The 144,179-nt window shown below is 45.7% G+C and overlaps 1 protein-coding gene across 3 annotated transcripts; it reads right to left on the reverse strand.

Moving 5' to 3' along the window:
• Positions 1-3,490: 3,490 nt before the first annotated feature.
• Positions 3,491-72,858, reverse strand: slc44a3 (solute carrier family 44 member 3). 3 transcript variants are annotated; one of them, XM_033028911.1, is made up of 16 exons: positions 72,711-72,855; positions 62,762-62,866; positions 45,730-45,872; positions 43,587-43,723; positions 41,750-41,843; positions 37,147-37,316; positions 34,297-34,386; positions 33,265-33,389; positions 32,515-32,701; positions 29,682-29,847; positions 26,220-26,376; positions 23,321-23,404; positions 14,193-14,330; positions 12,378-12,614; positions 6,284-6,382; positions 3,491-3,670 (listed from the first exon to the last, which is right to left on the reverse strand). In XM_033028911.1, exons 1-16 carry the CDS (start codon positions 72,732-72,734, stop codon positions 3,653-3,655), a joined length of 1,974 nt encoding a protein of 657 aa, XP_032884802.1. In that variant the 5' UTR covers positions 72,735-72,855; the 3' UTR covers positions 3,491-3,652. The 3 variants fall into 3 exon arrangements, with proteins under 3 accessions (XP_032884802.1, XP_032884803.1, XP_032884804.1); XM_033028912.1 differs by lacking the exons at positions 62,762-62,866; positions 72,711-72,855 and adding an exon at positions 59,072-59,111; XM_033028913.1 differs by lacking the exons at positions 3,491-3,670; positions 6,284-6,382 and having other exon boundaries at positions 12,409-12,592; positions 72,711-72,858.
• Positions 72,859-144,179: the final 71,321 nt, after the last annotated feature.

Below are 144,179 nucleotides of genomic sequence, written 5' to 3' on the forward strand. Positions count from 1 at the left end.
GGTTGGTTAAGAAGGTTAAACTGTTGGGTATAAATGCAGGAATAGCAAGATGGATTCAGCAGTGGCTGAATGGGAGAAGCCAGAGGGTAATGGTGGATGGCTGTTTGTCGGGTTGGAGGCAGGTGACTAGTGGGGTGCCTCAGGGATCTGTGTTGGGTCCTTTGTTGTTTGTCATGTACATCAATGATCTGGATGAAGGGGTGGTAAATTGGATTAGTAAGTATGCAGATGATACCAAGATAGGGGGTGTTGTGGATAATGAAGAGGATTTCCAAAGTCTACAGAGTGATTTAGGCCATTTGGAAAAATGGGTTGAAAGATGGCAGATGGAGTTTAATGCTGATAAATGTGAGGTGTTACACCTTGGCAGGACAAATCAAAATAGGACGTACATGATAAATGGTAGGGAATTGAAGAATACAGTTGAACAGAGGGATCTGGGAATAACCGTGCATAGTTCCTTGAAGGTGGAATCTCATATAGATAGGGTGGTAAAGAAAGCTTTTGGTATGCTAGCCTTTATAAATCAGAGCATTGAGTATAGAAGCTGGGATGTAATGTTAAAATTGTACAAGGCATTGGTGAGACCAAATCTGGAGTATGGTGTACAATTTTGGTCGCCCAATTATAGGAAGGATGTCAACAAAATAGAGTGAGTACAGAGGAGATTTACTAGAATGTTGCCTGGGTTTCAACAACTAAGTTACAGAGATAGGTTGAATAAGTTAGGTCTTTATTCTCTGGAGCGCAGAAGGTTAAGGGGGGACTTGATAGAGGTCTTTAAAATGATGAGAGGGATAGACAGAGTTGATGTGATCAAGCTTTTCCCTTTGAGAATAGGGAAGATTCAAACAAGAGGACATGACTTCAGAATTAAGGGACAGAAGTTTAGGGGTAATATGAGGGGGAACTTCTTTACTCAGAGAGTGGTAGCGGTGTGGAATGAGCTTCCAGTGGAAGTGGTGGCGGCAGGTTCGTTGGTATCATTTAAGAATAAATTGGATAGGCATATGGATGAGAAGGGAATGGAGGGTTATGGTATGAGTGCAGGCAGGTGGGACTAAGGGAAAAAAATTGTTCGGCGCGGACTTGTAGGGCCGAGATGGCCTGTTTCCGTGCTGTAATTGTTATATGGTTAATATATCACTCCCGTACACTCTCACCAAATCGCTCCGTTTTTTACAAGGCGTTGACTTGAGTTTAGGCATTTTGACGCTTGCAGGGGTAGATCCTACAGGAGTGGGGATACAGACCTCTACAGGCAGGTAAGGTACTCTGAGAAGTTGATGAGCAAGTTCTCAGCAAATGACTTCTTCAGTGGAGGTGCTTGCAAGAAATCACAAGCTACAAGAGGAACCCCCCCCCCCCCCCCCCCCCCCCCCCCCCCCCCCCCCGTTCCTTAGACAATCGTCAGCTGACCAACGACCTGAACGAGTCCTACTGCAGGTTTGATAAACAGAAACTTAACCCTGGTACCCCCACACCCCCTCCCCAACCAGGAATTCACACCTACTCACAACTTGACTCCAGTTTGTAAAGACTCGATCCTTCCCCACGTACTCCTCCCCAATCACCACTTCACACCCTACTTTAAGCATGACTCCAGTTTGCAAAGACTGGACCCTTTCCCACGCACCCCTCCCCAATCACCACTTACAGCCTGGTTTCACCCTGGTGCTGTAAATTTTCTTGTAAATCACATAAAAATAGCACACAAAAAAGCTGATTTAGGCACAATCATGAAAAAGGCATTATCTTCCTGAAATCATCAAAAAAAGGCACATGGCATTCATGGCAAAATCCTGGCTCTAACAATCAGTAACCAATGTTTGAAATTAGCCACGTAAAAATGAACTTGTCTGAGGAAGGGTCCTGAACCGAAACATCACCTATCCATATTATCCAGAGAATGCTGTCGGAGCTACTGGGTTACTCCAACCCCAGGACCAGAGGCCATAGCCTCCGAATAAAAGGACGTACTTTTAGAAACAAATTTCTTTGGTCAGAGGTTGGTGAATCAGTGGAATTCATTGTCACAAAAGGCTGTTGTGGCTGTCCATGGATTTTTGTAAGTAGGAAATGGATCGATTCTTGATTTGTGCGGGTGTCAGGGATTATGGGGAGAAGGCAGAAGAAGAGTTGAGAGGGAAAGATAGATCAGGTAGAATGGCAGAGGAGACTTGATGGTTCGATTGGCCTAATTCTGCTCCAGTAACCTATGAGGGCTTTGTTTCCTTTTGTGCAAACCAGCAAATGCAGTTCCTTAGTTCCACATTGTTTTCTAAAAAATGCAACCAATCAACAAGAAGACAGAAACATGTTGGTGTAGAGAGTATTTCTTTTAATCATTCCAAGCTTTCTGGCTTTGTTGCTCAGCTTTTGGCAGCGGGCCTGATACCATTGTATCAAATTCCCTTTTGAAGTGCACAAAAGAGTCAAGCCCACAGGACTGGGTATGGAGTCACATCTTGACCACTGGTAAAGGATGGCCAAAAGGAGGAAGTTGCATCCATCTAGTGATCCAAGAGCTGTATGGTCAGCAATACTCATTAATTCTGCATTTTGTTTACAGAAAATAATACCGTAGGGGTCAGAATTGGAATCCAACTGAGCAATAGACTTGGAACAGGGAGTGTGGGGGGAAATGTTTCTTGTGATAAACAGGTATCAATAAGTAACGTTAAATATTCCTATGCTATTACATCATATTTATCAAATATCTTTTGAAAACTTCCACTTAAAATTAAAAAAAATGTACTATCTCTTGTGTGTTCAAGATTTATTCACTTTAGAAAATAATTTACCATTATGGTTTGTGATTTAGTGTTGGTTAATACATTACAGTTTTGGTGACCTCTAGTATTAAGGGTTATATATATATATATATGTGTATATGTGTATATGTGTATATATATATATACACATACATATATATATATACATATATATATATATATACACTTAAAAAGACGGTCATTCAATTTGAAATACAGATGTCAACACTGGAATCCTTTGCAATCGTATCATAAGGATTTGGAAAGTCCCAAAATCATAATATAACAAACTGCCTGTTCCATTTGGTGGAAACATTCACCTATAAGGACAATTCCACTCAATGTTAGCACTTGGGGGAGGGAATGGACAAACAACATTTCAGGTCAGGATCCTTCCCCAGCTTCCTTTTCTTGCGAATGAAACCAAAGGAAGAGTTAGATCTCAGCTGAGGGATATGGGTCAAACGCAGGCAGGTGGGACTAGTGTAGATGGGGCAAGTTGGGCAGAAGGGCCTGTTTTCACATTGTATGACTCTATAAACAGTCCCGGCCCTTCCATTCCCTCCCCAGATGCTGTCTGACCCACTGAATTCTTCTAGCACTTATGTTTTGCTTAAGATTCCAACATCTACAGTCTCTTCTGTCTCCGTTTTACACGAGCTTGTGCACAGATGTACAGGGAGGCCAACAAGGGGAAATAAATAACAATTAAAAAAAAAATCAGATAATCCTTTTTACTTAAATATAGAAAAATACTTCCACTTGATTCACGCCATTCGGACAAACTTGACGGATGGCTCCACCTTCTAGCTTGCGGTTATTAAATATTAAGGCTTTGATGGAAGATGAAGGCCTATTTCCAGTCCACTGGAGTCACATCATGTGGCATCTCTATCCTGCCAAACAAAAATATTACATTGCAGTTTTAGTTCTGCAGCTGTGATGTATTGAATATTAACTACAGTGAAAATAATATTCGTGTCAGCTAAACATTCTACCATGCTCGAGGCAAGATCTCGGAACTCAAGGGCTACGATTTCCTCTGAGTTTAATGAGCAGAAAAACAGAAACGCTTGACTATACAACAATATGCAACAAGGGTGGCACTAGGACGGTAGAGCTGCTGCCTTACAGCACCAGAGATCCAGCTTGACGCTGATTACTGGTGCTGTTTGTATGCAGTATGTACTCTCCTCGTGACCTGCGTGGGTTTTCTCCGGGTGCTCCAGTTTCCCCCCACACTCCAAAGACGTACAGGTTTGCAGGTTAATTGGCTTTGGTAATATTTTAACTTGTCCCTAGTAGATGTAGGATAGTGTTAGCGCATGGGGATCCGATCGCTGGTCGGCTGAAGGTCCTGTTTCCGCGCTGTATCTCTAAACTAAACATTAGATGTTGCTGTATAATTCTGATATTTCTCAGGACATAAAGTCAGCCCAAGGTTCTGCCCTTGATACATTCACCCCCACAAAACAATTGATATTTGAGGCTTCTCTTTCCCTCACAATGAAGACCTGTGTGTAGTCTGCAGGGTTGCAAGCCGGGGTGCAGTAGGAGATGAGATTGCCATGGTTATTATCTGTCAGGCTTAGTTTGTTTTCAGCAAACAATTGTACACTTGTTGGAGCTCACCTTGCAGGTCCAATACACCATAGGAGCAGAATTAGACCATTCGGCCCATCTACTCTGCCTTTCAATCATGGCTGATCTATCCCTCTCAACCTCATTTTGCTACCATCTCCTGTAATCCCTGACGCCCTTACTAATCAAGAACCGATCAATCTCTACTTTAAAAATACCAAATGCCTTGCCCTCCACAGCCGTCTGTAGCAATGAATTCTCACAGATTCACCACCTTCTGACTATAGAAATTCCTCCTCATCTCTGTTCTAAACATAATTCCTTTTATTCTGAGGCTGTGCCCTGTAGTTCTAGACTCTCCCATCCTTAGAAGCATCTTTTCCACGCCCACTCTAAGGACAAGGTCAAGGACTTTATTGCTAGAATCCTAAACAACCTACCAATATTCTCCATAACCAATTCCTCTTTCCACTTCATGAATGAGTGTGGGTTGTTTATTTATTTACTTCAGATCCTTCCTCCTTTCACTACTAAGCCTTTGAATCATTGGTTTTGTGGTTTACTTCCAATGTAGCTCATCAGGATTATCAGCACTAAGACACAATTTCAGGTCATTCCCGTCTTCACAGAGTATGACAACCATTTCCTCTTAAAGCAGTATTTTTTTTTTTGTGTGGACAAAAAAGAGCCAGTACACAAAATAAGCTAGAAAGAAACAAAGTGTACTCAGTGGGTCAGGCAGCATCTCTGGAGAACATGTACAGGGGGGTGCTATTTAGGGTCAGGAAGACTGAAGATGCGTCCTAACCCCATTCATCGCCTATCCACATTCTCATGGGGTACTGCCTGGTCCACTGAGAAGCTCCAGCCCTTTGCCTTTTTCTTCTTCTTTGTAAACTTGCGTCTCTAAAAATTAAACTACTTTTATCAACAATATTTTTCCGTCAATATACCTCCATCTGTTTTGATTTTATGACCAACCAACTTCTAATTTAATAAACATGTGGAATTCTTTACCACAGAAGGCTGTGGAGGCAAAGTCAGTGGATATATGTTTATGCCAGAGATGGATAGATTCTTGATTAGCACGCGTGTCAGAGGTTATGGGGAGAAGGCAGGAGAATGGGGTTAAGAGGGAGAGATAGATCAGCCATGATTGAATGGGCCTGAACCTGACTCGAATGGCCTAATTCTGCTCCTATCCCTTATGATCTTATGAGACTAATAGCTAAAATAAACTGCTAAAAAATTTGAAGGTTGAGTTTTTTTGTGTTTTAGAGTAATGTTGGCATGTATCGTAAAAAAAAAAACTGTCGCCAAGTCATTAAGAAAACAAGTCAAATGTTGGCCTTAATTGCAAGGAGCTGGAGTACACAAGCAGGTTGTAGATGAGGTAACAGCAGACGTACTGCACAGCTATAGGAACTTTACTTAAGGAAGGAAATAGTTACAATGGAGGCAGTTCAGAGAAAGTTCACAAGGTTGTTTCCTGAAATGAAGAAGATGCCGTGGAGAATAACAGCAGATTGGGCACTGTTTATCTCATAGTTTAGAGATACAGCGTGGAGACAGGCTCTTCAGCTCACTAAAAACTAAAATTACTCCAATTTTCTTGTGTACCGCAGCAAGATTGTCATGATTAAAGTTCACAAAAAACATTCCTTGTGATCAAAACCATAGTTTGTGAACCTTCTCTTAAGATAATTGGACATTTTTACCCTAACTCTACAGCAGGGGGATACAGAAATGAAAGTTGCTGTTGAATTCCTCATCTTATTTGTGCATTTTACTGGCTAACATTTGAGTCGTAAGACACAGATATTTTAAAGTGGACAGATTTTGAGATATCCACAGGAGACTGAATTGAAATGAGCACTATTCTGCAACAACTTAGTACACTTATTACTGGGACAGTTCTCCACACTGACCATTGGCTGCAGTTCTGCCACGTAGCTGTTATTCTCCTCGTTTGCTTTGTTACTCCCACTTTTCCTCTTCGCTTTTTCGTTGGTTTTGCCTATAAATTTCTAGAGAGAAGCAATAAGAGTTATTCTGGCAGTGTTTAATGAAAGCATCATTCTATGGTAATAGGATCTCTGAAAAAATGAAACTAATGCTGGTAACAATGCGCACACACACACACAATCAAATATTAAGCTATCTTGAAAGGTCTTCATGACAGACGCATCTGCTCTTTAGATTAGACAAATGCAAATACTGTATTTCTCAAACTTAGAAACCGTCCTTGTAGAGCAAACGTTAAAGGAAGAGCAAGTTGTTTGCTACAAAGTAGTTGAAAGGTCAGCCGGTCCCCAAGTATCTTATCTCTCATTGTGAAGTGCAAGTGAAATGAATTTGCCAGCAGCGGTACAATAAAAAAAAGAACACACAATAAAAATTGACACAAACATCGGTTGGTCTGCCTTGTCCAGCTTACTGAAGTACCGTGCCAAACTGAGCCGAAACAGAAGATGTAGAAGCACATGCCAGGTCAAGCAGCATCAAAGTGGGGGGAAAGAAATGCTGACATTTCAAGTCAACGACACTTCATCAGAAATAAAGAGTGAGAAGACAAGTGGGGAGAGAATGGGTGTAATTTCTATGTTGGAATGTAGATTTAAAGTGACAGATATAATGTGCTGTACAGCATGAAAACAGGTCCTTCGGTCCACCTTGACCATGCCAAACCAAGTTGACATATTGGGCTAGTCCCACTTGACTGCATTTGGCTCCGTTAGAGACAAGCAAAAGAAAAGGAACAAATTGAAAAAGAGACGGCCACATCTGTGGAGAGACAGTAAACCCTCGTTATTACGGACCTCCTTAAAACGGAGTTTGGTTATAACGGACGGACCTACCTACCTTCACCACCAGGTCGGGCTGCCGACCCAAAACGTTGCCCATCCTTTTTCTCCGGAGACGCTGCCTGACCCGCTGAGTGAGTCCAGCTCTTTGTGCCTATCTTTAATATTAACTAGCATCTGCAGTTCTTTGTATCTACCAATAGAAGCTTGGAGTTGCCTTTGTGGTCTAAACAAAGGCGTGCTGCAAAGTTGTGACCCCCATCTGTGTTTGGTTTCACAATGCGAGGAAACCATATTATGGACACCAAATGCAGAAGGTCATAAGGCCTTAAGGGATAGGAGTAGAATTAGGCCATTAAGCCCATCAAGTCTACTCCGCCATTCAATCATGGCTGATCTATCTTCTCCCAATACAATAGAGGTCTTATATCAACGATACAATTGAGGTCTTAGAGAGGTGCATAAATTCATGAGGGGAATAGAACGGGTAGACACACAGAGTCTCTTGCCCAGAATAGAGGAATTGAGAATCAGAGGACATATGTTTAAGGTGAAGGGGGAATGATTTAACAGGAATATGAAGGGTAACTCTTTCACACAAATGGTGGTGGGTTTATGGAACGAGTTGCCAGAAGAGGTAGTTGAGGCAGGGATTATCGCAACGTTTAATAAACAATTAGACCGGTGTGTGGCTAGGACAGGTTTAGAAAATCCCCAGAAATCCCCCAGGGTGCCCGTGGACAGTGCGTAGTCCCTTGCTAAAACCACCCGGACGCTGACGTAACCCCGGAAAAGGGGCAGGCAGCCGGCTCGAGCAGAGCCCTCTTCAGCCTGGCGCCGTGACCAGGCCAACTTGGCCAGGCCCAGGAGCAGCCCCACCAGGACATCTTCAGCCCTACCCTCTCCCCTCCGCACAGGGTGTCCAAAGATGAGGACGGTGGGTGTGAAGTGCAGCCAGAAGGCAAGGTATTGGAACAGGGGTTGCAACCTCTCACACTCCGTATACACGTGGAATGCAGGCTCTTCCAGCCCGCGTGTGTGTGTGGACATTGGTGAGCGGGAGCCTGAGTTGAGCTGGAGGTTTGCTCCTTGCACTCACTCTGCCTCGGGGCACACCATGTACCCGCTGACCGGAGTTGTCTGGATGCACTATGCATCTGGTCGCCAACTTTATGCCCGTGAGGATTGGTGGCTCACCAAACCTTTGGAAGAAGATAAATGCTGATAAACGACAATTGTTTTGCTTTAAAACCAAATAAATATTTTAAAAAACACATTCACATTCTTTCATGTTTAATGGGCGCAGCACAATGACTGAGTCACTGTTTCACAGCCAGAGTTCCGGACCATTGATCGAGAGGCATGAGTTCAAATCCCACCATGACACCTGAGGAATTTAAACTGAAGTAATTAAATAAATCTGGAATTAGAATTAGCCTCAGTATTTATTTATGCCTACAATATTCTGTTGTGCTGAAGCAAAGCAAGAATTTCATTGTCCTAACTGGGACACATGACAATAAAATCTCTTAAACTCTTGAACTTATATGAAACTGTATGTAAACAATCTAGTGCACTGAATGTCCTTCAATGATCTGCCATCCTGTCTGCTAATGTGACCCTAGATCTTGCCCTCACTGCTCAGGGGTAATTCACAAGGGCAATAGATGCCAGCGTTGTCCATATTGCCAGACCAAATGAATGGCCTGCCCGACCCTCAAGAGACAGAAAAGTAAGAGCTGGCAGGGCAAGAGTCAAGAGAGCGAGGAGTCAAGAGTGTTTGATTGTCATATATGTCACCAAAACTGAACAATTAAATTCTTACCTGCAGCGGCACAACAGATGTCTTCACATATACCATAATAAACACCATAATAAACAACAAAAAATATTAATAATTTAAAAAAAAACTATCAAACAAACAAATAGGGTGACACAGCAGTCGAGTTGTTGCCTTACAGAGCCAGAGGCCCAGGCTCGATCCTGACTACAGGTGCTGTCTGTACGGAGATTGTACGTACTCCCCCTGGCCGCGTGGGTTTTCTCTGGGTGCTCCGGTTTCCTCCCACACTCCAAAGACATACAGGTTTGTAAGTTAGTTAGCTTCAGTGAATTGTCCCTAATAAGTAGGATAATGCTGGTGGACAAGGGGTCGCTGAGTGGCACGGATACGGTGGGCCTAAGGACCCAATTACGTGCTGTATCTCTAAAAAAAACAAGCTATACAATAATACTGCAAAGACAGGAACGACACGGTGGTCGAGGGTTATCTGGTCCAGTAAGTTATTGTTTACTCAGATCCACTGATTGTTAAAATGTTCATCTGGTAGAAAAACCCAAAGGAGAAATAAATCAGATTTCCTTTGTTGTCTTGAGATTGAGTGATGGAAGTGAAAAGTCCCACCAGAAACGTCGAGTTGGACATGGTGAGCTCTCATAGTTTAGGAAAGTAACTGGAGGAGTGCAAAGTGTAACATCTGTGACTATATTTGGGACGACAGATGGCACAATGGGCTAAGTGTTCGGCTGGCGACTGGAAGGTGGCCGGTTCGAATCCCGCTTGGAGTGCATACTGTCGTTGTGTCCTTGGGCAAGACACTTCACCCACCTTTGCCTGTGTGTGAATGTGTGTGAGTGATTGGTGGTGGTCGGAGGGGCCGTAGGCGCAGAATGGCAGCCACGCTTCCGTCAGTCTGCCCCAGGGCAGCTGTGGCTACAGAAGTAGCTTACCACCACCGAGTGTGACTGAGGAGTGAATGAATAATGCGATGTAAAGCGCCTTGAGTATTAGAAAGGCGCTATATAAATCCCATCCATTATTATTATTATTATACAAAAAACACATGGAGGGAATACTTGGCAGCTCCCAGGGAACAGTAATCTGTCCTGAAACAGCCCCACCAAAGATGGCAGCACACCATTATACAGGCAAGTGGGAGTCGTCTTTGGGACATCTCATAGAGTCTCATCAGATCAAAGACAGGCAAGAAAACTTCTTGCTTAAGATAGACACAAAATGCCGGAATAACTCAGCCGGACAGGCAGCATCTCTGGGGGGAAGGAATGGGTGACGTTTCGGGTCATGTGTCTATCTTCGGTGGAAACCAGCATCTGCAGTTCCTTCTTGCTTAACACTCACCGTCTCCCCATCAGCTGATGAATCGGTGCTACTCCGTGTTTAGCGACACTTGGACGGAGCAAAGCACAGGATCCTGATAAGATCTTCAGTGGCGATCAGCGAGAGTGGCTTGCTCTCTGAGCTGGCCCAGTCCGGAAGGCCTCGGTTGCCAAACCAGGTAGTGGGTGAATTGGCACCTACAGAATGCCGACTTGACCTCGTTCTTACCAATCATCTTGTGGACAACAGCAGCAATTGGAATTCATTTCCACAGATATTTTTATACTGTTTTTAACTGTGTTTATGTGAGGGGCGGGGGGGAAGGGAGGGGGAAACTTTTAAAATCTCTTCCCTGCATGGGAGACCCGACCTTTTCCCTGTCGGGTCTCCGTTGTCATTGGGGCCTAGCACTGTGGAGCGGCCTCCAACCGGAACGACCTGGGGGCTCCAGTCGGGGAGCCTGCGGACCACTTACCATCGTGGGGCTGGCCGGCCTCGGAGCCTGGGGAGCGGTGGTGGCTCGCTGCTGCGGCCCGACTATGGAGCTCGGAGGCTCCAGCAACGCACCTTCTGTGGACTGTGATATCGGGAGCTCGTGGGTCCGGGTGGGAGACCGCTTTCCGGAGCACCCGCAACGCAACTTCTCCAGCCCGTGTCGCGGGGTTGGAATGAACCGGAGCGGGGCCGTTCATCGCCGCGGGACATTCCAGCGCCCGCCGAGGACTCCAACATTGTGACATTTAGACCTGGAGCGGGGCCGTACATCGGCCGGCACGGCCTAAAATGGCCGTGGGACTTACCATCGCCCGCCTGGAGCTTCAACATCGGGAGAAAAATCAAGAGCAGGGGAGAGAAAAGACTTTGCCTTCCATCACAGTGAGGAGGAGGTTCACTGTGATGGATGTTTGTGTGATTGGTTGTGTATCCAGTAGGAATCGTTTTTTTGTTGGTATGGCTGTAGAAACAGAGTTTCGTTTGAGCCTCACTGAGGTTCAAATGACAATAAATATTGTATTGTATTGAAGGCAGTGGAGTCCAAGTCAATGGATATTTTTACGGCAAAGATAGATAGATTCTTGATTAATACGGGTGTCAGGGGTAATGGGGAGAAGGCAGGAGAATGGGGTTGAGAGGGAAAGCAAGATCAGCCATGATAGAATGACGGAGTAGACGATGGGCTGAATGGCCTAATTCTGCTCCTATCACTTATGAACTGCATACAATAGCATTGGTGGAAGTGATCATCACACAGACCTATCTTTACACAGGGGACACCATCCATTGTGTTGTATTGCAACAAACAAGCAATGGTTCAGATCAAAGCTTTTGGAGTCTTGCCACATCTAGTTGTAACAGATGATGGACCATTACTCAGCTCCTGGGAAGAAGAGGCTCCACGAATATCTTATTTTACAACAATGGACAAGGCCAGCATGTGAGTGCCAAGGGCAAACTGAAGCGTTTACATCGACATTCAGCTACAAGTGACAAGTAGATCCACCTTGTCCCTCTCCAGAGGTTCTGATTTGTCTCAGAACCCAGCCACATGAATGTAATGCAATATCATGACACGGTGATGTGCGGCGCGCATGAAGAGGCTGTGAGCTGTCCACCACCATTCTAGCTGTGGGGTAATTGTCCTTGTTTGGTCATTTGACACACACTCTTCCTGTGATAAACGCGAAATGTTGGAGTAACTCAGCGGGACAGGCAGCATCTCTGGAGAGAAGGAATGGGTGACGTTACAGGTCGAGACCCTTCTTTTCCGACCCGAACACGTCACCCATTCCTTCTATCCAGAGATGCTGCCTGTCCCGCTGAGTTACTTCATTGTTTTTTGTCTATCTTCGGTGTAAACCAGCATCTGCAGTTCCTTCCTACACATTCTCTTTTCCGTGATAACAGCCCGACCACCAACCAATCCCTTAGTGCCCATCAGACAACAGTGACATTATTAAATGATGTTATTGAAGAACAAGTTGATTTGTAGGTAAAATGGAACATGTTGATCCATCCTCCCACCACTCCTGCCTTTCATTTGCTTGCTAGGGAAGAGGGGAAGTGGAGACCGGAAGGGACAGCGCTCCCCCTTGCACTTACCATTAGCTCCTTGTCCATGAAGTATGGTTTCTCCGCAGTCCCATCGTTAGTGGCCAGATCGACGGCGTAGCACACGAACAAGACATCCACCACCATCTCAAACACCGACAGGAAGCAATGGGCCACCAAATAGGCAAAAAAGGCCACCATTATGAGAGGGATTGCCCAGAAGTTCAGGTCACGGGTGTAGTTGAATGCCATGAGTCCTCCAAAGACTGTGAAACACACAATGAACACCTGAAAAGAACAAGTACATCACATTCACAAATATCAAGCAAAACACCACTTCTAAACCCAGGCCGTGTATCTTGTCAACCCTTAGAGCGGCACGGTGGCGCAACGGTAGCGTTGCTGCCTTACAGCGTTTGCAGAGCCGGGGACCCGGGTTCGATCCTGACTACTGGTGCTTGTCTGTACAGAGTTTGTACGTTCTCCCCGTGACCCGCGTGGGTTTTCTCCGAGATCTTTGGTTTCCTCCCACACTACAAAGACATACAGGTTTGTAGGTTTATTGGCTTGGGTTTGTATACTTGGTATGAGTGTAAATTGTCCCTAGTGTGTGCAGGCTTGTGTTAATGTGCGGGGATCGCTGGTCGGTGTGGACTCGGTGGGCCGAAGGGCCTGTTTCGGCGCTGTATCTCTAAACTAAACTAAACCCGCTTACATGATAAGGTTTTTACAGCCAATTATTTCCCCTCCATTTCTGTTTGCTCCAAGTCTTTACCAGGATATGAAATCAGGGTGTATAGGAATGTATAGGGATGAATTGCAGATGCTGGCTTACTCTAAAGATAGACGCAAAATGCTGGAGTAACCCAGCGGGCCAGGCAGCATCTGGAGAGAAAGAATGGGTGGCAGACAGCACCCATGGTCAGGATTGAACCCGGATCTCTGGCGCAGTAAGGTGCAACTCTACCGCTGCACCACTGCGCCACCCCGATTAGATGCTGTCGTGTTAGAATGAAGCAATATCAATTTCAGATGTTTAAGAAGGAACTGCAGATGCTGGAAAATCAAAGGTAGACAAAAATGCTGGAGAAACTCAGCGGGTGAGGCAGCATCTATGGAGCGAAGGAAATAGGCAACGTTTTGGGTCAAAACCCTTCTTCAGACGTATTTCAGATGGATGGATTTCAGATGGATGGATTGACTGATAGTGGTTACATGACACACTTCATCTTCAGAGCTCTCAGTCTGAAGAAGGGTCTCGACCCGGAACGCCACCCACTCCTTCTTTCCAGAGATTCTGCCTGTCCCGCTGAGTTACTCCAGCATTTTATGAAATCAGGGTGTCACACGTCACCTTGGCGGCTGTGTTCAGGTGTGAGCTTGTGAAGGGAGTATTTGGAGACAATTCATTCAACAGAAGTTGAATGAAACAGAAGCAACACTTCCACGCGATCTTTGGCTCAACGAGTCCATCCAGTGGAATCATTCTGACAAAAGGCTTTCCTACTTCTGTTGATCTTTTTAGTTTAGTTTAGTTTAGTTTAGAGATACGGTTCAGAAACAGACGCTTTGGATCACCGAGTCCATGCTGACCAGTGATCCCCGCACACTAACACTATCCTACACACACTAGGGACAATTTACAATTTTACCGATGCTAATTAACCTACAAACCTGCATGTCTTTGGAGTGTGGGAGGAAACCGGAGCACCCGGAGAAAAGTCACACAAGTCATGGGGAGACCGTACAAACTCCGTACAGACTGCACCCGTGGTCAGGATCGAACCCGGGTCTCTAACGCTGGAAGGCAGCAACTCTGCCGCTGCGCCACCGTGCCGCCTCTTAAAAAAGCATTAAAGTGCTCACCTTTCCAAGGAACAACAGGAAGTCTCCAAAGCAGTTGATTGTGGCTACATTCAGCGCATTGTTGACAATGAGAAGGAAAGCATCTTTGGCGGAGGTGCAGAAATTTGTCCCGTTGATCGCAGTTGCAATGTATGCATTCTGAAAGGGAACGTGAAAGGTTTACATTGCACATCTGGGTTAGTTACTGAGCATTGTTCAGGGGAGCATTTTGCAACCTCCTCTCGCCTCCTCTCCTTGCGGCAAGGTGGCGCAGCCACAGAGCTACTGCCTTGCGGCGCCAGAGACCCGGGTTCAATCCTGACTACGTGTGCTTGTCTGTACGGAGTTTGTACGTTCTCCCCGTGGGTTTTATCCGAGATCTTCGGTGTCCTCCCACACTCCAAAGACGTACGTACAGGTTTATAGCTTAATTGTGTTGGCATAAATGTAAAATTGTCCCAGGTAGGGTAGGGTAGTGTTAATGTGCGGGGACCGCTGATCGGTGTGGACTCGGTGGGCCGAAGGATCTGTTCCCGTGATGTAACTCTAAACTAAAAACTAAACTTATGGCTTTCCTACAACTACATATAGTTAGGAATCCCTCATTTCTTTGCAAATACAATAAATGCACTGCTCATTGTTCCCGACTTGATCCTCACAACATTGTATCAGTTAATTGCCATCTCCTCAGCAGATCAATTGAGGGTTCACCTTCAATACCAACAGAAATCTGAATGTCAATGGGTAAATTGAAAGTCCACGGTGTTGATATGAGAACATATGACACAAAAAGCTGGAGTAACTCAGTGTGTCAGACAGCATCTCTGGTGAGAAGGAAAAGGTGACATTTGGGGTCGAGACCCTTCTTCAGACTGAGAGTCAGGGGAGAGGGAACCGAGAGATATGAAAAGGTACATAAAACAGATTAATGAAAGATATGCAACAAGACAGATGTAAGCCAGCAACGATGATCACGGAAGGGTGGAGCCCACAATGGTCCGTTGTTGGCTGTGGGGGAGGAGATAGCGAGTAACACACACAGTGAAACTCAGCAGGAGTTGATACATGAACTCTGTCCTCGTTGAGTCGCTAGACAGCAGTGGTGGGATCTCAGTCTGCAGTGGGAAGTGGGCTGACTGGAAAGTCTTTGCACATTGAACACTCAAGCCATGCAAACAAGCCCAGTTTCCAATCGGAAGTGTGAAGAATGCATTTCTCGGTTTATTTCCAGCAAAAATAAAGTTAGAAGAATAAAGCTAACCTCCCTGCTCAGATTTCCATTAACACCAGCATGCAGGTTAACATTGGTCCCAATAATAATACTATGAAAGTCAGAGTTATTCAGCACTAACAGACCTTGCAGTCCAGCTTGCTCATGTCTCAACTGAGCTAATACATTTGCCTGCATATGGCCCATATCTCTGAACCTTTTTTTTCCTTCCATGTATTTGTCCAAATGTCTTTTAAATGCTGTAATTACATCTGCCTCTTCCAAATCCTTTGACAGCTCGTTCCATATACCCACCTTATACTGTGTGAGACAGTTGACTCTCTGGCAACAATTGTCCTGTTTAAATCTTTCCCCTCTCACCTTACATCTATAATCTCTTTTTAGATTCCCCTAACCTTGGGAAAACACTGTGACCTTGTCCATGCTCTTTGTGGTTTTATACTGTACACCTCCATAAATTCATCCCTCAGCCTCATAGGCTCACCCCAGTCTAAACCTATAACTCAAGCCTCAATATAACTCAACGACATGGATAGGACTGGTTTAGAGGGGTATGGGGCTAAACGCAGGCAGGTGGGACTAGTGTAGATGGGATAAGCCCTTCACTCCCGGTATCATCCTTATGAGTATTTTATAGAGTCATAGAGTGATAGTGTGGAAACAGGCCCTTCTGTCCACTTGCCCACATGTCCCAACTACATTAGTCCCACCTGCCCTTATTTGAGCCACATCCCTCCAAATCTGTCCTATCCATGTACCTGTCTAACTGTTTCTTAAACTTTGGGATAGTCCCTGCCTCAACTACATCCTCTGGCAGCTTGTTCCATGCGCCCGCCACCCTTTGCGTGAAAAAGTTACCCCTCAGATTCCTGTTAAAAATGTTCTGCAACCTTTCCAAGTCAATGACATCCCCCTGTAGCTGGGAGACCAGAACCAAGCACAGTGCTCCAAGTGTGGTCCCAACATCCAATAACCTCAGTAGCCAAAAGCTGTCTCCCGTGGTGGTTTTACACTGACATAACACAGCTACAGGAAATGGCATGGTCATAGGGAAACCAATCTGAATGTGTATTTCATTCAATGTTTATTTGGGATCCTAGCCCATTGAAACAGAGCAAATTGAATAAAATACTTGCCAATTTAAAGGTAATGTATACTGAAGAGAGTGTAGAATGACACATGATCACAGGGTATGGAGAGACATTGACAAAGTGCATGCAGATGGGATTAGTTTGAAATTGGCACCATGGTTGGCATAGGCATTGTGAGGCAAAGGGTATGTCCGTGCCTGTACCGTTCTCTCTTCTATGCGCTTGCAGGAAAAGCCTTACCAACAACGTGAATCCAACCTCCACAGTTCACGTTGAACAGCAACACCCATTAAAGATAGACACAAAATGCTGGAGTAACTCAGCAGGACAGGCAGCATCTCTGGAGCGAAGGAATGGGTGACGTTTTGGGTCGGACCCTTCTTCAGTCTCGACCCATGATGTCACCCATTCAGAGATGCTGCCTGAGTTACTCCAGCATTTTGTGTCTATCTTCAATGCATCTGCAGTTCCTTCCTAAACAGCACCCAGTCATTGTTTCACAACACTGGAGCTCCATAAATGGAAGATCTCTAGTCAGGGTGTATTGACCGGCTGATATCCACGACTCTTGAGGCACATTTTGTGCCCCTGCCTAACCTAGCGGCTCACCACTCTGGGGTCTACCCACCATTGCGACAAGGTGGGGTTTGGGTCATGGTGAGGAGTTGATTAGCTTTCAATGCCCTCATTAAAATTTTCATGCATAGGAAGGAACTGCAGATGCTGGTTTACACCAAAGATGGACACAAAATGCTGGAGTAACTCAGCGGGACAGGCAGCATCCCCGGAGAGAAGGAATGGGTGACGTTTCGGCTCGAGACCTTTCTTCAGACTGAGAGTCAGGGGAGAGGGAGACACAGAGATAAGGATGGGTAGGGTGTGAAAACGACAGATCAAATGGGATGATGATCAAGGAAAATGTATGGTTCATTGTTAGCTGAGGGGAAGGTGACAACGAGGGCTTGCAATCAGTAAAATGTAATCAGGTGGGCAGTTCGACTAATCAGATATCTAGTATGGGGGGAGGAGGGGGGGGGGGAAGAAGGGGGAAGAAGGGGGAGGGGAGGGGGAGGGGGATATCTCATTGTTCCTCCAATTTGCATTGGGCCTCAACTCTGACAATGGAGGAGGCCGAGGGCACAAAGGTCAGTGTGGGAATGGGAGGAGGAGTTAAAGTGTTTAGCAACTGGGCGATCACAAAGGCCAGGCAAGCTGAATGGATGTGGTCCGCTGAATAGATGTGAACAGTCTGTCCCAGTCAGAAGATATCCTAACTAGCTTGTTAGGATACAAATCACACATCTTAAGCAGAGGGTCACAGTTTAAGAATAAGGGGTATTTAGGACTGAGACTTTTTTATCCAGAGAGTTGTGAATCTGTGGAATTCTCTGCCACAGAAGACAGTGGATGTTTTCAAGAGAGAGTTAGATTTAGCTCTTAGAGTTAGCGGAATCAAGGAATATGGGACGGGGTACTGATTTTGGATGATCAGCCGTGATCACATTGAATGGCGGTCAAGGAAAGAGCGTTCACGTCGCGGCCCTGCTCCCAACAATGTTTCCACCACCATGCACAAGAAGCACAAGACAGACACCATTGTATGCAGATGCTGAGAGGTGCGTTCAGGCTGAACAAATTCTAATCTTGTGTATGGACTCGATAAGAAGAACATCATATTGAATGGCGGTGCTGGCTCGAAGGGCCGAATGGCCTACTCTTGCACCTATTTTTCTATGTTTCTAAATGTACACACATGTTTAATAGTGTGTTGAACCTTTGGTATCCTCAACTCAAGAGTCATTGAATGTGGAAACAGGCCCCATCTACACTAGTCCCACCTGCTTGGGTCTGCGGGCCAATAGGCTGCACGCCAATTGTCATGCATGCCAATTCTCTAAATGTTTTGCATTCAATTCGTGGCGAGGACTGCTCCAAAAATGAGCTGCTTCAGAAACCTCTCTCGTTATCACCTGCACAAACTACCGATCGGTACAAATTGTTCCACACAGGCGTCGCTCATTGCCCGGAAAACCCGGATCCCACCGCCAAGTCCCTGAATATGCCTTTGTGAACAGTTAGCATGGGGATGTGCCCGCTGAGGAAGGAGAGCGAGTCTGCTTGGTGCAGTGAGCAATCACGACAAAAAAACCATTGGCCTTGGTCTCATCAAGTCAATGCCTCTGCCAGGAAACATTCCACACACCCGAATTGCAAGATGTTTGTGCCAATGGTTTCGGCAGTCGAGATACTGTGGAAAACCTTGTGCCTGGAACACAAACCTCTTCTAATAGCCCCCAGCCGCTGGGATAATCGCTGGTCTCTGTGACTTGCTGAACTACAGTACTTTTTCCTCATGCGTAGACTAACAATCGAGAGTTCAAAACCTGCACCCGATGATATCAGCCGAATGAAAGCTGCACTGACCCCTAACAGCCATTCAATCTTTCCGATGTACGACTTCGAACACTGCTGTTGTTCTAAAGTGGCATCTGATTATAAGGCTGCTGAGCCTCTCTCTCTCTGACACCCCCTTCCCCCCTCCCCCTGCAGCCACTGACGGGATCGGCATTGTGTCACAGGAGACTGAGAGACAGAGGTGGAGATCGGCCGATTATCAAGCACCTACAGCTAATGCAAATTTAAAGCATCATTTACTCATTCTGCACCATGTCCACTTCTGCACATAATTTGAGGAAGGTCATTCTTGCTATGGAGGGAGTGCAGCGTAGGTTCACCAGGTTAATTCCCGGGATGGCAGGACTGTCGTATGATGAAAGAATGGAACGACTGGACATGTATTCACTGGAATTTAGACAGATGAGAGTGGATCTTATAGAAACATATACAATTATTAAGGGATTGGACAGGCTAAATGTAGGAAATATGTTCCCGATGTTGGGGGAGTCCGGAACCAGGGGCCACAGTTGAAAAATAAGGGGTAGGCCATTTAGAACTGAGATGAGGAAAATCTTTTTCACCCAGAGAGTTGTGAATCTGTGGAATTCTCTGCCTCAGAAGGCAGTGGAGGCTGATTCAATGGATGCATTCAAAAGAGAGTTAAATAAAGCTCTTAGGGCTAGCGGAATCAAGGGATATGGGGAGAAGGCAGGAACGGGGTACTAAATGTGGATGATCAGCCATGATCACATTGAATGGCGGTGCTGGCTCAAAGGGGCAAATGGCCTACTCCTGCACCTATTGTCTATGTATCTATGATTCAGCAACAGCTTCTTCCCAGCTCTTATCAGGCAACTGAACCATCCTACCGACAACTAAAGCCATCCAGTTCTACCTTATTGGAGACACTCGGACTATCTTTGATCGGACTTTACTGGACTTTATCTTGCACTAAACGTTATTCTCTGTATAATGTATCTGTACACTGCGGATGCCATCGAATGTAATCATGTATTGTCTTTCCGCTGAGTGGTTAGCACGCAACAAAAGCTTTTCACTGTACCTCGGTACATGTGACAATAAACTAAACTGAACAGAGCTAAAACCTGTGTTATTCTATCTTCCCCCATCTTGGCTCATACTCTCAGTCTCCTTTTACACAGCGATGGGATAAAAGGATATTCAACAAGCCATTAAACATATCCACTTTATATCCTGGGTATTTACTCAGACAGTGTGAAGTTAGGAGTCTAGATTATATTGTTGATATTGCCTCACATTATATGGTTTTATGGTTATATGTTACATGGTTATTTGACTTTATTCCCAGGGCAGTTGTTTCTAGTTCAAAGATGTAGCATCTATCTTTGCTTCCCAGTTAAATACATTTATAAGATGCTCAAGAATTCCAATCGATATCGCAGGCAAAATTAATTTTTAAATCAACAGATTATAAATCTTGTGATTCGGGGAGCAAGACAACCATCAAATGTTACATCACGTTAATCGAGTCTTTCAAATGCAAGACATCAAGGGGAGAAGGTGCAGAGGGAACAGAGAGAGAATCCTGCAGTTTCAGTCGGAGAAACCAACTCCTTATTTCGGGACCTGTAAAATCTGTTTAACTGCAACGATTGAAGAATTATTTGATGGGCAGATTAACACTAAAGTGAACGTGTAGGAAGGAACTGCCGATGCTGGTTTAAAACGAAGACAGACACAAAATGCTGGAGTAACTCAGCGGGACAGTCAGCATCTCTGGAGAAAAGGAATAGGTGACATTTCGGGTCGAGAAGGGTCTCGATTCTAAACATCACCTATTCCTTTTCTCCAGAGATGCTGTCTGACCCGCTGAGTTACGCCAGCATTTTGTGCCCATCTAACGTGAAGCTGAAGATGTTTAAACAGAATGAGTGGGCTCTGTCTTCACAGCTTCTGCTTGGAAGAAAATAAGGCTGAATTATTAAAGCGAGCTGCCCACCACAAAGTAAAGGGTCGCTGGGCGGTGATTTATTTGAAAACGAAAATGGGTCAATTGTCTTTGATCCATTTCATTTTCAATAGAAACAGCTTTGTTCAAATCCAAACTGGGCTCAAGGTAATCCTGAACAACAAACGCAGGACTCGCGACATTACAGGGTTAGGTTTGAGAAATTGTACCATTGGATATTTTATTAGTATAAAGTATAGGGATGTTTATGGGTGCAATGATTTTCTGGCGAGCCACCAGCGATGACAATGGCAGCTGAGAGCCATGAGAACAGCACTGTGGCACGTTTCCAATTCCCCTTTTTTCACGGACGACTTGCTGTGAATAATCGCTGCTTTGTGTAGCAGTCGAACTGTGTGGTAAAAATGAGAGATATTTTGCAATGCACTGAGGCCATGGATCGATGGGTGCCATGGCAACCACGGAACCCTGCCTTTAGCATCGAAGAGTCTGTGCCAGAAGTCTACCTGGGAACGACCGAAAGACTTAGAAGGAGCTTCAGCGTGCCATCGTCCGAGATACTGAATTTTGCGAGGGAACTGTCAGTCTTAAGCACCGGGACATCTAAAACTCAACAGCGACTGAGCCTCAGTGGCTTTACAGCTGTCATTTACAACTCAGTACTCTGCCCCAACAAACCGTTGGGCAATCGTGCAACTATCACCATCTAGTTTTTCTCTGATACATTCATCCCCTCAGTGCGTTCATTGTAACAATGACACTCTCCTCATTTGTCAAGCCTCACTGACATAGAAAATAACAAGGAAAGGCGAGTGCAAGCAACAGCATGATGTGAAGAAAACAAAACATTGAGGACTAGTTGCAAAACTTAAAATGCTCTTATAAAATGGAGATATTAAGACAACAAGTCCAACTTCAAATATATAATTTTTAAATTAAAAAAAGAAAATGTTTAATGTAATTAATTAAGAAAAAACTGTGAATTGCATTTTGAAAACTGAACATTATGGTGAAGAGACCTTTAAAAAAATGTTGACAAAATTATATGTTTCAAAGTATATAAAGAATTTTTTCTTAATATTAAATTTTTTCTTATACTTTTCCTAGATAAAACAGAAACTTGTAATGATGGATCCCTGGTTGAGTTCTTGAAGCTGTAAGTCGGAGCATGACAGATTCCCCTCCTGTTGTTCCGATGGTCCCTCTTTACCCCCCCCCCCCCCCCCCCCCCCCCGGGCTCCCTGATAAACCTTTGCCCTTCAACCATTCAAGCTGGCTCCTCCCAGCTATGAAAGGCAGAGCAGTATCAATAGGCCTGCTTTGTGCACTATTCAAACCCTGGACAAAGGCAGCTGGCCTTGAAGTCTAAGCAATGGCACCAATTTCAATTAAAAAAAACAGAAATTTCGCTCTCAGTGTTGTGAGGCAAGTAGGTGAAGGGTTGACGTTGTTTTCTGTAAAACATCTTGGAAAGAGGCTGTCACAGTGGAGGGACTTGTCTCCAACCCAAAGGCATAATTATGGATTCAGCTCTATAGGGATTAATTACCAAATGAGTGTGCATGGGGTGTGACCAGTTCTGGAAAAAATTCCAGAAACTTTCCTCCTTCACTTCTTCAGATAAAACGCATTTTGTTGTTATTGTGTACATATTTAATTTGCATGCCGACTTTTGAAAGGATAGATCGCACGTGGATACATTTGTATCCTCTGATCCAGAGGGCAAATCTTCATCCACTGACTGCCACTGTCTTGAGGACATAAATCCCAGTTGGGAGGCCAGGTTGCAGTTGTACAAGACGTTGGCGAGACCGCATTTAAAATATTGTGTTCAGTTCTGGGCACCATGTTATAGGAAAGATATTGTCAAGCTGGAAAGGGTTCAGAGAAAATTTCGAGGATGTTGCCAGGACTAGAGTGTCTAAGCTACAGGGAGAGGTTGAGCAGGCTGGGTCTCTATTCCTTGGAGCGCAGGAAGATGAGGGGTGATCTTATCGAGGTGTACAAAATCATGAGTGGAATAAATCGGGTAGATGCACAGAGTCTCTTGCCCAGAGTAAGGGAATCGAGGACCAGAGGACATAGGTTCAAGCTGAAGAGAAAAATATTTAATAGGATTCTGAAGGGTAACTTTTTTAACTTGGGTGTATGGAACAAGCTGCCAGAGGAGGTAGTTGAGGCTGGGACTATTCTAACATTTAAGACACAGTTAGACAGGTAAATGGATAGGACAGGTTTGGAGGGATATGGACCAAATGCAGGCAGGTAGGACTAGTGTAGCTGGGACATTGTTGGCCGGTGTGGGCAAGTTGGGCCGAAGGGCCTGTTTCCACACTGTATCACTCTATGACTTTAAATCAGCATGGACAGGGTGGGCCGAATGGCCCATGTCTGTGACATACCTTTCATGTTGTCCTAACTAAAGATTATTGCAACAAGCCCCATTTCTTGATTAGCGGTTCTTTCAGGAGAGAAGTACCTGGTTCAAATACTGCAGACATTTTTCGCAGCAACACAGACAGCACTGGCAACTCTTGAGCAGGCACCTGGCACAGGCATTTTCCTGAAAGAGATGGTGGAAAAATGCGTCAGCTTAAAATCACCAACAAATCCAAAACAATCTCCATTCCGTCTCTGAGGGGCATCTGGGAACCTGAGGGGCAACGTTTACTCTCAGCGTGTGGAGAGTATATGGAATAAGCTGTGAGCGGGGTAGTAGAGACGGATTCACAGCAGCTAAAAGACACCTGGACGGGTACGTGGATAGCAAAGGTTTAAAAGGATATGAGCCAAACACGGGGCAAACGGGACCAGTTTGATGGGGCATCTTGGCCAGCATGGACGAGTTGGGCCAAAGGGCCTTTCTCTGCGCTGTATGCCTCTACGGCTCTGTTCCTCTTCCAAACTTTGTTTTATGTTTAGTATGAGAGCTCATTCAAACTCTCTTTAAGATGTGAGGCTTTATTGTCATGTACCTAGCCTGGTGCAGTGAATTTCTTTGTTTTTGAGTATAAAGAAAGGCATCGACAAAGTGACAAAAAGTACTCATCCCCACATGGTCCCCCCCCCCCCCAACGGGTCCGCTTTAGTTCTTGGTACACCCCCCCCTACCCCCCACGCCAGGTACCATTTTGTTCTCAGAGCCCCCCACGCCAGGTCCCCCTTAGTTCTCGGCGAAGCGGCCCATCCACCTCGGCCCAAACCAGAAAACCTCAGAAACCAGGATTCAGAGTTGTTTATAATTCAGTACGTTGCAACCGTACGGCATGCCAATTGTTAAGACACTGGCGAAGCCTTTAGAAATACTCCAACCCAGTTTCAGAGCTGAAGAGCCCATCCAACAGGAGCACAGGTGAACTGGTCAAGCCAAATCTTCAAGCTGGTGGGTGAATGAGTGGGCGTTTCCAAAGGTACATGAAAATTAACACAATAAGACTGCAATGGCAATTGGGGCCATGTTTACAGATGATATGAAGGCAGGTGGAGGGGTAGTGTAGATACAGCAGGGACTCTGCAGATGGACTTGTCAGGTTGGGAGAGCGGGCAGAGAAGTGGCAGACGGAATATAGTGTTGCCTGGATATTTTTAAGGCAGAGTTTGACAGGTTGATTAGTGAAGGTGTCAAGGATTATGGGGAGAACGTAGGGGAATGTGGTTAGGAGGGAAAGATAGATCGGCCATGATTGAATGGCGGAGTAGACACGATGGGTTGAATGGCCTAATTCTGCTGCTACATAAAATAAATTGTGCGACTGGAGATATTTGTGCAGCCGTTTGTTTTTGGTGATAAGTGGAGCTTGGTGACAGAATGCTCATTGATCACTTTTCTCTCCAAACTGGTTTTTGAAAGTGCAAAGCATCAGAAAAGATGACCAATGGAAACGGTAGTAAGGGAATTGCCACCTGATTATCTGTTGTTTAAATTACAACACATTAAAAAGGACAGAAAATATCACCTTGCCCTAGGGCAAGGACATTTGCAACCACACACACACTGGGCCAGAGCCCATACTGGGAACAATACTACAATTCTCATGGCAAATACTCTCCTCTCCGACGAGAATTCTGCAACACCCTCCCTCGCTGCTCCCCCTCTATGATTCTTGTTTTCACACTTAACCCTTCCATGTCTCTATGCCTCCCTCTCACCGACCCTCAAGTAACCCTTGCTTTGCTTCTTTCTCTGTCCCTCCCCCATCCTAGTTCTCCAACGTTTCACTGCCCTCCTGATTAAATGTTACTGATTGTATGCCTCGTTGTCACCTTCCCCTCAGCTAACAAGGAACCATTCTACATTTTCCTTGATCATCGTCCCCTTTGATCGGTCATTTTCACACCCGACCCTTCCATATCTCTGTGACTCCCTCCCCTCCCCCTGACTCTCAGTCTGAAAAAGGGTCTCGGCACGAAACGTCACCCATTCCTTCTCTCCAGAGATGCTGCCTGTCCCGCTGAGTTACTCCAGCATTTTGTGTCTATTTTCGGTTTAAAGCAGCATCTGCAGTTCCTTCCTATACATGGGAACTTTAATGAGGGCAATGAAAGCTAATCAACTCCTCACCATGCCACAAACCCCACTTCGCCCCAATGGTGGGTAGGTACCATAGTGGTGAGCCGCTAGGTTAGGCAGCGGCACAAAATGTGCCTCAAGAGTCGTGGATATCAGCCGGACACCCTGACTAGAGCTCTTCCATTTGTGGAGCATTTGTGTTGTGAATCAATGACTGGGTGTTGTTTCGGAAGGAATTGCAGATGCTGGTTTACATTGTAGACCCAAAATACTCGGAGTAACTCAGCGAGACAGGCAGCATCTCCGGGGAGAAGGAGTGGGTGACGTTGCGGGTCGGGACCGAAGAAGGGTGCCTATCTCGTTCACATTGAAACGGCAGCACAGGCGTCTCGCCTTTTGAAAACTTTTCAAATCCTCGTCTCACAACACGAGAGTAACCCGTTTCTGAAGTCATCTCACTGGACACGATGTTCCCATACCAGAAGCAGATGATGATAAGCTGCTGTGTCCCAAAACACAGCTCCAGTCCACAAGCAATAATTGATCTCACAGCCAGATGGGGAGCTGTACATTGCCAATAATATTACTGGAACCAAAATGAGCTGGATTAAAGCTAAGCTTTCAAAATCAAAGACAAAATAAATTATTAGCAGCTGGATTCAATTGAATACAACTTGCCCTCTTTTAAAATATTTAAAAAAAAGTTCATAAAGATCTTCCAAATTGTACTCCAGTAAAATGCACTCTGAGTCACAGGGTGCAAAATATATAGTGTGAATGGCAACATTTCCTTTCAAATGGACACGAGTGTCTTGAGAAACATCAAAAAGGACTGGAATTGAATCCCATTCCTGACTCTGAGTCTTACCTTTCCCTTCAGACTGCTGTAAACGTACAGAAGAATAATCCGTGGAATTCGGACGAGTGTGATTATAAACGAGCCCTTCGCAACTGTTCCCAGATGGTAATTAAAGAACCTCGAAATAGAACTGAGGATTGGGTAGCTGGGCAGATTATGCTTGTCCCTGAGGAGAGAGAATCATCCAGTGATCATGCATTAGTCGGAGGCCTGGAGTAAAACGAAGCGTGGACAATGCCCGATGCATTAAATGTGAGCAACGTTACTCCAGCAAAGACTCAAGGTCCAAAGCACAGCGAGATGTGGGACTCGAGCCCAAAACACAGCAGCACCTACCCTTGAGCAGTCCAATGAACAGTGCTGGAATTGGGCTCACAATTAAACTCAAGCCCCAGGGTGCAAATGACATGCATTGTATTCAAGAGAGAGTTAGATTTAGCTCTTAGGGCTAACGGAATCAAAGGATATGGGGAGAAAGCTGGAACAGGGTACTGATTCTGCATGATGAATCTGTGGAATTCTCTGCCACAAAAGGCAGTTGAGGCCAGTTCATTGGCTATATTTAAGAGGGAGTTAGATGTGGCCCTTGTGGCTAAAGGGATCAGGGGGTATGGAGAGAAGGCAGGTACAGGATACTGAGTTGGATGATCAGCCATGATCATATTGAATGGCGGTGCTTGTTCGAAGGGCTGAATGGCCTACTCCTGCACCTATTTTCTATGTTTCTATGTTTCTATGATCACCCATGGTAGAATGGCAGGCAGTGACTAGTGGGGTGCCGCAAGGCTCGGTGCTGGGACTCGCAGCCATTTACAATATGCAGTAATGATTTAGATGAAGGAATTAAAAGTAACGTTAGCAAAATTGCAGATGACACAAAGCTGGGTGGCAGTGTGAAGGGTGCAGAGGATGCTATGAGGATGCAGGGTAATTTGGTAAGGTTGGGTGAGTGGGCAGATGCATGGCAGACGCAGTACAACGTGGATAAATGTGAGGTTATCCACTTTGGTGGCAAGAACAGGAAGGCAGATTATTATCTGAATTATGTCAGGTTAGGAAAAGGGGAAGTAGAACGAGTCCAGGGTGTCCTTGTTCATCATTCACTGAAAGTAAGTATGCAGGTACAGCAGGCAGTGAAGAAAGCTAATGGCATGTTGGCCTTCATCACGAGAGGAGTTGAGTATAGGGGGCAAAGAGGTCTTTCTGCAGTTGTACAGGGCCCTGGTGAGACCACACCTGGAGTATTGTGTGCAGTTTTGCTCTTCTAATTTGAGGAAGGAGATTCTTGCTATTAAGGGTGTGCAGCGTAGGTTTACAAGGTTAATTCCCGGGATGGCGGGACTGTCATATGATGAAAGAATGGAGCGACTGGGCTTGTATACACTGGAATTTAGAAGGATGAAAGGAGATCATAGAAACATATAAGATTATTAAGGGATTGGACCGGGTAGATGCAGGAAACACGTTCCCGATGTTGGGGGAGTCCAGAACCAGGGGCCACATTTTAAGAATAAGGGGTAGGCCATTTAGAACTGAGATGAGAATAGAACCTAAAACGGAATGGATTATATTTGGAATAATAATAGACCAAAACTTTTTTTTAATTATGGGTTAATAATTGGAAAGAAATTGATACTTAAATTTTGGAAAAATACAACCATACCAACTGTTAAAATGTGGATTAGGAATATGATGGACATAGCACGCCTTGAAGAAATGAGACTCCGACTAATAGATAAATATGACCAATTCTTAAGGAGTTGGTCTCCTTTCATCGACTTTTTGGAATCATGTGATGCAGCGGTACCATAAAGATTGCTGATTTCAGTTCATGCCGTGGATAGATCTACATCTCCGAATACAGATTTGAACATTTCTCTTTTAAATGGCCTTCGCTCCTATTTCTACTGCCCACTTTTTCTTTTTTTTTATATACACACTTCACATTTTTCTATTCTCTACCATCTATTTTTCCTCTTTTTCCCCTTTCTATTGTTTTCTTTTTCTTGTCTTGCTTACTTCCTTCTCAAAACATAAAACTAGAGGTTGTACATAGAATGGATTACGGTATGACATAGTTGGCATCTAAAATTAGGTTCCACTGTACTGTTTTGTACTGTATTAACTTCTAATAAAATAAACAAAAAAAACCCCCAAAAAAAGGAGAAAAAAAAAAAAAAAAGAACTGAGATGAGGACAAACTTTTTCACAGAGTTGTTCATTTGTGGAATTCTATGCCTCAGAGAGGCCAATTCACTGGATGCTTTCAAAAGAGAGTTAGACAGAGTTCTTAGGGCTAGTGGAATCAAGGGATATGGGGAGAAGGCAGGAACGGGGTACTGATTGTGGATGTTCAGCCATGATCACATTGAATGGAGGTGCTGGCTCGAAGGGCCGAATGGCCTACTCCTGCACCTAGTTTCTATGTTTCTACATCACAAGAGTTCTTGTGGCCATGGCGGCACCAGAACCACCCATCATTAGTCAAACAGATCAAACACTTTTCGTAGGAACACAAAGTGCTGGAGTAACTCAACAGGTCGGGCAGCAGCCCTGGAGAACATGGATAGGTGATGTTTCGGGTCAAGGCCCTTTTTCAGACCATGTTTTCCGGAGATGCTGCCTGACCCGCTGAGTTACTCCGGCATGTTGCGTCCCTTTATTTATTAACAAGCATCTGCCGTTCTTTGCTTCTACGGTTAAGCAATTTTCGAACCGTGATGCAAGAAAGACCAATGTTGAAATGGGCCCGAGGTCGGAAATATCCCGAGAGATAGATCCCAGTCTGTCAGCATCTTAAATGGGATCCCTGCTTGAACTGCACCCATGGAATCGTTTCGAGTCAGCCTTGGTAGAACCAAGGCAAGAAAATGGGAAGGACCAGCAATCAACAGGAGAGGCCACAGCTCGCAACCAGAACCTGGTCTGTGAGTGACCTGCAAACAGGGTGCCACAGCTCACCATGTTCAACTGCATTCAAACCCACTTTCCTCAAGCAAGTGGTCCAAGCACTAGCTCCATGGACAATCGTGGCCCAGTTTTTGTTTAATTTTTAGTTTTAGAGATACAGTGCAGAAATAGGCCAGTCGGTCCACCGAGTCCGCGCCGACCAGCGATCCCCGCACATTAACACTATCCTGTACACACTAGGGACAAATTTTAAAACTCTACCAAACCAATTAATCTACGTCTTTGGAGGGTGGGAGGAAACCGGAAATCCCGAAGAAAACCGACTCAGGTCACGGAGAGAACGTACAAACTCCCTACATACCAGCACCCATAGTCAGGATCGAACCTGGTGCTGTAAGGCAGCAGCTCTACCGCTGCACCACCGTGCCTCCCGGTTGAGGAACAAGGAACGTGAAGCGACGCTCCTGTCCTATCCTGGCTGGTTAGCTGATGGCTTTTCTGACCAAATAGTACTTGGACAAGTGCCCTGTTAAACAGACGTACGACTCTCCTCCTTCCTACCTGTTGAAGTAACAACACACCACAGCTCCAGCGATGGCCATCTGCTGACAGGCAAGCAGAAACTCACTGGTCCAGATCAGGCCGATTAAGTGATACCACCACATGTAGCGAATGGCATACACGGATCTGTATTCAACTTGGTCATCTGCGATTACATAGGCATTACCTGCAGGAGATTAAATAAAACATACCTATAATACAGGAACATTGCAATCAAAAATGCAGGCGACACTGCCAATTGCATTCTGATGTCCATCCTATTGCATTTGATAATGAACAATGTTATATCTTGCAGCAAAGGTTGTTCCCTTCATCCATTACCTGTGCAAGGTGGCCGGCTGCATTGTATTCATGAGTAGTCTTTTATTTGTAGGGGTAGCACGCACATAAAAGCATTTCAGGGAGGAGAGAGGGGAGTCATGATGAGAAAGAAAAAGAACAGTTGCTCGTCAAGGAGGGGGAGGGGGAGGGGGAGGGGGAGGGGAGCGCATGTGGGTGAGTGAGTGGCGAGAGTTTGGTGGAGAAATAGAGAGATAAACCGAGAACAAACCAGTGACAGGGGGAAGAGTAGAAATACTGTGGTCAACGTCAAGACAGTGAGAGCCAGCGGAAAAGAGAACAGATGCTGATTTTACTTCCATTTATGCAGTTACATTGGGAGTATGCTCCCAGGTGAAGTATGAAATTGCTGGCAGTGTTAATATACCAACAATTTACGGCAATGTTTCCAATCTGCTGAAGGCTCCTTGCACGGATCTGTGGACAATCAGCACTTACAGCATCTGCAGCTTGTATGGAGACGCCACCTTGTGGAGTGAGATGTGCGGGCCACTCTCACCACATCCAGAAGGCAGTTTTATGTCATATGGCCAAGTTAACCAATGTGGAGGGAAAGGGGACACCATCTAGCTAGAGTCAGCAATGAAGCCGAGGTTTCTTCCTTAGAGTTAACAGGTACAACTGCACTATTGCATTGCTGTGTGTTAGTGTGAGTGTGAGTATTTGTGTGTGTATATATACATACATATACTCACACACACATATGGACACATATCACATGATGCACACTGTCGAAATATTTATATATATATATATATATATATATACATACACACACACATATATACACACACGCACACACACACACACACATATATACGCGCACACACACACACATACATATATAAATATATATATACATACATATATATACATACACACACACATGTGGTGTAGGAAGGAACTGCAGATGCTGCTTTACATCAAAGATAGACACAAAATGCTGGAGTAACTCAACGGGACAGGCAGCATCTCAGGATAGAAGAAATGGGTGACATTTCGGGTCAAGACCCTTCTTCAGACTGAGAGGGAGACACAGATATATGTCAAAGGGGACACATTGTAGAAACATGGTAATACAACAGAACCTCTGGGCAGTTTTCTTCTGTCCTCTATTATCTCTCGGCCCTTGACCGCAATTTGGACAAGCAAACAAAAAAATCAGATCCTGGGCATTTATCCACCGTTATGTGTTGTAAGACTTCCAGCATCTCTACTGTGATGTGTGGAAGCATAAATGTTTACTTCCCTGAGTTCCGCAGCATCGTGTCTTTTTTCACAGTAATTACAGAAAATAAATATTAATTTAGGACTCTTCAGTCTTGTGAAAAATAATCAGTCTGACACACACTATCAAGGACAACGCAGCCTGCTTGGTTCACCATCCTACCTGACCTCCCCATTTCAAAACAGTTTAATTCCCCTTCCCATTCCCACACTGACCTTTCTGCCCTCTGTCTCCTCCATTGTCAGAGTGAGGCTAAACGCAAATTGGAGGAACAGCGACTCATATTTTTCTTGGGCAGCTTACAACACTTACAAGTGGTATGAATATTGATTTATCTAACTTAAAGTGACCTCCGCATTCCCTCTCTCTCTCCATTCCTTCCCCATCCAAGTCACACATAGGTTCCAATTCTCACCCAGCAAACACGTTTCCTTCATCATCGCTACGGTTTTGAATATCTTTCATTCAAAATATCTCTCTACATCACTGTCTATATCTCTTCTTTCCCTTTCCCCTGACTCTCAGTCTGAAGAAGGGCCTCGACCTATAACGTCACCAATTCCTTCTCTCCAGAGATGCTGCTTGTCCCACTGAGTTACGACAGCGTTTTGTGTCTAACTTCATCCTACACCGCAGATCCCCCTTCAGGCTGCACGCCCTCCACACTTGAGAATGTATCACCATTTATCGTCCATCCACCTTCCTCCCTATCAGAGGGACAGCAGCAGATCAAGTAACTGGCTGGGACAACCCAGGACAATTGGGGATTTATTTTCTAAAAAGAGTTTGGAGATGTAGCATGGCAACAGACCCTTCAGCCCACTATGTATGTTCACACCTGTTCAAACTAGTTATACGTTATCCCACTTTCACGTCCGCCCTCTGCACACTAAGGGCAACTTACAGAGGATGATTAATCTACACACCAGCAGGAATTTGGGATGTGGGAAGAAACAGGAACGCCCGGAGGAAACCCACATGGTCACAGCGAGAACATGCAGACTCCAACACAGACACGTTGCCCAATGGGCAATAACTGCTGGCTATGTCCAAACCCCCCCCCCCCCCAAAATGCAAACATTATTCATGGTTATCACATTTTATTCCTCTCGTAATAAATGCATGCAGTCCGACGAAGGGTCCCGACCCCAAACGTCACCGGTACATTTTCCATTTCTCCATTCCCTCCAGAGATGCTGCCGGACCCCCTGAGAAACTCCAGCACTTCACGTCAATATTTTGTCAAACGGCATCCTCCGCACCCACCTGCAGTGCCCAGGCTTAGAAGCACGGCCACCCAATACGTCCAGAACAACGCCAGGATCAGGAAGGTCCAGAGTGGTTGGAGGAGCACCAGAGGGACGTCCTGGATCAGGCTGCTGGCCATCCGGAACAACTGAATGGTCAGATTGACCCTTTTCCGCATCACCAGCGTCAGCACTATAATGATGACCTAGAGAGGCAGTAAATCTGTCAGCACACAATATATACACAAATCTGCAGCACCATTTCCGCGCTGTATCTCTAAACTAAACTAAATTAAACACCAAAGACGCACAGGTTTGTAGATCACTCGGCTTAATTAATTTCAGAGCTAAACCTTGGCTGTACATGAACATAGAGGTGTAGAGAACATAGAACATAGACCAAATAATGTCAGTAAAGCATAGTAGGATACAGGGAGATACGAGTCAGAGCTATTTAGAAGGTAGACACAAAATGCTGGAGTAACTCAGCGGGTGAGGCAGCATCTCTGGAAAGAAGGAATGGGCAACGTTTCGGGTCGAGACCCTTCTTCAGTCTGAAGAAGGGTCTCGACCCGAAACGTTTCTTCTGCAGCATCTGCAGTTCTTTCTTACATATTAGAGATATTTAGTTTCATGTCTAACTTGACGGGCAATGGCAGGCCCAAGGACGGCAGTGATCTTGAACTGGTTCTTGAATAAATCTTATCCAAACCAAGCTGAATTTGATCGCTGGAAGTAATCCAGAAGGGATTGATTTTATTGTGCTTACCGATATGGTGGTTGCAACAATAGCGAAGCCCAGAAGTGCTCTAGTGTTTTCCATCTCTGTCTCCAAGATTATGGTGGGGTCATGCGACTTGTCATAGTACAGCCACCATAGTACTCCCGACACAACTAGAAGGGGGGAAAGAAAAAAAGGAATCACTGGAAAATAGAAATATTCTCGAGAGAAAACATTGTAGAAAAGGAGGACGAGATAGTTTAGTTTAGTTTAGAGATACAGCGCGGAAACAGGCCCTTCGGCCCACCGGCTCCGCGCTGACCAGCGATCCCCGCACATTAACACTATCCTACACACACTAGGGACAATTTCTACATTTACCAAGCCAATTAACCTACATACCTGTATGTCTTTGGCGTGTGGGAGGAAACTGGAGCTTCCGGAGAAAACCCACGCAGGTCACGGGGAGAACGTACAAACTCCGTACAGACAGCACCCCGTAGTCGGGATCGAACCCGGGTTTGCAAGCGCTGTAAGGCAGCAACTCTACCGCTCCCCCACCATGACTGGATGTCTTTATAGTGGGAGTGATAAGCAGGGTGAATTCTCACATTAGGAGGGAGAAACTTTTTATCACACTGTCTAATGTTTACATACGGCAAGCAACTAAGTGTAAGCTCAAGACTGATGGCGTTCGCCGAAGGACGTAGGTTGCAGAGATCACCATTTTCAGTCTGTCCCCTTCACACTTGCCCACTTGCAAAGCTTATCAAGATCCCGCTGTAATTCTTCGTCTCCATCTTCACTGTCTATGATACCACCTATTCTGAGCACTTTCCACTTTAATATCATTCCATCCATCCATGCATCTGAAGGACAAGTCACAAGTAAGGAAAAAATAAAAAACTGGTAAGCTGGAAACATTTCCCAAAAGTGAGCCGTCATCTTCATTCGAAGCACCGATCCTCCTATCCGGAGGCTTTGGGTCTGAGCGTCTAATTGAACGGCCTCCAGGAGAAAAACACCACTCCTGTCACGACTGTGCGAAGAGTGAAATTGGATTAATGTAGACTCACTTACACAGCAATCCAAAAATTACCAGCGTGATGAAGATATGAACTAGGAGTTCGGCGATATATCTGAAGACTGCCACCATAATGAAGGCCAGAGCTGTGGAACAAAACAAAGAGAAAGATTCACTCTAAATGAGGTTAGTCATTCAAACTATGTGTGTTTGAAACCTAGAAACCTAGAAAATAGGTGCAGGAGTAGGCCACACAGTCCTTCGAGTCAGCGCCACCATTCAATATGATCATGGCTGACCATCGAAAATCAGTACTCCGTTCCTGCTTTCTCCCCATATTCCTTGATTCCATTAACCCTAAGTGCTATATCTAACTCCCTCTTGAAAACATCCAGCGAATAGGCCTCCGCTGCCTTCTGTGGCAGAATGTTCCACAGAATCACAACTTTCTGGGTGAAAAAGTTTTTCCTCATCTCAGTCCAAAATGGCCTACACTTTTATTCTTAAACTGTGACCCCTGTAGTTCTTATTCTTAAACTGTGGTTCTTGACTCCCCCAACAGCAGGAACATTTTTCCTGCATCTAGCCTGTCCAATCTTTTAATATAACGGCATTACTCAGTTAATATTTCAGTTTCCACTTATCTTCCTTACTTTGGGAGGACTATTTTTTTAAATTCTGTTGGACAGCGTGATTGTGGATGGCCAGCTCTCATACCAGGCCAAATGAACAACAAATTGCATTAATATTGCACTTTTAACAAAGTAAAAACTTCCCAAAACACTCCAAATGGCGCTTTGTCAGACTGATGTACTTGACTCTGAGTGACCTGATTTTGATATTAATGAAGGGTCTAAAATTGGGAAAGACTGACACAAGTGCCCGTTATCAACTGAGGCTCCAGAGCGAGAATAAACAGCCAACAAACAGCTTTATGTACATTTGCATTAATCATCCAAGTGCCCTCTCGGAATTTCGTCCGGATTAAGGAACGTGCCGGACCATCAATTGCCGGAAAATCGGTGGAGGACTCACACAAGAGGTTCCTGATTCTATCCTTTCCCAGCTTCAGTGTCAAGCAGTTCACTGGAACAATCCATATGCAGGGTGTCAAAGCAAAATTGTGATTTGCTCGTAACCTCAGATAGCGAATTGGAATCCCAGCTGGTGAATTTAATCTCAATCAATTAAATAAAACAGAAACTAAAAGTCCGGTATCAGTAACTGTAGCCATTAAACCAGTGGATTGGTGTCATATCGTGAAGAATAGTGTGAAAATTAATGTATTCATGAGGAATAAATCTGTTGACCTGGACGTGACTTGGGACTGCAGTGCTGTTGTCTTTTACCTTCCCAGCCGGATATCCAAGGAGGGGTGAAATTCAGACACAATTATTATGCTTAAGAGACATTTACACATGCACTTGAATAGGCAAGACTCAGGATGCGGTCCCAATACAGGAAAATGGTGAAGGTGGGCAAAAATGGTCAGTAAGGACATGATGGGCTGAAGGGCCCTTTCCATGCTGTGCGACTATATCATTCACAGGCAAGGAACGCAGACCGTGTCAGCAATGCCATCTTTCATTAACAAAGGGGCGACACTGTGGCGCAGCAGTAGAGTTGCTGCTTTACAATGCCCCAGAGACCACAGTTCGATCCCGTCTGTATGGAGTTTGTACTGAGCACTGAGATAAGGAAAAACTTTTTCACCTAGAGAGTTGTGAATCTGTGGAATTCTCTGCCACAGAAGGCAGTGGAGGCCAATTCACTGGATGTTTCAAGTGAAAGTTAGATTTACCTCTAGGAATCAAGGGATATGGGGAAAAAGCAGGAACGTGGTAGTGATTTTGGATGATCAGCCATGATCATGTTGAACGGCGGAGCTAGCTCAAAGGGACGAATGGCCTCCTGCTGCACCTATTTTCTATGTTTCTCCCCGTGACCACGTGGGTTTTCCCTGGGTGCTCCGGTTTCCTCCCACACTGCAAAGACGTACAGGTTTGTAGGTCAATTGCCTTCGGTAATGATTGTAAATTATCTCTAGTGTGTCGGATTGTGTTAGTGTACGGAGATCGCTGGTCAGCGCGGACCCGGTGGACCGAAGTGCCTGTCACCACTCTGCATCTCCTAACACAAACTAAACTAAATAAAACAAAATCCTTATTGATCGTCCCATGACTATTCAACTATTGCATGGTCAGTACATGCAGGATTTTTCTCTGCCATAGTCATACAGCACAGAAGTCCCACACGTCCATGCAAACAAAGATGCTCCATCCAGGTTGTTACATTTGTCCTCGTCATATTGACAGCCCTGGATAAGCTGCAGCACACGCCTGCTGGCGGGCTGCCGAGTGGCCGAGGCTCGGGGTCCCTGTGGGTCAGAGCCCCTGCGGGTCTGAGCCCGTGGTCGGCGGAGTCAGCGTGGCCAGAGTTCCTGTGGGTCGGAGTCTGTGGCTGGGGCCTGTGTCGGCATCACGGAGGCGTCCGGAAAGGGCAGTGATTGTGGAGAGGTCAGTGGGGCGGCCGATGATGGCGCCAACGGACGGACGGATGGACGAGGACGTGCGCGTGGAAGTGAGGACGCCGCTGCTGAGGGAAGGAACAAAGGAGGAGCTGGCGTGGGGGTGGGGGGGGCGACGTGAAGGGAGGGGGAGAACAAAGGGGGACCTGGTGAGGATACTGTGCATTGGCAGCGCCCCTATGTGGTGACTATTTGTATAGCATGGGTATGCAAGCAAAGAATTTTACTGTGACTTGTCACATGTGCCAACAAAGTATGTATTCATTCATTCATTCATTCATTCATTCATTCATTCATTCATTCATTCATTCATTCATTCAGATACGACAGATATTCATTCATCCATCCATCCATCCATCCATCCACTGAATGTCCTTACCTACTGCAAAAAAGCAAAGTCCTATAATGTACTCCTTGCTCATGATGATGCCACTGATGATGTGTTGGAAGAAGTCACTCTCGTTGACCATGTGGATAAGGGCCAGGATGAAGTGGGAGTAGCAGGCTGGGGTCTGTGGGACACAGCGATTGAAGAGAGGGAGCGACTTGCTGAAATAACAAACAATCTTTGTATAAATAACAAACTCCAGAACTGGCGTGGAGAAGGATCAAACCTGCAATTTTATGTCATTGTGACTTCATGCAACAGCACCATGGGTAACGTACTTCATACAAAGAGCAGACGTTGTTGTGGGATTGCAGCATTGGAGAAGAGAAATGGAACCATATGTTTCGTATGTTTGTGGGCGGCACGGTGGTGCGCCGGTAGATTTGCTGCCTTACAGCGCCAGAGACCCGGGTTCGACCGGGTTAGTCCGTGTCTGTACGGAGTTTGTATGTTCTCTTCGTCACCTGCGTGGGTTTTTTCCCCCGAAATCTCCCGGTTTCCTCGCGCTCTCCAAAGATGTACAGGCTTGTAGAGTAACTGGCTTGGTATAATCGTAAATTGTCCTCCTAGTGTGTAGGATAGTGTAAGTGTGCGGGGATCACTGGTCGGCACAGACCTGGTGGGCCGAAGGGCCTGTCTCCGCACTACATCCCTAACCAAAACTAGAAAGATCAATGACCTTTTACCTTCATTGACATGCTTATGATTCAAACATCGCTCTATCTTCTCCTTGAATATGTTCACTAACTCTGTGAATATGCAGGGATTGGGGTTCTTTGGGAAATGGCAGGTGTCTGTGAAAGACTGGGCTTCAGCGGTGGCGAAGGTGGGAGATTGCAACCTCCACCCTGTTTCGGCGAAAGCAATCAACCTGGCATGCACAAACGGATCAAACAGAACACGTTGTCTGACAACTTTAGGCTGTGCACGCCATACGCAAGAAGAGAAGACTGGTGGTGACATCATAAGGTGGAGGCACAATTCTTGGTAATCATGTGACCCACCTGTTGCCACCGAGTCTGGACTCCTGAAGATGCTTCTATGCACTGAATGTGTGATTGGGCAGAGGGGTTGCCTCCCATTTATGTGACCCACCTGTCTGAGTCTGGACCCCTGAAGAGATTTCTGTTTTGTTTCAATATAGAAACATAGAAACATAGAAATTAGGTGCAGGAGTAGGCCATTCGGCCCTTCGAGCCTGTACCGCCATTCAATATGATCATGGCTGATCATCCAACTCAGTATCCCGTACCTGCCTTCTCTCCATACCCTCTGATCCCCTTAGCCACAAGGGCCACATCTAACTCCCTCTTAAATATAGCCAATGAACTGGCCTCAACTACCCTCTGTGGCAGAGAGTTCCAGAGATTCACCACTCTCTGTGTGAAAAAAGTTCTTCTCATCTCGGTTTTAAAGGATTTCCCCCTTATCCTTAAGCTGTGACCCCTTGTCCTGGACTTCCCCAACATCGGGAGCAATCTTCCTGCATCTAGCCTGTCCAACCCCTTAAGAATTTTGTAAGTTTCTATAAGATCCCCTCTCAATCTCCTAAATTCTAGAGAGTATAAACCAAGTCTATCCAGTCTTTCTTCATAAGGCAGTCCTGACATCCCAGGAATCAGTCTGGTGAACCTTCTCTGCACTCCCTCGATGGCAATAATGTCCTTCCTCAGATTTGGAGACCAAAACTGTACGCAATACAGTTGTACTGTACTGCAGTTGTACAGGGTCTCACCAAGACCCTGTACAACTGCAGTAGAACCTCCCTGCTCCTATACTCAAATCCTTTTGCTATGAAAGCTAACATACCATTCACTTTCTTCACTGCCTGCTGCACCTGCATGCCTACTTTCAATGACTGGTGTACCATGACACCCAGGTCTCGCTGCATCTCCCCTTTTCCTAGTCGGCCACCATTTAGATAATAGTCTGCTTTCCTGTTTTTGCCACCAAAATGGATAACCTCACATTTATCCACATTATACTGCATCTGCCAAACATTTGCCCACCTTGCAGTCTCCTAGCATCCTCCTCACAGCTAACACTGCCCCCCAGCTTAGTGTCATCCGCAAACTTGGAGATATTGCCTTCAATTCCCTCATCCAGATATACTGCCGCTTATTCTATACCTATGATTGTGCAAAGGAGTTACCTCCCGTTGTATTTGTGATTGGTTTGTAAGGGTTGCCTCCCCCTGCCCTTTCGCGCCGTTAGTTTCCCGCCACTGTATAGGGGTCTAAAAGGGTGTTCGTTTCGTTGGGGCGGGCCGGTTGTTTTTCCTTCAGTTCTTTTTGCACGAGGCTGCTGAGGGCTCGGGTGAGTGGTTCCGAGGCCGGCCCCGTGGTGAATACTAATAAAGAAGGGTTTGGACTCCAGTGTTCGATTCAGTGTTTTACTACTAGGGTGGGTAGAAGAACTGGAATCAACAACTCTACCACCACAACTCAGTGAGGCCAAGAATACACAACCCTCCTGGAGAAGCAATATCTCTCCACCTGAAAATGGTCAACCCTTTATTTTGAAACAATGGCTCCTAATTCGAAATATCCGCACACCCTGTCAACCCCCCTTAGAATCTTGTATGCTCCAACAGATTCACCTATTATTTGTGTGAACTCCAATGAGTTCAAGTCCAATCTTCTCAGGCACGCATCAAACATCTTCCTCCCAGAAATCATAAGATCATAAATCATAGGAGCAGAATTAGGCCGTTCGGCCCATCAAGTCCACCGCCATCCAATCATGGCTGATCTGGGGTGGGAGATTGCAACCTTCACGTGGTCCGCCCTGTTTCAACGAATGCAATCAACCCGGCGTGCACAATCAAATAAGATCAAATAGAACAAGTTGTCCTACAACTTTAGGCTGTGCACGCCATACGCAAGAAGAAGAAGGTGGCTGATCTATCTCTCCCTCCAAATCCCATTCCCCTGCCTTCTCCCCATAACCCCTGACACCCGTACTAATCAAGAATCTATCTATATCTGCCTTAAATATATCCACTGACTTGGCCTCCACAGCCTTCTGTGGCAAAGGATTCCACTGATTCACCACCCTCTGACTGAAAAAAAATCCTCCTCATCTCAAGAAAATTCTTAATTCTGAGGCTATGACCTCTAGTCCTAGACTCTCCCACTAGTGGAAACATCCTCTTTACATCCACTCTATCCAAGCCTTTCACTATTCTGCATGTTTCAATGAGGTCCCCCCTCATTCTTCTAAACTCCAGCGAGTACAGGCCCAGTGCCGTCAAACGCTCATCATATGTTAACCTACTCATTTCTGGGATCATTCTTGTAAACCTTCTCTGTATTCTCTCCTGAGCCAGCATAATATGAACCTCCTATGCATTGCCACCAATGCAGTATTGACCCATCCTTAAATATGGACACAAAACTCCCTGTGGTTCTCAGTAAAGTTGCACCTCTTGCATATGGACTCAGAGGGCTGTTTCTGTACATTCTGTATTTAATCAGGGGTTGTACTTATGTACGGCAATAATCTTACTGGTCTTATTGTATACAAAAAAAATGTCACTGTACCTTAGTAAGCATGTAGATACAGCAGGCAGTGAAGAAAGCGAATGGCATGTTGGCCTTCATAACAAGAGGAATTGAGTATAGGAGAAAAGAGATCCTTCTGCAGTTGTACAGGGCCCTGGTGAGACCATACCTGGAGTATTGTGTGCAGTTGTGGTCCCCTAATTTGAGGAAGGAAACTCTTACTATTGAGGGAGTGCAGCATAGGTTTACAAGGTTAATTCCCGGAATGGCGGGACTGTCATATGCTGAGAGAATGGAGCGGCTGAGCTTGTATACTCTGGAGTTTAGAAGAATAGGAAGGGATCTTATTGAAACACATAAGATTATTAAGGGTTTGGACACGCTAGAGGCAGGAAACATGTTCCCGATGTTGGGGGAGTCCAGAACCAGGAGCCACAGTTTAAGAATAAGGGGTAAGCCATTTAGAACGGAGACGAGGAAACACCTTTTCACACAGAGAGTTGTGAGTGTGTGGAATTCTCTGCCTCAGAGGGCCGGTTCTCTGGATGCTTTCAAGAGAGAGCTAGAGAGGGCTCTTAAAGATAGCGGAGTCAGGGGATATGGGGAGAAGGCAGGAACGGGGTACTGATTGCGGATGATCAGCCATGATCACATTGAATGGCGGTGCTGGCTCGAAGGGCCGAATGGCCTACTCCTGCACCTATTGTCTATTGGTACAGCTAATAATAAAAAGAACCATGGAGAATCAATAGAGGCAAACACTTAACAGCAAAAGTAGACCATTGCCCCTCTCATCCACACCCACGAGACATGACTCTTAATTAAACTGTTTCAAATGGTGCCTGACAGCTTATAAAAAGGACTACAGATAGACACAAAATGCCGTAGTAACTCAGTGAGACAGGCAGCATCTCTGGAGAGAAGGAATGGGTGACGTTTCGGGTCGAGACCCTTCTTCAGACTGGCTAATCCTTGTTGAATGTGCCAAATGTTTCAAAGTGTAATTTGGTTTTATAACTTTGATTTGTCCAGGAGGAATGTAAAGAGTAAATAAACCTGAGTAGGAAATACAAAGAAGTGAACCATCTCACCTTGGGGGGACAGGTAACGTGGGGCAGAGGTGTGCTGCTTTCGAAGGCTCCGTGTAGTCGGAAATGTTTAAGTTGTACAGGCACAAGTAGGAGCCTAAAACATTAAGCAAAAACAGCAAATTAAAATCACACCCACATTCAAAAGGCAACATCAGAACTTAGTTTAAGGAGAAGCTGTTAGATTTTGCACTGGGTACGTTGATAGTGTAGCAGAAGTCTTGTCTCTGTAAATTATTCCAAATGTGACAGATAGAACTAGTGTACGGGTGATCGTTCGTCAGTACAGACTCAATGGGACGGAGGGCATGTTTCCATGCTGTATGTCTAAACTAAACTATGCTGATCAGCAGAGGAAGAATTGTACACCACAAGCTAGAGGTAAATTTATTTTCCCTTCCATTGCCATCAAGCCAGGTGAGCAGCCAAGTACCTAAAAATGAGGCAAGAACCTGGTGAATCTAGAACAGTGCACACTAAGCAGTGGACACATCGTGTGATGCAGAAAACAAAGCAATCCCACTGAACACCTATGATCAGTCCACCTTGGCCTAAGTCATCTCCCAGATGCCAAACATTTTAACTCCCCCTCCTATTCCCACACCAAACGGTATGAATATTGATTTCTCTAACTTCAAGTAACCCCTGCATTCCCTCTCTTTCCTTCCCTTCCCCCACCCAAGTCACACCAGCTTTTCGTTCTCACCCAGCAAACAGCTAGCAATGGCCTGTTTCCGTTATCACTGTTACTTTTTTGCATATCTTTCATTCATTTGTTCTACATCTCTCGACACCACTGTCTAAATCTCTCGTTTCCCATTCCCACCACTTTCAGTCTGAAGAAGGGTCTCGACCCGAAACGTCACCCATTCCTTCTCTCCAGAGATGCTGCCCGAGTTACTCCAGCATTTAAATTAATTTTAAAGAACACATTGTGAACGGGATAATTCAGAAAGTGTGAATATGGAACTGGATACAATTAGCTGAGAGGAAAAGCATTGTGCATTTAAGCGGAATGGAATTAAGTACACAAGTTTAAAAAAAAGGACAAAACAATAAAGTGATTGGGATGAGTTCACTGGCTGATGAGGAACACAGACCTCACAGACTTGTCATCTTCAGCCAGTTTGACCCCGGGTCCTTTTAGAAACATAGAAACATAGAAACATAGAAATTAGGTGCAGGAGTAGGCCATTCGGCCCTTCGAGCCCGCACCGCCATTCAATATGATCATGGCTGATCATCCAACTCAGTATCCCGTACCTGCCTTCTCTCCATACCCTCTGATCCCCTTAGCCACAAGGGCCACATCTAACTCCCTCTTAAATATAGCCAATGAACTGGCCTCGACTACCCTCTGTGGCAGGGAGTTCCAGAGATTCACCACTCTCTGTGTGAAAAAGGTTCTTCTCATCTCGGTTTTAAAGGATTTCCCCCTTATCCTTAAGCTGTGACCCCTTGTCCTGGACTTCCCCAACATCGGGAGCAATCTTCCTGCATCTAGCCTGTCCAACCCCTTAAGAATTTTATAAGTTTCTATAAGATCCCCTCTCAATCTCCTAAATTCTAGAGAGTATAAACCAAGTCTATCCAGTCTTTCTTCATAAGACAGTCCTGACATCCCAGGAATCAGTCTGGTGAACCTTCTCTGCACTCCCTCTATGGCAATAATGTCCTTCCTCAGATTTGGAGACCAAAACTGTACGCAATACTCCAGGTGTGGTCTCACCAAGACCCTGTACAACTGCAGTAGAACCTCCCTGCTCCTATACTCAAATCCTTTTGCTATGAAAAATGCTATGTTCCTTCACTGTAAACCTGATACAATTCTCATACGTACCATTGTACTGAGCAAAATGTTTTATCTCCTCCAGTCCATTCAGTTCCTCTTGAGGACAACTGGATACACAAATCGACAGCGAATTTATTTTATGGTCCGTGAAGTCCATTTTGCAGGTGTTCAGGAAGAAGACATGTCTGTTTGGGAATGAAAAACAACACAAAGGTTTTAGTATTTACAGATACAACAAGGAAACAGGTCCTTCGGTCCAGAGTCCACTCTGGCCATTGTTCACCAGTTCACACTAGTTATCCCACCTCACAGTACGGGCAATTTCCACAGAGGCCAATTAACCTACAAACCCGCGCGTCTGTGGGTTGTGGGTGGAATCCCGAGCACCCGGAGGAAACCCACACAGTCCAGGGAAAATGCAGAAACTCCATGCAGACAGCACACAAGGTCAGGATCGAACCAGGGCGTGAGGCAGCAGCTCCACTACCGTGCCACAACTTGTGTATAAGTTCTAATCGGGATCCAGATGAGACCCATATCTGTCTGCAAGCGAGCTCGTTAGCATAGTGTTAATTGAGCCAAGCAATTGGGTTCCACTGGTCCCAAACTAATCATGTCAATAATGGTGTTTTCTGTCACCCACCCATGTTCTCATTCAAGCACTGCTCAGGTTTCTGCGTAAGCTTTACACGTTTTAAAGCAGCATGGTGTCTAAAGGTCAGGATCTCAGTGGCCCAGCTCAGGAAAGGTCCTTTGATCACAGGGCCCAGATGAGATCACTGGTCCAAGGACACGGCAAATCAGACCACGAGGACCTAGGACTCAACCTCCATTGCCAGAGACACAGACAGGGTGCTTTGGTTAGTGAAAGGTCACCAACACCACACATTCACTGTATCTCTCTCTGCAGATCTGACATCTCCATATTTCCGGCATCTCCATATTTGTTTTAGTATTCTGCGTAGGAAGGAACTGCAGATGCTTGTTTACACCAAAGATAGACGCAAAAATGCTGGAGTAACTCAGGGGGCCAGGCAGCATCTCTGGAGAGAAGGAAAGGGTGACGATTCGGGTTGAGACTGAGTCAGAAGAAGGGCCTTGACCTGAAACATCACCTATTCCTTTTCTTCAGAGACGCTGCCTGGCCCGCTGAATTACTCCAGCATTTTGTGTCTATCTTTAGTAATCTGTCCGCAGAAGCAGAAGCAACTCTTGGTGCATCTCAAGGAATTCAACATTTTGTTATCTCCAATATTCAACATGGACAATCAGCATGGAAACAGGCCCTTCGGCCCACTGAGACCACGCTGGCCATCAATCACCCATTTACACTAATCCCATTTCATTCTTCCTACAGAGTCAACAATTCCCAGCATGGACACTCCAGACACAATTTACAACAGCCAGTTAATCCACCAGTGGGCATGTCTTCAGGATGTGGGGGGGAAAAAAATGGAGGGCCCTGGGTGCAAGCCATGTGGTCACCCAGGAGATAGGCACAAAGTGCTGGAGTAACTCAACCGGTCAGTAGCACGTCTGGAGAAAAAGAATGGGTACAGTTTCGGGACAGGACCCATCTTCGTACCCAGGAGAATGGGCAAAGATTACACAGACAGGATCGAACTGGGTTGGTGAAGGTATGAGGTAGCAGCTCTACTAACCTCATCACAGTGGAGCCCTTCAGTCAAGTCCCTTCATTTTGGCAGATCTCAAAACAGTACAGGGGGATGCTGCACTGATGGAGCTGTATCGTTTGGGGAACGATGCAAATTCTTGACTTTTCTTATCCGTCCTTTATACATGACGTTAAGCACACTGGCCCAGTGGTAGAGTTGCTGCCTTACCGCCAGAGACCTGGGTTCGTCCATGACTACAGGTGCTGTCTGCTTGGCGTTTGTACGCTCTCCTTGTGACCCCGTGGGTTTTCTGCGGGTGCTCTGGTTTCCTCCCACACTCCAAAGACGTACAGGTCAATTGGCTTTGTAGGTCAATTGGCTTTGGTTAAATTGTGCCTATTGTGGAGGATGGTGCTAGTGTATTATCAATGGTTGGTGCGGGACTCTGTGGGCCTGTTTCCACGCTGTATCTCTAAAATAAAACCTAAGCTGAAAGAATCATTTATCAGGTAATCGCCGCTAAAACGCCGCATTTGCATCCTGTGCGTGCTGAATGCTGGTTAAATGTTACCCACTTTCTGCTGGTCATATCTTGTCCGGACAGAGAGGCCCCTTTAATCGGAGAGTTTTTCCGTCCACAAATGTTTCCGTAGCTGTCATAGCCAAAGATCAGCCTTTCTGCAGCACCGACGGTCACCGCATAGCCAGCGATAAACACCTGGGTGGGGAGACAACACAACCAGCCCATCGTCAGTGAAGATGCAAAGCAGGAACCGGGCAGCTAAGCCCCTGTCCCACTTAGGAGACCTAAACAGCAACCTCTGGTGACCTTGCCCGCCACCCAAAAAAAACAATCAAGGTCGAGGTGACCTGCAACCTCCCACGCATATGTTGAAAACCTTCCTCGACAATGCAGAAAACCGGCTTCTACTAGACCTGCGACTAAAAAATGATCGATTTTTAAAACGGCAACCTATTTTTAGTCGAGGCCGGTTTTAAACATGATGAAAAAATAGCAACAACCTAGATGAAGCCTCGACCACGCGGAAACCACTTTCGACCATTAGGGAGAGTGGCCAAAACCTCCGGTGACCTCATGGAAACCTTGGGAGGCGGGCAAGGTCACCAGAGGTTGCTGTTTAGGTCTCCTAAGTGGGACAGGGACTTAAGTGTTCCCAATAATAAACACATTATAAACTACATACTCTACACCCCAATGTTCAATACAAATACAGCACAATCCTCAGTGTGTTGGAGGGAACTGCAGATGCTGGTTTGTACGGAAGATTGTCACAAAATGCTGGAGTAACTCAGCGGGACACAAAATACTGGAGTAACTGAGCAGGACATAAAATACTGGAGTAACCCAACTGAGTGGGGTACATTTTAAAATTAATCTGATGAACCACACATGCTGTTTTTAAATGAATGCAGAAAAATTATATATTTAAAATAAAAACTGAACGCTTGGATTATTTATTGTTTTAATATATTGTTTTAATATATTGGACTCATTGTTTTAATATGTTGTTGCTTTTGCAGCAGAAACCTTACAGATTTCTGCAGGGAAGTCCTGACAGAAGAGTTTTTATTTGGTCCGAGCTGATGGTATTTTTTAGATTAAAATCTCAAGCGATGCAAGCAAAGAATAATGCTCCTGAATAATCGCCTCTTTAAAAAAAGATAAATGCTGCGGTAATGATAAAGCACAATGAGAGACGGTGGGGGCAGTTGGTTGATGTTTGGTTGCTACAATGAACAAGCGGCACGCCAGATCTCAGCGATTTTTCGTAATCTCTACATCCATTAGATTCAAGTTTAACAATCATATCAATCAAAAATAATCATATCAAGCTGAATATCACATCATTGTAAAAAAAATGGTCAGACATTTGAACGAAGAATGAAACAGGTTGGATATACAGAGAGCCATTTATACCCTCCTCATGACAGTACAAACAGCTTCGCAGTCTATGAGTTGAATGTACATAAAGACAGGAGCCAATAATTCCAGAGACGGCATGGTGGTGCAGCAGCAGAGTTGCTGTCTCACACCACCAGAGACCTGGGTTTGACCCTGACTATGGGTGCTGTCTGTCCGGAGTTTGTACGTTCTCCCCGTGACCTGCGTGGGTTTTCACCGAGATCTCCGGTTTCCTCCCACACTCCAAAGACGTACAGGTTATGTAGGTTCATTGACTTGGTATAATCGTAAATTGTCTCTGGTGTGTGTAGGGTAGTGTTAGTGCGTGAGGATCACTGGTCGGTGCGGACTCGGTGGGCCGAAGGGCCTGTTCCGCTCTGTATCTCTAAAAGTCCCATTAACAGCAACTGAATACAGGTAGTCCCATGGTAATGAGCAGGTTCCAGTTTACAAGATAACTACACAGTTGATTTTGCCCCAAGTTTGAAAATACACAAAAATCACTTTGTATTGTACTTATCCCTCCACAGTATCACAATGAAGTGACATCAAAAGCACATAAGACTGACAAGGTCAATAAGCGAGTTCGGTATTCCGACTGCTCATGCCCAGGTCAAAGGTCACTATGCATAAACAGCCCTGGAAAGCAGTGAAGCAGTGGACCTTCATTTCTTCACTTTTTTCGAGCTTTGATCCTTCTAGGTAACAAAATACTGCTTTCAAACTATGACATAGTTGTATTCATTGTTCCTTTGTTAAAAGCTAAGATTATTTTGTTGTTTTTATTGCTTCATGCTTTGGTGAGTGAACGAGATCGTGCTCGTCCGTGGTCGGTGTCGAACCCGGCCCCACAAATGTGAACGCAAGTGTGATCAGGTTGCGTGGCAGAATTCAAATCTTTTTAAGAAAGGAACGCATGTGTGTGTGTTTCTGTGATCTCCCATTCTTTGTGTTAGCTGAATGTTAAGAGGCCTCTCCTTGCAGATGACCATGGGTGCAAGAATGTAAATATATGGTGGACATTTACTTTAGCCAGGAAGCAGAATCATATTACAAAGGTGAAGAATGTCTCCACTGTTTAAGGAAGCCTGTAATCCAATGCTTTCAAGAAACCAGTAGTGTCTCATGTGACAAAGCACTGTGAAATTCTTTGCTTGCATACCCAAGGTATACAAGTAGCGGCCACCTACGATGCTGACAAAGTTACAGCTCCTCCTTTGTTCTCCACCGCCCCCTCCCTCCCCCTTCCCCCCCCGCTCCGGTCCCCATTGTTCTTCCCCCCCCCCCCCCATGGTTCATTGTTCTTCTCTCCCCCCCACGCCCTCCCTCACGGCAGTCCCCCTTCGCCGGGTCCTCCATTGTTTTCCCTCCCCTTCCCTTTTGTAATGCAAGTTAATGTAAACATGACCTACTGCCCACGAGCAGCTTGACCCAACTGCCCCGAAGGTTTGGTGGACGGTGGGACTGGGAGAGAGCTGGAGACATCAGACGCGAGGAGCGGGGGCTTGATTAGTACGGGTGTCAGGGGTTGTGGGGAGGGGTTAGGAGGGAGAGGTAGATCAGCCATGATTGAATGGCAGAGTAGAGTTGATGGGCCGAATGGCCTAATTCTGCTCCTATCACTTATGAACACAGAAACAAGAGACTGCAGATGCTGCAAAAGAATGATCAGTCTGTAGAAGGGTCTCAACCCAAAATGAAGTTCGTCTATTTCCTTCCACAGATTCCACCAAGTTCCTCCTACAGTTTCCAGAGATAAGGAACAGCAGATGCTGGTTTACACAAAAGGACGCAAAGTGCTGGAGTAACAGTGGGTCAGGCAATATGTCTGGAGATTGCCACAGACAGCCGTCGAGGGCATTGGATATTTTTCAGGTGGAGATTGATAGATTCTTGATTAGTAAGGGTATCAAGGTTGTGGGGAGAAGGCAGGAGAATGGAGTTGAGAGGGAACGATAGAACAGCCATGAGTGAATGACGGAGTAGTTTCTATGGGCCAAATGGCCTGCTTCTGCTCCTCTGACCCGTGAACTTATGACAATGGATAGGTGACATTTTGGGGGTGAAGAAGGGTCCCAACCTAAAAACGTCACCTATCCATGTTCTCCAGAGATGCTGCCTGACCTGCTGAGTTACACCAGCAGGTCAGATCACATGGCAGTCACAGTGGCACAGGGGCAGAGTTGCTGCCTTACAGCAAATGCAGCGCCGGAGACCCGGTTCGATCCTGACTACGGGTGCTGTCTGTACAGAGTTTGTACGTTCTCCCCGTGACCTGCGTGGGTTTTCTCCGAAATCTTTGGTTTCCTCCCACATTCCAAATACGTACAGGTTTGTAGGTTAACTGGCCCGGTAAATGTAAAAAATTGTCCCTAGTGGGTGTAGGATAGTGTTAATGTGCGGAGATCGCTGGTCAGCGCGGACCCGGTGGGCCAAAGGGCCTGATTTCGTGCTGTATCTCTAAACTAAATTAAGCAGCACTTTGTGTCCTCCTACATTTTCTAATTAGCTCACCATAAATATATATTGTGGTGAATATGCCAGGTTATTATTGAAACATAAAAAGGAGCAAACGTTCAGATAGGTCAGCATACAGGTGACAGATGGTACATTCATACGTTCGTAAGTGACGCGAGCAGAATTAGCCCATTCGGCCCATCAAACCTACTCCGCCATTCAATCATGGCTTGTCTATCTTTCCCTCTCAACCCCTCTCTCCTGCATTTTCCCCACAACCCCTGACACCCGTGCTAATCATGAATCTATCTATCTCTGCCTTTAAAATATCCATTGACCTCGCCTCCCCAGCCTCCTGTAGCAATGGATTCCACAGATTCACCACCCTCTGACGAAAGAAATTCCACCTTCGCCCCTTTCTTAAGGTACGTCAGCTTATTCTGAGACTATGGCCTCCGGTCCTAGACTCACCAGCTAGTGGAAACATCCTCTCCACATCCACTCTATCCAAGCCTTTCACTATTCAGAGCCCAGCAGTGATGTGCCAACCTCCTGCACCTTCCACCCCCCAGTGATCACACTGTGAAATCTGCCCAGGGTTAGACCTGCCGTTGCCTCAGTCATTCCATTCATTGCAAGGGAGAGGAAAAGCTTCGAGCGAGAGGCACGTGTTTCAGAGAATGCACATTTATTTACAAGTTGAAACTTGTTATGTTGTTTCAAAGCACACTCTGGTATTTATACGTGTTTGTGAATGCCCTGGAGATCTTCACCAGCATTCCAACTTTAACAGTGTTGGCCGTCAGGAAGCCAGAGGCTGTGGACTGGCTGACCGCAAAAAACACAATTAGTAGCTCCTGCCCGATATGTGTCTTGACGCCAAACCGATGACCGCAATGGATAAGGCCCAATTAAGACCGGCACCAACGTTAACAACTCAGAGAGATGAAGAGAGTATATTTTTTTTAATCAGTGAGTTTTTATAATCTGGACTGCACCACCTTAAAGGCGGGCGGAAGCAGATTCGGTAGTGACTTTCAATCGGGGGAGATTGGTCTTGGAGTCAAAAGAGTTGTACAGCACGGAAACAGGCCCTTTGGCCCACCTTGCCCATGCTGACTTAGTTGGTGTACACGGATAGTCCTATTTACCTGTATTTGATCCCAATTCCTGGGATGCCAGCACTGTCATATTTGAAAGATTGGAGCGACTGGGCTTGTATACACTGGAATTTAGAAGGATGAGAGGATATCTTATTGAAACATATAAGATTATTAAGGGATTGGACACACTTAGAGGCAGAAAACATGTTCCTGATGTTGGGGGAGTCCAGAACCAGGGGCCACAGTTAAAGAATAAAGGGTCGGCCATTTAGAACGGAGACGAGGAAACACTTTTTTCACCCAGAGAGTTGTGAGTCTGTGGAATTCTCTGCCTCAGAAGGCAGTGGAGGCCAATTCTCTGGATGCTTTCAAGAGAGAGTTAGATAGAGCTCTTAAAGATAGCAGAGTCAGGGGATATTGGGAGAAGGCAGGAATGGGGTACTGATTGTGGATGATCAGCCATGATCACAATGAATGGCAGTGTTGACTCGAAGGGCCAAATGGCCTAATCCCGCACCTCTTGTCTGTTGTCTATTGTCCATTGTCTAACCCTTCTTATCCATATATATGACCAAACAAATGGTACTTGTATACACTTCTATAACTTCCACTGGCAGCTCGTTCCAGACACGGACTACCCTCCGAAACAGTTAACAAAGGGTCCACCCTTTAATCTTTCCCCTCTCTCCTCAAGCCTGTGCCCTCTCGCTTTAGAATCCTCTACCCGGGGAAAACCAAATGCCATAATTCATTCCCATCATGATCTCGTACACCTTAAATAACACCACCTTTCAGCCTCTAGGCGCCTATGAAAAAGTCGCAGCCTATCCAACCCCTCCCTATAACCCAAGCCAGCAAGCCCAGGTAACACCTTGGTGAATCTCTTCCACATCCTTTCCTACTTAATGACATGCTTCCCATAGCTGTGTGCCCAGGAATGCCCACAGCACTCCAATGCAATAGAATCGGACAGATTCACGGGCCTATGAGGGGGGAAAAGGATGCAGAGCTCAAATGAGTTAGCACAGGGAAGATGGGCCAAATGTCCCCTAATCTGCTGTATATTTTTATGAAGAAAGTAAAGGGCAGGAGAAACAGGAGTTGAAGCTGCAGGTTGAGGCACGGACCAGGGCGTAGCAGTGAGATGAAGGTGAAATAGTCACCACTAACTTTCATTCCTCAAATGACTCGCATTCCTCGAGTCAGGTGACCGCCAACAAACTTCCAGCCTCACGAGTCTTTTTCATTGAATGAATCCTACAAGCTTTTTCGCAACCATTTGTCAGACCTTTTTTAGTGCACTTGCCCACACAACACTTTGGGGTACAAGAGAAAGGACATGGATTCCTGTTCTGTCTTAGTCTATTTGGACAGCCCTTGGGACACACGTATTTAACTCCACTCTTGTTCTCCACTCTACCACCTGGTTTGGGTCTTTTCACTGCAGCAGCTTCGAAATGAATCGTGCCTTACTTTAAAACGCAGCCACAAGCATAGGTAAGACATTAAATATATGTGTAAAGCACATTCCTTTGGAGCATATTGACAAGACACGGCAAGATCTTAAATGCATGAGTGGCCGTCAATAGGAAACATTGTCACCCGTTGTGCTAAAGGGCCATTCTAGACTTCTGCTTCTCCTTGGAGTTGAGGTGATGAACTATCAGCGAGGAGGACAACAGGTAGTATTGAGGTTGTGGGGGAGTAGAGGATCCGCTAGTGAGTCAGAGTTGGCTGCCAGTGACTAGCGGAGTTCCGCAAGGCTCAGCGCTGGGGCCGCTACTCTTCACGTTGTATATTAATGATTTGGATGAGGGGATTGAAGGCTTTGCGGCCAAGTTTGCCAATGATATGAAAATAGGTGGAGGGGCAGGTAGCGGAGAGAAAGCCGGGACTCTGCAGAAGGGCTTGGACAGGTTGGGAGAGTGGCCAGAGAAATGGCAGATGGAATATAGTGTAGCAAAGTGTAGAGTTATGCATTTTGGTAGCAAGAATAAAAGCGTTGAAATTGGAGGTGTCAAGGGACTTCGGAGTGCTGGTGCAGGATTCCCAAATGTTATTCTGCAAGTCGAATCGGTAGTAAAGAAAGCAAATGCATTTACTTCAAGAGGGCTTGTATACAAAAAACCAGGGATGTAATGCCTAGGCTCTATAAGGCACTGGTCAGGCTGCATTTGGAATATTGCAAGCAATTTTGGGCACCATATCTGAGGAAGGATGTGCTGGCTCTAAAGAGGGTCCAGAAGAGGTTTACGCGAATGATCCCAGGAATGTGTAGATTAACATATGATGTGTGTTTGACGGCACTGGGCCTGTACTCGCTGGAGTATAGAAGAATGAGGGGGACCTCATTGGAACGCTGTTCCAGGTGAGGACTCCTGTATATCGGCGAGACCAAGTGCAGGCTCGGCGATCGTTTCGCTGAACACCTCCGCTCGGTCCGCCTAAAACTACCTGATCTCCCGGTTGCTTAACACTTTAACTCACCCTCCCATTCCATCACTGACATTTCTGTCCTGGGCCTTCTCCATTGTGTGAGATCCAGCACAAATTGGAGGAATAGCACTTCATATTTCGCTTGGTCAGCTTACAACCCAGCAGTATGAACATTGACTTCTATAACATCAGGTAACCCTTGTTTTCCCTCCCTCTCCAACCCTCCCTCTTCCCAGTTCTCCGACCAGTCTTACTGTCTCCAACTACATGTTATCTGTTTGCTTTGTTGTTACCTTCTCCCAGCTAACAATGAACTATTCTACATTTTCGTTGATCACGATTCTCTTTGTCCTGCTTTCACACCTTACACTTCCTTATCTATGTATCTCTCTCCCCCCCTGACATCAGTCTGAAGGTCGGTCTCGATCCGAAACATCACCCTTTCCTTCTCTCCAGAGATGCTGCCTGTCCCGAATAATCCTGTGCTGCCTTCAGCAATTATCAGAGTGTTCTAAAAATATTAGTAAACATTAGCCTTAACAGGGGGCAATGTCGAATTCAAGGGAAGATTTGTTCAGTATTCTGAGACCTTTAGCACCGTTGTAGTCTGTCCCCAGCACATTCCTGGAACCACTAGACATTGAAGAAAAAGTTATTGAAAGAAAATGCTACAGATTATATGTAGTAATCTCAGTGAAGGCATACTTGCCCAAAGAACACACAGATAACAAACTTAGTGCACGCATTGGTATCTCTGAATGGCATTGAAAAGGAAAATCCCCCATTAACAAATGATCTAATCAGTTATTTACTTATGGTGAATGAAAAGCCGACTTCCATCAGGTAACATGACTTAAAATGGTTGTTTACAAAACTCCCATTTCATAATTTTAAAGGGCAGTTCTCACGATCCAACGCTTATAATTCTCTTATCTAATTTCTGGGAAAATGATTGTTAACAATGCTGAATGTAAAATGATTGAGTTTAAATGAAGGCCAGTTATTATTTTACCAACACATTTCACACTCACCATGTTCCTAACACTGCCATGATCAACTTGCTGGTTATGTTATTGGAAAATGAATCCGGATTTTTGAACTACAGGTCTGGAAATGTTAGCTCCAGGGCAACCGAGGTATTTAAATTCCATGAAATAAATAACCTGCAATTTAGGAAAGGGGTTCTGACAACAATGTCGATGTTGGGATATCCATCTAATTCACTATTGCCCTTTTGGGAAGAAAATGTGTTTCCTTAGCCAACTATGGCTCACTTGTGACCAATAACAAAATGGCTGCCTCTTGGGTCTCCACCAAAAAGGTCCAGCATGCTTTTCAATTATGCCACCCACTTCCTTATGGGCAATCATGAATGACCAATAAGCACTGGCTGTGACAGGGCTGTTGACATCCTGTGAAGAGGCTCTTCCGGATTCTAGCATCATTCTGGCAAAGCAGCATTGCAATTGTAACATCTGTAGTTTAGTCATAGATAGAAACATAGAAATTAGGTGCAGGAGTAGGCCATTCGGCCCTTCGAGCCTGCACCGCCATTCAATATGATCATGGCTGATCATCCAACTCAGTATCCCGTACCTGCCTTCTCTCCATACCCTCTGATCCCCTTAGCCACAAGGGCCACATCTAACTCCCTCTTAAATATAGCCAATGAACTGGCCTCGACTACCCTCTGTGGCAGAGAGTTCCAGAGATTCACCACTCTCTGTGTGAAAAAAGTTCTTCTCATCTCGGTTTTAAAGGATTTCCCCCTTATCCTTAAGCTGTGACCCCTTGTCCTGGACTTCCCCAACATCGTGAGCAATCTTCCTGCATCTAGCCTGTCCAACCCCTTAAGAATTTTATAAGTTTCTATAAGATCCCCTCTCAATCTCCTAAATTCTAGAGAGTATAAACCAAGTCTATCCAGTCTTTCTTCATAAGACAGTCCTGACATCCCAGGAATCAGTCTGGTGAACCTTCTCTGCACTCCCTCTAGGGCAATAATGTCCTTCCTCAGATTTGGAGACCAGAACTGTACGCAATACTCCAGGTGTGGTCTCACCAAGACCCTGTACAACTGCAGTAGAACCTCCCTGCTCCTATACTCAAATCCTTTTGCTATGAAAGCTAACATACCATTCGCTTTCTTCACTGCCTGCTGCACCTGCATGCCTACTTTCAATGACTGGTGTACCATGACACCCAGGTCTCGCTGCATCTCCCCTTTTCCTAGTCGGTGTCATGTGCACTGAGGTACAGTGAAAAGCTTTTTTGGTGCTTGCTATCCAGTCAGAAGGGGTGGTAGGTGTAGGCAGTCAAAATTGTGTTCAGGTGCTCGGTAGGTGGGGGGGGGGGAGGGACACAAAGCGAAAAGGTTTCTACCACAACTTTCCTCCTCTCTAATAACTAGCATAAGACTCCCAGCAGCATAATTACACCCCAGCGGTATGAACATTGACCTCCAATTTCAGGTAGTCCTTGCTTCCTCCCACCTTCCCCTCCCCTTCCCAGCTCTCCCACAGCCTAATGTCTCCGCCCCCCCCACATTAGTCTGAAGAAGGGTCTCGACCCGAAACGTCACCTATTCCTTCGCTCCATAGATGCTGACATCACACATTGAGTTTCTACAGCATTTTTGTCTACCTTCGATTTTTCCAGCATCTGCAGTTCTTTCTTAAACACCAGCAAAATCTGACCATTTCCAGACGTGCCTTTTAGTTACATGGGCTGTTATTTGAGAACCTTGAAATATTCACACCTTACCCTTCCTTATCTGTGTCTACCTCTCCCCTGACTCAGTCTGAAGGGTATGGACCGAAATGTCACCCAGTCCTGTCCCGCTGAGTTACTCCAGCATTTTGTCTATCTTAAGAATATTCAGATGTTTACATGTTGAATTGGCAGGTTTTAATCCAGTTAATACACAACATCACAATAGGTGGCAAATAGTAAAATAAATAATACTTGTACAATAAAGTAATGGGAGTGACATTGTGGCATTGCATGAAAGCATAATCACACACATTTTAGTGTTTACCGAGCTGTTCAAATACTTTTGTGCATGCTTCTGTCTTTCCGCCACATGAAGACGTTGTGTACCAATGAGTCCATAATGATGTAGAAATCAGTCCCTGTGATGATGTGGAAATAGCAAAGAATCAAGCGTGCATATCCTCCCTGGGTTATGAATGCCCTAGTTACTTACAGCTCGTACATATGACCAAACATTTGAGTGAACATGGCAAGCTCCATCACGGATTCTGACCTCCCCACCATCGACGGGATTTACAGGAGTCACTGCCTCGAAAAGGCCACCAGCATCATCGGAGAGCCACACTACCCTGGCAACACACTCATTTCACTCCTGCCATCAGTAAGAAGACAGAGTAGCCTGAAAACTGTAATGTCCAGGTTAAGGAACAGCTTCTTCCCTGCAGCCAACAGGCTATTAAACACTACAATATCCAAAATGTTCTGAACTACAGAGCCTTGGGGACAATGGTTTAGTCTTTTTACACTATTATTGTTTGTTTTTAGATCTATAGATCGAGATATAGAGATATCATAATCATACTTTATTAGCCAAGCATGTTTTGCAACATATGAGGAATTTGATTTGTTATACAATCATACCAATAAAAAGCAACAAGACACACAAAATACATTTTAGCATAAACATCCACCACAGTGACTCCTCCACATTCCTAACTGTGATGGAAGGCGAAAAATAAAAGTTCAATCTTTTCCCTTCTTTGTTCTCCCACGGTCGGTGGCCTCGAGCCTTCCATTGATGGGACAATCTTGGCTCCCATAGCCGGCTGTCGGGGCGATCAAGCTCCCGCATCAGGGGGATCTCAGCTCCCCGCGCTGGCCGATTGGACCCTGTGTCGGGGCTAGTCGAACCTCCTGCGACTTTGGAGCCTCCCGACATCGGTCTCTATCCGAGACTGTGAGCTCCTCGATGTTGAAATCCGCAGGCCGTGGTTGGAGCGTCGATCGCAGGCAAGGGATCGCAAGCTCCAATGGCAAGTCCACTGCCCTGCAGTGGGGCTCAAAGTCAATCTCGAGCAAGGCCTCCAGCTCCATGATGTTAGGCCGCAGAGCGACCGGAGATACAATCAGGAAAACAATCGCATCTCCGGCACGGTGAGAGATTGAAAAAAAGTTTCCACCGAGCCCCTCCCCCACCCCCCACATAAAACAAACCAGAGAACATTGACACAAACTTTTTAAAACACACTAAAAATAACAAAAAAAAGACCGTTGGCGAGGCTGCCATCGCTGACGAGAGAGAAAGACAGTTTCTCGTTTATTATATTGTTTACAGTATACTATGTTTACATATTCTGTTGTGCTGCTGCAAGTAAGAATGTCATTGTTCTGTCAGGGACATCTGACAATAAAACACTCTTGACTCACTCAAATTGATGCCTGGGCTGAAGGCATCTTCTGCCTTGCGAGAACTTGGTTCACGGCACTATCTGGATGGTTGAGTTAAGCGCCTTGGTTTAATTACAGGTCGCTAACCAACTAACTTCACCAGCTACATATTTCAATACATGTAGCTGAATTCAGTCTGATTAAGGGTTTCGGCCCGAAACGTTGCCTATTTCCTTTGCTCCATAGATGCTGCCTCGCCCGCTGAGTTCCTCCAGCATTTTTGTCTACCTTCAATATATTGCCAGGCAGCCACAGATCTGACTTGCAAACTGGCTGGGTCACAAGCGAGCGGGTCACATCCCGAAGACGTGTGGGTCGGTAGGTTGCGTTGCCGCGGTAAATTCCCCCCTGGTGCGCAGGTAAATGGAAGGATCTGGGATGGGATGGAGTTGATGGAAACATGCGGAGAATAAAACGGGTTTGGTTAGGATTACTGTGTGTAAAAAAGATTGCTTGGTGGTTTTCGTTGACTCTGTGGGCGGACGGGGTCAGTTTCCACGCACTCTCTCGCTCTCTCTCGGATTACGGAAAATTACTCCACCCTTCTCCGATTATGGGAAAATCAGGCAGAGTTGAGGAGGACGAAATTCAATACCGAGAAAAGTGTAGTGATTCGTACAGGGATAACCAAACCCAGGAACGGACCTCGGCCTAAATGGTAATTAACCCGCATGCAAGGAAAATGAAAGCAATCGCTGGTCCAGATGGACAATAATGAGCGCGGGGCGGAGGCGAGCTAAAGCTTTACTCTCTTTAGACGTGCAGATCAAACTGCAGGCTCAGTTCTAGGCAAGTGTGATAGGGCCCAAATACCATCACAGGCTCCAGGCAGAAATCAGGGGGCAATCTTTCGCTGCCCCCCCCCCTGTGATTGTGATTCCTCGTACTCTAGATTCATTCATTGTTCTTTATCTCTCCACATCACCATCTATATCTCTCGTTTCCCTTATCCCAAACCAGTCTGAAGAAGGATCTCGACCCGAAACATCACCCATTCCTTCTCTCCAGAGATGCTGCCCGTCCCGCTGAGTTACTCCAGCTGTTTGTGTCTATCTTCGGTTTAAACCAGCATCTGCAGTTGCTTCCTACACAACTCTGGTAATGACTGATCTTTACCGGGCAAACCCAATGCCCTTTATGCCAATTTTGAAGAGGTACACAAAGCCAAGTACCTCCAACCCCAGACTACTTGTTCACCAGTCGCGCATTCAAAGATCACGTTGAAACTGGTATGAGGCAAAGTTCATCTCAAATATTCTGTTATTTTATCTCAGTCCATTGGCCAACCATCTGCCTATTAACCACCACCCTCCTTACCTGTGTTCATCTATTACCTGCCACACTTTGTCCTGCCTCTCCTCTCTTCCAGCTTTCATTTCCCCCACCCACCCACAATCAGTCTGAAGAAGGGTCCCGACCCAAAAAGTTCCCTATCCATGTTCTCCAGAGATGCTGTCTGGCCCACCGATTTACTCCAGCACTTTGCTGTGTCAGGTTTTAAATTTGCAAAGTTAAGCCATGTGCCCTCAGTTCTTGTCCCGACTGCAACGTACTCACCATTCCGACCCAGAAAACAAAGAAGATCACAAGCCAAGGGACATCCTCTCTAATAACTAGCATAAGACTCCCAGCAGCATAATTACACCCCAGCGGTATGAACATTGACCTCCAATTTCAGGTAGTCCTTGCTTCCTCCCACCTTCCCCTCCCCTTCCCAGCTCTCCCACAGCCTAATGTCTCCGCCCCCCCACATTAGTCTGAAGAAGGGTCTCAACCCGAAACGTCACCTATTCCTTCGCTCCATAGATGCTGACATCACACATTGAGCTTCTACAGCATTTTTGTCTACCTTCGATTTTTCCAGCATCTGCAGTTCTTTCTTAAACACCAGCAAAATCTGACCATTTCCAGACGTGCCTTTTAGTTACATGGACTGTTATTTGAGAACCTTGAAATATTCACACCTTACCCTTCCTTATCTGTGTCTACCTCTCCCCTGACTCAGTCTCAAGGGTATGGACCGAAATGTCACCCAGTCCTGTCCCGCTGAGTTACTCCAGCATTTTGTCTATCTTAAGAATATTTCAGATGTTTACATGTTGAATTGGCAGGTTTTAATCCAGTTAATACACAACATCACAATAGATGGCAAATAGTAAAATAAATAATACTTGTACAATAAAGTAATGGGAGTGACATTGTGGCATTGCATGAAAGCATAATCACACACATTTTAGTGTTTACCGAGCTGTTCAAATACTTTTGTGCATGCTTCTGTCTTTCCGCCACATGAAGACATTGTGTACCAATGAGTCCATAATGATGTAGAAATCAGTCCCTGTGATGATGTGGAAATAGCAAAGAATCAAGCGTGCATATCCTCCCTGGGTTATGAATGCCCTAGTTACTTACAGCTCGTACATATGACCAAACATTTGAGTGAACATGGCAAGGTCCATCACGGATTCTGACCTCCCCACCATCGAAGGGATTTACAGGAGTCACTGCCTCGAAAAGGCCACCAGCATCATCGGAGAGCCACACTACCCTGGCAACACACTCATTTCACTCCTGCCATCAGGAAGAAGACAGAGTAGCCTGAAAACTGTAATGTCCAGGTTAAGGAACAGCTTCTTCCCTGCAGCCAACAGGCTATTAAACACTACAATATCCAAAATGTTCTGAACTACAGAGCCTTGGGGACAATGGTTTAGTCTTTTTACACTATTATTGTTTGTTTTTAGATCTATAGATCGAGATATAGAGATATCATAATCATACTTTATTAGCCAAGCATGTTTTGCAACATATGAGGAATTTGATTTGTCATACAATCATACCAATAAAAAGCCACAAGACACACAAAATACATTTTAACATAAACATCCACCACAGTGACTCCTCCACATTCCTAACTGTGATGGAAGGCGAAAAATAAAGTTCAATCTTTTCCCTTCCATTGATGGGACAATCTTGGCTCCCATAGCTGGCGGTCGGGGCGATCAAGCTACCGCATCAGGGGGATCTCAGCTCCCCGCGCTGGGCGATTGGACCCTGTGTCGGGGCTAGTCGAACCTCCTGCGACTTTGGAGCTTCCCGACATCGGTCTCTATCCGAGACTGTGAGCTCCTCGATGTTGAAATCCGCAGGCCGTGGTTGGAGCGTCGATCGCAGGCAAGGGATTGCAAGCTCCAATGGCAAGTCCACGGCCCTGCAGTAGGGCTCAAAGTCAATCTCGAGCAAGGCCTCCAGCTCCATGATGTTAGGCCGCAGAGCAACCGGAGATACAATCAGGAAAACAATCGCATCTCCAGCACGGTGAGAGATTGAAAAAAAGTTTCCACCGAGCCCCTCCCCCACCCCCCACATAAAACAAACCAGAGAACATTGACACAAACTTTTTAAAACACACTAAAAATAACAAAAAAGACAGACCGTTGGCGAGGCTGCCATCGCTGACGAGAGAGAGAGAGAGTTTCTCGTTTATTATATTGTTTACAGTATACTATGTTTACATATTCTGTTGTGCTGCTGCAAGTAAGAATGTCATTGTTCTGTCAGGGACATCTGACAATAAAACACTCTTGACTCACTCAAATTGATGCCTGGGCTGAAGGCATCTTCTGCCTTGCGAGAACTTGGTTCACGGCACTATCTGGATGGATGAGCTAAGCGCCTTGGTTTAATTACAGGTCGCTAACCAACTAACTTCACCAGCTACATATTTCAATACATGTAGCTGAATTCAGTCTGATGAAGGGTTTCGGCCCGAAACGTTGCCTATTTCCTTCGTTCCATAGATGCTGCCTCACATGTAGCTGAATTCAGTCTGATGAAGGGTTTCGGCCCAAAACGTTGCCTATTTCCTTCGCTCCATAGATGCTGCCTCACCCGCTGAGTTCCTCCAGCATTTTTGTCTACCTTCAATATATTGCCAGGCAGCCACAGATCTGATTTGCAAACTGGCTGGGTCACAAGCGAGCGGGTCACATCCCGAAGACTTGTGGGTCGGTAGGTTGCGTTGCCGCGGTAAATTCCCCCCTGGTGCGCAGGTAAATGGAAGGATCTGGGATGGGATGGAGTTGATGGAAACATGCGGAGAATAAAACGGGTTTGGTTAGGATTACTGTGTGTAAAAAAGATTGCTTGGTGGTTTTCGTTGACTCTGTGGGCGGACGGGGTCAGTTTCCACGCACTCTCTCGCTCTCTCTCGGATTACGGAAAATTACTCCACCTTTCTCCGATTATGGGAAAATCAGGCAGAGTTGAGGAGGACGAAATTCAATACCGAGAAAAGTGTAGTGATTCGTACAGGGATAACCAAACCCAGGAACGGACCTCGGCCTAAATGGAAATTAACCTGCATGCAAGGAAAATGAAAGCAATCGCTGGTCCAGATGGACAATAATGAGCGCGGGGCGGAGGCGAGCTAAAGCTTTACTCTCTTTAGACGTGCAGATCAAACTGCAGGCTCAGTTCTAGGCAAGTGTGATAGGGCCCAAATACCATCACAGGCTCCAGGCAGAAATCAGGGGACAATCTTTCACTGCTCCCCCCCCCCTGTGATTGTGATTCCTCGTACTCTAGATTCATTCATTGTTCTTTATCTCTCCACATCACCATCTATATCTCTCGTTTCCCTTATCCCAAACCAGTCTGAAGAAGGGTCTCGACCCGAAATGTCACCCATACCTTCTCTCCAGAGATGCTGCCCGTCCCGCTGAGTTACTCCAGCTGTTTGTGTCTATCTTCGGTTTAAACCAGCATCTGCAGTTGCTTCCTACACAACTCTGGTAATGACTGATCTTTACCGGGCGAACCCAATGCCCTTTATGCCCATTTTGAACAGGTACACAAAGCCAAGTACCTCCAACCCCAGACTACTTGTTCACCAGTCGCGCATTCAAAGATCACGTTGAAACTGGTATGAGGCAAAGTTCATCTCAAATATTCTGTTAGTTTATCTCAGTCCATTGGCCAACCATCTGCCTATTAACCACCACCCTCCTTACCTGTGTTCATCTATTACCTGCCACACTTTGTCCTGCCTCTCCTCTCTTCCAGCTTTCATCCCCCCCCACACAATAGGTCTGAAGAAGGGTCCCGACCCGAAAAGTTCCCTATCCATGTTCTCCAGAGATGCTGTCTGGCCCACCGATTTACTCCAGCACTTTGCTGTGTCAGGTTTTAAATTTGCAAAGTTAAGCCATGTGCCCTCAGTTCTTGTCGCGACTGCAACGTACTCACCATTCCGACCCAGAAAACAAAGAAGATCACAAGCCAAGGGACATCCGTGCATCTCCTGTAGATCTGTGGTCGCCATTCCCTGTGAGGCTCGTCAGCGGCAGACACCTGAAATTAAAAACCCAAGTTGTCTCTTCAAACTGAACGAACCGATACAGTGCAGAGAGCAGCAACATGGATCATAGAAGCATGTGTTCTTCTCTGCCGTGTGCTGGGGCAGCAGGGCGAAGGTCGCGGATGCCAACAGGATTAACAAACTCATCAGGAAGTCTGGCTTCGGCCTTGGGGGCGGAGGTGGATTCATGGGAGGTGGTCTTGGAGGGGAGGGTGCTCCTCAAACTGTGGAGCATCCTGGACCATACAGCTCACCCCCTCCATGACACACTGGTCAACCTGAGGAGTGCCTTCAGCAACAGACTGGTTCCACCAAGATGCGGCACAGAACGCCCACAGGAGATCCTTTTTCCCCTGTGGCTATCAAACTGTACACCTCCTCCTCCTTCTGAAACGGGGTAGACCGACTCCCCTTCCCTCCTCCCCCCCAATCTTTGCACATCCCCAATCCTTTCCACTCGTCACTTTAGTTTCATGACGGTTGGCAAATCAATTTCCCTCCTGGGATAAATAAAATTCTATTGTATCACAGAAAAACATAGATAAATAGGTGCAGGAGTAGGGCATTTGGCCCTTTGAGCTAGCATCGCCATTCAATATGATCATGGTTCCTGCTTTTCCCCCCATATCCCCTGATTCTTTGTACCTTACCTACCACCTTTTGCTTCTATCGTGTTGTATATCTCATTCTGCCCATCTAACCTCATCTACCATTATCAAGATTATGACCGATCCACTATCACAATACCAAATTTCAGATCCCACATACTTTTTGGTCTTAATAGTTTATCCTCCTGATTCTTAAATATAATCAATGACTCAGCTTCCACCATCTTCTGTGATTCCACAGACTCATCACCCTTCATCTTCATGCTGGAGAAACTCAGCGGGTGCAGCAGCATCTATGGAGCGAAGGAAATAGGCAATGTTTCGGCCCAAAACGTCGCCTATTTCCTTCGCTCCATAGATGCTGTGGCACCCGCTGAGTTTCTCCAGCACTTTTGTCTACCTTCGATTTTCCAGCATCTGCAGTTCCTTCTTAAACCCTTCATCTTCATCTCTTTTTCGTCATCTCTTTCCTGTATATTACCCCAGCTGTGAGAGACCGATTCTGTTATCAGGCAACTGAACCAAACTATCTCCAAGTAGAGAGCGATCCTGGCCTACCATCTACCTTATTTTAGGCACTCAGACCAATCTTCAGTCAGACTTTACCTTGCATTAGTCAATGCCTACTATGTTCTGTTGTGCTGAAGCAAAGCAAGAATTTAATTGTCCTATCAGGGACACATGACAATAAACTCACTTGAACTTGATTAAACATAATTCTCTTTATCATGTACCTGTACACTGTGAACGGCTCGATTGTAATCATGTATTACATAGAAACATAGAAACATAGAAAATAGGTGCAGGAGTAGGCCATTTGGCCCTTCGAGCCTGCACCGCCATTCAATATGATCATGGCTGATCATCCAACTCAGTATCCTGTACCTGCCTTCTCTCCATACCCCCTGATCCCTTTAGCCACAAGGGCCACATCTAACTCCCTCTTAAATATAGCCAATGAACTGGCCTCAACTACCTTCTGTGGCAGAGAGTTCCAGAGATTCACCACTCTCTGTGTGAAAAATGTTTTTCTCATCTCGGCCCTAAATTGTCTTTCCACTGACTGGAAGCATGCAACAAAAAAGTTTTCCACTGTACCTTGGTACACGTGACCATAAACTAAACCAAACTAAGTCTGAAGAAGGGTTTCGGCCCGAATCGTTGCCTATTTCCCTCGCTCCATAGATGCTGCTGCACCCGCTGAGTTTCTCCAGCACTTTTGTCTACCAAACTAAGCTAGCCAACCGAGCATTTTTGCTGCATGCAGTTTATTCGTTTTCTGATGGCATTTTGCATATTTCAATGACTCACTTCCAATCTAGTGAATACATGACTAGTCAACCCAGTTTCATACAGAAGTCCCACCTTCCCAGGAATCAGTCTGGTGAGCTTTCACTGCACTCCCTCTATGGCAAGTATATCCTTTCATAGACATTGAAGCCAAAGCTGAAGACAATACTCCAAATATGGGCTCACGGAGGCTGTGTATAAGTGTGGTGAGACAATGTCCAACAAAGGCCAACATTTACCAAATTCCATACCATTGCCATCTAAAGAAAGGTCTCGACCCAAAACTCAGCGGGAAAGGCAGCATCTCTGGAGAGAAGGAATGGGTGACGTTTCGGGTCGAGACCCTTCTTCAGTCTGACCCCAAATGTCACCCATTCCTTCTCTCCAGAGATGCTGCCTGTCCCGCTGAGCTACTCCAGCATTTTGTGTCTACCTTCGAATTAAACCAGCATGTGCAGTTCCTTCCTACACATCTCGACCCGGAACGTCACCTATTCCTTTTCTGCAGAGATGCTGCCTGACCCGCTGAGTTACTCCGTCTATCTCCGGTGTCAACCAGCATCTGCAGTTCCTTCCCACCATTTTCCTTCACCGAAGTTGCAGTTTGCTTTAAATCTTACAAATAACACTAACTTTCTGCTTTCCACACATACAGGCACCTCACACTTTACGCATGCCTGATTTATACGTTTATGTAATAATGCACTTGTTCATTTTCTACCAAAGCCGGAGATATACGCACGCTCGTACTTTTGGAATCATGTGCTCAAATTTACACCTGGCAGTGTAGTCACGTATGTGTTTAATTTATGCCTTTTCTGAATTACGCAATGCTTTTCAAGACCATAACGCCTGCTTCAAACATGAGGTGCCTCGACTTGCAGTGCAATGCATTTGCCATGTATTGATCCACTTGAACGATCCTGCACAAACTGATTAAAAGGAATGCCGCCCCACCTCTCCCAAACATTACTTTTAGTATTTTTCTTCATTGATAAAAATCTAAGCAGCCACTCACTCGCAGAATGTCATGTTAAGAATGCTACACAGGCCTTTTGAAACAAGTATATCATCTCCTCATGGGCTCCTTTTGTTTGGGTGTTGAGCTGCCAGAGGTGTAGCGGGGGGGGGGGGGGGGGGGGGGGGGGGGGGGGGGGAGGGGGGAGGTAATATGTTAAATATCAATACTTTTAAAATTGGGTGATATGTTTAAATGAGGTGAACTTTGAATGTCGCATTCATAAATTCATGTTCAAAAGTTCTAGAAGCAGAATTAGGCTATTCGGCCCATCAAATCTGCTCTGCCATTCAATCGTGGCTGATCTATCTTTCCCTCTCAACCTCATTCTCCTGCCTTCTCCCCATAACCCCCGACACACTTACATATTAAGCATTGGTCAATCTCCGCCTTAAAAATATCCATTGGCTTGGCCCCCACAGCTTTCTGTGGCAATGAATTCCACAGATTCACCACCCTCTGACTAAAGAAATTCCTCCTCATCACCTTTCTAAAGGTACGTCCTTTTATTCTGAGGCTGTGGCCTCTGGTCCTAGACTCTCCCACTAACGGAAACATCCTCTCCACATTTCCTCTATCCAGACCTTTCACTATTCGGTAAGTTTCAATGAGGTCCACCCCCCCCCCCCCCATGATCATTTATTGCACATTTCACTTTAGTTGCTCTTGCTGGTAACCATACACAATTTTACTCCTAACTGGAAAATGCAGCTTTTCTCAAACATTTAACTGCAAAACAAAATGGAACGGCTTTCTCAAGTGGAACTAAAAAAACAAAATGTTCTAATGAGTGAAATAGCAATTTGTATTGTTTGGCGCCAGGGGGATGTGGGTTTATTCCAAGTTTTGAAAGATTTCGTAAACATACTCGCGTTGATTAAGAGGCTGGAGGCTTGAGTCACAAAGCTACGTTCCTGACACCCTTGTTCCTGCCACACATCTAACCCCATGTACTGGATCATAGAGTCTTACAGCGTGGAAACAGACCCTTCGGCCCAACTTGCCCACACCGAACAGCTACACTAGTCCCACCTGCCTGTGTTTGCCCCATATCCCTCAAAGCCTGTCCTAGCCAGGTACCTGTCCAAATGTTTCTTAAACGTTGCGATGCTACCTGCCTCAACTATGTCCTCCAGCAGCTCGTTCCATGCACCCACCTCCCTCCGTGAAAAACGTACCTCTCGGGTTGCTAATAAATCCCCCCCCCCCCCCCCCCCCCCCCCCTCATCTTGAACCTATGTCCTCTCGTTCTCAATCCACTCACTCTGGGCATGAGACTGTGAGTCTACCCGATCTATTCCCCTCATGATTTTATACACTTTTAAGAACATCCCACATCCTCCTGCGCTCCAAGGAATAGAGTCCCAGCCTGTTCAATCTCTCCTTATAGCTCAGGCCCTCGAGTCCTGTCAACATCCACATAAATATTCTCTGCACCTTCTCCAGCCTGACATCTTTCCTATAATATGGTGCACAGAACTGAACACAATACTCTAACTGCAGACTCCCAACGTCTTATATAACTGCAACATGACCTCCCACCTTCTATATTCAATACTCTGACCGATGAAGACCAATGTGGCAAAAGCCTATGACCCCGCCATGGACCCCTGCCCCTGACCACACACCTGACCCATGTTTATAGAATCCCACCAAGCTCCACAGTACGGAGTTTGCACGTTTGCCCTGTGACCGCATGGGTTTTGCTCCGGGATCTTCGGTTTCCTCCCACGCTCCATAGACGTACAGGTTTGCCGGTTAATTGGCTTGGTATAAATGTAAATTGTCCCGAGTAGGATCGCATTAGTGAGTGGGGATTGTTGGTCAGCACAGGCTCAGTGTGGGCCGAAGGGCCTGTTTTCATGCTGTATCTCTAAATTAAACTAAACACATGCTGTAGGAAGGAACTGCAGATGCTGGTTTCAACCGAAGATAGACATAAAATGCTGGAATAAAGAAGGGTCTCGACCCGAAACGTCACACATTCCTTCTATCCAGAGATGCTACCTGTCCCGCTGAGTTACCACAGCATTTTGTGTCTGTTAAACTAAGCACGTGCCTGACCCTTATCTCCAGACACATGCCAGACCCCTGCCCCATTCATACCACTCACACATGAAACTAAACGATAAATCTAGAACTGAAAGAAGTAGGAAGTGTTTCATGTTTGGGACATATTTTGTAAAAATCTCTTCAAGACAACAAAATATACCTTCATATTTTGTGATTTCAGAAGTATCAGACAATCTGCAAATTGTATGAATTCCTTGTGGGCAGAAATACCCAGATCATAGCAAAATGTTATGTGGGTCCAATAACTAGCTGACTCATCTCACAGTGGCTGCAACTCCACTCAGCCCAAAAGTTGCTGATTATTCTGCCATCTAATCTAATCTAATTACTAATCTAATCTAATCCATTATGCACAAAGATTTGTGTCCCGGTGCCAGGGGTTATGGGGAGAAGGCAGGAGAATGGTGTTGAGATGGAAAGATAGATCAGCCATTATTGAATAGTGGAGGAGACTCGATGGGCCGAATGGCCTACTTCTGCTCATACAATTTAGGAACTTTTGAACTTATTTTTTAAAATGTTTTGCTGGCTTCATTTATGAGACTCGTTTTCGACAATGATCCTGCATTTATATTGCCTAATGTACGACTAAACTAGTATGTGGCATAATCATAAAGGGACAATACTGACTATCACCAAGATTTCCAAAAATATTCTGTTAGCTTTATTTATAGGGTCCTTTTCAACATTAATCCTGGTTTTATACTGCCTAAAATATAACTTAATTAGTATGCGGAATAATTATAAAAGGACCAGAGCCCAACACCATTGAAAACTCAGTAAGGTTTTTGAAGCTCAGAACATAAATCTCTACAGGTGTGCGGCACGGTGGCGCACGGTAGAGTTGCTGCCTTACAGCGCCAGAGACCCCAGTTCGATCCTGACCTCAGGTGCTGTTTGTACGGAGTTTGTGCGTTATCCCTGTGACCACGTGGGTTTCCTCCGGGTGCTCTAGTTTCCTCCCAAACGCCAAAGGCGTGCGAGTTTGTAGGTTAATTGGCTTCGGTAAAATTGTAAATTGCCCCTGGCGTATAAGATAGTGCCAGTGTAAGGGGTGATCGCTGGTTGACATGGACTCAATGAGCCGAAGGGCCTCTTGGATAGACTTGGTTTATACTCTCTAGAATTTAGGAGATTGAGAGGGGATCTTATAGAAACTTATAAAATTCTTAAGGGGTTGGACAGGCTAGATGCAGGAAGATTGCTCCCGATGTTGGGGAAGTCCAGGACAAGGGGTCACAGCTTAAGGATAAGGGAGAAATCCTTTAAAACCGAGATGAGAAGAACTTTTTTCACACAGAGAGTGGTGAATCTCTGGAACTCTCTGCCACAGAGGGTAGTCGAGGCCAGTTCATTGGCTATATTTAAGAGGGAGTTAGATGTGGCCCTTGTGGCTAAGGGGATCAGAGGGTATGGCGAGAAGGCAGGTACGGGATACTGAATTGGATGATCAGCCATGATCATATTGAATGGCGGTGCAGGCTCGAAGGGCCGAATGGCCTACTCCTGCACCTAATTTCTATGTTTCTATGTTTCTGTGCTATATCTCCAAAGCCTAAACGTTGTACTTGACAATATCATTGGTATTCATTTTTCAGCAATTTGCAGAATGATTTTTTTTGTTTGTCTGTAGAATGAGTCGAGGAGATTCGCCAGGGCGTTTCCTGGAATCTCCTCTACGCCCTTACCAAGGCTAACACATCTTTCTTACAGTGTGGTGATCAAATTCTACGTAGCATGGTACTAAGAACTATTCCAATTCTATGCTACATCATTTTGATAATATATTGTGACCCTGAATTTACTGATTCACCATTAGATTATTGGCTCATCCTACGGTTAAAAAACATTGTTCTGCAAATAGCTGGAACTTGATACCAATAACTTGTCAAGTGCAACGTTTGGTGCTTTAAAAACATTGCTGAGTTTTCAATGGTGCTGGTCTCTTGTCCTTATAATTATATTCAACCTATTAATTAAATTATAGTTTAGGCAATATAAAACCAGGATTAATGTTGAAAAGGATCCCCATAAATAAACCCAGTGGAACATTTGCAAAAATCTTTCAAAAATCTTGCCCGAAATTAATACCGATAATTCGCCAAGTACAATGTGGAAACACAATCACTCACTTTGGGATAATATGGGATAATATGGGATAATATGGGATTGATTCAAGCCTAACAACAAAATACAGATTCCCGATTCCTTCACCAAGTATTCAGTTTTATGGTTCATATTTGGACAGGTTAGCACACAACAAAAGCTTTCACTGTACCTCGGTAAACAATATCAAAAAAACTAAACTCAACACGTTAACTGGCTGGGTAAAGCCATGGGTTGCACGTTACATTCGCTTAATAATTTGGGGGTTAATGTTAAGAGGTTTTAACTGTGTTTGGGAATGGATTCGTCAAGGTGTCCATACTCAAGGCTCTGACTCTACAGCCCATTCCTCCACATTTCAGGGCGTGACCCACGGATTTCCAGCACAGTCTCTTGCCCAGAGTAGGGGAATCGAGGACCAGAGGACAGAGGTTCAAGTTGAAGGGGAAAAGATTTAATACGAATCTGAGGGGTAACTTTTTCACACAAAGGGTGGTTGGACTAGTGTAACTGGGACATTGTTGGCTGGTGTGCGCAAGTTGGGCCACAGGGCCTGTTTCCACACTGTATCATTCTTTGACTTGTCGACCCTGCATGCAGGTGCTGGCACTCGGTCTTTAGTCCTGCAGGGGATACTACCATTTTAAAAAGTGCCAAAGATATCTCCAGTGCACACATGTGTAAATGAACCACAAACACTGAGGGCAACATGGGGCATGACGTTGGATAGAGTCTTGTAGCGGGCACTGCCATCGATTGAGAGTTGCCAGCCTTTTATAATGGTGTTTGGTTGACGATTCCAACTCTTGTTTGCCTTGGCAAACAGCAACAGCAAAGAGCCAACAGGCACATTCCACACTGCAGGAATACGTGCTGAAAGTCACATTGAAGCTCAGTGCAGCCAATGCAGAGGTTCAATGGAAGGGGACCACAGTCTAGGGACCTTCCACTGCTGGACATTGAGGGGGGGGCTGAGGTTAGTGGGGACACCCCACAAACAGGGAACTATGTGAGTGGTGCAATGTGGAAGGAAAAAGTGAGGTGCTAACACTACTGAGTGCAATCTCAGGTCCGAAGAAGGGTCCCGACCCGAAACTTCGCACATTCCTTCTATCCAGAGGTGCTGCCTGTCCCGCTGAGTTACTCCAGCATTTTGTGTCTAATTACTGGGTGTAACACTAAAAAGTAGAAACAAGGAAATGCAGATGCTGGTTAATACATAAAAGGACACAAAGTGCTCGAATAACTCAGCAGGTCAGGCAGCATCTTTAGACTTTGGACTTTAGAAACACAGAGCGTAAACAGGTTCTTCGGCCCATCGAGTCCGTGCCGACCAGCAATCACCCTGTACACTAACACTGTTCCACTCACTACGAAGCAATGTACAATTTTACCAAAGCCAATTAACCTACAAACCTGCACAGCTTTAGAATGTGGGAGGAAACTGGGGCACATGGAGAAAACGCAAGCGGGAGAACGTACAATGCAGTATACCATACTCCATACTGCCATAATATGCAGTATACCATACTCCATACTGCCTGTATGGAGCATGGTGCTCCATGCAGGTAGCACCCGTAGTCAGGATCGAACCTGGCTCTCTGGCGACTGAAGGCAGCAACTCGACCATTGCGCCAACTGTGCTACCCCCCATTTCTGGAGAACATATCCACGTTACTTAACCGATGAAGGGTCTCGACCCAAAATATCACCTACTCCTTTTCTCCAGAGAAGCTATCTCAGTACACATGAACACAAAGTAGCCTGTAAACATTTTGTGTCTATCTTCGGTGTAAACCAAAATCTGCAGTTCCTTCTTCCACGTTACTTAACATATGTTCTCCTGAGATACTGCCGGACCTGCAGATTTACTCCAGCACTTTTGCTAACAATATTGGATGTACAGTCAGACACTAAAAATGCATCAAGAGGTTTGCACTACTGTCAGAGTAACAGAGCGATACAGCGTGCAAACAGGCCCTTCGGCCCAACTTGCCAACCCCAGCCAATATGGCCCAGTTACACTAGTCCCACCTGCCTGCGCTTGGTCCATATCCCTCCAAACCTGTCCTATCCATGGACCTGTTTAACAGTTTCCTAAACGTTGGGATAGTCCCAGCCTCAACTACCTCCTCTGGCAGCTTGTTCCATACACCCACCACCCTTTGTGTGAAAAAGTTACCCCTCAGATTCCTATTAAATCGTTTCCCCTTCACCTTTAAACCCATGTCCTCGATTCCCCTACTCGGGTCTACCCGATGTTGTCTTGTATCTGTTTTTGTTTTAATTACCAATAAAGTTTATTTTTGAAAATAGAAGTGTTTCCAGATGGGACACACTGGTTGAGCGAAAAGGATCCTCTCAAACCGAGGGACCGGGACTGAGTTCTTGGCTAATGTGCCTACAGTTTCTGCTCAACAAAGACAAATCACACACACAAATAGACATTCTGCAAATAAACAGGCAACAAGTTGTAGCAGGTCGCTGCGGGCCCCGGTGGCCGTGGCGTGGGGAGAGAGAGGCAAGGGCTGGCGGACAGTGGGACCGGCTCTTAACCCAAGCTGATTAAAGCCGAGCCAGAGCCGCAGACCCCCGTGAAGCTGCCGCTGGATCCCAAATCCCTTCCAGCGGGGAACCTGATTTCTCTCCCCCCTTTCCCCCCCTCCCTAGCGCTCTGACAACACTAACCACAGACTGGGGTCAATGGGCTTCCCGGCTGGCGGGCTAGGGCTCGGAACTCACCTCGTACTGGCCGCAGCAGGACATCCCCGGGCCCCCACTGGCCACTTGCAGCCGCCCGGACGAGCTGGCAGAATGAGCACAAGGCGAAGCGTCGCTAACTTGTCGCTGCAGCCGCTCACCTGCACGGCAGGGGGCGACGCCGAGCCGAGCCGCCACACTGACCCACCTTCACCGCCACAGAGTGCAAAGTGCAACATGAAATAAACGCTCCACACAAACCTTTCTCATTCCTGTCCCTTTGCAAAGTCAGTTCATGTGTACGTTCTCACTGTTTCTGCGTGGGTACCCCCCCCCCCCCACTTGCAGATTTGGAGGACAATTCACGTTCTGTCCTTTATCTAATGTATCTGTACACTGTGAACAACTCGATTTTAATAATGTTTTTTTTTTAAACGTTTTGCTGGCTTCATTTATGGGACTCGTTTTTGGCAATTATCCTGCATTTATATTGCCTAATCTACCACTAAACTAGAATGTGGCATAATCATAAAAGGACAATACGGACTATCACCAAGGTTTACAAACATATTCTGCTGGCTTCAGTTATAAGGCTCCTTTTCAACAATAATCCTGGTTATATATTGCCTAAAGTATAACTTAATTAGTATGCGGAATAATTATAAAAGGACCAGAGCCCAACACCATTGAAAACTCAGCTCCCCCACACCATCAACAACACCAAGGTCACATCTGTGGAATCCTCTAAGCTCCTTGGAAATCATCAACTCCAAGGACCTTAAATGGGGGCCACCATCGACTCCACAGTCAAAAACGCCCAACAGAGGATGTACATCCTGCTGCAGCTGAGGAAGCACAATCTATAAACCCACTGACTCCCACGGCTATCTTGACTGCTCGTCCTCCCAGCCTGCTTCCTGTAAGGACTCCATCCCCTATTGCCAATTCCTCCATCTACGCCGCATCTGCTCCCCGGATGAGGTGTCCCACACCAGGGCATCGCAAATGTCCTCATTCTTCAGGGAACGGGTGTTCCCCTCTCCCACTATAGATGAGGCTCGCACCAGGGTCTCCTCCATACCCCGCAACACTGCTCTCTCTCCCCATCCCCCCACTCGCAACAAGGGCAGAGTCCCCCTGGTCCTCACGTTCCACCCCACTAGCCGGCACATACAACAGATAGTCCTCCGTCAGTTTCGCCACCTCCAACGTGACCCTACCACTCGCCACATCTTCACATCTCCCCCCCTGTCTGCCTTCCGCAAAGACCGCTCCCTCCGTAACTCCCTTGTCAATTCTTCGCTTCCCTCCCGCTCCACCCCTTCCCCGGGCACTTTCCTTTGTAACCGCAAGAGATGCTACACTTGTCGCTTTACCTCCCCCCTCGACTCCATTCAAGGACCCAAGCAGTCGTTCCAGGTGCGACAGAGGTTCACCTGCGCCATCCTGGTCACACACTCATCTCCCTGCTACCTTCAGGTAGAAGGTACAGGAGCCTGAAGACTGCAACAACCAGGTTCAGGAATAGCTACTTCCCCACAGCCATTAGGCTGTTAAACCTGGCTCGGACAAAACTCTGATTATTAATAACCCATTTTCTGTTATTTGCACTTTATCAGTTTATTTATTCATGTGTGTATATATTTATATCATGGTATATGGACACACTTATCTGTTTTTGTAGTAAATGCCTACTATGTTCTGTGTGCTGAAGCAAAGCAAGAATTTCATTGTCCTATACAGGGACACATGACAATAAACTCACTTGAACTTGAACTTGAACCTCCTCCAACCTCATCTATTGCATCCGCTGCTCTAGATGTCAGCTGATCTATATCGGTGAGACCAAGCGTAGGCTTGTCGATCGTTTCGCCGAACACCTCCGCTCGGTCCGCACTAACCAATCTGACCTCCCGGTGGCTCAGCACTTCAACTCCACCTTCCATTCCGTATCCGACCTCTCTGTCCTGGGCCTCCTCCACGGCCAGAGTAAGCAACACCGGAAATTGGAGGAACAGCACCTGATATTCCGCTTGGGTAGTCTGCATCCTGGTGATATGAACATTGAATTCTCACAATTCCATTAACCCTTGCTGTCTCCTCCCCTTCCTACCTCTCCCTCAGCCCTCGGGCTCCTCCTCCTCCTCCTTTTTCCTTTCTTCTCCCCGCCTCCCCCCACCCCCTATCAGTCTGAAGAAGGGTTTTGGCTCGAAACGTTGCCTATCTCCTTCGCTCCATAGATGCTGCTGCACCCGCTGAGTTTCTCCAGCATTTTTGTGTACCTGCCACTGGCAATGATGGTCCAATTCTATACAGCCATGGTAGAGTCTGTCCTCACCTTCTCCATCATGGTCTGGTTCGGCTCTGCCACCAAGCACGACATCCGGAGGCTGTAGCGAATCGTTCGATCAGCTGAGAAGGTTGTTGGCTGCAAACTTCTCTCCATTGACGAACTGTGCACTGCAAGGGCCAGGAAGCGAGTGGGTAAGATCATCTCTGACGCCTCTCACCCTGGCCCCAAACTCTATGAATCACTTCCCTCTGGAAGGCGACTCCGGACAGTCAAAGCTGCCACAGCCAGACATAAAAACAGCCTTTTTCCATGAGTAGTAGCTCTACTCAATAACCAAAAGTCCGTAGCCTCCTTTTGCTCTGGTATTTTATTTAATTCACATTCACATGTTTAAATTATAATGTTTTATTCTTAATATTTTAATATTTTATGTTTTATTCTTAATGGTTTACTGTATGTCGTGTTGTTACTTGCGAGCGGAGCACCAAGGCAAATTCCTTGTATGTGAACAAGTTATACTTTAGGCAATAAAAAACCAGGATTATTGTTGAAAAGGAGCCCTATGAATAAACTTATTCATTCATTCAAGTTTTTGAAGCTCAGAACATAAAGCTCAACAGGTGACTGGTTTGCACGCAACAAAAGCTTTTCACGGTACCTTGACAATAAACTAACCCAAGTAATTGGATTTTGCAAATAGTTCCTAGTGTGTAAGATGGAACTAGTATCCGGGTGATCGTTGGTCAGCATGGACTAGATGGGCTGAAGACCCTGTTTCCATGCTGTATCTCTAAACCAAACTATTTAGTTGTAGAAATGAGAAATTCACCTCTAAACTAAACTGCAGATGCTGGTTAATACACATTTCTTTGTTCACTGAAGTCTTTGTAACCTGAACTTGTCAACTCTTAAGTATCTGCAAACACCAGTAAATTCAAATGGAGCTTCTTGACTTGGGGTTTAGCAGAATGAGAGGTGACTGTATGCAAACATGAAAGATCCTAAGCGACATGAACTGTAAATATTGAGATGCTTTCACCAGTGGGACAGTCATAGACAATGGTCACAGCTGCCAGATAAATCATTTAAACCTGAACAGAGAGGCAATACACAGCAGGTCCAGGTCGCATCTATGGGCCAAGTAATTCTTGTTTCATGTTCAAAGCCTTTACGTGAGTGATGTGGTAGGTTTGATATTGTTTCAGGTAAAATCTGAGGTGAGACGGTTGTGCAGCGGTAGAGTTGCCTTATAGCGCCAGAGGCCCGGGTTCAATCCTGACTATACGGAGGTTGTACGGAGCCTGTACGGGGTTTGCACGTTCCCCCTGTGACCACGTGGGATTTCTCTGGGTGGTCATAAGCTCATAAGTGATACCGGAATTACGCCATTCTCCAGAATATCCCGTTTCCGCCCACACTCCAAAGACGTATTGGTTTGTCGGCTAATTGGCTTGGTATAATTGTAAATTGTCCCTAGTGTGTGTGTGGGATAGCGTAAGTGTGCGGGGATCGCCGGTGGGCTGAAGGGCCTGTTTCCGCGCTGTATCTCTAAACTAAACTAAACAGACCAAACGTTGGAAGGATATGAAATTCTAAGTGAGTAGCTTGGAAATTGCAAAGTATGTAAAGGGCAGATTAGGTTTAATTTGATCAAATGTACAAAGTTTTGGAAAGAAAACATCAAAACTATACTTCAATAGCAGCTGAATTAGAAACATGTTTGCCATTGACAGAGAGATTACATTTGTGGTTGAGCAAATCCGTGGGATCCTAGAGGAAGAAAGATAGTTATAGAGTCAGAATGATACAGCGTTAAAACAGGCCCTTCGGCCCAATTTGCCCACACCGGCCAACATGTCATAAGGTCATAAGGAATAGGAGTAGAATTAGGCCATTTTGCCCATCAAGTCTACTCCGCCATTCAATCATGGCTGGTCTATCTCTCCCTCCTAACCCCATTCTCCTGCCTTCTCCCCATAACCCCTGACACCTGTACTAATCAAGAATCTATTTATCTCTGCCTTAAAAATATCCACTGATTTGGCCTCCACAACTTCTGTGGCAGTGGAGGCCAAGCTACACTAAACCCACTTGCCTGCATTTGGTCCATACCCCTCCAAACCTGTCCTATCCATGTACTTGTCTAACTGTTTCTTAAATGCTGGGATAGTCCCAGCCTCAACCTTCTCTGGCAGCTTGTTCCATACACCCACCACCCTTTGTGTGAAAAGGTTTCTGATTCCTGTTAAATCTTTCTCCCTTCACCTTAAACCTATGCCCTCTGGCCCTCGATTCACCTACTCTGTGCATCCACCCGATCTATTCCTCTCAAGATTTTATACATCTCTATAAGGTCACCCCTCATCCTCCTGCCCTGCAGAAAATAGAGTCCCAGCCTACTCAACCTCTCTCTCCGTAGCCCAGACCCTCTAGCCCTAGCTACATCCTCGTAAATCTTCTCTCTACCCTTACAAGCTTGGCAACATCTTTCCCATAACATGTTGCCCAGAACTGAACACAAAACTCTAAATTGGTCTTACCAACGTCTAATACAACTGCAACTTGACCTCCCAACGTCTATACTCAGATGTCTCAAACATTCCAAGATTGAGGGAGTTACACAGAGGGAAGAAGTGTGAAGAGTAAACTCATCCAAATGTTGAGTCACATCCAACATGGTGGGTTGTTTCAGGAGCCCCCCCCCCCCCCATTATAGAACAGGTATGAAATCCATTGAGTGGGCAGCTCACTAAGGTTGTTGTTGATATGGGAAACTGTGTGCACATGACGAGTCAACGGTTCCATGCACGGTTGAGCAATAGCAGAATAAAAGTTCAATGAAGGTTTTCAATTCATGAAAGGATCTAATAACATGAAGTGGGTGGGTATTACTTCCTTTGTTCGTTAAAAAGTGACGGCGGTTTATTTTTTTCTTTAAATTGTAATTGAGATCGAGGTATGGAGATACCTTGTGGAGTGGCTGTGGTTATGGCAGAGATCGTTATATGCTTGAAGTAACAAATGGGTGCACAAATGAAGCCGAGGATAGAACAGGGCTACAAGGGGAGGTGTGGCAGCGCAGACTGGATTTACATTGCACCAGTGAATAGCTGCCAAGTCCGAAGAAGGGTTTTGACCCGAATCGCCACCCATTCCTTCCTTCCAGAGATGCTGCCTGTCCCGCTGAGTTCCTCCAGCATTTTGTGTCTATCTTCATAGCTGCCAAGTCAAGTCCATTTTATTGTCATATGCGCAAGTATGGTGAGGTACAGTGGCGCAGCGGTAGAGTTGCTGCCTTGCAGCGCCAGGGACCCGGGTTCGATCCTGACCACGGGTGCTGTCTGTATGGAGTTTGTACGTTCTCCCTGTGACCTGCGTGGGTTTCCTCCAGGTGCCCCGGTTTCCTCCCACATTCCAAAGACGTGCAGGTTTGTCGGTTAATTGGCTTCTGTAAATTCTTCCTAGTGTGTAGGGCGGAACTAGTATATGGGTGATCGCTGGTCGGCGCGGACACGGTAGTCTGTTTCCACACTGTATCTCCGAGCTAAAGCTAAACTACAGGTACAATGAAAACCTAGTTTGCAGCAGCATCACTGGCACGTAGACAAACGTCTGAAAACAAATCATGTGTTTTTCAAGCCAAGTCAAGTTTATTTGTCACATACACATACGAGATTGAATTGAATTTCCTTTATTGTCATTCAGACCTTTCAGTCTGAACGAAATTTCGTGCCTGCAGTCATACATACAATAATACAATAACTACAGAACAGACAGTAAACACAAATTAACATCCACCACAGTGAGTCCACCAAGCACCTCCTCACTGTGATGGCGGCAAAGATCTTAGGGCTGCAGTCTCTTCCCTCCTCTTCTCCCTCTGCGCTGAGCCGATACCCCACCGGGCGATGGTAAAATCAGTCCCGCGGCTCACCGAGCTCCGCGAACGGGCCGGTTCAAACACCGCGGCCCGGGGTGGTCGAAGCTGCCGCCCTCCAGTCCAGCGGACGCAGCTGTTGACGACGTCGTCCATTGGCCCGCGGCCGAACCCCGGACTCAGGCCGCCGCCGCCAGAACGCCGCCTCAGCCACCGGAGCACCGTTCCAGCCCCGAGCCGGGTCACCCTCACGTGAGCGTCTCAGCCCCGCACCAGGCCGCCCTCATGGGAGCGCCGTTTCCGTCGGGCTGGGCCGCCCCGACGGGAGCGCCGTTTCCCTCGGGCTGAGCCGCCCTCACGGGAGCGCCGTTACCCTCGAGCTGGGCCGCCCCAACGGGAGCGCCGTTACCCTCGGGCTGGGCCGCCCTCACGGGAGCGTCACAGCCCCTCACGGGAGAGCCATTCCAGCCCCGAGCTGGGCCGCCCTCACGGGAGCGAGCCCAGTGCGAGCCCTGACAGGCTGCCTCCAGAGCCTCGAGGTTGCCAGCTCCGCCATTAGGCCTCAGCACAGACGGAGGCAGAGAAGGGGGATACGACAAAAAAGTCGCATTCTCCCGAAGGGAGAGACAGCAAGCCCTGTTTCAACCCCCCACCTCCCCCACACATAAACACAACCTAAAAAAACAAAAACTTAGCTAGACAAAACGAAAAAAAAACAACACAAAAAAGTAAAAACAAACGGACTGCAGGCGAGCCGCAGCCGTTCACCAGCGCCGCCACTTCCGAATGTGCAGTGAAATGAAAAGTGGGAATGCTCGCGGACTTTGTGCAAAAAGACAAACAAACAAACAACCAAACAAACTACAAACAGAATGTAACAGAATCACATATTCTTTTTCATATTAAATATTGTGGGCGGAAGGAAAAATGGAAAAAAAGCAGTAGAGTGGTTCAGTAACGTGAGTCCCTGGTGAGATAGGAGTTTATAGTCCTAATGGCCTCTGGGAAGAAACTCCTTCTCATTCCTCTCCGTTCTAACAGGATGGCAACGGAGGCGTTTGCTTTTATATGTCTTCATGTGAACTCCAACTGAACTCTGAACTACCAACTACTTTGATTGCACGAGGGTCTTTGGGCTTTGTTTTTGATTTTGCATTACATATTTTTTTAATTTATTGAACTTGCTGTTTATTATGGTACCAACTGAGTACTATGTTTACATGCCTGTTGTGCTGCTACAAGCAAGAGTATCATTGTTTCGTTTCGGGATATACATCAAGAAAACACTCTTGACTCTTGACCTTTGAAATGACACAAAAAAAGGCTGCCTCGGAGTTGTTGGGGAAACATCCATGTCCGGGTCATCTTTCTTTCCATTGCTATGTCAAAGATGTTGGTCAGATAAAAGCTCCTAAAACGTGCTGTGTGGTAGACCTGCTTTATCGCGAGACATTTGCTCTTCACTATTGACAGGTTTAGTTCTGCATCCACGGAAATATTACTCAGAAGAAACACATACAAGTATAAGTTTGTTAACCTACGCTGAGCGTTTGTCGGCACCGGGCCTGTACTCGCTGGAGTTTAGAAGAATGAGGGGGAGACCTCATTGAAACTCACAGAATGCTTGGACTGAGTGAATGTGGAGAGGATGTTTCCACTAGTGGGAGAGTCTAGGACTAGAGGTCATAGCCTCAGAATTAAAGGACTTATTTTTAGGAAGGAGATGAGGACATATTTCTTTAGTCAGAGGGATGTGAATCTGTGGGATTCTTTGCCACAGAAGGCTGTGGAGGCCAAGTCAGTGGATATATTTAAGGCAGAGATAGATAGATTCGTGATTAGTGCAGGTGTCAGAGGTTATGGGGAGAAGGCAGGAGAATGGGGTTAGGAAGGAGGGATAGATCAGCCATGATTGAATGGCGGAGTAGACTTGATGGGCCGAATGGCCAAATTCTACTCCTATCACTTTTGACCTGATGACCTTGCCCACAATGAGCCATTAATCTTTGATCAGTGAATTCTACACTGGCACGGATGTTGAGTGGTGGCTGCGGGAGGGGAGGGGATGGCATATTCACGGGTCAATTTGTGTCTGCGGAGTGGGACGCCAGAAGCTTGCAGCAGCCTCGGGGTGGTGTGGATCAGGCGTTGCCAGAGTCCCCACAGAGGCCGACCATTCAACTTGACGCAGCCTGTAGCAGCACAGAGCGGCAGAGAGGTGATGGAGGACATCTACAGCATCACCAGGTTAGGCTGATCCCTGCGACCCAATCCAATGCCACTGCCAGGACAACAAAAGGTTCAAAGGTCAGTTTAGTGTCACATGTACCAATTAAGGAACAGTGAAACACGAATTACCATGCATCCATACTAAAACAAAGCAACAAGACACACAACTACATAACAGTTAACATAAACATCCACCACAGTGGATTCCCCACATTCCTCACTGTGATGGAAGGGAATAAAGTCTAATCTTCTTCCTCTTTATTCTCCCGCGGCTGGGACAGTCAAACCACCCACATTCGGGGCGGTCGAAGCCCCAGGTCGGGGCGGAGTCAGCGGATATGGGGATAAGGCTGGAACGGGGTACTGATTGGGGATGATCAGCCGTGATCACATTGAATGGCTCGAAGGGCCGAATGGCCTACTCCTGCACCTATTGTCTATTGGGGCGATCGAAGGTCCCACGTCGGGGCGGTTGAAGCTCCTGTGGCTTGGATCTCAGTTTAGAGAAACAGCAGGGAAGCAGCCCTTCGTCCCACCGAGTCCACACCAACCAGCAATCCCCGCACATTAACACTATCCTACACACACTAGGGGCAATTTACACATACACCAAACCAATAAACCTACAAGCCTTTGGAGTGCGGGAGGAAACTGAAGATCTCGGAGAAAACCCACGCAGGTCACGGGGAGAACGTACAAACTCCGCACAGACAAGCACCCGTCGTCTGGATCGAACCCGGGTCTCTGGAGCTGCAAGCGCTGTAAGGCAGCAACTCTACCGCTGCGCCACAGTGAGAAGTGAGTTATATTTAGTCGTAAAATGTAACATGGCATTATCGGCCTTTGGATGCAAGAAACATCAAAGCAGAATCTAATCTACAAAGTAGATGAGGGAGTGTTTGGGCAACCAGGTTCTCACAGTTCATTTTATGTCATTATCAGCTGTAGGTCAACAAGACGTACTGAGTCTCTTGCCCAGAGTAGGGGAATCTAGGACCAGAGGGCAGAGGTTTAAGATGAAGGGGAAAAGATTTAATAGGAATCTGAGGGGTAACCTTTTCACACAAAGGGTGGTGGGTGTATGAAACGAGCTGCCAGAGGAGGTAGTCGAGGCTGGGACTATCCCAGTGTTTAAGAAACAGTTAGACAGGTACAGAGATAGGACAGCTTTGGGGGGGGGGGATATGGATAACGCGGGCAGGTGGGACTCGTGTAGCTGGGACATGTTGGCCGGTGTGGGCAAGTTGGGCCGAAGGGCCTGTTTCCACACTGTATCACTCTATGACTCTATGCATCATGAAATTAGTAGTGATTGAATTGTATCACATGCCAATTGGCAACAGAATTAAGTGAACCCTTGAATACAAAATTAACCCTGAAGCAAGTGCAGCAATAATTGTCTTGCTTCTGTTGAGCAGAAACTATTTGGAGGGTTTATTTACTGAAGGCAGGACAACATTTCAGCTAAACATTCAACTTTTTGAAGAACAAATTTATACTAAAGGTATATCTAATGATACATCTAATGGTATGGGTCCAAATCCATTCATTCCCAGCCATAGAGGACACCAACAGGCATGGCCTTTAGACTTTAGAGATACGACATGGAAACAGACCCTTTGGCCTACGAGTCCACACCGATCAGCGATCCCTAGCACTTGCACTATCCTACACACCAGCGACAATTTACAATTTTACTAAAGCTAAATAACCTACAAACCTGTACATCTTCGGAGTGTGGGAGGAAACTGGAACACCCGGAGAAAACTCAGAAGATCCTAATCTGAGGAAGGGCCATAGAGGGAGTACAGAGAAGGGTCACCAGACTGATTCCTGGGATGTCAGGACTTTCCTATGAAGAAAGACTGGGTAGACTCGGCTTGTACTCGCTAGAATTTAGAAGATTGAGGGGGGATCTTATAGAAACTTACAAAATTCTTAAGGGGTTGGACAGGCTAGATGCAGGAAGATTGTTCCCGATGTTGGGGAGGTCCAGAACAAGGGGTCACAGTTTAAGGATAAGGGGGAAATCTTTTCGGACCGAGATGAGAAAAACATTTTTCACACAGAGAGTGGTGAATCTGTGGAATTTTCTACTACAGAAGGTAGTTGAGGCCAGTTCATTGGCTATATTTAAGAGGGAGTTAGATGTGGCCCTTGTGGCTAAAGGTATCAGGGGGTATGAAGAGAAGGCAGGTACAGGATACTGAGTTGGATGATCAGCCATGATCATATTGAATTGCGGTGTAGGCTCGAAGGGCCGAATGGCCTACTCCTGCACCTATTTTCTATGTTTCTATCTCACGGGGAGAACGTACAAACTCTGCACAGAAAGCACTTGTAGTCAGGATCGAACCTGGGCCTCTAGCGCTGCAAGGCAGCAACTCTACCGCTGCATAAGTGTGTCGTCGTTTGGTTGCCAATCCCAATCAGTTTGTGCTGTCTGTCGGGTGTTTGTTCCAGAGTGCACAGTGGCCGCAGGAATCAGCAAGTTCTATGTGCAACAGGGACACCAGAAGAACTGCAGATATTGGAGACTGGAGCAAAAAAAAAAAGCCGCTGAAGAAATTCAATGGGTCGAGCAGCATCCGTGGAGACAAAGGGAAGGTCGTTATTTTGGGTCAAGACCCTGCATCAGGATTGAGAGTGTATAGAGAGATGAGAGGGAGGCATGAGACATGTTCTGGCAGGCGATAGATGAAACACGATAACAGGGGAGATGATGGGCAGAAAGAGCCAGATTGATTGAATTGAATTAGAAACATAGAAAATAGGTGCAGGAGCAGGCCCTTCAGCCCTTCAGCCCTTCAAGCCAGCACCGCCATTCAATATGATCATGGCTGATCATCCAGAATCAGTACCATATTCCTGCTTTTGCTCCATATCCCTTCATTCCGTTAGCCCTAAGAGCTAAATCTAACTCTCTCTTGAATACTAGTGGAATTGGCCTGAATTGAAGTGAATTGAATTGAGTCAATTGAATGGAATTGAATACTTTATTGTCACCTGTGACAAGTCACAGTGAAATTATTTGCTTGTATCCCCAAGGTATGCAAATGGTCGCACATAAAGTTACAAAGTTACAAAGATGACACAGGGGTGGGGTCAGGAGACTGTGGCTGATGTTCTATGTACATTCATATAACCATATAACCATATAACAATTACAGCACGGCAACAGGCCATCTCGGCCCTTCAAGTCCGTGCCGAACACTTATTTTCACCTAGTCCCATTTACCTGCAATCAGACCATAACCCTCCATTCCTTTCCCGTCCATATACCTGTCCAATTTATTTTTAAATGATAAAATCGAACCTGCCTCCACCACTATCACTGGAAGCTGATTCCACACAGCTACCACTCTCTGAGTAAAGAAGTTCCCCCTCATGTTACCCCTAAACTTCTGTCCCTTAATTCTCAAGTGCTGGTAAATGCCGGTAAATAACATCCAGGGAGAATAAGTTCATGAGTGATAGGAACAGAACTAGACCATTCGTCCCATTGAGTCTACTCTGCTATTCAATCATGGCTGATGTATCTTTCTCTCTCAACTCTATGCTACTACCTGTTCCCCATATCCCCTGACACCCGTACTAATCAAGAGTCTGCAATCTCCGCCTTAAAAACACCCAATGACTTGGCCTCCACAGCCGTCTGTGGCAATGAATGCCTCAGTTTCACCACCCTCTGACTAAATAAATTCCTCCTCATCTCCTTTCTAAAGGTACGTCCTTTTATTCTGAGGGTACATCCTTTCATTTTCATTCTGCCTGAGAATGATAGTAGATAACCGACCAACAGATTTATGATTTTAACAATTCAGGAAATAAACCAAAGTAAAGATAGACACAAAAAGCCGGAGTAACTCAGCGGGACAGGCAGCATCTCTGGAGAGAAGGAATGGGTGACATTTCAGGTTGAGACCCTTCTTCAGACCCGAAACGTCACCCATTCCTTCTCTCCAGAGATGCTGCCTGTCCCGCTGAGTTACTCCAGCTTTTTGTGTCTATCTCCGGTTTAAACCAGCATCTGCAGTTCCTTCCTACACAATAAACCTGGAGACATTGTCTTCATGTGACTGGAGTTTCTTTTTCTTTTTGTGCTTAAATTGTGCCACACTTATTGTAACCACTAGATGTCAGTATTGAGCTAAGGTGGCTTTGGAATCCACAATTAAAAAAGTGTAACAGAATCTTTTGTACAATTGGGCTTTTTTTTAATACATCCTTTATAAATGATAGGCTACACAGAAATATGAATGCATAACAGAAATAAAAAATGTTGGACACTAACCTCCTTTATTCTCTTTCCCACTTCTGACAGAGTTTTTTGCCTGTAACATTAACTCCTTTCATAGATATAGTCTTTGCCTGATGAAACACTTCCTGTTTCTTGTTTAAGATTTCTGCAACTGCAGGGTTTTGATTTTCATTTAACTTTAACCCATTCTTTAATTTATATTATGTTTGTTCTGATGGAACTGATTTGCTTAGAGTACGAAATCTTCATCAAGGTGCTATCACTAGCCATTCTACACTAGCAGCCTCTCTGCCTCTAGTTGTAGCATTGATCTGACCCACTACACCTAATGCAAAGTTCACAGCTTTTGAGGATAAACTCTAACTCAATATGCAAAGAGTCAAGGGCAACAGAGGAGAAAAGTGCTGTTAATAAGCAGAAAGTTCACGCTATATGTTCTAGGAGCAGAATAAGGCCATTCGGCCCATCAAGTCTACTCCCCCATTCAATCATGGCTGATCTATCCTTCCTTCTCAATTCCATTCTCCTGCCTTTGCCCCTTAACCCCTGACACCCGTACGAATCAAGAATCTGTCAATCTCCGCCTCAAAAATATCCATTGACTTGGCCTCCACAGCCACCTGTGGCAATGAATTCTACTAACTGAAGAATTCCTCTGACTAAAGAAATTCCTCCTCATCTCCTTGCTAAAGGTACGTAACCATGCTCTGACCATGCCAGCATGTTAATTTAGAGATGCAACGTAGAAACAGGCCCTGAGGTCCACCGAGTCCATTGATCATCCGTTCACAGTAGTTCTCAATTGTCCCAATGTAGGGATAATTCACTCCCTACACATTAGGGACAATTATTAGAGGCAAATTGACCTACAATCTGCACGTCCTTGTGATGTGGGCGAAAACCGGATCATCCGGATGAACCCCACGCTGTCACAGGGGGAACATGCAATATCCACTCTGACAGCACCCAATGTCAGGATTGAACCCTGTGTCTCTGGCACTGTGAGGCAGCAGCTCTATCAGTTGTGCCACTGTGCCATCCAATATAAAATTATTGAAAATAGGTGCAGGAGTAGGCCATTCGGCCCTTCGGCTATTCAATATGATTAGTCTGAAGAAGGGGTTTGACCCGAAACATCACCCATTCCTTCTCTCCAGAGGTGCTGCTTGTCCCGCTGAGTTACTCCAGCTTTTTGTGTCTATCTTCGGTTTAAACTAGCATCTGCAGTTCCTTCCTTCACACCTACATTAGTCCCACTTGCCTGTGTTTGCCACATATCCCTCTAAACCCTCTCAATGTGATGGGCCCAGGACAGATCTTCGGAGAAATGCATGTCCAGGAAGTTGAAGTTGGTGACTCTCTCCACCTCCTACCTGTGGATGAAGCCAGGTTGGTGGATATCCTGATATCACATATATCACAATATCTGGGGCAGAGATGATTGAACCCCAACAATCACAGCCATTATCACCAGCCAGAAGAAAGGATTCTCCCTGACTCCTAATAACTGCGTTCCTCAATGCCACACCTTGTCAAGCCTTGAAGTTAAGACAATATTTCCTGCATCATCCCAGCAATCCACTTCTTTAAATGTTATCTGGACCATGGCTTGACACCATCTCGAAGCACAATCTGCCTGCTTTAAGAAGGTCCCTCTGGACTTGTTAATTTTCTCATTAAGTTAGTTTTGGCACGATGGCCAGCACATGTGGCCAAATGTGGAAGTTGGCTGCAGCAAACCTGATACTCCCAATGTACAGCTTCATAAATAAAATGTTTAAAGCTATGCAATCATTCGCTGCACACATAAGTTTCAAGATCATTTCAGAACACTTGATTTTTTTAAAAGATCCAGCGATACCGGGTGCCAGATGTGATCAGGATCAGACGTGTCCAGAATCACTGCCACTGTAATTAGGGAAATTACAATGTTTAATCTGAGACGGAATGATTTTACTTATTCTCTTATCAGGAGGATTTCAGGGCTGGTGGAGTTTCAACTGGGCATGTCACTTACAGTATCTCCCTGTCAGTGTAAAACTATGTAGTCCTCCTGAATCCACTTAATATTGTCAGATAAGGGGACACAACGCAAAACAAGAAGAAACACAGAAAGCAAAAACGCAGAAGAGACGGAAGAGAAAAGATAAGAGAACACGGGAACGAAACGGAGAGAGAAAGAGAAAGCGCCTCCCTCTCCCTCTCCCTCTCCCTCATCCCTCTCCCTCTCCCTCTCCTCGCCCTCTCCCTCTCCCTCTCCCTCTCCCTCTCCCTCTCCCTCTCCCTCTCCCTCTCCCTCTCCCTCTCCCTCTCCCTCTCCCTCTCCCTCTCCCTCCCCCCCCCCCAGCTTTGTGCCTTCTACACCATCAGTCTGAAGAAGGGTCCTGACCCCAAAACCAAGTCTGCCCACTTCCCTCCACAGATGCTGTCTGGCCTGCTGAGTTCCTCCAGCAGTTTGTTTTTCTTGCTTCAACCCTGTAATTGCTTCAATCCAATTTTCCACATTACGTCAGCGTGAGTTACTGCAGATGTTGGAATATTTCTGAAATATGTCATCACCGACATAAAATATTAAAAATATTTTACAACAGAGATCAACTCGGAAAATGATTACATTCATTCCTTGTTTTACCCTATTAATCTCTGGTAGATATGCTAGCAATTTATGCCAATGTGAAGAGAATAAATTAGTTTAGATTAGTGTAGGAATAGTGTTAATGGGTGGTTGATGTTCAACATGGACTCAGTGGGCTGAAGGGACTGTTTTCTTGCTGTATCTCTATTTTTGCCTATCTTCTATCAATTACCAGGAGGTTACCAAGAAGATGCTGCAGGGAACTGAGAATGAGATAGACAATTGACAATAGACAATAGGTGCAGGACCAGGCCATTCGGCCCTTCGAGCCAGCACCGCCATTCAATGTGATCATGGCTGATCATCCACAATCAGCACCCCGTTCCTGCCTTCTCCCAAAGTGGAACTCGTGGTCGCTGGTTAGAGACCCACTTCAGGATCTCCCGACGTGGGAGCTTCAATCGCCCCGACTGAGGATGGTTCGACTCCCCAAGGAAAGGAGGAAAGAAGACAAGACTTTATTGCCTTCCATCACAGTGGGGAAGTTGCTGTGGTGGATGTTTATGTCAATTTTTTATATAGTTGTGTGTCTTGTTGCTTTTTTGCTATGACTGTATGGCAAACCAAATTCCTCGTATGTTGCAAAACATACTTGGCTAATAAATTATGATTATGATTATGATTAAAAAAGAACAAGTTTGTGGTAGTGCAAGAGGGGTTTCATAGTCTTCCATTGCTGAGGTGAGATTGAAACTGTAGTTTTACGAGAATAGTGATTCCTGAACATGGTGACGTGGGACTGTGTACCTCCAGCCTGACGATCACAGTGAGAAAGAAGTCTTACCTGTATAATGGAGATCCTTAATGATATATGACATCTTCATTGAGGTACACCTCTTATAGATATCTTTGATGGTTGAGAGGGTTGTACCCATGATGGACCATGCTGCCTCCATTATTATTTGCAGCCTTAACATTGGAAATGCCATACCAGGCCATGATGCAACCAATCAGGATACTTTCTACAGTGCATCACCAGTGCCTTAGACAATAGACAATAGACAATAGACAATAATAATAATAATAATGGATGGGATTTATATAGCGCCTTTCTAATACTCAAGGCGCTTTACATCGCATTATTCATTCACTCCTCAGTCACACTCGGTGGTGGTAAGCTACTTCTGTAGCCACAGCTGCCCTGGGGCAGACTGACGGAAGCGTGCCTGCCATTCTGCGCCTACGGCCCCTCCGACCACCACCAATCACTCACACACATTCACACACAGGCAAAGGTGGGTGAAGTGTCTTGCCCAAGGACACAACGACAGTATGCACTCCAAGCGGGATTCGAACCGGCTACCTTCCAGTCGCCAGCCGAACACTTAGCCCATTGTGCCATCTGTCGTCCCTAAATAGGTGCAGGAGTAGGCTATTCGGCCCTTCGAGCCAGCTGATTATAATAATAATAATAATAAATTTTATATTTAATGGGCGCCTTTCATACAAAATCTCAAGGACACCTTACATAGTAATCGGAATAAAAACATATAATCGGAGTAAAACAAGCAATTAAAGACATCACAATGACACAAATTAAAAACAGAATTCAATCCAAAAACAGAAAATCAAAAACACAGTGTGAAGAGAGAGCAGCGGCAACCAATTCGTGCCAGCGTCCACTCTCCCTTCACGGCAGCCATCAGCCATTATGGCTGATCATCCCCAATCAGTACCCCGTTTCTGCCTTCTCCCCATATCCCCTGACTCCGCTATTTTTAACAGCCGTACTCGTCCAGAGAACCGGCATCCACCCCCCTCTGAGGCAGAGAATTCCACTGACTCACAACTCTCTGTGCGAAGAAGTGTTTCCTCGTCTCCGTTCTAAATGGCTTACCCCTTATTCTTCAACTGTGGCCGCCTTGTACAGTTGTAACATAACATGATGTAGTGTATACCCGTCATGATTTTATAAACCTCTGTCAGGTCGACCCTCATTCTCATTTTATAGCTCAAGCTCTTCAGTCACAGCAACATACTTGTGAATCTTCCTGCACTCTTTCAAGTTTAGCCACGGCCTGTGGTATGTCGACCAGACCTGCATGGTTGGTCTCACCACATTCTTGTGTAGCTGTAACATGACGCCCCAACTCTTGTGCTTAATACTGTGACTCTGGACACCTTTGCTAACCCTTTGTCTACCTGTGCTGCCACTTTCAGGGAACTATGTATCTGTACCATTTGTTCTCTGTTCTCTACCACTGAGCACTGTCATTCACTGTGTGGTGGTGAATCAGTGGAACCCACCATCACAGACTGCTGCGGAGGCCAAGTCTTTGGCTATTTGGAAATTGATGGGCTCTTGAGTAGTTAGGGTGTCAAAGGTTACCCGGAGCAGACAGGTGAATGTGGTTGAGAGGGAAAAAATAGATCAGCCATGATCGAATGGCGGAGCAGACTCAATGGGCCAAATGGCCTAATTCGGTTTCTATGTTTTATGATCTTATGTTCTCATGTCCTTCCGTAGTTTGATTTCCGTAAATGAATCACTTTGCACTTGTTTGAGTTAAATGCCATTCCTTTGGCCACCTTTATACTCGATCTACATCCTGCTGTAACCTTAGACAACTTTCTTCACTGTCTACCACTCCACTAGTCAAATTTTCCAAGGAGGGTCATTGTGTCTCCCACTAGAATATGGCAGAGTTTTAAAACTGCTTAACCTCATCTTTAGATCCCATTCTGTTGTCATTCAATGTTGAAAATTACTTTTTAAAAACACAGATAAAACACAATCTATCTCTCATTCTGGAGGTAAATTGGTTCCATTAGTACAGGGATTTGAGCCAAAATCCCACCTCTTATCTGGAGTGATTCAATGCAGTTGGAATTTCAACTATGCATGGCAATAATCTTACTGTCGGTATGAAGCTCTGTAACTCTTCCAATACCAGGCTGTATCATCACCACTCACCGCTGTGTGATGTTGGGATTTTCTTTTGAAAGAGTGCCAAATGTGGAAAACATTGCGATAATTTGTGATTAACTTTAATATTTGTTCATGGTCTTTGACAAAGACAAACTATGAGCCCTGTGTGGAAACAAAACATTACTTGGTGGTTGTGAGCTCTGAATATATAATTTGCCTGTGAATAAAATTTATTTTAAAAGATTAGTTTAGTTTAGTTTAGAGATACAGCGTGGAAACAGGCTCTTTGGCCCACCAAGTCCACGCCCGACCAACAAACCTACACTAGGGATAATTTACAGAAGTCAATTAATAGACAATAGACAATAGGTGCAGGAGTAGGCCATTTGGCCCTTCGAGCCAGCACCACCATTCAATGTGATCATGGCTGATCATCCCCAATCAGTACCCCGTTCCTGCCTTCTCCCCTTATCCCCTGACTCCGCTATCTTTAAGAGCCCTATCTAGCTCTCTCTTGAAAGCATCCAGAGAACCTGCCTCCACCGCCCTCTGAGGCAGAGAATTCCACACTTACAATTAACTTACAAACCTGCATGTCTGAATGACAATAAAGGTATTCAATTCAATTCAATTCAATTCAATGTGGGAGGAAACCAGAGCACGTGGGGACAACCTACATGGTCACGGGGAGAGCGTGCAAACTCCGTATTAGACAGCGTTGGTGGTCAGGATTGAACCCGGGTCTCTGGCGCTGTGAGGCAGCAACTCTACCGCTGCGCCACGGCGCCACCCAGTGTTTAGGATGCGCAATTCCCAGATACAATGGCAAGACAAGGGTGGCAAAATCCCCTTGCTACAGCTCTCTCACATTCCATTACTCTGATTCTCATGGCCTTTCAGTGTGTAGGGTGAAGAGAAAAGAGCGTTTGTTTGCCAGGTGCACTGGATGGAACATCAGGGAGTGAAATACATTGAGAAGCCAGCCTTCCGGCATCACTCCACTATCAGAGTACAGTCATCAACTTTTTTTTTCACAGTCAATCAAATGAAGACGGGTCTCGACCCAAAACGTCGCCTATTCCATCTCCCCATAGATGCTGCCTCATCCGCTGCAGTTTCTCCAGCATTTTTTGTCTACCTTCGATTTTTCAGCATCTGCAGTTCTTTCTTAAACATCTCCTTATAGCTAATACCTTCTACTCCAGTGACAAAGGTTTAAGGTGAAGGGGAAAAGATTCAACAGGAATCTGAGGGGAAACCTTTTCACACAAGGGTGGTGGGTGTATGGAACGAGCTGCCAGAGGACGTAGTTGAGGCTGGGACTATCCCAACATTTAAATAACAGCAAACCTGTCCTAGTGTGGCTAGGACAGGTTTGGAGGGCTGTGGACCAAACGCGGGCAGATGGGACCAGTGTAGCTGGGTCATGTGGGCCGGTGTGGGCAAGTTAGGCTGAAGGGCCTGTTTCAACGATATATCATTCTTTGACGCTATGTGCTCCAGGCATCATTCTATTAAACCTCTACTTTTCCCTGCTCCCTTTTCAAAGCATGCACATTCTTCCTACAATGCGGTGACCAGAACTGCACACAATACTCCAAAATGTGGCGTAGCCAAAGTCGTATAAAGTTGCGTCATGACCTCCTGCCTCTTATGAAAGCAAGCACACCATATTGTTTAAGAAGGAACTGCAGATGCTGGAAAATCGAAGGTACACAAAAAAGCTGGAGAAACTCAGCGGGTGCAGCAGCATCTATGGAGCGAAGGAAATAGGCGACGTTTCGGGCCGAAACCCTTCTTCAGACTGATACACACCATATTGTTATTGGGAATTCTGCATCGGACATATGGGAGTCATTTAAAGGCCAGCTGGTCAAAGGTCAGGACCAGCACCCAGAACCCAGGAAAGCCAGCAATTACAAACAAAAGATAAATCCCCGCCTCAGGCCTCGAAAAAATAGTTACTTGCTGTCCAGAAAGATTCTGTATGATACCGGAGTGCAACGACTGAGTACATGTATAGGAAAGCCACAGTAGAGCACAGAAGGCTGTCGACCAATTGCTATTAAATGGGGTTAGAACAGATGGTCGGCAGAAACGTGGTGGGCTGAAGGGCCTGTTTCTGTGGTCTATGATTCAATAATTCCATGACTGTACAACAGTTCTCTATTTTAGGTGAAATGTGGTTGGGTTAAAATAGCATTCTCTTGTCAGCAAATAAATGCCATGAATAATTTCAGATGGAAGTTGACTGAAGAAGGGTCTCGACCCGAAACGTTGCCTATTTCCTTCACTCCATAGATGCTGCCTCACCCGCTGAGTTTCTCCAGCATTTTTGTCTACCACAGTGAGGAGCATCACCGTGTTGAATCCTTTATTTGTCATTCAGACCTTTCGGTCTGAACGAAATGTTGTTGCCTGCAGCCATACATGTAATAATAACAAAACACAATAAACACAAATTAACATCCACCACAGTGAGTTCACCAAACACCTCCTCACTGTGATGGAGGCAAAAGTCTTAGAGTTACTGTCTCATCCACCTAGTGTTGACCCGGTGGATGAGACCATTCCAACAACAGCTGAAATGTTTGATATTAATGAATGGGGCTGATTTCAGATCCAATGCTTCTGTTATAACCTAGAATAATATCAGTCTGAAGAAGGGTCCCGACCCGAAACGTCACCCATTCCTTCTCTCCAGAGATGCTGCCTGTCCCGCTGAGTTACTCCAGCTTTTTGTGTCTATCTTCGGTTTAAACCAGCATCTGCAGTTCCTTCTTACACATAATATCAAAGCGCTTGATATCCATTGAATTGCTTCTAAACTGCGGTTACTGTTCTGGATGAGGAGATATTGCAGTCATGGTCTCAATGCAAACTATTTTTCCACATTTTCCACAGGCCTGGATAGAGTGGATGTGGAGAGAATGTTTCCACTAGTGGGAGAGTCTAGGACCAGAGGTCATAGATTCAGAATTAAGGGACTTTCCTGTTGGAAGGAAATGAGGAAGAATTTCTTTATTCAGAGGATGGTGAATCTGTGGAATTCATTGCCACAGAAAGCTGTGGAGGCCAAGTCTGTAGTTATTTTTACAGCAGAGATAGATAGATTCTAGATCAGTATGGGTGTCAGAGGTTATGGGGAGAAGGCAGGAGAATGGGGTTGAGAGGGAAAGATAAATCAGCCATGATTAAATGGTGGAGTAGACTTGATGGACCGAATGGCCTAATTCTGCTCCTATCACTTATGAACACTAATTTTTTGTGTATTTTTGAATGAATGATTGTGCTTTAATAAATGAAACTGCAAATAGCCAAACAGACCTTATCTTTATGTACCTACTTTGCTTATTCTATACCACTTAGGCCTATTTAGACATCGAGCATGGAAAGAGGCCCTTTGGCCTACCATGTCTGTGCCATCCCTCCGAGCTACCATCTGCTTCTTTAGAGGCCCTCGGGCTATATTTAATCAGACTTTACTGGTCTTTATCTTGTACTAAACATGATTCCCTTTATTTCCCTTTATCATGTATCTGTACACTGTGGACAGCTCCATTGTAATCATGCATAGTCTTTCTGCTAACTGGGTTTAAGACATTTGATGAAAATATTTAGAAAGATGACTCAGGAAGTTTAATCATCTTGCAATACAAATTATTCTCTCATGTCTAATAGGGAAGTCAAATACAACATTGCCTCCTCCTGTGACGTATTAAGCAGCAAGTAAATCAAAATCTTAGTGACACATTCATTGTCTATGCACTTAGCGAGATTCGTAATTTCGTACATTTTGTTAATTGTGAGCCGTACACTTAGTCAGGCATGTGAGTAAGCAAGTAAATAAATAGAGTAAATACATGCATTTCCGTTTAATCAGAGCACCGCTGGATGCAATGTGAATGACTGTTGAGGGCGGGGTAGTAAGGGGTTTAGTCTTGTTTTTAGTTTAGAGATACAGCGCAGAAACAGGCCCCTTCTTCGTCCCACGGAGTCCTCGCACATTAGCACACACGAAGACTATCTACACACACTAAGGACTATTTCACAATTTTACAAAACCAATTAACCTACAAACCTGTACGTCTTTGGAGCGTGGGAGGAAACCGGAGCTCCCGGGGAAAACCCACGCAGGTCACAGAGGAGAACAGACAAATTCCATACAGAGAGCAATTGTATTCAGGATTGAACCCGGGTCTCCGGCACTGTAAGGCAGCAGCTCTAATGCTGCACCACCGTGCCGGCCAATAGACAATAGGTGCCACGAGTAGGCCATTCGGCCCTTTGAGCCAGCACCGCCATTCACTGTGATCATGGCTGATCATCCACAATCAGCACCCCGTTCCTGCCTTCTCCCCATATCCCTTGACTCTGCTATCTAACTCTCTCTTGAAAGCATCTTATTCTTAAACCGTGGACCCTGGTTCTGGACTTCCCCAACATCGGGAACATGTTTCCTGCCTCTAGCGTGTCCAATCCCTTAATAATCTTATATGTAAGATCCCCTCACTTCCTTCCAGTGTATTCCAGTGTATACAAGCCCAGTCACTCCATTCTTTCAACATATGACAGTCCCGCAATCCCGGGAAATAACCTGGTGAACCTACGCTGCACTCCCTCAACAGCAAGAATGTCCTTTCTCAAATTAGGAGACCAAAACTGCACACAATACTCCAGGTGTGGTCTCACCAGGGTCCTGTACAACTGCAGATGGACCTCTTTGCTCCTATAATCAACTCCTCTTGTTATGAAGGCCAAAATTGCCATTAGTTTTCTTCACTGCTTGCTGTACCATCATGCTTACTTTCAGTGACAGATGTTCAGTGACTTATGTACCCAGGTCTCGTTGTACTTCCCCTTTTCCTAACCTGACACCATTCAGATAATAATCTGCCTTCCTGTTCTTGCCACCAAAGTGGATAACCTCCCATTTATCCACATTAAACTCCCTCTGCCATACATCTGCCCACTCCCCCAACCTGTCCAAGTCACCCTGTATCCTCATAGCATCCTCCTCACAGTTCACGTTGCCACCCAGTTTTGTGTCATCTGCAAATTTGCTAATGTTACTTTTCATCATATTAAACTGCAGAATGACAGCGTGGGACAGGCCCCATAACCAACTGGCTTTCCCTAGCCTATAATTTCCAACATGCTTTACATTGTTGAACAAAGTAAGCCACAGATAACGAAGACATTTGCCCATCCCTTAGTAAACAATAATAAAATGTAACTGCACTTCATCAGGACCTATTATCAGGACGCACTTTCTTTCTGACTTCCGCCCGGATGCCATTGTAGTGTGGACTGGAATGCATGTATTTCTCTTGAGCATTTATCTGAAAACTTACAGCTGTGGACTCAAGCTTTGAGAAATGAATCAAACATGCCCCTGGGTGTATCATACATTAAGCAAGTGCTTCAAATGACTAGGAATTGAGTCTGGAAATTTTTTGAGGGAATATATTTCTATCTGATTACTAATTTTCTCAAGAAAATATGATTGACCAGATATGAGGAATGTGGAAGGAAACGTGATTCCCTTTCGTATTCCTGGTGGCGGCGCGACTCGTTGCAGCGGCTCCTACAGCCTGTCTGTCTTTTTTTTATTTTTGTCTAGTTAAATGTAGTGTTTGTGTTTTTTTAAGCTTGGTTTTAAATGTGTATATGTGGGGGGCGGGGGGGGGGGGGGGGGGGGGGGGGGGGAGGGGAAACCGTTTTAAATCTCTTCCCTGTACGGGAGACCCGACCTTTTCCCTGTCGGGTCTCCGTTGTCGTTGGGGCCTAGCACCGTGGAGCGGCCTCCAGCCTGAACGACCCGGGGGCTCGGGAGTCTGCGGAGCTGTGGAGCTGCGGACTACTCACCATCGTGGGGCTGGCCAGCCTCGGAACGTGGGGAGCGGTGGTGACTCGCTGCTGCGACTCGACTCCTGGGGCTCGGAGGCTCCAGCACCGCAGCCGCAGGTCCGGTGGACTGGGACATCGGGAGCTCGCGGGTCCGGGGGGAGAGAGAGACCGCTTCCCGGAGCTCCCGCAACGCGACTTCTCCAGCCCGTGTCGCGGGGTTGGAACGACCTGGAGCGGGGTCATACATCGCCCGGCACGGCTTCATGGCCGTGGGACATTCCAGCGCCCGCCGGGGGCTCCGACCTTGTACTTTCAGACCGGGAGCGGGGCCGTAAATCGCCCCGCGCGGCCTAAAATGGCCGTGGGACTTATCATCACCCGCCTGGGGCTTGGACATCGGGAGAGACATGGAGAGCAGGGGAGAGAAAAGACTTTGCCTTCCATCACAGTGGGTTCACTGTGATGGATGTTTGTGTGAACTTAATTGTGTGTATGTCTGTAGGACATTGTCTTTGTTTGTATGGCTGTGGAAACAAAATTTCGTTTGAGTCTCACTGGGGCTCAAATGACAATAAATTGTATTGTATTGTATTGTAAGCCTTGCCATCTTTAACTAACATTCTTAGATCCAACTCATCTGAGCTAACAAAAAAAAAATGTTATATCTAATGTAAATTTGTAGAGCAGCTAATTTATCAAAAGGACCTGATGCCGTAGTCAAGTAAAGTACAGGGAACTGCAGATGTTGGTTTGCAGAAAAAGAACATAAAGTGCTGGATTAACTCAGTGGGTCAGGCAGCATCTCTGAAGAACGTGAATAGGTGACGTTTCTGAGTGGGACCTTTCTTCAGTCTAAAGAAGGGTCCCAAACTGAAACATCACCTACCTATGTCCTCAAGAGATGCCCTCCCATGTCCTCCCTTCTTTATCTGAAGAAGGATCCCGCCAGATGTATTTACTTGAGAACTTGAAACACCATGATATATACGGCCATAGGTCAAGCATTAGAAAATTAATTTGATACTTAATGTCCTACATGGACGTGGTGGGTTGAAGGCCCTGTTTCCGTGCTGTGTGCGGCTATGACTCTGTGACTCAATGAGGATTATATCAGATTATCTTTCATACATTTATTAATTCACTTAGTCATAGTCATAGAGTGATAGAGTGATACAGTGTGGAAACAGGCCCGCCGGCCCAACATGCCCACACCGGCCAACAATGTCCCAGCTACACCAGTCCCACCTGCCCGCATTTGATCCATATCCCTCCAACCAGTCCTATCCATGTACCTGTCTAACTGTTTAAGGATCGTGACCCAAAACGTCACCTATTCCTTCTCTCCAGCGATGCTGCCTGTTCCACTGACTTACTCCATCTTTTTGTGTCTATCTAACTGTTTCTTAAATTTTGGGATACTCCCTGCCTCAACTACCTCCTCCAGCAGCTTGTTCCATACACCCACCACCCTTTGTGTGAAAAAGCTTCCCCTCAGATTCCTATTAAATCTTTTCCCCTTCACCATAAACCTACGTCCCCTGGTCCTCGATTCTGCTAGTCTGGGCAAGAGACTCAGTGCATCTACCCGATCTATTCCTCTCATGATTTTATACACCTCTAAGGAATAGAGTCCCAGCCTACTCAACTTCTACACCCATAGCTCAGACCCTTTAACCCTGGCAACATCTTCATAAATCTTCTCTGTACCCTTTCTAGCTCGATTTGTTGTTCTTAATTTGCTAATTACAAGGTTAATTCCCGGGATGGCGGGACTGCTGAGAGAATGGAGTGGCTGGGCCTGTATACTCTGGAATTTAGACGGATGAGAGGATATCTTTATCGTGCTGGCTCGAAAGGCTGAATGGCCTACTCCTGCACCTATTGTCTAATGTCTATTGAATTCAATTCAAATGACCACGATTTTGATATACTCCAAGTCGATATTAGATGTCTTTTCATGGACAATATATTAAACACATTACACTGCTCTTCAAAGTAATTTCTGGATGTACAGCACTTGGAACGGATGTTTGTGAGAGAAGTTACAACAGAATGATCTATGTTCTTCTCAAAGGATATAGAATGAAGGAATATTTATGTTTATCACCAGTTAGCAATTTGTTTATACAAAATAAAATTGTTCTAAATCTGGAGTTCCGACATATAGTCATTGACCTGAAATATTAACTTAATCTTTATCTCCATTGGCACTGAGCATTTCTATCATGTTCTATTTTTTAAATTTAGCATTGTTTAGTTTAGTTTCCAGAGACAGTGTGTATTTATCTCCACCGGTCCTTCAGCCCGCCAAGTCTGCACCGACCAGTGATCCAGTGCAATGGTTCTATACTACAGACAAGGGACAGTTGACAGAAGCCAATTAACCTACAAACTTGTGCATGTCTTTGGAATGTGGGAGGAAGCCGGAGCACCCGGGGTAAACCCACACTGTCACATGAAGAACGTGCAAACTTTATACCCTTAGTCAGGATCCAACCCTGGTCGTTGGCGCTGTAAGGCTGCAACTCTACCGCTGCGCCACTGTACATTTTTAATGAGGTATAATTTTGAGTGACTTGATACTTGTTTATGCCAATCAAAACTTCACAAACAGAACTGTTTTTTGAACCTGCTTCTAAATAAGATAATAACCAATGACTAGCACGGACAGAGTGGGCTGAAAGGCCAGTTTCCATGCTTCAAATTTAGTTTACTTTAGCGATACAGCATGGAAACAGGCCCTTTAGACAATCGCGTCCAAGCTGACCTTCCATCACCCGTTCATTCTAGTTCTTTCTTATCTCACTTTCGTATGAACTCCCCGTACACTCGGGGCAATTTATAGAAGCCGACTAACCAACAAGCCCACACGTCTTTGGCACGTGGAGGGGAAACCAAAGAGGTCACTGGGTGAACATGTAAACAGCACACGGACAGTTCTCAAGGTCAGGATTGAACCAAGGACACTGACACTGTGAGGCAACAACTCTATCATCTGTGTTCAAGAAGGAACTGCAGATGCTGGAAGGTCAGCTTGGACGCGATTGTCTAAAGGGCCTGTTTCCATGCTGTATCGCTAAAGTAAACTAAATTTGAAGCATGGAAACTGGCCTTTCATGAGGTCCCCATCAACCTTTTAAACTCCAGTGAGTACAGGCCCAGTGCTGTCAAACGCTTATCATTTGCTAACCCACTCATTTCTGGAGTCATTCTTGTAAACATGCTGAATCTTGTACATCAGCTCGAACTCTGCACGGCAAACGTTTCAATAATTTTCACCAGAATCTTCCATTAAATTTCCCCAGATATTTTCATTATCTATATATTACTAAAACTCTCATCTTGTTTGCTTGTGAGTGTGTCTGTCTGTGATTCATGTCGTGAACTATGCCAAAATGGTACACGATAGCGCTACAAATTTTGGACCACCTTACTCACAAATCGTTATTCACATTTTCAACTTTACGAAGCCCCACTTTGAAAAAAATGACTTGAAGTTGCAGTGGCAGTTACAGCTATGACATCACAACGGGATTGTAGCCCTGCTCGCTACAATGTTGCAAATCCCAGGACACTGAGTCCTGGCAGCAAGTGGCAGCAAGTGCAATTGGATTTTGTTTTTAAGTTTAAAAAGAGGGAGGGTGAATGTGGGGAAATGAGCCACTCCTGCGCAGTTGGGGGCTATGGGTGAGTGGTGGAATATTGCGTTGGGAGAACGGGTTGTGTTGGGTGACCAGGCTTCCAGTGTGACAGGGACCCAATGGGTCCAACTAGCAAGTGCAATTGGATTTATTTAAAAGTTTAAAAAGAGGGAGGTGAGTAGAATATAGCGTTGGGGAACGGGTTGCGTTGGGGGACCAGGCCTCCCGTGGGGGCTATGGGTGAGTGGTCGAATAGTGCGTTGGGGGAACGGGTTGCATTTGGAGACTAGGGACCCAATGGGTACCACTTGGTCTAGTTTAAAATAAAATTTTGACCACCAGATTTGAATCTTTTGCTACCCAAATTGGTGTCGTAACCAGAGGTCGGGAACCAGCGTCTTATGTCCATGTTCTCTATTTATTGGCATTTCACATTCACTTTTTGCCAACCTCCTTTGTCGAAAGTAGGCTACTGTGGCTAACCAGTAATCACCAATCCAAATCTGTTAAATCTTCGTGGATATCCTGTGAAACCTTTCCTTCTCATAATGTGGCAACTTGAAACAGTCGCAGTTTTTGCACATTTCTAGCAAGACCTCCCTATTCTTGTATTCTACTCAACCAATAAAGTTGGGCTGCTATTTTCAGGCATCTATGGCATGCACTCCAATGCCCCTCTATTTCTTTACATTTCTGAATACCCTACCAGTTAGTCATTCATTCTTCATAGTTGAAAATATTAGCGGCGCAGTGGTGCCGGCTTACGACGGGAACGATGACGGACGCATCACACATCTCTGTCCTCCAGTTCCTGTGGACTTCCGCTGCTGGAAGTATAGGATTCTGGTGTGTGTGCTTTATCGTCATTCCTTACAATGCTATGTACGACAGTGATCGCAACTTCGACTGAAGTGTGGATGGTCGTTGGCTCACTAGAAGCTCATCCGCCCTTTGACGGGTCTTGTTTTTGGTCCTGCTGGGGGTCCACAGCCCCCTCCTCACCTGGCAAACCAGGTGGGGGAGACGGTTTAGTTGCCGACTATCCGACCATGGAGCAGGTAGCGCGGGATTACATGGTACCTGTGGCGGGGGGGAACTGCCCCCGACCTTACCTGACCAGTTAGTGCCTGACACTATATCTACTTTGTCTTCTTCCAATGTATTATCTCACTGCAACAAACAGCTTGGAAAGTTTTTTAAAATTTCTATCAACTGCAATGAAATATTTGTTCAGATTTATAAACATCTTAATCACGGCCTCTACATTTAAGTGTGAATCATATAACAATGCTTGCATTTCTCTGGATAAGAGTCATCTGCTATCTCTTTTGTCTTCACTCTTCTGGGCTTATCAAATATTATTGGGCAACCTTAACTATGATGCAGAGGAAGCAATATCAGGAACACTGTTACGGTTTCCTCCCACACTCCAAAGATGTAGAGGTTTGTCGGTTAATTGGCTTTGGTAAAAAATTGTTAAATTGTTCCTAGTGTGTAGGATAGTACTAGTGTTGGCCGGACTCGGTGGCCGAAGGGCCTGTTTCCACACTGTATGTCTAAAGTCTAAAGTAAAGACAGTTGCTTAGTCAGAGCTGTCCACATGCAAAAATCTATGGTCTTCCAGTTGATCTGTAACCCACCAAGTGTGGCCATCAAAGCTTTAACAAAGAGGTGGGCTGTACAAATGCCAACAAATGCCAACCCAAAGATATAGAATCTGGGCCTTCATACAAAGACCCCACTGGATGCTGGAAGTATGCAGCTGGTAACTCAGTGTGTAAAATTGTAAAATGTTTGCTCTATTCATCACACACCATGATTTATTGTGTGCTTCCTGTGTTACTCAAAAATCAAATACAATATCTTGTATAGAAAGGAAAGGTGCAAGCTTCACTTTGTTCTAGGTATGTTTATCTCAGCACGATGCACCTCTGTAAGTCAATACTTTACTGATAGCAGACCTGGTTGGATGAATAGGGCAAGATACCATTAGTTTTTTTTTTAGTTTTAGTTTAGAGACTAGACTAAGTGGGACATAACGCAACCCATTCCCCAATGCAATATTCCAACACTCACCTGTTCCCCCAATGCAACGGCGGGAGCATTTTGTAGCCGGGGGACGGGGACGGCATCAGGCGGGGAGTGTCCTGCAGCCAGGGGAGGGGGACGGCTTCAGATGGGGCCTGTCGGGGGCTGGTGGGAGGGGTTGTATGGGGGAGGGGGGGGGGGGGTGTGGGGTGTAGGGGAGGGCACGCCTGTCGTGCTCACAGCCCCCGCCTGCGAACACAACTGAAGGTCTCTGAGAAATCCCACGCAGGTCATGGGGAAAACGTACAAACTCCATGTAGACATCACCCGTAGTTAGGATCAAACCCGTGAACTGGGTCTCTGGCGCTGTGAGGCAGTAACTTTTCTGCTACGCCACTGTTAAGTTGTGCAGAGGTACATAGCTGATCGCATGTGTCATTTTGGAAAGGTTCAGGAATAGTTACTTCCCCTCAGCCATCAGGCTATTAAACCTGGCTCGGACAAAACTCTGATTATTACCAACCACTTTCTGTTATTTGCACTATCAGTTTATTTATTCATGTGTGTATATATTTATATCATGGTATATGGACACATTTATCTGTTTTGTAGTAAATGCCTTCTATTTTCTGTGTGCTTAAGCAAAGCAAGAATGTCATTGTCCTATACAGGGACACATGACAATAAACTCACTTGAACTTGAACTCATTGTCTTTAGCAAACGGTAATTGTGCTGACCAGAGGTATACAACACAGAAACAGACGTATGCTGTCAGAATCTGCCCCAGCCACCAGTCACTTATGTAGGTTACTCCTGCACTAATTCCAGGGCTGTGCTCTGAAGGGAAAGAACACACACACACACACACTGCAAGGTTCCCAGCGAGCTAAGGACTGGTGACAAATCAGGTTTGGTACAAGCTGAGACTTCGCACCCAGGCAAAACATCAAGTCTGCATTATCCTCCGTCAAGCCCCATACAAATTGGGCATGGCTCAATGAGTCCGAAGAAGGGTCTCGACCCGAAACGTCACCCATTCCTTCTCTCCAGAGATGCTGCCTGTCCCGCTGAGTTACTCCCACAGAGTAACTGAGCTTTTGTTGCTCTGGTCGCTGGTTGGTGCAGACTCGGTGGGCTGAAGTGCCTGTTTCCACGTTGTATCTCTCAAGTATAGACTAAAGTAGAGTAAAGCTAAGGGCAACAAGTTTTATTTATACAGAGTAACTGAGCTTTCTGCCCACACTCGAAAGACGTGCAGGCTTGTGAATTAATTAGCTTCGGAAAATAGTGTGTGTAGGATAGTATTAGTGTACAGGGATCCCCGGTCGGCGCAGACTCAGTGGTGGGGAGGGGCCTGTCTGCGTTGTATTTCTAAAGTTTAATTTAAGTTAGAGATACAGCACGGAAACAGGCCCGTCGGAACGCCGAGTCAGCACTGACCAGTGATCCCCGCGTACTAACGCTATTCTACACACATGAGGGACACTTTACCATTACACCAAGCCAATTAACCTACAAGCCTGTACGTCTTTGGAGTGTGGGAGGAAACCGGAGCACCCGAAGAAAACCCACGCGGTCACAGGGAGATTTTACAAACTCCGTACAGACAGCACCCGTAGTCAGGATCGATCCCAGGTCTCTGGTGTTACAACCCTACCGCTGTGCCACCGTGCCTTGATTGTAGAGGATTCACAGCTGCACAGATCAGCACCATGGCACAGCGGTATTTACTGCTCCGGTTTCCTCCCACACTCCATAGACGTACAGGTTTGGCGGTTAATTGACTTTGGTAGAAATTGTAAATTATCCCTAGTGTGTAGAATAGTGGTTTAGTGTATGGGGTGATCGCTGGTTGGTGCAGACTCGGTGGGCCGAAGGGCCTGTTTCCACGTTGTATCTCTCAAGTATAGGCTAAAGTAGAGTAAAGCTAAGGGCAACAAGTTTTATTTATACATGACGTCAGGGGGCTTAGTGAGCCATTATCGTAAATGTCTTTCCAATAAATTGAAGTTGTTAATCCTTATGCAAACACCACAAATACATTCCTGGATTTCTACCCAACTGTCGGTGTGGGGTCCCTCTGTAATTCAGTGAAAACAGTCTCTTTCTTCAACATCTAAACAGTACATCTGGGAAAACCAAGGGGGGATAAAGTATTCAGGGAATGCCAAAAATTAATACACTGTGGTTAAAATAAAGCTCCTTTACAAAGTTTTTTGTCTGCCTTGCTCACTAGATTATAACTTTTCCTCATTAATTGGATAATTCTACTGGGCATTAGGGACTCTTGGCTAAACTAGAGATTGCAACAATGGCCATTTGTCTCTCTTAATTGATTCATTCCCACAATCAATCTTCCTTTTCCTCACCGTCCAGTCTATGGACTTTGTTAGCCGCTAAAGTCAACCTTAAAATGACTGAATGCAAAAACACGGGAACTGCAGATGCTGGTTGATGTCAGTGATGGACACAAAGTGCTGGAGTAACTCAGCGGGTCAGGCAGCGTCTCTGGAGAAAAAGGGTGGATGACGTTTTGGGTCGGGACCCTGAAGAAGGGTCCTGACCCCAACTATTTTAGGGCGGCACAGTGGCGCAGCGGTAGAGTTGCCGCGACGGAGACCCGGGTTCGATCCTGACTAAGGGTGCTGTCTGTACGGAGTTTGTAGGTTCTCTCCGTGACCGCGTGGGTTTTCTCCGAGATCTTCAGTTTCCTCTCACACGTACAGGTTTGTAGGTTAATCGTCTTGGTATAAATGTAAGTCGTCCCTAGTGTGTGTAGGGTAGTGCTGATCCACGATAGCGGGGATCACTGCTCAGTACGGGCTCGGTGGGCCGAAGGGCCTGATTCCGCGCTGTATCTCGAAACTAAACTAAATCATCCACTCTTTACCTCCAGAGATGCAGTCTGACCCACTAAGTTACTTAAGGATCAGTCTGAAGAAGGGTCTCGGCCCGAAACGTCGCCTACTCCTTTTCTCCGTAGATGCTGCCTCACCCGCTGAGTTTCTCCAGCATTCTTTTGTCTACTTTCGATTTTTCCAGCATCTGCAGTTCCTTCTTAAACACTAAGTTACTCCAACACTTTGTGTCTACCTTTAAAATGAATGACTTCACCAGTTGCGACACTGGGTGAGATCTTCAACATCTTCTCCCTTCTTTTTAAGAGGTTTTTATGGCAATGCCAGTGACACCGTGAATAAGGTGCCGTGATTTTACTTGGCAAGTCACGAGCTGAATATAGTCAGCAACAACTTGCAAGCCAAGTAGGAAAGATTACAACCCATCCACTGTCTCTGAATGTGGGAGGTATTTGAATTGGCAGACCATAATATTTTTGCAATGCCCTGTAAAGAACTTCTACTTTATAGTCTACAAAACCACAATCAACCCAATCAGGTCACAATTCAATTTCTTGAAGAAAGTTAAGGGAATTAAAGAGCAAAATCAAAAATTTCTTTAAAGGATTTAAAGAGCAAAACCTGCAGGGCGTTTTTGAATGGTTTTTCAGATATCATGTACCAGAAACCCTGCCTGATTGAACACCAAATGCTTTGGTTTGCAGAGAGACGCTTGTATCTTAACGTGCATGACTTAACAAAACTGGAGACAAACTTTTGGCTCTGGGTGAAAGGACTGCATTATTCAAGGGTATTAACAAAAGAGTGCAGAGGGCCTGGCCCTTTATTGTGTCATTACTGGTACCAGGGTTAAAAGAAAAGTATGAAATGGATTTCACTGACTATGGGTGCTGTCTGTATGGAGTTTGTACGTTCTCCCGTGACCACGTGGGTTTTCTCCGAGATCTTCGGATTCCTCCCACACTACAAAGACGTATGGGTTTGTAGGTTAATTGGCTTGGTATACATGTGAATTGTCCCTAGGATAGTGTTAATGTGCGGGGATCGTTGGGTTGGTGTGGACTCGGTGGGCTGAAGAGCCTGTTTTTACACTGCATCTCGAAACTAAACTACACTAAACTATGCAAGCCGCATGTATGTCTCCTGTAATATTTGTGTGAAGATAACAATTGTGAGTGATTAATTGCATTAGATAATCTCAGAGACCAGTGTATAGAGCCATAGAGTCCCAGGGTCATACAGCACAGAAAAAGGCCCTTTGGCCCAAATCATCCATGCCGACCAAAATGCCTCATCTCAGCTAGTCACATTTGGCAGCATTTGGCCCATTTCCCTCTAAACTTTTCCTATCCAAGTATTTGTTCAAGTGTATTTTAAATGTCTACACTGCATAAAGATTACAGGAATGTTTTGTGAACAATCCCATACAGAGGGAGGACATCGGGAAGGAATGCACTCTATTCACTCGTTCACCCTGTCAGGCTTCTGAGAAACCACGGAGCCAGAGTTGAAGCAAGTCACCCTTCCTCCTGACAGGAAGATAGGAATGTCTCCTTACATGGGATGCTTCAAGTATAGGCTTCATTAGACAGTGTCAGTTGGTATTGGTGTCAATATTGTTATATGTACAGCAAATCTGAGGAAGGGTCTCAACCCGAAACATCACCTATCCATGTTCTCCGGAGACACTGCCGACCCACTGGGTTACCCCAGCACTTTAGTCAGAGGCTGGTGAATCTGTGGAATGCTTTGCCACAGGCGGCTGTGGAGGCCAAGTCAATGGATATTTTTAAGGCAGAGCTAGATAGATTCTTGATTAGTACAGGTCAGGGGTTATGGGGAGAAGGCAGGAGATTGGGGTTAGGAGGGAGAGATAGATCAACCATGATCGATTGTCGGAGTAGACTTGATGGGCCGAATGGCCTAATTCTGCTCCTGTCACTTATGACCTTATGAGCACTATGTATCCTCTTGTGCATTAACCAGCATCTGTAGTTCCTTGTTGCCACAGACATACACCTTGTTTCGCCGCTATTCTGTCAAATTATACCATTCATGATGGGAAAGTGTATGTAAATGGAACCCTGTTCTTAAACTAATAAATCATTCTAAAATGAAAATCCCCTACAATAGTTTGCTTCCTTCTACTTCTGTAGATAGATCATTTCCAAATGTCCACACTGAGTTTGAGACATAAACCTCACCCTCTGGTGAAAAGAGGCTCCAGTTTCACATGATTCTCATGTACAGATGCCATCCTTTCCCAAAAGTTCACTTCACAAGGTAAAGGAGTAGAATTAGGCCATTCAGCTATTCAATCATGGCTGATCTCTGCCCCCTAATCCCATTTTCCTGCCCTCTCCCCATAACCCTTGACACCCATTCTAATTAAGAATTTGTCTATCTCTGCATTAAAAATATCCACTGATATTTTCCCCACAAACGTAATCAACACCACATTCCTAAACATTCATGTGAGCATCTTATGACATTAGGTTTTGTTGTAAGATTATGTTTTGTTGAACTGTGCCAGATGACTTTGTTATTAGTGGGCGAACATCACGATAAATCTAAAGCTGTCTTTCAACGTCAACATCCTATTTCATGAGTAATATTGATGAAGTCTTCCAGTAACTCTGCGTCTCCTTATTACTTTATATATTAATTTGGTACACGCACGAAAATGAACCTGAAAATTCTCAGATTATATCTCCATCGCTCAGACATCAGTGACTAATGTGATATTCTCTGCAAAACAACTATAGTGAACGACATTATAGAACAGACATATGAAACCGCAGACAAAAAACAAAATGGTAGAGAAACGCAACAGGTCAGACAACATCTGTGGAGGGAATGTTTCAGGTTGGGTCCCTTCTTTCAGTTTGAAGCAAACATTGCCTGTCCATTCCCTCCCCAGATGCCGCCTGAGCCATTGAGCCCCTCCAGCACTTTTTTTTATTGACCATAATACAACAGACAGTATTGGTCATGTAAGTGCCAATGTAACACTGTACAGTTCATGAAGAGACATAATGACCATTCCTAGGATTGACATAAAAAGCTAGAGTAACTCCGCAGGTAAGGCAGCATCTCTGGAGAAAAGGAATAGGTGACATTTCAGACATTCAGACTGAGAATCAGGGGAAAGGGAAAAGAGAGGTATAGACGGTGATATAGAGAGATATAGAACAAATGAATGAAAGATATGTAAAAAGTATCAATGATCATGGAAAGGTGGAGCCCACAATGGTCCATGAGTGGTAATGAGTGACAAAGACAGTGAAACTCAACAGGCCAACAGGGAAACTAATGCAGTGACTAGGGTGGGGGAGAGACTGGAGAGAGGGAATGCAAGGGTTACTTGAAGTTAGGGAAATCAATATTCATACCACTGGGTTGTAAGCTGGTCAAGCGAAATATAAGGTGCTGTTCCTCCAATTTGCGTTTGGCCTCAGTGTGACAATGGAGTATTTGGCAACTGGGAGATCACTAAGGCCAAGGCGGACTGAACAAATGTGTTCAGCCTTACGAGAAACAATGCACCTTCTGAATGAGACACATAGAAACATAGAAAATAGGTGCAGGAGTAATGGGTCGCCGGTTGTCGGTAGCTTGCCGTAGCTTGACGTCAACTAGATGGTAGGTTGTTGTAGACATTGTCGTTGACATTGTCGTAGGGGGGTCCAGTCGCCGATTTTCTGGCGACCTGCTACGACTATGACAGTCGCCGGCAGTCACCGAAAAAAATCACCTAAGTGGGACAGGCACATAAGGCCGCAACTCTACCGCTGCATCACTATAACGCCCCCTGTTGAGAGAAGATATTCTTTCTCACCTCCATCTCCCACAGTGTCCGTACCAGGTTCCAGCAACTCCCCTTGAGAAAAATATCCTCATAACATCCACCCTGTTAATCTTTCAAGATGATAGTTTCACCTTCTCAATCCAAAGAGTAGTGGCCTAACCTGTTCAATCTTCTTTCAGCCATCTACTCCGTCATCCCAGCATTCAAAGTAGTTTGATCAAAACCTATGTGCTTTAATAGACTATAGTTCTTGCAATTGAGATCCACATTCTATTAACCATTCTAGTTACTCCATGCTGTCCTTTTGTGTCTCATGTGCTAGGACCACTGTCTCATTTGTAATACAACATTTTGTTGTATGAATTGGGTCATATTGGCTTAAATAATAACTTGCGGAGATGACAAGAATTTGGAGGATGCCATAGACTTTAAGGAAAAGATGGTGTCAAGTGAAAGGTACAACATTGATTGATAATATTTTGAATCTCAGAGGCTGGGATGCTTGATTCCACATGGCTGATCATCCAACTCAGTATCCCGTACCTGCCTTCTCTCCATACCCTCTGATCCCCTTAGCCACAAGGGCCACATCTAACTCCCTCTTAAATATAGCCAATGAACTGGCCTCAACTACCCTCTGTGGCAGAGAGTTCCAGAGATTCACCACTCTCTGTGTGAAAAAAGTTCTTCTCATCTCGGTTTTAAAGGATTTCCCCCTTATCCTTAAGCTGTGACCCCTTGTCCTGGACTTCCCCAACATCGGGAAAAATCTTCCTGCATCTAGCCTGTCCAACCCCTTAAGAATTTTGTAAGTTTCTATAAGATCCCCTCTCAATCTCCTAAATTCTAGAGATTATAAACCAAGTCTATCCTGTCTTTCTTCATAAGACAGTCCTGACATCCCAGGAATCAGTCTGGTGAACCTTCTCTGCACTCCCTCTATGGCAATAATGACCTTCCTCAGATTTGGAGACCAAAACTGTACGCAATACTCCAGGTGAGGTCTCACCAAGACACTGTACAACTGCAGTAGAACCTCCCTGCTCCTATACTCAAATCTTTTTGCTATGAAAGCTAACATACCATTCGCTTTCTTCACTGCATGCTGCACCTGCATGCCTACTTTCAATGACTGGTGTACCATGACACCCAGGTCTCGCTGCATCTCCCCTTTTCCTAATCGGCCACCATTTAGATAATAGTCTGCTTTCCTGTTTTTGCCAACAAAATGGATAACCTCACATTTATCCACATTATACTGCATCTGCCAAAATTTGCCCACTCACCCAGCCTATCCAAGTCACCTTGCAGTCTCCTAGCATCCTCCTCACAGCTAACACTGCCCCCCAGCTTAGTGTAATCCGCAAACTTGGAGATATTGCCTTCAATTCCCTCATCCAGATCATTAATATATATTGTAAATAGCTGGGGTCCCAGCACTGAGCCTTGCGGTACCCCACTAGTCACTGCCCGCCATTGTGAAAAGGACCCGTTTACTCCTACTCTTTGCTTCCTGTTTGCCAGCCAGTTCTCTATCCACATCAATACTGAACCCCCAATGCCATTTGCTTTAAGTTTGTATACTAATCTCTTATGTGGGACCTTGTCGAAAGCCTTCTGGAAGTCCAGATACACCACATCCACTGGTTCTCCCCTATCCACGCTACTAGTTACATCCTCAAAAAATTCTATAAGATTTGTCAGACATGATTTACCTTTCATAAATCCATGCTGACTTTGTCCAATGATTTCACCACTTTCCAAATGTGCTGCTATCCCATCTTTAATAACTGACTCTAGCAGTTTCCCCACTACCGATGTTAGACTAACTGGTCTGTAATTCCCCGTTTTCTCTCTCCCTCGCTTCTTAAAAAGTGGGGTTACATTTGCTACCCGCCAATCCTCAGGAACTACTCCAGAATCTAAAGAGTTTTGAAAGATTATTACTAATGCATCCACTATTTCTGGAGCTACTTCGTTAAGTACTCTGGGATGCAGCCTATCTGGCCCTGGGGATTTATCGGCCTTTAATCCATTCAATTTACCCAACACCACTTCCCGACTAACCGGGATTTCACTCAATTCCTCCAACTCCTTTGACCCGCGGTCCCCTGCTATTTCCAGCAGATTATAGAAACATAGAAACATAGAAATTAGGTGCAGGAGTAGGCCATTCGACCCTTCGAGCCTGCACCGCCATTCAATATGATCATGGCTGATCATCCAACTCAGTATCCCGTACCTGCCTTCTCTCCATACCCTCTGATCCCCTTAGCCACAAGGGCCACATCTAACTCCCTCTTAAATATAGGCAATGAACTGGCCTCGACTACCCTCTGTGGCAGAGAGTTCCAGAGATTCACCACTCTCTGTGTGAAAAAAGTTCTTCTCATCTCGGTTTTAAAGGATTTCCCCCTTATCCTTAAGCTGTGACCCCTTGTCCTGGACTTCCCCAACATCGGGAACAATCTTCCTGCATCTAGCCTGTCCAACCCCTTAAGAATTTTGTAAGTTTCTATAAGATCCCCTCTGAATCTCCTAAATTCTAGAGAGTATAAACCAAGTCTATCCAGTCTTTCTTCATAAGACAGTCCTGACATCCCAGGAATCAGTCTGGTGAACCTTCTCTGCACTCCCTCTATGGCAATAATGTCCTTCCTCAGATTTGGAGACCAAAACTGTACGCAATACTCCAGGTGAGGTCTCACCAAGACCCTGTACAACTGCAGTAGAACCTCCCTGCTCCTATACTCAAATTCTTTTGCTATGAAAGCTAACATACCATTCGCTTTCTTCACTGCCTGCTGCACCTGCATGCCTACTTTCAATGACTGGTGTACCATGACACCCAGGTCTCGCTGCATCTCCCCTTTTCCTAATCGGCCACCATTTAGATAATACTCTGCTTTCCTGTTTTTGCCACCAAAATGGATAACCTCACATTTATCCACATTATACTGCATCTGCCAAACATTTGCCCATTCACCCAGCCTATCCAAGTCACCTATCCTACCATCCTCCTCACAGCTAACACTGCCCCCCAGCTTAGTGTCATCCGCAAACTTGGAGATATTGCCTTCAATTCCCTCATCCAGATCATTAATATATATTGTAAATAGCTGGGGTCCCAGCACTGAGCCTTGCGGTACCCCACTAGTCACTGCCTGCCATTGTGAAAAGGACCCGTTTACTCCTACTCTTTGCTTCCTGTTTGCCAGCCAGTTCTCTATCCACATCAATACTGAACCCCCAATGCAGTGTGCTTTAAGTTTGTATACTGATCTCTTATGTGGGACCTTGTCGAAAGCCTTCTGGAAGTCCAGATACACCACATCCACTGGTTCTCCCCTATCCACGCTACTAGTTACATCCTCGAAAAAGTCTATAAGATGTGTCAGACATGATTTACCTTTCGTAAATCCATGCTGACTTTGTCCAATGATTTCACCACTTTCCAAATGTGCTGCTATCCCATCTTTAATAACTGACTCTAGCAGTTTCCCCACTACCGATGTTAGACTAACTGGTCTGTAATTCCCCGTTTTCTCTCTCCATCGCTTCTTAAAAAGTGGGGTTACGTTTGCTACCCGCCAATCCTCAGGAACTACTCCAGAATCTAAAGAGTTTTGAAAGATTATTACTAATGCATCCACTATTTCTGGAGCTACTTCGTTAAGTACTCTGGGATGCAGCCTATCTGGCCCTGGGGATTTATCGGCCTTTAATCCATTCAATTTACCCAACACCACTTCCCGACTAACCGGGATTTCACTCAATTCCTCCAACTCCTTTGACCCGCGGTCCCCTGCTATTTCCAGCAGATTATAGAAACATAGAAACATAGAAACATAGAAATTAGGTGCAGGAGTAGACCATTCGACCCTTCGAGCCTGCACTGCCATTCAATATGATCATGGCTGATCATCCAACTCAGTATCCCGTACCTGCCTTCTCTCCATACCCTCTGATCCCCTTACCCACAAGGGCCACATCTAACTCCCTCTTAAATATAGCCAATGAACTGGCCTCGACTACCCTCTGTGGCAGAGAGTTCCAGAGATTCACCACTCTCTGTGTGAAAAAAGTTCTTCTCATCTCGGTTTTAAAGGATTTCCCCCTTATCCTTAAGCTGTGACCCCTTGTCCTGGACTTCCCCAACATCGGGAACACTCTTCCTGCATCTAGCCTGTCCAACCCCTTAAGAATTTTGTATGTTTCTATAAGATCCCCTCTGAATCTCCTAAATTCTAGAGAGTATAAACCAAGTCTATCCAGTCTTTCTTCATAAGACAGTCCTGACATCCCAGGAATCAGTCTGGTGAACCTTCTCTGCACTCCCTCTATGGCAATAATGTCCTTCCTCAGATTTGGAGACCAAAACTGTACGCAATATACCAGGTGTGGTCTCACCAAGACCCTGTACAACTGCAGTAGAACCTCCCTGCTCCTATACTCAAATTCTTTTGCTATGAAAGCTAACATACCATTTGCTTTCTTCACTGCCTGCTGCACCTCCATGCCTACTTTCAATGTTTTCAAAACGGAACTGCAGATGCTGGAATATCGAAGGTACACAAAATTGCTGGGGAAACTCAGCGGGTGCAGCAGCAACTATGGAGCGAAGGAAATAGGCCTATTTCCTTCGCTCCATAGATGCTGCTGCACCCGCTGAGTTTCCCCAGCAATTTTGCCTACTTTCAATGACTGGTGCACCATGACACCCAGGTCTCGCTGCATCTCCCCTTTTCCTAATCGGCCACCATTTAGATAATACTCTGCTTTCCTGTTTTTGCCACCAAAATGGATAACCTTACATTTATCCACATTATACTGCATCTGCCAAACATTTGCCCACTCACCCAGCCTATCCAAGTTACCTATCCTACCATCCTCCTCACAGCTAACACTGCCCCCCAGCTTAGTGTCATCCACAAACTTGGAGATATTGCCTTCAATTCCCTCATCCAGATCATTAATATATATTGTAAATAGCTGGGGTCCCAGCACTGAGCCTTGCGGTACCCCACTAGTCACTGCCTGCCATTGTGAAAAGGACCCGTTTACTCCTACTCTTTGCTTTCTGTTTGCCATCCAGTTCTCTATCCACATCAATACTGAACCCCCAATGCCGTGTGCTTTAAGTTTGTATACTAATCTCTTATGTGGGACCTTGTCAAAAGCCTTCTGGAAGTCCAGATACACCACATCCACTGGTTCTCCCCTATCCACGCTACTAGTTACATCCTTGAAAAATTCTATAAGATTTGTCAGACATGATTTACCTTTCGTAAATCCATGCTGACTTTGTCCAATGATTTCACCACTTTCCAAATGTGCTGCTATCCCATCTTTAATAACTGACTCTAGCAGTTTCCCCACTACCGATGTTAGACTAACTGGTCTGTAATTCCCCGTTTTCTCTCTCCCTCGCTTCTTAAAAAGTGGGGTTACGTTTGCTACCCGCCAATCCTCAGGAACTACTCCAGAATCTAAAGAGTATTGAAAGATTATTACTAATGCATCCACTATTTCTGGAGCTACTTCCTTAAGTACTCTGGGATGCAGCCTATCTGGCCCTGGGGATTTATCGGCCTTTAATCCATTCAATTTACCCAACACCACTTCCCGACCAGCCTGGATTTCACTCAATTCCTCCAACTCCTTTGACCCGCGGTCCCCTGCTGTTTCCGGCAGATTATTTATGTCTTCCTTAATGAAGACGGAACCAAAGTAGTTATTCAATTGGTCCGCCATATCCTTGTTCCCCATGATCAACTCACCTGTTTCTGACTGCAAGGGACCTACATTTGTTTTAACTAATCTCTTTCTTTTCACATATCTATAAAAACTTTTGCAGTCAGTTTTTATGTTCCCTGCCAGTTTTCTTTCATAATCTATTTTTCCTTTCCTAATTAAGCCCTTTGTCCTCTGCTGGTCTCTGAATTTCTCCCAGTCCTCCGGTATGCTGCTTTTTCTGGCTAATTTGTACGCATCATCCTTCGCTTTGATACTATCCCTGATTTCCCTTGTTATCCACGGATGCACTACCTTCCCTGATTTATTCTTTTGCCAAACTGGGATGAACAATTTTTGTAGTTCTTCCATGCAGTCTTTAAATGTCTTCCATTGCATATCCACCGTCAACCCTTTTAGAATTAATTGCCAGTCAATCTTGGCCAATTCACGTCTCATACCCTCAAAGTTACCTTTCTTTAAATTCAGAACCGTTGTTTCTGAATTAACAATGTCACTCTCCATCCTAATGAAGAACTCAACCATATTATGGTCACTCTTGCCCAAGGGGGCACGTACAACAAGACTGCTAACTAACCCTTCCTCATTACTCAATACCCAGTCTAAAATAGCCTGCTCTCTCATTGGTTCCTCTACATGTTGATTTAGATAACTATCCCGCATACATTCCAAGAATTCCTCTTCCTCAGCACCCCTGCCAATTTGATTCACCCAATCTATATGTAGATTGAAGTCACCCATTATAACTGTTTTGCCTTTGTCGCACGCATTTCTAATTTCCTGTTTGATACCATCTCCAACTTCACTACTACTGTTAGGTGGCCTGTACACAACACCCACCAGCGTTTTCTGCCCCTTAGTGTTTCGCAGCTCTATCTATACCGATTCCACATCCTCCAAACTAATGTCCTTCCTTTCCATTGCGTTAATCTCCTCTCTAATCAGCAATGCTACCCCACCTCCTTTTCCTTTCTCTCTATCCCTCCTGAATATTGAATATCCCTGGATGTTCAGCTCCCAGCTTTGGTCACCCTGGAGCCATGTCTCCGTGATCCCAACTATATCATAATCATTAATGGCTATCTGCACATTCAACTCATCCACCTTATTACGAATGCTCCTTGCATTGAGACACAAAGCCTTCAGGCTTGTTTTTACAACGCTCTTATCCCTTATACAATTATGTTGAAAAGTGGCCCTTTTTGATTTTTGCCCTGGTTTTGTCTGCCTGCCACTTTTACTTTTCACCTTGCTACCTATTGCCTCTACCCTCATTTTACACCCCCCTGCCTCTCTGCTCTTGTACCCATCCCCCTGCCACATTAGTTTAAATCCTCCCTGACAGCACTAGCAAACACTCCCCCAAGGACATTGGTTCCATTCCAGCCCAGGTGCAGACCGTCCTGTTTGTACTGGTCCCACCTCCCCCAGAACTGGTTCCAATGCCCTAAAAATTTGAATCCCTCCCGCTTGCACCATTTTTCAAGCCACGTATTCATCTGCAATATCCTCCTATTTCTACTCTAATAATAATAATAATGGATGGGATTTATATAGCGCCTTTCTAATACTTAAGGCGCTTTACATCGCATTATTCATTCACTCCTCAGTCACACTCGGTGATGGTAAGCTACTTCTGTAGCCACAGCTGCCCTGGGGCAGACTGACGGAAGCGTGGCTGCCAATCTGCGCCTACGGCCCCTCCGACCACCACCAATCACTCACACACATTCACACACATTCACACACAGGCAAAGGTGGGTGAAGTGTCTTGCCCAAGGACACAACGACAGTATGCACTCCAAGCGGGATTCGAACCGGCTACCTTCCGGTCGCCAGCCGAACACTTAGCCCATTGTGCCATCTGTCGTCCGTGGTACTGGCCCGTGATACTGGTAGTAATCCAGAGATTATTACCTTTGAGGTCCTACTTTTAAGTTTATCTCCTAGCTCCCTAAATTCATCTTGTAGGACCTCATCCTTTTTTTTACCTATATCGTTGGTGCCAATATGCACCACGACAACTGGCTGTTCACCCTCCCCCTCCAGAATGTTCTGCAGCCGTTCAGTGACATCCCTGACCCTAGCACCAGGGAGGCAACATGCCATCCTGGAGTCTCGTTTGCGGCCGCAGGAACGCCTATCTATTCCCCATGACAATTGAATCCCCTATTACTATTGCCCTTCCACTCTTTTCCCCCCCTCATGTGCCGCAGAGCCACCCATGGTGCCATGAACTTGGCTGCTGCTGCATTCCCCTGATGAGCCATCTCCCTCAACAGTATCCAAAATGGTATACCTGTTTAGGAGGGAGATGACCGCAGGAGACTCCTGCACTACCTGCCTACTGCTTTGCTGGCTATTGGCCACCCTTTCCCTTTCTGTCCTCTTACCTTTTACCTGCGGTGTGACCAACTCACTGTACGTGCTATCCACGACTTTCTCAGCATCGTGGATGCTCCAGTATGAATCCAGCCGCAGTTCCAATCATTCAATGCGGTCTGCCAGGAGCTGCAGCTGTACACACTTCCTGCAAACGTAGTCACCAGGGACACTGACCATATCCCTGATCTCCCAGATGTTGCAGGCTGAGCAAACCACGGGGCCAATCTCCACTGACATATCTTACTCCCAAATTAACTCTATATTAAATATTAATAAACACAAAACTTTATCCTTTAAACTTTACTAATAAATACTGTACACTTAACTCCCAGAATCCTTAACCTGAAGGTAGAAGTGTAAAAATGTAAACCCGGTCCTCTTCCACCAACCAGAGGCTTCCCCAGACTCCTACTCTGGAACGTTGCCGATTTTGGTGTCAGGTCCTCCTCCCCTCGCACCAACGGCTCCCTGGGCCTCTGTGTAAACAAGCCCCGCGATGTATTTTATACTTACAACGCAGGTACTCCTCCCCTCGCACCAACGGCTCCCTGGGCCTCTATTGGTTCTTGATCTGAGTAGTCAGCTCAGCTATTTCAGAGTGCATTGAAGCCAGTCATATTAGTGGGTTCAGTTACATACACGCCACACATACAACTCTCTCACCTGGGTACACAAAATTGCTGGGGAAACTCAGCGGGTGCAGCAGCATCTATGGAGCGAAGGAAATAGGCGACGTTTCGGGCCAAAACCCTTCTTCAGACTCTCTCACCTTCTATGTGAGACAAATTTATGTCTTATTTATGTCTTAATTTATTTATGTCTTCCTTAGTGACTTTGTTGTTAATTGACTAACATCAGGTTAAACCTAAGTGTTTAAGAAAGAACTGCAGATGCTGGAAAAATCGAAGGTAGACAAAAAAGCTGGAGAAACTCAGCGAGTGAGGCAGCACCTATGGAGCGAAGGAAAAGGTGACGTTTCGGGTCAAGACTCTTTCAACATGTTGACATCCTATTTCATGAGTAATATTGTTGAAGTCTTCCAGTAACTCTGTGTTTATTTATTACTTATATATTAATTTGGCACACGCACCAAATGAACCCACAACATTCTCGGATTTTATCTCCATCGCTCAGACTTCAATGACTAATACGATGTTCTCCGCAAACAACTATAGTGAACGACAGTATAGAACAGACATATGAGTGCAGACGCTGAGCAAAAAACAAAATGCTAGAGAAACACATCAGATCAGACAGCATCTGTGCAGGGAATGGGCAGATGACGTTTCAGGTCAGGTACCTTCTTTTAGTTTGAAGAACATGGAAACATAGCAAAACATGGAAAAATAGGTGCAGGAATAGGCCATTCGGCCCTTCATTCAATATGATCATGGCTGATCATCCAGAATCAGTAACTACTCTGTTCCTGGTACTGATTTCAGTGTACCAGTACCCTGGTGATCCAAAGAGGTTCAAAGAACCCAAATTCAAAATTGCCTGTCCATTCCCCCCCCCCCCCCCAGATGCTGCCTGAGCCATTGAGTTACACAGCACTTAGTTTATTGAGCATTATGCAGCAGACAGTATAGTCTATGTAAGTGGCGAGGAAACACATTTTATAAAGAGACATAAAGAACAATACTTACGAGAAACAGTGCACCTTCTGAATCAGACACAATACATTTGCCTGATCTGACACAGTTCACATTCTCAGTGAGACTCAATAGACAATAGGTTCAGGAATAGGCCATTTGGCCCTTCGAGCCTGCACTGCTATTCAATGTGATCATGGCTGATCATCCCCAATCAGTACCCCGTTCCTGCCTTCTCCCCATATCATAGAAAATAGAAAACATAGAAAATAGGTGCAGGAAGAGGCCATTCGGCCCTTCGAGTCAGACTCATCCCCTGACTCAGAACACTTTCTTGTTGATGCAGAGTAAACTTTCTCACCAGGAGACAGTACAATATCCAAATCAATATCCATCCAAATCTTTGATGAATTTCCCTCCTGGGTTAAGTAAAGTTCTATCGTATCATATCGTATAGTAACGTACTGTACCGTATCGTATAGTAAATGATCTAACCCATACCAACAGTTGTATAGAAATCCAGGAACCATGACGTAAATAGACAGATAAACCAAAGGCCATGAGGTGGAGAGAATGTAGTAGTTTAAACTACCTTAAGTAAATAAGGGGTAAAGATGTAAGGAAATAGAAAATAGAACACGGGATGCAGGAAGCAAAGAAGAGATATTCGATGGTGAGATATAAGCATTTGGAACACAGAACATTGAAAGTACAACGCAGGAACAGGCCCTTCAGTGCACAATATCTCTGCCGAACATGAGTTGAGTATAGGAGCAAAGAGGCCCTTCTGCAGTTATACGGGGCCCTAGTGAGACCACACCTGGAGTATTGTGTGCAGTTTGGTCTCCGAGTTTGAGGAAGGAAAATCCATATGCCCTTCTCAAAGCCTCTTAAATGCCAAAATCAATACCTGCTTCCACCACCACCCCAGGAAGTGTGTTCCAGGCACCCACCACTATGTGTACAAAACCTACCCCGCACATCTCCTTTAAACTTTGTCTCTTTCACCGCCAAATTACACTCTCTCAATTGCTTTTGATATTTCCATCCTGGGAAAAATATTCCCACTCTATCGATGGGTCTCATGATTTTATATATTTCTCTCAGGTCTCCATTCAGCCTCCGACACTCCAGAGAACAAAATCCAACCTCTCCTTCTAGCTAATGCCCTCTAGGATGAGTCTAGGTTCGCAGGAGTAAGGTCTCCAGGACATTTGGTTTCGGACATCACTCTCTGGCTGCCTTGCCCATTCTCATTGCAGCAACCCACCTCCTCCACCATGAGTCAAGAGTGTTTATTTACCACATGCACTAAATATGAACCATAACTATCAAATCCTGACAGGCACAGCAAACACAACAAACAGATCAATGAAGAAATGAACAGACAGACAGACAGACAGACAGACAGACAGATAGATAGACAGATAGATAGATAGATAGATAGATAGATAGATAGATAGATAGATAGATAGATAGATAGATAGATAGATAGATAGATAGATAGATAGATAGATAGATAGATAGATAGATAGATAGACAGACAGACAGACAGACAGGCAGACAGGCAGGCAGGCAGGCAGACAGGCAGACAGACAGACAGACAGAGAGACAGACAGACAGACAGACAGACAGACAGACAGACAGACAGACAGACAGACAGACAGACAGACAGACAGACAGACAGACAGACAGACAGAGACAGATTTGGGCAAATCTTACCAAACTATGTTTCATGAGTTCATAAGTTCTAGGAGCAGAATTAGGCCATTCGGCCCATCAAGTCTGCCATTCAATCATGGCTGATCTATCTTTCCCTCTCAACCCCATTCTCCTGCCTTCTCCCTATAACTCCTGACACCCGTAGTAATCAAGAACCTGTCAACCTCCACGTTCAAAATATCCATTGACTTGGCAATGAATTCCACAGATTCACCATGCTCTGAATTAAGAAATTCCTCCTCTTCTCCTTTCTAACGGTACATCCTTTTATCGTGAGGCTATGGCTTTTGGTCAAGTCAAGTCCTAATGGCCTCTGGGAAGAAACTCCTTCTCAACCTCTCCGTTCTCACAGCATGGCAACGGAGGCGTTTGCCTGACCGTAACAGCTGGAACAGTCCGTTGCAGGGGTGGAAGGGGTCTCCCATGATCTTATTGGCTCTGGAGTTGCACCTCCTGATGTATAGTTCCTGCAGGGGGGCGAGTGTAGTTCCCATAGTGCGTTCGGCCGAACGCACTACTCTCTGCAGAGCCTTCTTGTCCTGGGCAGAGTAATTCCCAAACCAGATTGTGATATTTCCGGACAAGATGCTTTCCACAGCCACAGAGTAGAAGCACTGGAGGATCCTCGGAGACACTCTGAATGTCCTCAATTGCCTGAGGTGGTAAAGGCGCTGCCTGACCTTACTCACCAGTGCTGCAGCGTGTGATGTCCATGTCATATTCTCAGAGATGTGGACTCCCAGGTAATTAAAACAGCTCACCCTATCCCCAGTATCCTCATTTATCCTCAATGGAGTGTACGTCCTCGGATGATGTGCCCTCCTAAAGTCCACGATCAGCTCCTTCGTTTTTTTGATGTTCAAGAGGAGGCTGTTATCCTGACACCAGAGTGCCAGATCAGCCACCTCCTCCCGGTAGGCCTTCTCATCGTTGTCTGAGATCAGGCCCACCACCACAGTGTCATCAGCAAACTTAATTATTGAGTTGGAGCTGAACCTAGCCACACAGTCATGTGTGTACAGGGAGTACAATAGGGGGCTGAGGATGCAACCCTGGGGGGATCCTGTGCTCAGGGTGAGGGACTTCGATGTATTCCCTCCCATCTTGACTACCTGGGGCCTGACGGTGAGAAAGTCCAGGGCCCAGGCACACAGGGGGGTGTTGAGCCCTAATTCCAGTAGCATCTCGGCCAGTCTGATGGGGACTATCGTGTTGAAGGCTGAACTGTAGTCTATGAACAGCATCCTCACGTAGCCCCCCTTCTGGCTGTCAAGATGAGAGAGAGCGGTGTGCAAAACCTGGGAGACCGCATCGTCCGTGGATCTGTTTGGATGGTATGCGAACTGCAACGGGTCCATGTTGCGAGGGAGGAAGGCGCGGATGTGTTTCTTCACCAGGTCCTAGACTCTCCTACCAGTGGCAACCAGGGCGGCACGCTAGCACAGCGGTAGAGTTGCTGCCTTACAGCGAATGCAGCGCCGGAGATCCGGGTTTGATCCCGACTACGGGTGCTGTCTGTACAGAGTTTGTACGTTCTCCCCGTGACCTGCATGGGTTTTCTCCGAGCTCTTCGGTTTCCTCCCACACTCCAAAGACGTACAAGTTTGTAGGTTAATTGGTTTGTATATGTAAAAAATGTCCCTAGTTGGTGTACTTACATACTTGCTTACTTACTGCCTATTGTGCCTCCTGGTATGTAGGGGGACAACAAAGGTCCTCCACTCCTGTTTGTTCTGGGATAGCTTCTGGACACTACCCCAGGTCAGGTCCGTTGCTTTCATTTCCTCCTCTACAGTTCGATGCCAGGTGGTTTTGGGTCTCCCTCTTTTCCTTTTCCCTTCTGGTGTCCAGTGCAGGGCTATTCTTGGGATGCTGTCTGGTTCTCTTCTCAGTTTATGGCCTTTCGGCTTTCACCATTGACATTCATCCTAGCATCTGTCGATAGCCCTGGAAGTCCATCACGCCTAGTGGTGTTCATCCCTTCAGTTGCTGTTTCCGTAACATATTTGTTTTACGAGACAGAGTTGTTAGCCTGTGCCCAACCTCCAACCTGGAGGACTAGTGGGTCGCTCTTCGTCTCACCTCTACCCTTCGACCTGTCCAGCATGGGAGACCCTAACAGGAGACGAATCTCCCGCTGGCATAGCTCTAGGGGTCACTGAGACACACAAGCTCCCTGACCACGACAAGGTTGCAATCCAACAGGGAGCCTAGTTGGTGTAGGATAGTGTTAATATGCGGGGATCGCTGGGCAGCGTGGACCCGGTGGGCCAAAAGGTCTGTTTCTGCGCTGTATCTCTCTCTAAACTAAAGGAAACATCCTCCCCACTTTCACTCTATCCAGGGCTTTCACTGTCCTGTGCAAAGTGCAGAATAATTGGATGTTGTGTGGAATTGAAAAATAAGATCAATTTCTGGCACCATATGAATTTGGGCCTGACATTTGCAATATCGAGCTTACTTCTAGTTCTCTCGCTATAAGATCATGAGATTCATGGTTCCGATTTGTTACAGTAGTTTTGATTGCAAGTTAAATAATCTATCTTTCACTCCATTAGGATAGTTTAGTTCCGAATGACTTTATCTGGTTCTGGCACCAGCACTCATTCAGACTCATCATCATCATGCCTTTTCCCTGAGCATGGAATGAATCCAATAAAAACTGTGATTTTGTAACATTTTGCACAGCTCAGTCATCTCCAGGCAAATGCAAGGAGCCAGCACAGACTGTAATTACATCAAACCACGCCTGAATAGAACTATTGTGACATAAAAAAACAACAGGGCCTTTAGGAGAAGAAAATGTCCAAACCTGCTTCACAGGAATGTAGTCCATCAACGTTTATTACAGAAGATAGACGCCAAAAACTGGAATAACTCAGTGGGTCAGGCAGCATCTCTTAAGGAGAGGAACAGGTGATGTTTCGGGCCATAAGATCGTAAGATCATAAGTGATAGGATTAGATTTAGGCCAGTCCGCTCATCAAGTCTCCTCCGCCATTCAATCATGGCTGATCTATCTCTCCTAACCCCATTCTCCTGCCTTTTCACCATAAGCCCATGACACTGAGGGTCGAGACCCTTAGAAACATAGAAACATAGAAAATAGGTGCAGGAGTAGGCCATTCGGCCCTTCAAGCCTGCACCGCCATTCAATATGATCATGGCTGATCATCCAACTCAGTATCCTGTACCTGCTTTCTCTCCATACCCCCTGATCCCTTTAGCCACAAGGGCCACACCTAACTCCCTCTTAAATATAGCCAATGAACTGGCCTCAACTACATTCTGTGGCAGAGAATTCCAGAATAACTCGTGCCTGCCTTCTCCCCATATCCTTTGACTCCACTAGCTCCTAGAGCTCTATCTAACTTTCTCTTAAATCCATCCAGTGATTTGGCCTCCACTGCCCTCTGTGGCAGGGAATTCCATAAATTCACAACTCTCTGGGTGAAAATGTTTTTTCTCACCTCAGTCTTAAATGACCTCCCCTTTATTCTAAGACTGTGGACCCTGGTTCTGGACTCGCCCAACATTGGAAACATTTTTCCTGCATCTAGCTTGTCCAGTCCTTTTATCATTTTATATGTTTCTATAAGATATCCCCTCATCCTTCTAAACTCCAGTGAATACAAGCCTAGTCTTTTCAATCTTTCCTCATATGACAGTCTGAGAGATATTACAGAGCCAGGGTGAAGAGATATAGGAATTAATAACTAAATGCTGGGTCAGTAAGGCAACTTTCATCAGTATGAAGAAGGGTCCCAACCCGAAGCATTACCTAAACGTTGGGTTACACCGGCACTTTGTGCCTTTTTTGGTGTAAATCAGCATCTGCAGTTCCTTGTTTGTCCATCTTACAAGAGAGTTGTCCGTCTGAAAGAGAGCTGTGAAGGTGGAAAGGCTACGGGATGGGATCTGGGACCTAGGGTCGAGATAGCTATGGGCACATCCACCACTGGTGGACATTACAATTGGGAGCGGTTCAGAGCATGGTTTGAAAGGGCGGAGGCAAGTAACAACACAATATGTTAATACTCTTAGTGACCTCAATATGGATGTTACTACATACTTATATTATTTCTGGCATAATCACTTTCATTGGGTATTTAGAAAATAAACATGTTGGCTTTGGCACAAGAACACCGCATCATATCTGTTCATCTTTTCCAGACATTTAATAGAATCCATACTTGGTATACTCATTAATTTTGAATTTTAGCCCATGTCAGTGTCCAGTCAAAATATATACAACAATGAAGCAAAATTGCTCTCGTGTTGTCCTCTGGGAACATCTGTGGCTTGGTAAATCTCATGGCGTGTACTGTTATAAAACATGACATGAACTTGGTGCATTTAACAAATCCACACATGCTCAATTGTGAAAAACAAGGTCCTAGTCATAGTCATATTAAGTGGAAACAGGCCCTTCGGCCCAACTTGCCCACACTGACCAACATATCCCATCTACACTAGTCTCACCTGCCTGCGTTTGGCCCATATCCCTCCAAACCTGTCCTATCCATTGCCCTGTCTAATTGTTTCTTAAATGCTGCAATCGTCACTGCCTCAACTACCTCCTCTGGCAGCTCGTTCCATGCATCCACCACCCTTTGTGTCAAGGTCACCCTTTGTCCCATTGAAACTTTTGCGTAAGATCTCAAAGCAATTCTCATGGGTCCATAAGGTAACCTCCTGGAACATTTTCATTTTCATGTGGGTACTCTGTAAGATTGAGTCTGAAGAAGGGTCCCATCCCGAAACGTTACCAATCCTTTTTCTCCAGAGGTGTTGCCTGACCCCCTGAGTTACTCCAGCATTTTGTGTCCATCTTTGGTTATAAACCAGCATCTGCAGTCCTTTTTTTCTATACTATGAGATTGTTCTTTTTCCTACTCGCTGAAGCAGAGAGGCTTCAATCCACATTAAGGCGTTTGACTGAATGGACTCCGTGTATTTCTCTCCATGTCCGCATTGGTTTCCTTTGGGTTATCTAGTGACCTCTCAGATCCAAAAGACATGCTGGACGCTTGTAGCCTGGCTACTACACATACAATACAATACAATACAATACAATACAATACAATACAATACAATACAATACAATACAATATAATACAATGATACTTTAATAGCCAAGTATGTTTTGCAACATACACAAAATTTCATTTGCCAAGTCAGTCATACAAATAAAAAGCAACAGAACACACAAAATACATTTTAACATAAAAATCCACCACAGTGACCCCTCCACATTCCCCACTGTGATGGAAAGCGAAAAAAAAAAGTTCAATCTCTTCCTTTCTTTGTCCTCCTGAGGTCAAGGGCCTCGAGCCTTCCATTGACGGGACGATCTTACTCCCGTAGCCAGCGGTCGAGCCCTCCTCGTCGGGGCGATCAAGCTCCTGCATCGGGGGGGATCTCAACTCCCCCGCGCCGAGTGATTGGACCCCGGGTCGAACCTCTGCATCGTTGGAGCTTTCCAACTCGGTCTCTCCCTAGACTGCGAGCTCTCAATGGTAAGTCCACGCCTTACCAGACAAGGGATCAGCTCTCGATGGTAAGTCCATGCGTCGCGGAGGGGCTCAAAGTCAGTCCCGAGCAAGGCCTCCAGCTCCACGATGTTAGGCCGCAGAGCGACCCGAGATGCGATCCGGAAAACAATCACATCTCCGGCAAGGTGAGAGACTGAAAAAAAGTTTCCCCCGACCCCCCACATAAAACAAACCAGAGAACATTTACACAAACTTTTAAAACACACTAAAAATAACAAAAAAAGATGAAAAAACAGACAGACTGTTGGCGAGGCACCCCTGGTGGTAACCCCTTAATACACATAACCCCTTAGTGTAGGCTAAGGACAGAAATGAATCAAAAGGGGGAGTTGATGGCACTCTCTCTCGAAATAATTTCCTCAACCCTGTTCCCCAACAACCTTGGAGAGTAGTCGGAGATTCAAGAAACTGCTGACACTGGAATCTAAAGCAAAACACTAAGAGTTAGAAGAATTCAACAGCTCAGGTAGCATCTGTGGCAGGAATGGACAAACAATGTTTCTGGCCAGAACTTCACCTGCAGTTTGCAAATGGTGCATACCACAGCCTGCGTGGACAGGTGGGAGAAGAAAGTAATGATGATAAAGGTAGTTTTGTTTAGAGATGCTGCAAGGAAAAACGCACTTTGGCCCACCAAGTCCGCGCAGACCAATGATCACCTCATCGCATTAGTTCTATCATACAAACTGAGGACAGTTCACAGAAGCCAGTTAAACCTACAACCCTGCACGTCTTTGGATGGTGGGAGGAAAACGGAGCACCTAGAGAAACCTCACGTGGTCACAGGGAGATCGTACAAACTCTGTGCAGACAGCACCCATAGTCAAGATCGAACCCGGGTCTCTGGCGCTGGAGGACCAATTCTACCGCTGTACCTGTGTGCCATCCTTAGTTAGTTAAAGTAGTTAATGGGATACCTGTCAAGCAAAAAAAACAAAACAAAACGCTGGAATAACTCAGGCAGGCATCATCGCTGGAGAAGATAGATAACTGACGTTTCGGGTCGGGACCCTTCTTCAAACACCTGTCAAGCCTGTGAAGCAAAATGCTTTGACGTTTTTACAAATGGTATTGAATATTGTACAACCATCATCCACATGTCTCACTTTCTGTTGGAAAGAAGCATTGGTGTGAAGAAGGTCACAGTTTAAGAATAAGGTGTAGGCCATTTAGGACTGAGATGAGGAAAGACTTTTTCACCTAGAGATTCGTGAATCTGTGGAATTCTCTGCCACAGAAGGCAGTGGAGGCCAATTCGCTGGATGTTTTCAAGAGAGAGTTAGATTTAACTCTTAGGGCTAAGTGAATCAAGGAATATGGGGAGAAAGCAGGAACAGGGTACTGATTTAGGATGATCAGCCACAATCATATTGAATGATGGTGCTGGTTCGAAGGGCCGAATAACCTACTCCTGCACCTATTTTCTATGTTTCCATGTAGCAACTGAAGATGGTTGGGCTGAGGACACCTCCCTGCGGAGGGCTCATTGACCCTCCACAACTATCTTCCTTTGTGTGAGGATAGACACAAAAAGCTGGAGTAACTCAGCCTGACAGGCAGCATCTCTGGAGAGAAGGAATGGGGGACGTTTCGGGTGGAGGCCCTTCTTCAGACCGGTTAGGGAAAAGGGAACGAGAGATAAAGAACAATGAATGAAAGATATGCAAAATAGTAACAATAATGAAGGCAACATGCCATTGTTGTGTGTGGTTTGACCCCAGCCACCAGGGTGTTTACCCTTTCAAGCCCATTGACTTCCATTTTACAGGTGCACAACCTTTTATCCGAAAGCCTTGGGACCAGACACTTCTCGGATTTCGTATTTTTTCGTATTTCGGAATGGAAGCTTTTTAGCGTAGATTAGGTAGGTAGCTCGGGCGGCTTGAAAAGTCTGGAGCGGCCGCCTCCTCCCCGGAGACCGGGGAATCATTGTAAATCATTGCTTAAATGTTAGTCAGTTCGTTTGGAGGGATTTTATTTGGTGAGGGGGCGTGAAGGGGGAAACTTTAATTCTTAGTCCCCTACCTGGTCGGAGAGGCGGGGAGCGGGCAATGCCTTACCGGGTCGCCGTGCAGTAAGCTCCGGAGCGCTGTGGCCGCCGACTCCCAACATCGCGGAGCTGGGGTTGCAGGCGTCCGGCCGCGGGCGGCGCCGGTTGGAGCTCCGACCCCGGCAACTCTACCCCTGGCTGCGCGGCGCTCCAAATCCAGCGCCGCCCGCGGCCGGACGCCCGCAGCCCCAGCTCCGCGATGTTGGGAGTCGGCGGCCACTGCGCTGGGATACCAGCGGGGAGCGGGCAATGCCTTACCGGGTCACCGTGCGGTTAGCTCCGGAGCGCTGTGGCCGCCGACTCCCAACTGGGGCTGGGACTGCGGGCGTCCGGTCGCGGGCCGCGCTGGATTTGGAGCACTGCGCAGCCAGGGGTAGAGTTGCCGGGGTCGGAGCTCCAACCGGCGCCGCCCGCGGCCGGACGCCAGCAGCCCCAGCTCCGCGATGTTGGGAGTCGGCGGCCCCAGCGCTCCGGAGCTTACTGCCCGCTCCCCGCCTCTCCGACCAGGTAGGGGACAAAGAATTAAAGTTTCCCCCTTCACCCCCCCCCCCCCCCCCCCCACACACAAAAGCCCTCCAAACTAACTGACTAACATTTAAGCAATGATTTACAGATGTTTAAATGTCTCCCCGGTCTCCGGGGAGGAGGCAGCCGCTACAGTAGTACAGACCTGGGTTGACCGTGGGTCGTTTCGGGTCAAGTTTGGCGCCAAACACGAGCTTTGGTGTGCAGACGACATCCTGGAAAAAATGACCGGTTTTCAGAGCTTTTCGGTTTCCGGAACTCCGGATAAAAGGTTGTGCACCTGTACCAGCACTCCACAATGTTGCACCAAGACAAATATGACCTTGATGTCACGGGCAATCACTCCCAACACACCACTGGAATTCTGTGATGAGGTGTGGATCTGAGTGTACCAAGCAAACATCAAATGATGAGCCATTTGCAGAAGGATAGCAGAAGAACCCAAGCAACAGCAGCAGGCAGCGGCTTCTCTGCGGCAACGACAATGCCTCCCGGGTCGACCCATGGCCGACGGCCAACGAGAGCGGGGAGGGGGGTAAGAACAATGAAGGACCCGGTGTAGAGGAACCGCAGTGAGTGGGAGGGGGAGGGGGGGAGGAAGAACAATGGTGAGGGAAGGAGAACAAAGAACAATAGGGACCCAGCGTGGGGGGAGCAACTGTGGGGCTGGGAGAGGGTAGAATAATTTGCAACTTTGTCAGCGCCGTAGGTGGCCGCTATTTGCATACCTTTTTTTTTCCAATAAATGTATTCAATTATTAAAAATAATATTTACAATACAATAAAACAAAACGGAACCCACCACCATCATACAAGACAAACAAATATACTAAATAAACTGCTAATCAACTATGTTACTATCCTGGTCAAGGATGCGTTCAACACCCCGCAGTGCCCAGCGGTCCCGGATATTCCCCAGGGTGCCCGTGGACTGCGCGTAGTCCCTCTCTAGTACCACCCGGGAGCGGACGTAACACCAGAAAAGGGGCAGAGCCCTCTCCCGCCTGGCGCCGTGACCCGCGGATGGCCAGCTTGGCCAGGCCCAGGAGCAACCCAACCCGGACATCTTCGGGCCCTGCTATTTGGATACCTTGGGTGTGCAAGCAAAGAGTTCGACTGGGCCCAGTCACATGTGACAAAAAAGTATTCCATTGCAGAATTACCCATTCCATTCCATTCTCAGCCCTGCTCTGACATTTGATTACAGAGCCACATACGAAGGATGGATCTATTGCAAGAAAAAATTATCGGATTTTGCCCAATTCCAGGCAGGATTTATTTGCCATGTCGGTGACAACACGTTCGCGAATTCGCTTACAAGGAGTAGGTATGTGGTTCTGTTGCAGGGAAAAGGCATTTGCCTCATGACTTTTCAACATACAATGAAAAGTATTGATATAAGACTGATTTTAGATTCTTTGAAATAAAGTAACAGAAGATTCAGCAGGTCAGGCAGCATCTGTGGTAAAAGAAATGACATCGACGCTCAGGTTAAAGACCTTTCGTTAGAAGGTTAATGAAGATTATTGACCTGAAATGTAAACTATTGTCTAAAATAGGGTCTCGACCCGAAACGTCACACATTCCTTCTCTCCAGATAGTGTGCGTCCCGCTGAATTACTCCAGCTTTTTGTATCTATCTTCAGCTTAAACCAGCATCTGCAGTTTCTTCCTACTCTATTTCTCTTTCTACATCTGACCTGCGCAGTGTTTCCAACACATTCTGTTTATATTTCACATTTCCAGCAACTGAAGCTGTTTTCATTTATTTTCTTTGAATTCGCTTACCCTGTCGTTTCTCTGCTGATTTGGGCACATTCACAAATGATAAATCGTTTTAATGTTAAGTGGTTTGACGTTTGGGTCAAAGTGAGGTCAAGCCTTGGTTTAATTACATGTCGCAGGCAAAATGGAGACCACATTCCTTACAAGTGAACACTTGCAAGCGGACGGACTTGTAGAAACGGTGGAATGTGCCACACGTTGTCTAACTGGACAAAGCTTCCATGTGGTAGTTGACACGACCTGTAATCCACCTTCCTTTCTGCACATACAATCCCTCAAGCTTATTCCGCCATTTCATAAGGTTGTTGCTGATCTGATTGTGACGTCAACTCCATTTCCCCATGCTTGCCTTTCACTCCTGCTGATCAAGAATCTATGCAAATCTACCTTTAAAATATTTTGAGTTGGAGTTGGATGATCAGCCATGATCATATTGAATGGCGGTGCAGGCTCGAAGGGCCGAATGGCCTACTCCTGCACCTAATTTCTATGTTTCTATGTTTCTAAGTTACTTCACTTAAGAAACAGAACTTAATAGACTAGGACAAAGGACAAAGGACATTTATTGTTACGTACACCAATAAAAATAAGGCACAACATTAAAGAAGAATTTAACATTAAACATAAAAACATCCCCCCCACAATGGTTCCCACTGTGAGGGAAGGCACAAAGTCCAGTCCTCTTCCCCTTGTTCACCCATGGTCGGGCCTATTGAGGCCTCCGCAGTTGCCTCAACGGCGGCCCGATGTTACAGGGCCTCTCGCCGGTTGATGGAGCTCCGGCGTCGGGAGAACACTCTCAGCGGCTTGGAGTGTCCACAGAGACCGCGGCTCCCGAAGTCCACAGGCCGCGCTGGTGGGAGCTCTGACACTGCCAATTTCGGCGAAAGATCCCAGGCTCCGCGGTATTTAAATCCAGTGCCGCCCGCAGCTGGACGCCCTGCAGACCACAGCTCCGCGATGTAGGAGTCGGCGGTCTCAGCACTCCGGAGCTTACCACACGGCGTCGGCGACCCTCGGTAAGGCCTCGCCCGCTCCACGATGGTGATTCAGCACAGTGCCACCGCCGACACATAGTCTCCTGCAAGAAAATATATGTAACTTATCGCTGTCTCACATGGATGTTTGCTTATTTAAAAAATGTTAACCCCCTGTTCAAGATTTTTGTGAGAACTAAGGGGGGGGGGGGGGGGGGGGGGGAGGTGGGGAGTATTTCAAGTGCACTTTCGTAATTATGTCCAGATTAAAAGAGGTGCTGGACCGAACCCCAGTTTTCCCAAAATCGGTGAACCTGTACCTTGTGGCTTGCTACGCGGAAATAAGATACTGAGAACCTCATGGACATATTTTTCTTCAACTAGTCAGTCACACAGTCATACAGTATGAAAACAGGCCTTTCTGCCCAACATGCCCCTTCCAACCAAGATGCCCCATCTACACCAGCTCCCACTTGCCCGTGTTTGAGCCATATCTCTCCAAACCTTGCTCTCCACATACCTGTCCAAATCTATAAACTGTTTTCTTTTGAAGATAGACCCAAAAAGCTGGAGTAACTCAGCGGGACAGGCAGCATCTCTGGAGAGAAGGAATGGATGACGTTTCGGGTCGAGACCCCTTCTTCTTTCTTCCTACGCAGCTCAACAGAATGGGTAAACATAGTACACCGTAAACAATATAATAAACGGGAGAGAAAAATAAAATTGCAGCGTGCAGGATAAAGTTCTCTGCATTGTATCGTAGTTCCAGAGTCCAATGGTCCAATTATCTTCTAGGTAAAGGTGAGTCAGACTGTACCCAAGCTATGGACTTCTGAGACTTTTTCCCTTATGCCCCTGTCCCACTTAGGAAACCTGAACGGAAACCTCTTGAGACTTCACCTGCGCCCCACCCAAGATTTGCATGCGGTTCCCGGAGGTTCCCGGAGGTTTTTGTCAGTCTCCCTACCTGCTTCCACTACCTGCAACCTCCGGCAACCACCTGCAACCTCCGGGAACCGCACGGAAACATTGGGTGGGGCGCAAAGTCTCCAGAGGTTTCCGTTCAGGTTTCCTAAGTGGGACAGGGGCATTAGGCACCAAATATTGGAGAAAGTTCAGGAGACACAAATTCAATTAATAAATGTGTGATCTCACAAAAAGAAGGATATTAACCAAACACAGGCAAGTGGGATCTAGTGTAGATGGGGCAAGTGAGTCGACGTGGGCAGGTCGGGCCGAAGGGCCTGTTTCCACACTGTATAACTCTATGACTATAAATAATTTATTTCACCCACCCAAATTCCTGTTTTCCATGTTTTTAGTCCCAGAAGGTGGTCATTATTTTGATCCCAACACAAGAATGCAATGATCCGCACTGATTTCCTCTCCACTCAGTTTACACAGAGTTCAGTGTCTCTATAAGCCCACTGACAATTCCTTGCGGAAACATTTAGCCGGCTGTGGAGAATCAGCCCTACCCTACATCACGCCCCTCCTGTGTGGGCTGACCTCGTACACGGCACAACAAAACGTAAAGAGTAGCCAGAGACTCAACTTAGAAAAGCAAACCGCCAGCCAAATTTACCCCTAGCCATCTGCAGTTGGGCCCCTACTAACCTCGTGAAGTTAATCCTACACATACCCTTGCAATGAGAGTCATTTTTCCTATAATTCCGAATTCCGAATTCTCAGACGATTTTCTCCAAAGCCCCCAGCATCTTGGCCACATAATCCCACACCCCCTATTTCATCCACTTTCCCAAGATCCACAAACAGTGCTATCCAGAGTTTCATGCCTTGCCCCACCAAACATGTATTTTTCCTGTTGTCTAGACTCCCTCTCCCCTGACTCTCAGTCTGAAGAAGGGTCTTGACCTGAAACGTCATCCATTTCTCTCCAGAGATGCTGTCTGTCCCGCTGAGTTATTCCAGCATTTTGGGTCAACCTTGTGTTTTATCCCTATCCTGGTTGGATCTTTTCTATCGAGTCTAGACATTTCCCGTTTTCATCGTTGGGTCTTCGCATGGCTTTTGCCAATATTAAGGTTTCTCGTTCTCTGTTCCCATTCGGCTTAATTTGACCATGGACACACAATACATCCAGATCCCCATCTCACATCAGGATGCTCTGAGGATGCTCCACTACTTCCTTGAACAGGGACCCGACCAGTTCCTCTCCATCAACACACTTGTTCATCTGGCTGATCATATTCTATATAGGGGGGTTGCACACAAGGTCACTGGGTCATAGGGCTTGACGCACGGAGCCGCTCAATCCATCTGGAGGACATCCGTAACTTCCGGTATATGTTACATGGCGAACATTGGCCGTGCAGATATCGGAATTGAAAATATTGGGAATTATCGCGTTTGCATTTCATCAACTAAGGCATTATTTGTGTTTTTTCTTGATTCCTTTGGTATCTAAAAAGTCTCAGAAGTGATAAATCTGGCTGTAAATTTTTCTTCAGATGCGTTTTCATTTTGTATGTAAAAACCCACTTGAGAACCGTGGGCGATTTAAAAAATTTACAGACAGATTTATCACTTCGGAAACATTTTAGTTGCCAAAGGAATCAAGAAAAAACACAAATAATGCCTTAGTTGATGAAATGCAGTGAGCAAACGGCCAATGTTCGCCAAGCACTCTGGCTGTTGTTGTCCCTTCAGCTCTCACTTCTATCTACTGTCATTTCTCCTCACTTTTGGAATTCTGAAGTAGGCTAAATGTCTCCCACGCTTATCCCGATTTCCATAATTATTTACAGCGCAAAAATTGACAATTTCAGCGGGTTTTAACGGGCCCGCTACGCTGGAAACAATGGTAAGTGCCTACCTGCAGTTCATCGCATGTACTCCATTTGACGTAGCATAGCAACAGTACGGGTCATGGGTCGTGACCCGACTGCCGTGAAACCTCCCTATTGAGCTATTTCCCAAAATAGACACAGAATGCTGGAGTAATTCAGCATGACATGCAGCATCTCTGGAGAGAAGGAATTGGTGATGTTTTGGGTCAAGACCTTTCTTCAGACTGAGAATCAGAGGAGAATGAGTCTAGAGATATGGAGGGGAAGGTGTGAAAATAGCAGATCAAGGCAGACACTGTAAATAGCTCGTTCTATGCTCCCCCCCCCCCCCCCCAAGTCTAGTTTCAGTCAATAAAATACTTAATCAAGCACTTGAGCAACTAAACTTTATTTTGGATAACACAATACAAATCTACCTAAACGATACTAACCACCGCGGGTTCGATCCTTGTATCTGCTTGGCCAAGCCCTCTAGCCTCGTGCAAGCAGAGACACTCCAAAAGGTCATGCAGTCCCCATCGTTCTTCCAGAAGATCGACAACGGATCTCGTGGGGGTTACCTTTTATAGGTCCCCGAACCTTGAGGGGCTGAACTACATGGGGGTGGTCTCTATACAGTCCAAGAACACATATCGATTATAACAGTGCGTGATTGACTGTTCCCCAACCCAATAACACAGTAACTAGTACATTGTGTTTAAGAAGGTACACAAAAAAGCTGGAGAAACTCAGCGGGTGCCGTAGCATCTATGGAGCGAAGGAAAAAGGCAACGTTTCGGGCCGAAACCCTTCTTCAGACAACTAGTACATTGTATCTGGTAAGGCTTCAAGAAGGAAGCGAACATAGATGAATAATGCAACATGTGCCTTGGGATTCAAACAACCCAGACAAGGCTTAACATTTCAACCAATCAACAACTACAAGGTAACTGTCTCGCAACATTATTTACACTATGTATACTTGGTTTGCAATGATCCAGTTAACTCTATGCATTTCACACTTCATTGTAAGACCTCTGCAGATGTCCCATTCTTTCTCTGCGGTACTTATCAGGGCCACAGACATGCTGGCACCATTCAGCAGCTTGTCTCAGTTCTGCAAAGGTACATTTAACTTGACCGAAATGGCCTAGCCGTACATAAGCCCTTACTCAATTTTGAAGCCATAGATACCCCGTTTTTGCCAGAATTAACAAAGACGATAAGGAAATGTAGTATGGTTTATAGCTGAGGGGAAGGTGACAAGGAGGCATATAATCAGTAATCAGTTTGAAGAAGGGTCTCAACCCGAAACGTCACCTCTTCCTTCGCTCCGTAGATGCCGCCTCACCCGCTGAGTTTCTCCAGCATTTTTGTCTACCTTCGATTTTTCCAGCATCTGCAGTCCTTTCTCATACATACAATCAGTAAAATTAATCAGAAGGACAAACTAGTCGGAGAAATAGGGTGGGGGAGGGACGGAAAGAGAGGGAGAACGAGGGTTACTTGAAATTAGAGAGATCAATAATCACACCGTTGTGTTGTAAGCTGCCCAAGCGAAATATGAGGTGCTCTACCTCCAATTTGATAGTGGAGGAGGTCCTGTACAGAAAAGTCGGTGTGGGAATGGGAGGGGGAGCTAAAGTGTGTAGCAACCAGCAGATCGCGTAGGCCTAGGTGGACTGAGCGGAGACGTTCAGCCAAACGATCGCCAAGCCTGCGTTTGGTCTTCTCTACTTCCCTTCAACTCCAATAACTTTCTCCAGAGCAGATGTGTAGCTGAGGGAGCTTGCATGGGCTCAATCTATGCCTGGCCTTTTGTGTGATATGTGGAACAGTCTTTGCCTTATTTCTACTCAGATCCCCTCTCTCAAATAATGCGCCCTTCATCGATGACCTTCTCGGCTACTTTTCTCCTGTTCTCACTCCTTCCCACTTGTGACAAAGTGTCTCCAACTGAAACATTAGCTTTGTTTCACCTTCACGGACGCTGCCTGACTTGTTACTTGTTTCCATCAGTTTCCATATTATTTGCAATATAATCAGGGCTGCCAACATTGGGTGAGAATTGAGAGTGAGACATTGCTAGGGTGCTCAGCGACCGAGGAGGGGGAAGGGGGAGCGTAGAGGTTGTCCCCTCTCTTACGGTACGGAGCTTTTGCATTTTTCAGCTTGAAATTGTGCAATCTGGTGCATACTGTAGCGAGTCTTTTAACTTATACTTAAATGCAACGTTTATGCTTTAAATTGGATTAGGTATAAATAAGGAGGCTAAAATACATTCCTAATTACATTCCACCGTAGAGCCAGGCTCTGATCAACAGGTGCAGCACATGAATGACATTGGACATGAATGAATTGAATGACTTCCCCCCGCCCCCCGGGAATGAGGGCCAGCTGAGGTACGGGTGAGTTGAGGGTCAGTGACCCGGGGGTTGGGCATCGGAGCCTTAGCCCGAGATTCATCCCCGTGGCTCCGGAGGCGACATCGACGCCCCCACTCACGTGCTCCGCTCCTGGCTCCGGGCCGGGGTTAAAACTCCATGGGGTGTGGACAGAGCGGCCGACGGACACAGAGCCACCGGAGGTAGGGTGGGAGGTGTGAGCGGTGCCTCAGCGGTCGGTGCTGGGACCACCGCTGTATCTCACCTGTCACACCATCTGCACGGGAATGTGTAGTTTAATTTAGACTCTAAACCAAAGATCTATGATCTTTGCTCTAAACTAAACTACTTTTTTTCCCCCAAATCATCCGAATTGGACCCCTTCGTGGGCTGGTAGTTTGACACCCCTGCTTTAAACCAATGCCCTCTAGTTCTTGAATCACATATCCCAGGAAAAAGACTGCATTCACCTTATATATTCCCCTCGTGGCTTTTATTCACTAAAACAATTCTTGCTTTATTTTGAATTTCCAGCACCTGCAGATTTTGGTTCCATGAATGTCAAATGAAATCATTAGAACTGCAGTTACGTTGCCATTTTAAATAGTGTGCGATGGGCTTAAGGCAATCAAATTGCTCGTTCTTTATGGGAAACCCGCCGACAGAAAACTATTCTCATTGGTGAGCGTGGAGGAGATCTGGAAGCTTGGGCGAATTGAATTGTTTGTGACTAACTATTTATTTACAAAAACATACATATTTCAGATAGCCCCGGCATTCCCCTCTCTCTCGCGCACCAGCTCGTTCTCACCTAACAATGGCCTGTTTACTTTATCATTGTTACTTTTTTGCATACCTTTTATTCATTGTTCCTTACATCATCACCGATATCTCTCCCGTGACTTTCAGTCTGAAGAAGGGTCTCGACGAGATTATTATTATCAGAACAATAAAGTAATATTATCTAATGTATTTGTGATCATCTTTTAAATGTTAAATTAGGGGCACCTGTAATTGGGATTTAGAGGAGGGCACCTGCAAATGGTGAATTAGAGGAGGGCACCTGCAAATGGTGAATTAGAGGAGGGCACCTATAAATGGTATTTAGAGGAGGGCACCTATAAATGGTATTTAGAGGAGGGCACCTGTAAATGGTGGATTTAGAGGAGGGCACCTGTAAATGTAGGGGTTTAGGGGAGGGCACCTATAAATGGAATTAAGAGGAGGGTACCTGTAAATGGGGATCCAGTCCCCTCCCCTCCCCCTCAATGTCCCGTCCCTCTCAGTCCTCTCCCCACTCCTCCCCTCCCCCTCAGTCCCCTCCCCAACCCTCCCCTCCCCCGTCCCCTCCCCTCTCCCTCAATGTCCCCTCGCCTCCCCCCAATATCCCCTCCCCTCCCCCTCAATGCCCCCCCCCCCATCCTCTCCCCCTCAGTCCCCTTCCCCTCAACGTCCCCTCCACCTCAATGTCCCCTCCCCCTTAATGTCCTCTGCCATCCTCACCTCCACCACTGGTTAGAATAAATATAGATTAAAGGGAATTGAATGCAACATCTCCAAGTTTGCGGATGACACGAAGCTGGGGGGCAGTGTTAGCTGTGAGGAGGATGATAGGAGGCTGCAAGGTGACTTGGATAGGCTAGGTGAGTGGCAAATGCATGGCAGATGCAGTATAATGTGGATAAATGTGAGGTTATCCACTTTGGTGGCAAAAACAGGAAAGTAGACTATTATCTAAATGGTGGCCGATTAGGAAAAGGGGGAGATGCAACGAGACCTGGGTGTCATGGTACACCAGTCATTGAAAGTAGGCATGCAGGTGCAGCAGGCAGTGAAGAAAGCGAATGGTATGTTAGCTTTCATAGCAAAAGGATTTGAGTATAGGAGCAGGGAGGTTCTACTGCAGTTGTACAGGGTATTGGTGAGACCACACCTGGAGTATTGTGTATAGTTTTGGTCTCCAAATCTGAGGAAAGACATTCTTGCCATAGAGGGAGTACAGAGAAGGTTCACCAGACTGATTCCTGGGATGTCAGGACTTTCATATGAAGAAAGACTGGATAGACTTGGCTTGTACTCGCTAGAATATAGAAGATTGAGGGGGGATCTTATAGAAACGTACAAAATTCTTAAGGGGTTGGACAGGCTAGATGCAGGAAGATTGTTCCCGATGTTGGGGAAGTCCAGGACAAGGGGTCACAGTTTAAGGATAAAGGGGAAATCCTTTAGGACCGAGATGAGAAAAACATTTTTCACACAGAGAGTGGTGAATCTCTGGAACTCTCTGCCTCAGAAGGTAGTTGAGACCAGTTAATTGGCTATATTTAAGAGGGAGTTAGACGTGACCCTTGTGGCTAAAGGGATCAGGGGGTATGGAGAGAAGGCAGGTACAGGTTGGATGATCAGCCATGATCATATTGAATGGTGGTGCATGCTCGAAGGGCCGAATGGCCTACTCCTGCACCTATTTTCTATGTTTCTATGTTTCTATGTAATGTTGGACTTTTCCTCCTCACACTTCAGGCAGTTAGTGAATGTTTTTCTAATTGATGGTAGTAAAATCATCATTAAAATTATGCTCAAATCATTAATAAAATTGATATCTGAAATTGTAGTTGTGTGCATTGCTAGAAATGCTTTAGAGCCACTGAATTTTTAAGTCTTTCTCAGAAGAAAGACAAGGTCAGACACAATAACTTTATCTGGGGCAGATGGGATTCTGCCAGGAGTGCATTTCAACTGTCAAGAGTGAATAAAGGATTTCAGCAGCAGCAGCAGCAATATTGGGCAATGCTGCGAAGCTGGAAATAGGGCTACAAGGGGTGGAGCAGGCAAATGGAAACTTGCGTGGCTCTGTGTCAAACACAACAGCAAGTCAGTGAGAGGTCTGGGTCAGTTTCATTCCTGGGAGTAATGGAAGCCAAGCAGTGAATGTGTGCCAGCCAGACAATAGACAATAGACAACAGGTGCAGAAGTAGGCCATTCGGCCCTTCGAGCCAGCACCGCCATTCACTGTGATCATGGCTGATCATCCACAATCAGTACCCCGTACCTGCCTTCTCCCCATATCCGTTGACTCCGCTATCTTTAAAAGCTCTATCTAACTCTCTCTTGAAAGCATCCAGAGAACCAGCCTCCATTGCCATCTGAGGCAGAGAATTCCACAGATTCACAACTCTCTGGATGCAAAAGTTTTTCCTCATCTCCGTTCTAAATGGCCTACCCCTTATTCTTATACTGTGTTGCCTGGTTCTGGACTCTTCCAACATCGGGAACATTTTTCTTGCCTCTAGCATGTCCAACCCCTTAATAATCTTATATGTTTCAATAAGACACCCTCTCATCCTTCTAAATTCCAGTGTTTACAAGCCCAGACGCTCCATTCTTCCAACATATGACAGTCCCGCTATCCCAGAAATTAACCTCATGAACCTACGCTGCACTTCCTCAATAGCAAGAATGTCCTTCCTCAAATTAGGAGACCTAAACTGCACACAATACTCCGGGTGTGGTCTCACCAGGACCCTGTACAATTGCAGAAGGACCTCTATACTTTTATACTCAACTCCTCTTGTTGTGAAGGCCCACATGCCATGAAGGGCCTATCCCACTAACGTGACTTTTCAGCGACTGTCTTCGACCTTCAAGCTCGAGGGCACTCGCCTGAAAAACCTCGAGCTGGTTCACACCCGCGATGAACAGGAAGGTAAAAGATGGCTGGCACAGTACGGTAAGTCCTTTAGAGAGCACGGAGAGGGGGGGGTGGGGGAGAGAGGGGGAGAGAAGGGAGAGAAGGGGGGGGGGGGGGGAAGTGAAGGAGTGGAGACACTTTTAAGAAGCCACACACACACACACACACACACACACACACACACACACACACACACACACACACACACACACACACACACACACACACACACACAAACACACACACACACACACACACACACACACACACACACACATCGCAAAGGCGGGGCCAGGGAAAGTGGGGGAGCGCTGTCTGAAATTCACACCCGCGATGAACAGGAAGGTAAAAGATGGCTGGCACAGTACGGTAAGTCCTTTAGAGAGCACGGAGAGGGGGGGTGGGGGAGAGAGGGAGAGAGAAGGGAGAGAAGGGGGGGGGGGGGAAGAGAAGGAGTGGAGACACTTTTAAGAAGCCAGACAACGTTTAATAAAGTTTAGCGGGCATTTAACATTACTACTACTCTCGAGCAGGTGGTTGCCGGAGGTTGCAGGTAGTGGAAGCAGGTAGGGAGACTGACAAAAACCTTCGGGAACCTCCGGGAACCGCACGGAAACCTTGGGTGGGGCGCAAAGTCTCCAGAGGTTTCCGTTCAGGTTTCCTAAGTGGGACAGGGGCATTACAAAGACCTCCTAGGACCTCGTGTCGACCATGCTGCGAGTATGAGCTGAGGGCAAACACTTCTAAACTCGCGAATTAGGTTGCCGCAGTGGGTCAGGCCCTTTAGCTTTGTTCACTGCCTGCTGTACCTGCATGCTTACTGTCAGTTGTGACAGTGACTTCAATCTCCCTCAAAATGGGTTGTTAGAGGTTCCTGGGTTGCAAACTCAGAATTGAATATCCACTGAACTACATGGTGATGTTAAGTCAGTGCAGTGGCGTTTGAGAGAGGGAGATGAGTGTTATCACAATCATTAAAACCTGGCTCCATGTGATATTGCTGAGCTTGTGCTATTAACAAAGATAGACACAAAATGCTGGAGTAACTCAGCGGGACAGGCAGCATCTCTGGAGAGCAGGAATGGGTGACGTTTCGGGTCGAGACCCTTCTTCAGACTATTAACTATTAACATCCAGTTCTATGAAGTTCGTTGTCACAAATAAACCTCTCCAGTTTCAATCAATTTCAGCCAATGATCGTTACTGCAAACGCAAATTCGTGAAGAAGTTAATCTAGAGATCAATAAGCAAATGCATTTCATAACAAGTGTCTGGCTTCCGTTGTCCACATTTGCCACTCACCCAAGAAGACACAAAGTGCTGGAGTAACTCGGCGGGTTGGGCAACATCACTGGAGAATATGGATGGGTGACCTTTTGGGTAGGAACCCTTTCTTCAGACTTTCACTCAATCAGATATACTTGAGTTAAGTATAGAATTATTTCCTATACTCAACGTCCTGTGACTGAGTGGCTCATGTAAATAGTCAAGCGTCCCATTTTGGATAAGGATAGCAGATTTTATTCTCTGAAGAACATTAGTGGTTGACTGGAGGGCAGTGACTGCCGAGCTTTTAGACATTATTTTGTGTGGAAACAGACCCTTCGGCCCACCGAGTCTGTGCCGACCAGCAATCACCCCGTACACTAACACTATTCTACACACTAGGTACTTACTAAAGCCAATTAACCTGCAAACCTGTACGTCTTTGGAGTGTGGGAGGAAACCGGAGCACCTGGATAAAACCCACGCAGGTCACAGGAAGAACGCACAAACTCCATACAGCCAGCACACGTGCTCAGGATCGAACCCGGGTCTCTGTAAGGCAGCAACTCTACTTCTGCGACACTGTGCCGAGCAGGTTGAAGATAGACAGACCGTTGACCCAAGTATAGGAAGCTATTTCCCCCGAGCACAGAACCATGTTATTGCGCAGAAATTAGATATTCCTTTTTGGGGTAAACAATTGTCAGGATACTGACCTTAGTGTTCTTGAGAGCGGAAGCTTGCAGAATTTGATTAGCTGCTTTACATTTGTGCAAAATAATAAGCATACTGACTTTGGCTCCAGTAACTTAAATGAGGATTGTGAATTGTATTTTTCTCTGGACCGGAGCATAATTGGCTATTTTCTTTCCTTGATCGCTTCAAGCCAAAAGTAACTTGTTGTATAGTTAGGTTTATACACCACTGTGGTCGTGAGCCAAAGGGAAATAATTTAGACGTCCAGACCTAAGTAATGTGCTCAATGTCCACAACTGGCACCAAAATTATCTTGTTATTAATCTTGTAATTAAAAGCGAATGGTATGTTAGCATTCATAGCAAAAGGATTTGAGTATAGGAGCAGGGAGGTTCTACTGCAGTTTTACAGGGTCTTGGTGAGACCACATCTGGAGTATTGCGTACAGTTTTGGTCTCCTAATCTGAGGAAAGACATTCTTGCCATAGAGGGAGTACAGAGAAGGTTCACCAGACTGATTCCTGGGATGTCAGGACTTTCATATGAAGAAAGACTGGATAGACTCGGCTTGTACTCGCAAGAATATAGAAGATTGAGGGGGGATCTTATAGAAACTTACAAAATTCATAGTGGGTTGGACAGGCTAGATGCAGGAAGATTGTTCCCGATGTTGGGGAAGTCCAGAACAAGGGGTCACAGTTTTTAAGGATAAAGGGGAAAACTTTTAGGACTGAGATGAGAAAAACATTTTTTACACAGAGAGTGGTGAATCTCTGGAATTTTCTGCCACAGAAGGTAGTTGAGGCCAGTTCATTGGCTATATTTAAGATGGAGTTAGATGTGGCCCTTGTGGCTAAAGGGATCACGGGGTATGGAGAGAAGGCAGGTACAGGATACTGAGTTGGATGATCAGCCATGATCATATTGAATGGCGGTGCAGGCTCGAAGGGCCGAATGGCCTACTCCTGCACCTATTTTCTATGTTTCTATGTTTCTATGTAAGAGTTAGAATACCAAAGCAAACAAAATGGATTCAATAGGGAGCTAAAAAATTTGGTATTCTGACTGACATTCAGTTAAATAAAACTCCTGGTATAGCTTTGGGTTTATTCACATGTACTAAGGTATCCAAGCAGATCAGATGTACTATACATAAATACAATCATAATCAAACTCAAGTACAGTACATAGAGCAAAGGGAAAGATACACAATGCAAAATATGCTTCTCAGCATTGTCGAGCATCTACATGTCCTCAATGGGGTTGGAGTGAATTTGACACGACCATAGCTTATGGAAGGACCATTCAGAAGCCTGGTAACAGAGGTAGTAACTGTTCCTGAGTCTGGTGGTGTGCGCTTTCAAGCTTCTGCACCTTAAACAGCAAGAACTCAAAAGATATTATCCACATTTGCCTAAAGTCAGGGGACTAAAGTCGGAGTCAGGGGATATAGGGAGCGGGCAGGATTGAACCCGAGATCAGGATCGAACCCAGATCCCCTAAGCTTTGAGGCAGTGACTCCACAAGCTGAAGTAACTTAAATGAGGATTGTGAATTGTATTTTTCTCTGGACCGGAGCATAATTGGCTATTTTCTTTGCTTGATCGCTTCAAGCCAAAAGTAACTTGTTGTATAGTTAGGTTTATACACCACTGTGGTCATGAGCCAAAGGGAAATAATTTAGACGTCCAGACCTAAGTAATGTGCTCAATGTCCACAACTGGCACCAAAATTATCTTGTTAGCATTCATAGCAAAAGGATTTGAGTATAGGAGCAGGGAGGTTCTACTGCAGTTTTACAGGGTCTTGGTGAGACCACATCTGTGCCACCCTAATGGGTTGAGAGTATCGTCTATCTTGACATGTCAATTTAGTAGCCGCCTTAACTGTGTGCGTCAACATTTCAATCTCGAACTGGAAATAGCTTCTTGAGTGTTTCTTCCTTACGACTCCGTCGCCACATGAACCAACATGTTTCTGAAAAGCGAG

The sequence above is a fragment of the Amblyraja radiata genome, chromosome 10 (assembly GCF_010909765.2).
Source record: "Amblyraja radiata isolate CabotCenter1 chromosome 10, sAmbRad1.1.pri, whole genome shotgun sequence".
Lineage (NCBI taxonomy): Eukaryota > Metazoa > Chordata > Chondrichthyes > Rajiformes > Rajidae > Amblyraja > Amblyraja radiata.

Coding starts and splice junctions, on each gene's coding strand:
- slc44a3 (XM_033028911.1), bottom strand. CDS start 72,734: ATGTCCTGCTGCGGCCAGTACGAG. Junction 34,387..37,146: donor ACTTTGCTTTTTTGCAGTAG/GTAAGGACATTC, acceptor TTTGTTCCACAG/CTCTGGCCTTCATTATGGTG. Junction 26,377..29,681: donor GTGTGTTGTTACTTCAACAG/GTAGGAAGGAGG, acceptor CTCTCTCCTCAG/GGACAAGCATAATCTGCCCA.